Here is a 144,179-nt window from a genome sequence, read left to right as displayed (position 1 = left end):
TTACCCGCAGCAAGATCATCAAGTTCTGCAAGGTGTTGTGGAGCCACCACACCGAGGAAGAAGCCACCTGGGAACGAGAAGAGGATCTTCGTCGAGACCACCGCACCTATTTTCTAGCCAACCCGAATCTCGAGGGCGAGATTCATCTTAAGGTGGGTAGGTTTGTAACATCCCAATTTTCTTAAATTAGGATGTTAATAGATCATTCATATGCATTCCATATTTTTGTATGCATTATTTTTGCTCTTCTGAAAATTCTATTCGTTATGTGACTTTGGGCAATTTATTGGAGTGGAGATAATATGACTTCTCCCCTGTCAAATAAAAGTGCATAATGTTTCGAATATTATTTGAAGTCACCAATTTGGTTTTTGCAATTTTTCTAAACTCCGAATTATTTTTTAGTTGAGTTTTTTTTTCAATCTCGTTGTGTGACCTATTGCATAAAACTATTTTTAAAAGTTTGCATTAGGTGGAACTAGGGTTCCCATAGATATATTATATGTATATGTATATATATATATTATATATATATATTAGTTGTATATATTATTCTGTTTTTTCCTAAGTATTCTAGTGTACATATATATATTAGTACATATTTTTCTAGTATTTGTTAGCTAGGAAATATATTTTACTTTTTTTGCTGCTGTTTGTTCTTTTTTTTTTTAAAAGGGAACCGGCCAGGCCGAGCCAAAGGGCTCAGCCCAGCCATGCACCATAGCCCCATCGCCCAGGGGCTTCCCAGCACGCCACAGCACCACGTCGGCCCTTCTCTCCCCCACGTCTCTTTCCTTTCTTCTACCTCTCTCCTCTCTCTCTCTCTCTCCACCGCCGCCTCCCCCCGCGGAGGAGGACCCCGCCGCCGACTCCTCGAAGCCCCACCGCCCGGAGCTACCCCCTCTCCCTCGCCGGCCAGCCCCTCGCCGGTGCAACACCACTGCCAGCAGGTAGTCTTCCTCTTCCTCCTCGTTATTTCTTGTCCCCTTTCGTTAGCCGTTGGATCTAAGGGGATGGCCAGGATTAGATCACTAGTAACCCTTCGGTTTATCTCAGAAAACCATGAGGTTTTTTTTGCCACTTAAGTATTAACCAGCAAAATTACTAGTCTTCGGCCGTTTGCCCGAAGCCGTTCCAACAAACAGCCCTGCAACCAGTAGCATCTTGCCACGTGTAACCTCTCTTTTAGCACTAGCAGTTTTGTAGTTTTCTGTCTATTACAAAAAACAGAAACTTTCAATTTTGTTTTGGCCACAACTTTTTATCCCTAAGTCCAATGACATTGATTATTTTTCTAGTAGCTCATAAATTTCATGTAGTTTGTAAAAACATATAATTTGTCTATGTTTGAAGTTTTTAAATATAAGTTAGAGCAGATTTAGTGTAAACACTGTTTTGCCTATTCCAGGAGTTTGAAAAATGATATTGAGCTGATTCTTTTTGCTACTGTTTTCTAGTGATAAAATCTTAGTGTGTTAGAAGTTTCAGAATTTGTAAAGTATTTTTACTGGTGTTTTCAACAGAAACAAGTTTCTGCCATATCGGCGCGCGATAAATTCTTTTGCGTAGTCTTTTGCAAACCATTGCATGTGATGTTATTTTTAGTTGTGGCATGATTGAATTGCTTATGGTGTTCTTTGTGTTTGTATCAGTAGATCATCCGGAGTGCGAAGCGTGTTACTTAGAGACGCTCGAGCAGGACAACTATCATCAAGGCAAGTCATCTTTGATCATGTTATTTTACCTATGTTTTCAATGCATAGTAGATCACCTTCTTTGCCCAATTTGCATGCTGCCTAGGTACTTGGAAACTTTAGCTTAAGTTGTAGTATCATGTGGTAGGAACACAACACCCCGATACTTGGCCCCGGGACGACAATGTTATATTTGCTATGCTTAAGTAGACGGGTTATCGGTTGAGTGTAATCCACGAGTGATGCGAGGTTGATATAATAATCAAGACCGGACTAAGACAAGATTTCAAGACCTCGGACGCAATGCAACTCTGGGTGAAGGACGGTTGATCGGCTCCCTGGAAAACCCAGTGGATGCCCAGGATGCTGGAGAGGTCATGTCATCCTGCGGAAAGCTTCACCCAGGCTCGAAGAGACGGACGGAGACTTCAAGACTCAAGGCTTACGTGCACAGCCACAAGTCATTATGGGCTCTGGCTTGGTTGGACAACGCGGCGACTCTGGACAGGCGGTGCTAGCAGATGTAGACGAACGGTAGGAATGGATGGGCACCGACAGGGATTCAGAGCGACCCGTTGAAAGACCATGTTTTGATCATCCGGTCATCAAACACCCTGAAGTGCGAGGACAAACCCGGAGGCAATCAAATCTTGTGGGGAACGCGTGCAAAACTCTGCAGAGTACTCAACCTAATCGATTAGCCTTGTCCACGGTCATGGACAACTTGAGCCGAAGGCATTGAATTTCCCTTGAACTCTCGACACAACTTAATAATGATGTGGGTGTTAACAACTATTCGGGTACGAGAATTGGTTGGCGGAACCATCTCGTTAACAACAAACCATTGTAGTAAATTTTGCTTTCAGCCCTCTTGTTGTAGGATAAAACTGGCTTTATGCAAAACTTAGCTCCACCAGACAAATATGCATGTAGAGATAGTTGATTACTTTTACTCCCTCTCTTTGAGGATTTGCCGGCATATTCAATATGCTGACCTACACGGCTGCAACGTATCATGTTGCAGAGTACTTTTCCGACCAGGAGTGAGGCTACGATTCTACACTCAGCGACATGCCCTTGGAGTCGGATGGACTCGTCTACCTGATGCTTCCGCTTAGTCTTCGTTAGTTAATCTCATGAGTTGGCCTTCAGCCACTTTATTGTACTCCTTTATTTTAATAAAGTACTCTTTATGAGATTTCAATTAATAAAGTCGTGTGATTGCACTCTTGAATATATACATTATGTACCGTGTGTGTACCAGCATGATCTTGGGATGGTACAGAAACACCAGAGGCTTGACTCGTTGAGTCGGGTCGCTACATGCCGTCCACGACACTCACACTTATATTGACATTTTTATGAGTAGCCATCAAGGTTATCTATGAGCAACATATGTCTCCAAGTAGTCCATATCCGCGGACGCGGCTATTCGAATAGATCATAACCCTGCAGGGGTGTACTTCATCACACACGCTGTCGCCACTTATCGCCATGTGCACGTCATGCACCTCGGCAACCTTCAAGCAGAAGCCCAACAAGGGAGTCGGCCACGACCGTTAACCACGCTATTACTTAGTCCAGGTCTATCGCCTATCTAAGGGTAACCCGCACGGAAGTCCGGCCGAGGTTTCCGCCACGGCCCCAAACGATGTGCGCAGGGTTCCCAAGCCCACCATCCGGGTGCCACTTGGTACACCGTGCCACTGCCTACCGCATCATTGCCCACCTCTAAGGTCAGTGCTACGCACGGCCTCCAGCATGACTATAAACACCAGAAACTATTTGCAACTCCTGGACCGAGTACTAGGCGATTAATAAGTCGAGCGGGGTCATATTTCAGGGCCCAGCATGTGGTAGTATATCGTCTTGGATTACATACACGGAACTCAGTTCCTAAGGACGGTTCCAATGAAACAACCCGCCATGTACTCCTACATAGCCTTTCACCGGTACCTTTACCAAATCAGGTTCAACACACAACCTTTACTTACTGAACACATTCCCACAATTCTGTTCATCACCCAGATGACAGACCATACACAACTCTAAGCATAGCATGCATAGCAGGATAAGGCACATCATGGCTCAAGCATCTACCAGGTATGCTAGATTGCAAGGTTCAGCTATTTACTGTGACAAAGACTGGTCATGCAAAGGAAGTGGGTTCAACTAACGTGGCAAAAGCATTTGAAGCATTTGATCCTAATGCAATAAGTAAGTGCAGGAGCGAGAACATGGGATTTATCGGGATGATCAAAATGGTTGCTTGCCTTGTTGCTCAGCAGAGGGACAATTTCCGTCAGTCGGATATTCGGTGGAATCTGGAGGAGCGGAGCCTACCGATAGAAATGACATCAATCAATATCAATCATATGCAACAAAATGATGCATGAGCATGGCATGAAGATGCAAGGTGATATGCTAATATAGGAACCATTAGAAATGTTGAAGTTGATTTGATTCAGGATTCAAATTATTACTTCAAACGAGGTATTTTCAAATACCCTTTTAATTGAGTCAACCTGATGCTCAGATCATCTTGTTTTAGCATGCATGGAAATGGTATGATGGGTTGCTGGTTGTTATTCAACATTGTTTGATCATAGCATTTGAAGTGGAATTCAAATGATTTTCAAATTCCAACTCCAAAGCATTTATTAAATTTAACCTATTCATCATTTTACATGTTTCGTCAAGTTAAAATTTTCAAACATGTTTGAAAATGACATATTCAGATTCCTTGGATTTTTATGATCATTTTACATATATTATTTGTCCAATTTGGAGTTATATTCAAACTTTTACGAATTTCCAAATTTTGAACTTATTCTGGAATTAATTTTAAACAGAAAAATACTTTATTGCATCAGCATGACATCAACAGGTCCAATCTGGCCGTTGAAAGTCAAACCTGACCAGTGGGACCCACTAGTCAGTGACTCAGGCTAGATTTTAAATTAAATTTAAGTTAATTAGTTAATTAACAGGGTAGGACCCACCAGTCAGTGTCTGAATAGTTTAATTAATTTTATTTTTATTAACTCTAATCGTCCAAAGGCTGGCCCCACGTGTCAGTGGCTCACGCCAGCTGAGATCCACCGGCAGCGAGGTGGTTCTCGCCGGCGGTGAGCCTCCGGCGACCACTGAGACGGCGGAGGGGCTCGGAAACGTCGCACAGGCAGCCAAACTCCGCGCTGAGTGCACCAGAAGAACGCCACGACTAGCGCAGGTCCATTTTTTGAACTCAGGCGAGGATGATCTGGCCGAAGAAGGCACCAGCGACGAGCATGGCGGCGGCCGAAGCTCGGGCATCGTCGGGCTAGACGAATTCGAAGGAGAAAAGCACGGACTGAGCACCTACGACATCTACTCAACGGCCTGAAGCTACTGGTGGCCTCAGAAGGACGAGTCGTTCACCGGAGAGCTACTGACGACGAGCTCCCGCGGCGGATCTCGTCGGGCTCCTGTGAAAACAGAGCTAGAGGAAGGGATCGATGGGGGAAAAGTGAGGGGAAAGCCGTGCAAGCTCACGGGGAGTGCAGGGGTAGCGGTAGTTTGCTCAGGGGTGGCCTGTAGAGAGAGAACGCCGGCGACGAGCGTCGGTGACCCGAGGAAGAAGACGGTGGCTCCTAGTCGACTCACGGCTTCCTGGCGTCGGGCTCGTAGCTGGAGAGCTTCAGGAGGATGTGGCGGAGCTATTGCGTGGCTCAGGAGGGAATGCCCTTGGCTAGAACGACGGCGAGCTCGAGCTTGAGCTCGGCACTAATGGCGGCAGTGGGGAAACGAAGCAGAGGGGGAGAATGAGGAGGGATTGGCCTAGGGCACGTCTGCGGGTAGGTTTTCCCCTCGCGTGCCAGCGCGAAGCGGCGGCCAGGCAGGCGCACGGGTGCGTGGCCGTGCCAGAGTACGCGGCGGCCACCTCCTGCTGCCCACTAGCGAGGAGGAAGACGACACGGGGGAGCTGGGCCTGGGCGAGGTGAGTGACAGGTAATCTTTTCCCATTTTTTTTTCTATTTTGCTTTATGTTTTGAAACTGAATTGATTTGCCATTTATTTTGGCTCCAAAATTAGTTTAAAAATTATTTTGAGCACACTGAAATATTAGTTGGAATATTTCCAACCATTACTGAAGTTTTCAACATTTTTGGAAACTTTGAAATATTTGAAATCAAATATATAATTGTTTCCAGTAGCTTTTAACTTCATTTAAAATGGCAAAAGCATTTTGAAAATATGTTTCACTTCTAATATCTTGTTTTCAACAAATATCAGAAAAGTTGAACTTTTCTTGAGGCCATTTTGGGTTCATTGATTTTAACAAGTTTTTGAATTTCCTTGAATTAGAAGTGGCTAGGGTTTTTGGGGTTTTGTTTCACCACTTGATTTGAATTTGTTTCAAGTTCTTGAATGCAATGAATGTAAACATGAGCACAATGCTAAACCCTAGTTAGGGATCCAGGGATGTGACAACTCACCCCCACTCAAAAGAATCTCGTCCCGAGATTTAGAAGTCGTCGGGAATAACGTGGGATACTCAAGTCGGAGACGATCCTCTCTTTCCCATGTCGCCTGCTTTTCAGAATGATTTGACCATTGAACTTTAAGAAACTTGAGGTTTCGACGTCGAGTGGTACGCTCAGCTTGATCAAGAATATGCACAGGGTATTCTCGGTATGAAAGGTTATCTTGGAGATCAAGCGTTCCGTGGTCCATTTCACGGATAGGAGCCAAAAAGCAACGCATGAGTTGCGAAACGTGGAAGACATCATGAACCTTGGAAAGATGCGGAGGAAGTTCCAACTAGTAGGCAACTTCTCCTCGGTTGGCAAGAATGCGAAAAGGACCAATGTAACAAGGAGCCAACTTGCCCTTGATACCGAATCGATGGGTACCATTCAAAGGTGTAACCTGGAGGTAAGCCTTCTCGTCAACTTCAAAGGTCACAGCCTTATGATGACGATCATATTGGCTCTTTTGACGAGACTGGGCTATTTTCAACTTTTCACGAATAATGCGAACCTGCTCTTCTGCATCCTAGATCATATCCGGGCCAAAGAGTTGCCTCTCTCCGGTTTCTGACCAATTAAGAGGTGTTCGACATCTTCGTCCATACAGAACATCAAAAGGAGCTTTGCCCAAACTTGATTGATAACTATTGTTATAAGCAAATTCGACGAATGGAAGGCACTTCTCCCAATTCATACCGAACGATATAACACAAGCTCGGAGCATATGTTCTAGGATTTGATTCACTCTTTCTACTTGACCACTTGATTGAGGATGGAAAGCAGTGCTAAAAGATAAGTGAGTCCACATAGCATTCTGAAAACTTTCCCAGAAACGAGAAGTAAAGATACTTCCACGGTCTGAGTTAATCTCCAGGGGAACACCATGAAGAGCCACTATTCGAGAGATATATAGCTCTGCTAGCTGGCTAGCTGTTATACTCTCACGAACTGGAAGAAAATATGCTACTTTGGAGATACGGTCAATGACCACAAAGATAGCATTATTTCCTTTCTTGGTCTTGGGAAATCCGGTAATGAAATCCATACTGACTTTATCCCATTTCCATTCAGGAATAGCTAAAGGTTGAAGCGTGCCAGCAGGCCTTTCATGTTCTGCCTTAACTCGACGAAAATGTCGCAGTTAGCAACGAACTCAGCAATTTCTCTCTTCATCCTAGTCCACCAAAACCTCTGGCGTAGGTCCTGATACATCTTAGTACTACGAGGATGAATGGTGAGAGGAGAATCATGAGCTTCCTTAAGGATTGACTGCCTTAGATGTGGATTCTTAGGAACCACTAGACGATTCTGGAAGAACACAACACCTTGATCATTCATGGAGAATGCATTAGCGTTTCCGCTAATAATATTCTCCTTGATCCGTGATATACCCTTATCGCGCTTCTGGCCAGCTATAATTTGATCCTTAAGAGTAGGCTTCGCCACCAGGGTAGAAAGGAATCCTTGAGGAACAATATGGAGATTTAACTTCCGAAATTCCTCATAGAGATGTGGTTGACCTCGTTGTAGCATCAAATTGTTACAATAAGACTTAAGACTTAGTGCATCAGCCATAACATTGGCCTTCCCCGGGGTGTACGTTATCCCTAAGTCGTAATATGTGATCAACTCAACCCACCGTCTTTGCCTGAGATTCAAATCCAGCTGGGTGAAGATATATTTCAGACTTTGGTGATCAGCAAATATTTCGCAACGATTACCAAGAAGGTAATGTCGCCAGGTTTTAAGTGCATGGACTACAGCTACAAGCTCAAGATCATGTGTGGGATAATTATCCTCATGTGGACGCAACTGTCGAGATTCGTATGCAATCACATGACGATCTTGCATGAGAATGCAACCTAATCCTTGTCGTGAGGCGTCGCAATAGATAACAAAGTCCTTAGAAAAATCTGGTGGTAGCAACACAGGTGCGGAAGTCAGGCATCTTTTCAGTTCCTGAAAACTATGCTCACACTGTGGTGTCCACTCGAACTTTTTTATCTTTCTTGAGGAGTTCAGTTAGAGGCTTTGCAACCTTGGAGAAATTCTCGACAAAGCGGCGACAATAGCTCGCTAGACCAAGAAAACTCCTAACTTGCTTAATCGATTTAGGTTGAGTCCAATCAAGGACAGCTTGAACTCTCTGGGGATTGACAGCAATACCCTTACCAGAGATTACGTGACCTAGATAGGTCACTTCTGGTAACCAAAATTCACATTTTGAAAACTTGGCATAAAGGCGATGCTCTCGAAGTTTCATCAATACCAGCCTTAGATGCTCGGCATGTTCTTGTTCGTTCTTCGAGTGAATGAGAATATCATCGAGGTATACCATGACGAATTTATCCAAATACTCCATGAAGATTGAATTCATCAAGCGAGAGAAGGTGGCTGGGGCATTGGTTAAATCTAAGGACATGACGGTGTACTCGTATTGGCCATAACGAGTGACAAAAGCCGTTTTTGGAATGTCCCCGTTCTTGATCTTGATTTTATGGTATCCCAACCTCAAATCCATTTTTGAGAAGACTGAGGATCCAGCGAGCTGATCATACATGTCGTTGATCCTGGGGAGCGGTTACTTGTTCTTTATGGTGAGCATATTAACTGGTCGGTAATCTACAACCATCCGATCCGTTCCGTCTTTCTTCTTGACGAAGAGGACGGGACAAGCCCAAGGGGAAGAGCTAGGTCGAATGAAACCTTTATTCAAGGCCTCATCTAGTTGCTTCTTAAGTTCGGCTAGCTCTAGGGGTGCCATCTTATATGGTCTTCTGGCTATTGCAACAGTTCCCGGAACAAGATCTATCACAAACTCTACATCTCTGTCAGGTGGAATTCCTGGAAGTTCCTCTGGAAAAACATCGGGGAAGTCACGGACTACCGGAATGTCTTCAAGTTCCGGAAGAGGGTTGGCATTGAGGGAATAGAGTTGACATTTGGCAACTCGAGTAGAGACATTGACTATCTCACCCGAGGGGTGGGTAAGCTGAACATTTCTAGAATGAGTATCAATCTTGGCATAGTGAGCTGACATCCAGTCCATACCCAAGATGATATTAATATCCGAAGATTTCAGGGCTATCAATGAAGCTAGAAAAAGTAGCCTGTCTACTAGAATTTCATTGTCATAGGTTATCCTGGAGGTTTGCCACTTACTACCAGGGGTTTGGACAACCAATGGGATTGGCATATCACAGAAAGATATGTTATGCAACTATGCATAACTTTCTGAAATGAAGGAATGAGAAGACCCAGTGTCAAAAAGAACACACGCTGGGTGATGATTAACAAGAAGCGTACCCAGTATGACGTCGGGATCCTCTGCAACTTCTTCTGCTGATACATAGTTCACACGGCCACGTGCAGGAGTTGGCTTCACATAGTAAGCTTTGCCCGACTTGCCTTCCCAACGGACTTTCCGGGTTGCTTGGCACCCACATTCTGAGGACACTCACGGGAATAGTGCCCTAGTTCTCCACACTTGTAACAGATCACTTGGTTGGCACGTGGTGCAGCATTGCTAGCTGGACCACCATAGGTTTTTGCTGGAGGGTTGGTCTGATTCGTCTGAGCCACCACATAGGATGGCCTCAGAGTGTATCTTGGCGGTAGAAAACTGTTTGGAACCCACAGCCTGCATTTTGGAAATGCGGAACCAGATGACGAGCCAAAGTCACGGGAGTGCTTCTTCGTGGCTTCATAGTCGGTATGACCAGTCTCGACACAGATCGCCTTGTTGACCAGGGCTTGGAAGCTTGTACATTCGTGGAGGCGCAAATCACGACGAAGATTAGGGCTGAGACCCTTGTGGAATCTTGCTTGCTTCTTGGCATCAGTAGACACCTCCTCTATTGCATAGCGGGCGAGGTTACCGAACTCGCGGCTATAGGCATCCACGGTCAACTTTCCCTGGGTGAATGCACAGAACTCCTTTCTCTTTCTGTCCATCAGGCCCTCTGGAATATGGTGCAGATGGAAGGCTGCACTAAAGTTTGCCCACGTGGCTGCTGGTTCAGCAGGACGCATAGCTTCAAAGTTCTCCCACCCTAGATTGGCGGGTCCTTCCAGAAAGTACGCCGCAAAGGTCACCTTGTCGGCCTCAGAAACATTTGCATAGCGAATCTTGCGTGAGATACTGCACAGCCAATCATCAGCGCCGAGGGGATCGACGGAGTGATGGAACTTTGGAGGATTCAGCTTCACAAAGTCATTGAGGGACACCGCAACATTCCTAGACTGACGAGCCATATTTTGCTCAATACGCTCTAACAGTCGGTTGGTCTCCCTTTTGTTTCTCTCTGCCTCAATCATGACTTCCGCCAGAGAGGGCGGGTGAGACAGTTCTTCCTGCGATGCTTGACTACCCTCGCCTTGCTCATGAGCAGGGGCACGGTTCAACCTGGTGAACACCATCCTGACAAGCAAACTCACAACTTAGACCAATATCATCATCAATTCTAGCTATGGATTAAGAATGCACTGAACACATGGAATGCAGAAATGAATATTCGAACAACATGGTAACAATTAACTGCTATATATACACCATGGTTCATACACACCCTTACGTAGTTCAGTACAACCTTAACCGAAGAACAAACTACTGAAAATATGAAACTACTCATCAGAGTCTTCCAAGCTTCCTATACATTATTTATCTTTGCCTCCGGAATTCATTTCACGACACAAGAATACCTCACAAGTCACAGAGGACTGTGAAAGTACAGCTACTACCATACTATCCTTCCACTCACGGTTCATGCATCCGCATAGAACACCTCATAAAGATTGCCTCCATGGCCTGGAAGCTCAACCTGCGGATCAGGAAATACTCCAGCCTAAGATCCCTGGGATCCGTAAGGACATGGATGTGGCCTTGGTCCCCTGACTGGTGTTAGTAGAGGTCCCCGAAGAGGGGTGACTCCTCCTATAGCAGGCCAGTCAACATGAGCCGAAAGATGGGTTCTAACAGGGTTCAACATCTCCATATCTCCATACCCTGTCTGGACTACCGATGCCAGCTGCGTCAAAGCCGTCCACAGACGGGCACGTGTAGCATAAAGCTCCATACGAAGAGCACGAGCATCCCTGTCTCTATTCTCTAGCATCTCAGCAGTGGACTGCAGCACCGGATCCTCCATGGAGGAATCAAAGTAGACCCCACTGAGGTATCCCTCTTCACCTGGCTAAGAGGCATGAACATAGTAGAACTCTGAATTCTGCAGCAGTGCATGTCTAGCCCTACTGATGGTCAGCATTGAATAGGCAGCATCTTGTACTGCCATGTCAACAGTGACTCCCAATCCATAAGACCAATGGATTGGCTCCTCAACTCCAGGGTAGTCTGGGAATACCCTAACAGTGCAGAGGTACTGGCTCTGATTAAAATCCCGGTACTGCTCCTCCACTGTGTACTCTGGGTACCAGCGGTAACCGGGCACCGACATCATCCTGACTAGCATGGCCGTATGACCCGGCACATCAATGCACCTGGTCAGACGAACCACCTGACGAGAGGGACGGCCAGGCATTTGAAAATAGAGAGTAATGCAAAAGCATTAGAGCTCTGAATGTAAAATTGGGATGCATAACGGCTGTAAATGCTCAATTTTTTTTTAAGACAACCCATAAAAAAGAATAGCGTAACCACTCAACTATCAAGTTCAATTCTTTGATCATCAAACTTATTTCCTTTTCCTAGGGATAAAAGAAACCCAAAATAACTCTCAACCCGTTGTCCTATAATCTACCGATCAGAAACACGAACCTAGAAGAAGATGAGTAACCTAGTCGTTATTCCCCGCAGAAAAGACGAGGATGACCAGAATAGAATAACTTGAGAAGAGAACAAGAGTCTTACGTTCCCTTCCACAAACAATTCCCTTATATATATAACTAAAGCAATTCTAGACTCAACTTCGACCAGTTTGGCTTAGTAATCCTACAGTCAGTTAGGCTCTGATACCAACGCCGTCGGGACCCCGATCCTATGCCATAGGAATCCAGCCTGTAACACATCGCATCTCTTTGCGGTCTCACGCACGGTTATCCCCACGGCTGCAGCCTTACCGTAGTCGGGACCGTTTGCGCCTTTTGACTCGCGTATGCAATTGTGTCGCTAGCAATCGAGTGACAGAGAACCCGGATCGACATGTCCAGTCATAAACCAAAGCGGCAGTTCCGCACAGGGACATGCATACATGACCCAGCAAAGCAGGTGTCGGTCACCAGCGAATGTAGACGAGTCGTAGCAAGTTACAGGGACTGCATTACATCGCGTGACATTTCCCCAAAGGGGACAGACACAACAGCTAAGAAGGACACATGCCGGTCAACCAATGTGTCCGGAGCAGTAGCGAACTACCATGGCTCGTTGGATTACAAAGGGGCATTTCCCTGTAAGGAATGTTGGTAAAGCCTACGACTAGGTAATCAAACCCCATACATATCAAATACATCACACGTACGCATGGCATACCGATATGTATAGATACATCGATGGCATCACAATATAATCATAAACATACAAACTTTATTTAGAAGGCTCGGAAGAGCCACACACATAATATTACAAAGTAGGGGTCTCACGACCCTTCATCACAAGTCATACACACAATTCTTACAAGCCACCGGAAGAGTAAAGCTGTCTGAGTACAGACAGATGGAAAGATAAAGGCACATGGCCTGACTATCTACAGACCCACCCTAGGGCCAGACCGTAGCTGGGATACCAGCTACTCGTCGTCGTCGATGTCTAGGTAGAACCCTCCATTAGGGTCATTAACAACCTCTGCAACAATTATTAAGCAAACATGAGTACAAGAGTACTCAGCAAGACTTTAGGATAAACTATGTACTCATGCAATGTATCAATAAGGAATTGTGGGGTTTCATGCGGAAAGCCAGCATTTGACTCATGGCTAGACAACTTGCATTTTGAAAATAATTTTGACAACTTTGATTTCTCGCACACGAGTCCACTAACACCACAACAATACTCAATCGTGGAATCATCCCGTCTCCATACGGAAATGCCGTCCACGACACTCACGCTTATCTTGACATTTTTATGAGTAGCCATCAAAGTTATCTATGAGCAACATATGTCTCCAAGTAGTCCATATCCGCGGACGCGACTATTCGAATAGATCATAACCCTGCAGGGGTGTACTTCATCACACACGCTGTCGCCACTTATCGCCATGTGCACGTCATGCACCTCGGCAACCTTCAAGCAGAAGCCCAACGAGGGAGTCGGCCACAACCGTTAACCACGCTATTACTTAGTCCAGGTCTATCGCCTATCTAAGGGTAACCCGCACGGAAGTTCGGCCGAGGTTTCCGCCACGGCCCCAAACGATGTGCGCAGGGTTCCCAAGCCCACCATCCGGGTGCCACTTGGTACACCGTGCCACTGCCTACCGCATCATTGCCCACCTCTAAGGTCAGTGCTACGCACGGCCTCCAGCATGACTATAAACACCAGAAACCATTTGCAACTCCTGGACCGAGTACTAGGCGATTAATAAGTCGAGCGGGGTCATATTTCAGGGCCCAGCATGTGGTAGTATATCATCTTGGATTACATACACGGAACTCAGTTCCGTGTGACGGTTCCAATGAAACAACCCGCCATGTACTCCTACATAGCCTTTCATCGGTACCTTTACCAAATCAGGTTCAACACACAACCTTTACTTACTGAACACATTCTCAGAATTCTGTTCATCACCCAGATGACAGACCATACACAACTCTAAGCATAGTATGCATAGCAGGATAAGGCACATTATGGCTCAAGCATCTACCAGGTATGCTAGGTTGCAAGGTTCAGCTATTTACTGTGACAAAGACAAGTCATGCAAAGGAAGTGGGTTCAACTAACGTGGCAAAAGCATTTGAAGCATTTGATCCTAATGCAATAAGTAAGTGCAGGAGCGAGAACACGGGATTTATCGGGATGATCAAAATGGTTTCTTACCTTGTTGCTCAGGAGAGGGACAATATCCGTCGGTCGGATATTCGGTGAAATCCGGAGGAGCGGAGCCTACCGATAGAAATGACATCAGTCAATATCAATCATATCCAACAAAATTATGCATGATCATGGCATGAAGATGCCAAGGTGGTATGCTAATATAGCTACCATTCATTAAGTCGAAGTTGATTTGATTTGGGATTCAAATTATTACTTCGAACGAGGTATTTTCAAATACCCATTTAATTGATTCGACGTGATGCTCAGATCATCTTGTTTTAGCATGCATGGAAATGGTATGATGGGTTGCTGGTTGTTATTGAACATTGTTTGATCATAGCATTTGAAGTGGAATTCAAATGATTTTCAAATTCCAACTCCAAAGCATTTATTAAATTTAACCTATTCATCATTTTACATGTTTCGTCAAGTTAAAATTTTCAAACATGTTTGAAAATGACATATTCAGATTCCTTGGATTTTTATGATCATTTTACATATATTATTTGTCCAATTTGGAGTTATATTCAAACTTTTACGAATTTCCAAATTTTGAACTTATTCTGGAATTAATTTTAAACAGAAAAATATTTTATTGCATCAGGATGACATCAGCAGGTCCAATCTGGCCGTTGAAAGTCAAACCTGACTAGTGGGACCCACTTGTTAGTGACTCAGGCTAGATTTTAAATTAAATTTAAGTTAATTAGTTAATTAACAGGGTAGCACCCACCTGTCAGTGTCTGATTAGTTTAATTATTTTTATTTTTATTAACTCTAATCATCCAGAGGCTGGCCCCACGCGTCAGTGGCTCAGGCCAGCTGAGATCCACCGGCGGCGAGGTGGTTCTCGCCGGCGGTGAGCCTCCGGCGACCACCGAGACGGCGGAGGGGCTCGGAAACGGCGCACAGGCAGCCAAACTCCGCGCTCAGTGCACCAGAAGAACGCCACGACTCACGTAGGTCCATTTTTGCACTCAGGCGAGGATGATCTGGCCGGAGAAGGCACCGTCGACGAGCTTGGCGGCGGCCGAAGCTCGTGCATCCTCGGGCTAGACGAATCCGAAGGAGAAAAGCACGGGACTGAGCACCTATGACATCTACTCGACGGCCTGAGGCTACTGGTGGCCTCAGAAGGACGAGCCGTTCACCGGAGTGCTACCGGCGACGAGCTCTCGTGGCGGATCTCGTCGGGCTCCGGTGAAAACAGAGCTAGAGGAAGGGATCGATGGGGAAAAGTGAGGGGAAAGCTGTGCAAGCTCACGGGGAGTGCAGGGGTAGCGCTAGTTTGCTCGGGGGTGGCCTGTAGAGAGAACGCCGAGGACGAGCGTCGGTGACCCGAGGAAGAAGACGGTGGCTCCTGGTCGACTCACGGCTTCCTGGCGCCGGGCTCGTTGCTAGAGAGCTTCAAGAGGATGTGGCGGAGCTATTGCGCGGCTCAGGAGGGAATGCCCTTGGCTGGAACGACGGCGAGCTCGAGCTCGAGCTCGACTCTAATGGAGGCAGTGGGGAAACGAAGCAGAGGGGGAGAATGAGGAGGGATTGGGCTCGGGCACGTCTGCGGGGAGGTTATCCCCTTGCGTGCCAGCGCGAAGCGGCGGCCAGGCAGGCGCACAGGTGCGTGGCCGCGCCGGAGTACGCGGCGGCCACCTCCTGCTGCCCATTAGCGAGGAGGAAGACGACACGGGGGAGCTGGGCCTGGGCCAGGTGAGCGACAGGTAATCTTTTCCTATTTTTTTCTATTTTGCTTTCTGTTTTGAAACTGAATTGATTTGCCATTTATTTTGGCTCCAAAATTAGTTCAAAAATTATTTTGAACACACTAAAATATTAGCTGGAATATTTCCAACCATTACTGAAGTTTTCAACATTTTTGGAAACTTTGAAATATTTGAAATCAAATATATAATTGATTCCAGTAGCTTTTAACTTCATTTAAAATGCCAAAAGCATTTTGAAAATATGTTTCACTTCTAATATCTTGTTTTCAACAAATATCAGAAAAGTTGAATTTTTCTTGAGGCCATTTTGGGTTCATTGATTTTAACACGTTTCTGAATTTCCTTGAATTAGAAATGGCTAGGGTTTTTGGGGTTTTGTTTCACCACTTGCTTTGAATTTGTTTCAAGTTCTTGAATGCAATGTTTGTAAACATGAGCACAATGCTAAACCCTAGTTAGGGATCCAGGGATGTGACAGTGACCCTGTTCTTGAGCTATAAAAGTTGATTTTATTTGGTCCCAAGTAGTTTTAGCGCGTGATACGGTCTCTAGGCACTAGTAGGAGTAGTTGCTACAAGGTATGGTTGGTCCTCATTCACTTTTCTCTTGAACTTCAAAAATTTCAGCAAAAGGAAATTATGTTTAGGAGGAAGTTTCATGGCGGTTCCTCAAGTAAGAAGGGTCCTCGTCTCTCCTTTTCGGAGCACGGACCTTTTCAACTAAGGGACGCACCGATGCAACCGTGTGAATGGCCTTCCGATGAGTTCATGATCGAAGCAGGCTTCAAGGATGAGTTTGATGCACTTGTCCGCAATGCCGGGTTAGAAGAATTCCTCTCAGATAAATGTGAATAGTATGCTATGCTCACTGCCTCTTTCGTGCGTAGATTTAAAGTTTTAGCTGGCCATGAGTCATCCATACTGTTTGATGTGTACGATAAATCCTATACGTGGGTTTGGAGGATTTCAATAGGATTTGCAAGATACCCGATGGAGGTAGTGTTATTGATCCTCCTAAGTCTTCGGTCAGAGACTTTGTCTCCAGTATAACTGTTAGAGAAACCAGAGATATCACGCAAGCCACCATAGGAAGCATCCATTTCCCTGCCTTGCACTACCTTGCCCTCTTCATAGGTAGGTGCATTAACGGCAAGGGTGCACATTGTCACCTATGCGCTTCCGACCTTAGTATCCTTAAGAGCGCAGTAACACGTGACATGAGATTTAATATGGGAGCTATTATAGCAAGGAGGCTGAATAAAAATGCCAGTGAGGGGGATTTCTTTGGTGGAGTTTATGCTACACGCTTAGCAAATTTTCTTGGGGTATCCATCCGTCCAGAAGACCCTCCTCTCCGTACAGCCTACCTTGATCGTGTCGCTCTAACACGCTACCAGTTCCTTGAGAGAGATCATGGATCCCTCCTATACCGCTTGATATTTAACCGGCAGCATGTTTTCCATATTACCCTTCCTGCTCGTGCTTTCTTTGACTTTCAGGTAAAACGAAGATACTACATTACCATAGGAGAGGCAGAGGAGTATGAGAGGGAGGCGATAGCTGCTCGACTTCATGAGGCAGCTATTCAAGCAGTGGCTGCAGCGATTCCGTATAACACCCATTACTGTTTTGCCAGGATCATCCTTGGGAGTAGACCAAGCTAGGCCAAAAGCCTAAGCTTGGGGGAGTACGTGTTCTCACTGACTTTATATTCATGCTTATGCTTTCACTTTGTTAGCCGGTGTTTACACTTAGCCACTGTATTATCTATGCTAGTTTCTTTTCATTTTCTTGTTTTCTTGTTTTGTGTCCTTTTGAGAAAACCCAAAAAGATTTTTCTTTCTTCTTTTGCTTGTTGGGAGCTTTCCCGTGTAAATAGTTTTCTTTTTCTTTGTGTCAAGGTAGAAGGTATTGGTTACAATGTTTATTAGTTCTTGCATGCTTACCTGTTCAGCTTTCAAAGAGCCATATTATTTTGTCTCCTTTGTGTTTTCCTACAGATTCAGCTTAGTCCAATGCGCTTATTATCATTTTCATCGTTCGATCGTGCAAATGAAAGGCAACAATGATGATATATGATGAAGTGACTGAGACTGAAAAGCTGGTATGAACTCTATCTATTTTTTTTTGTAATTATGACTAGCTTGTCGACCCAGATTTAGCTTTGTTGTGAGGGAACCATGTTTGCAATGACAACTTAGAGATCATAGTTTATGATGCCATGCTTATTTAGCTGAGAGCTTATAATGGTTTGTCTTGATTGCTAACATAGATTTTGAGATGACTATGATGTAGCATGATAGGATGGTATTCTCCTTTGAATGTTTCAAGTGGCTTGACTTGGCGCATGTTCATTCATGTAGTTGAAACAAAATCAACACAGCCTCTATGATGTTCGTGTTCATGGTGATTTATATCCTGTTCATGCTTGCATTCAATGTTAGTCAAACTCATTGCATCTTGATGACTGTTGTCGCTCTATAGTTGGTCGCTTCCCAACCTTTTGCTAGCCTTCACTTGTACTAAGCGGGAATGCTGCTTGTGCATCCACTTCCATAAACCCAAAAGTTTTTCCATGAGAGTCCACCATACCTACCTATTTGCGGTATCTACCTGCCGTTCCAAGTAAATTTGCATGTGCCATTCTCTAAACCTTCAAGAAATAAATCTGTTTTGCATGCCCGAACCGGTCATGTGGTGACAGAGGGCTATTGGTATCTTCCATGCTAGGAGTGTCATCCTCGACATGTGTTTATTCACAGTCCTTCACGAGAAAGGGGCCGGTATTTGGGATGCCCAGTTCCATGCTTAAATGGAAAACTACAAATTGGGTCGAATACTCTACCCTCGAAAACTGTTGCGAACCCACGCGCTGGTGGGCCATCGACAACATTCTTCCAGTTTCATTGCCGGGGAGTGCTATCAGCATTCTTCTGGTGCCGTTGGAGGAGAAGGTTCGTTGTCATAAGCATTCGTCTAGCTAACGTCAGAGATTGCAGGATCAACCCTTTTCTGGAGCCATTGCCACGGAAGCACAACTGACGTCAGGCTGCGACGACCAGAAATTGCAACAAAAATCACTATGATGTCAAGTGTCTCAAAACTCTCTAAAAGCCTAACAAAATGGTAGGGAATTGTTTTTTTCACCCCACGAAATTTTGGCCTAAAAGGTGCTCTAGAAAGCATGCCAGACTCTTTTTTTCCGAAACCTACTCACGTAAGGAAATGCGAAACCGAAATCAAACAGATCCCAAAATTAACCTATGGCGAAAAGGATGCAGACTAGGATTGTGGTGGATATATGGTGGTGGTATATGGTAGCAAGGATAATGTTGGCGTGGTGGTGGTATATGTCAGCAACGATGATGGTAGCGTGGAGGTGGTATATGTCAGCGATGAAAGACGGTGCGGTGGCGGCATGACAACCTGTGAACAAAACTCGAAACTCTAAAGGACTAGACACTAAGACCAAAAACTTGACACGACGATGTGACCACAAATTCAACTAAGCAAATTACTAAAAATACTATGCAAAGGCTCAGATTGGTTAGGATATGATGATCTAACCCTAATTGTTTATGGCTTTTTCGTGGACTATAGGTATGAAGAACAGATGCGATCTAACTATGAAAAACTGGTAAAATCTCACCGAGCAACCTGGAAATCTGATACCACTTGATAGAGGCGAAGTTGTCCCTGTCTTTCGATGAGATCGTGGGTATTGTTTTGATGGAGTAGACTTTGACGATTCGACTACGAACGTGTGAGGACGTTGCGCCTTAGCAATCGCTAAACAAACTCCGAGAGGTTATTGATCACGCCGGAGCACGATCAACCTGACCACGAAGGTCTGTTTCCTGCACGCAAACGAAGAACAAGCAAGAAACAAAGATTGCAATCAAGATATTGCGAATATAAGAGGAAAGCTTTATTGAGGAAGGTGGGGTTCTGTGACGCCTTTGTCTGGTCGTGGAACACAAACGAAGAACGCAAAGTTGCAGCTATATTATGGTATTTCGAAATTACATGGGCCTGGCCAATAAATAAGGTGGCGCAACACCTATAATAGCCTATGGACGAAATTTATAAAGTGGCGTCTTGAATATTTTGTCCAAAGCCTTCATGCTCTCCTTATGGTTACTTTAAAGTGCGAAAATCACGAGTGGAAGCTCCATTGTTCTCTCCCGCGCGTGCACCTTCTTCTCCATGCCTGATCCCACTCCAACGGATATCCTTATTGTCCGTGCTAGGTCCTTCATTCATGATCACAACAAAAGTATCTAACTTAGGCATCATCGTATGTTCATGAACATTAGAAGTATTCCCAAGAAACAAAAGTACGTGGTAATTCAATTGGCGTGCACGAGCTCTAGTAACTGGTCCAGTATGTATAATAGCTGGGGCTGTGGGTGTAACAGTGGTGTTGATGTCCTCATCAAGAATGCTTTGGGCTATCTTGGGGTTGAGGTTTTCCAATAGGAACCCGAGGAGATCATGGGTTTTCCCTAATCGAGGTCATTCCGTCGCACTGTGTGGTACTTTGTGATGGACTAGTTGGAGCACCCCTGCAGGGTTAAATCTTTCCGAAAGCCGTGCCCGCGATTATGTGGCAATGTGGAAACTTTGTTTAACATCTGGTTCTAGATAACTTGAAGTTAACTTAATTAAAACTTGCCAACTGAGTGCGTAACCGTGTCTGTCTCTTTCGTGAGCTCCTTCTCCGTTCGAGGACACGGTGGGGTTATGTCTGACGTAAGTAGGTGTTCAGGATCATTCATTTGATCATTACTAGTTCCCATTCGTTATGCGTAGATTATCCCACTCTTATTCCTGTACTGGTAAGTTAGCTACCAAATAAATGATTAGTCGCTTGCTACAGTCTCACCACTTAAGAATACCTCACCCATTAAGCTTTGCTAGTCTTGATACCTTTGGAAATGAGATTGTTGAGTCCCTGTGTGTGACAGAGCGAGACCGATGCCCGAGAAGATTCCTCTTTTATTTTGTTCTCGTTGTGTGGTTCGTTTGTCTGTCTCATTCATCATCGCATCATTCGCATCATCCGCATTGCATCGGCACCGCGTTGCCGTCAGTTTTCAAAACTCGCGTCCGTTATTAGTTGCCGGTTCTCTCCGTTATTCGTCATTGACCGTTTTGAGCCCGACCACACACGCACGCGCCGGCGACATCGTTTAAATATTTGTTTTTCAAAGTGTTTGGAAAATATTCTCGGATTGGGACGAAACTTCGCGTGCGGTCTTGTTTTAATGTAGGTAGGCCGCCTGCCAAATTTCGTTGCAATCATAGTCCATTTGATACCCGAACGGTCGACCGTAGCGGCACCGTCATTGGGTTATCGTCGGACGTTTTCGGTGTTGTAAATCTATGTCACCGGGTCGCACCATTTCCCTCTCATCTCCGCCTAGCCCCTCTACACAACCACCGCAACCCATCGAGCCTACCCCTCCATTTCGGAACGTCCGATCGAGATCCGACGGCTCGAAAACGGATGAAAACCCTAGCGCTAGACCTACTTTCTATAAAAGGAAGGGTCTCACCTTCCATTTTAGTCTCTTCCCTTGCCTCGAAATCCGCGCCACCCCTAAACCCTCTGCCAGCCCCTGTCTCCCACCTCAGCCTCCACCGGTGGGCTCGCTATACCCAGATCTAGCCCGCCCCGGGCCCGATCTGGGCCAAGCAGTTGGAGCTCGCCGCTGCCAGCCAGCAGCTCGAGGGGAGGAGCCCCCGAGGTAGTCACGCCTCGTCCCCGGAGCCCAGCGCCCCAGGACCCTCCGACCGAAGCTGTTGAGTCATAACCCCATCCATGGCCGCTGAGTTCTTGCTGCAGCATGGCGCCGCCAGACTTCTCCACGTCGCCGTCGTCCAGATCCGGGCCGGCAGCCCCCGGATCCAACGCCCCCAAGTCCGGCCGGTCCGTTGCCGGAGAAGCCCTCCCATCGCCGCATTTCGTTCTTGGCCAGCCAAAGGCCCCGCTAGCCGTCGCCCCATGGAACTCGTGCAGCCGCCGCCTCCGTGCTCGCCAGATCGAGCGGGAGGAGCACGACGCTCGATCCCATCGCCGCGTTGATCGCCAGCGCACTTGGGCTCGCCTCCCTCCACCGTCGCAAGACCCAACCTGGCGCATCGCTTCCGAATCGGCCTCCAGGCCCAGCCTGTGCCAGTGCCTCCCTCGGCCCGAGCGAGGCCGAGTTGGCCAACCCCTCCACCAGGCCCACGTCACCCCTCGCCCCAGCCGGCCTCCACAGCCTCAACCCACCGCCTCGTTGCATGGGCCCGAGGCCCACTCAGGTGACCAACACCCTGAGCCCCTCTAACTTTCGGCTGGGTGAGATTTAGTTATCTAGCACCCATGCCTTGTTGGCCCAGATTAGCAGATTTCGGCCCGTTAGTTTTTTTTAGGTTTTTCGAATTTATTTAATTTGAGAAGAAGAGCATATTTTCAAACGGCCGTAGTTTTAATCCGTACGTCGGATTACGACAAGTTAGATATGTAACTTGGCTAGAATTTTGCGTAGATTAATAATTTCCAACTTTCATGCATGATTAAAATACTTAAACGCGTTGTTTGCATCGGTTTGCGCGTCGATGTGCTAGGAACGGTTTAGCCCGTAGTTATTTAACCGTAGCTCCATTGGAGATGAGCCATATATGTAAATGGGCCAGAACGACATGTACTTTCATGTGAACCAATATTTTTTGCCGTTTAACAAACATAAAATGTGATTAGGACAAATCTGGACAGAATTAGAATTTAACATGTGGGGTCAGCAAGGAGACGCCATATGTCGTTTTCGGCCTCATTTAAAATGCCTAGATAGGTAGATTAATTTGTGATTCACCCCTTGACATGTTTAACAACATTTAATATTGCTGTTTAAATAAACGGGAGTGAACTAAATGTTGGGGAACGTTGCATGGGAAAGAAAAAAATTCCTACGCACACGAAGACCTATCATGGTGATGATCATCTATGAGAGGGAGATCGGATCTGCATACCCTTGTAGATCGCTAAGTGGGAAGCGTTAAGACACGCAATTGATGTAGTGGAACATGTTCGCGATCCAAATCGCTGCCGTCCCATGATCCATCCCAATCTAGCACCGAGCGGACAGCACCTCCGCGTACAACACACGTACAACTCGATGACGATCTTCGCCTTCTTGATCCAGCAAGAGAGACGAAGAGGTAGCTGAATTCTCCGGCAGCATGAAGGCTTGGCAGTGATGATGGTGGAGCTACTCCCACAGGGCTTCGCCGTACCGTACCGATCTAGCTACGATGTGTCATGAAGTAGTGGAGGGAGAGAGGTTTGCACAAAGGCTTGAGGTGCAAAAACCTTCTCAAACCTCCATTATATATAGGAGGAACAAGAGGGAGGCTGCCTTGTCTCCTACTCCAAGTAGGAGGGCTCGGCCAAGCCAAGGAGGAAGTTCTCCTCTTCCAATTCGGCTTGGTGGAGGAGTCCTTTCCTTCTTGTTCACCTTCTTCCTTTTTTTCTTTTTTTGCTTTGGCCGAAATAGGATTACTGGGTTGGCCTCACCAGCCCACTAAGGGTTGGTGCGCCACCCATGGGTCTATTAGGTCCTCTCCCGGGTGGGTGGCCCCTCCCGGTAAAACCCCGGAACCCATTCATCACTCCCTCTACTTTAGTGATAATGCCCAAAATCTTTCTGGAAGCCAAATGCAGCAATCCTATATATCAATCTTCATTTTCGGACCATTCCGGAGACACTCGTGACATCCAGGATGTCATCCGGGACTCTGAACAACATTCAGTTACCAACATCAATAGTTCAACTATACCGAAAACGTCACCGAACCTAAGTGTGCAGACCCTGTGGGTTCGAGAACTATGTAGACATGACCGAGACACTCTTCGGCAAATATCCAATAGCAGGACCTAGACGTCCATATTGGATCCTACATATTGCACGAAGATCTTATCGGTTGAACATCTATGTCAAGGATTCACACAATCCCGTTGTCCTTCGGTATGTTACTTGCCCGAGATTTGATCGTCGGTATCGCCATATCTATTTCAATCTCGTTACCGACAAGTCTCTTTACTCGTTCCGTAATACAAGATCTCGTGGCTAAATCTTTAGTCACATTGCTTGCAAGGCTTGTTTGTGATGTTGTATTACCAAGTGGACCCTGAGATACCTCTCCGTCACACGGAGTGAAAAATCCCAGTCTCGATCTTTGTTAACTCAACGGACACCTTCGGAGATAGCTATAGAGCACCTTTATAGTCACCCATTAACGTTGCGATGTTTGATACACACAATGCATTCCTCCGATGTCAGTGAGTTACATGATCTCATGGTCATAGGAATGTATACTTGACATGTATCAAACAATAGCAACAAAATGAGACGATCACATGCTACGTTTATAGTTTGGGTCATGTCCATCACATCATTCTCCTAATGATGTGATCCCGTCATCAATTGACAACACTTGTCTATGTCTAGGAAACCTTAACCATCCTTGACCAACAGGCTAGTCAACTAGAGGCTCACTAGGGATATTGTTTTGTCTATATATACACACATGCATTTATGTTTCCATTCAATACAATTATAGCATGGATAATAAATGGTTAACTTGAAACAGAAAATATAATAATAAATATTTTATTATTGCCTCTAGGGCATATTTCTAACAGTCTCCCACTTGCACTAGAGTCAATAATCTAGCCTCACATCTCTATGTGATTTACAATGTAATGAATATAACACCCATACAGTTCTGGTGTTGATCATGCTTTGCTCGTGGAAGAGGTTATTCAGCAGATCTGCAAAATTCAGATCCGTGTGCACTTCGCAAATATTTATGTCCTCCTCCTTGATGTAATCAAGGATGGTGTTGGAGCGTCGCTTTATGTGTCTAGTCCTCTTGTGAAACCTTGGTTCCTTGGCTAGAGCAATGGCACCAGTGTTGTCAAAGAACAGATTGATTGGATCCAGTGCACTTGGCACTACTCCAAGATCTGACATGAACTGCTTCATCCAGACATCCTCCTTAGCCGCCTGTGAGGCAACTATGTACTCCGCTTCGCATGTAGAATCAGCTACGGCGCTTTGCTTGGAACTGCACCAGCTTACCGCGCCCCCGTTAAGAATAAATACGTATCTGGTTTCAGACTTAGAGTCATCCGGCTCAGCGTCAAAGCTGCATTGACCTAACCCTTTACGACGAGCTCTTCGTCACCTCCATAAACGAGAAACATTTCCTTAGTACTTTTCAGGTACTTCAGAATATTCTTGACCGCCGCCCAGTGTTCCACTCCTGGATCACTTTGAAACCTGTCTGCCATACTTATGGCTGGGCTGACATCCGGTCTTGTGCATAGCATTGCGTACATAATAGACCCTATGGCTGAAGCATAGGGGACGACACTCATCTTTTCTCTATCTTCTGCAGTTACTGGACATTGAGTCTTACTCAACTTTATACCTTGTAACACACGCAAGAACCCCTTCTTGGATTGTTCCATTTTGAACTTCTTCAAAACTTTATCAACGTATGTGCTTTGTGAAAGAGCTATTAGGCACCTGATGACCCACAAGTATAGGGGATCAATCGTTGTCCTTTCGATAAGTAAGAGTGTCGAACCCAACGAGGAGCAGAAGGCTCTGATAAACGGATTTCAGCAAGGTAATAACTGCAAGCACTGAAAGTAGCGGTAACAAGTGATTGTGTAGCGAGGTGAAACGTAGCAAGCAAAGAGTAACAAGTAACAAGTAGTAGCAACGGTGCAGCAAGTGGCCCAATCCCTTTCGTAGCAAGGGACAAGCCTGAACAAGGTCTTATAGGAGGAAAAACGCTCCCGAGGACACAAGGGAATTTCTGTCATGCTAGTTTCATCATGTTCATATGATTCGCGTTCGTTACTTTGATAGTTTGATATGTGGGTGGACCGGCGCTTGGGTACTGCCTTACTTGGACAAGCATCCCACTTATGATTAACCTCTCTCGCAAGCATCCGCAACTACAAAAGAAGAATTAAGACAAAGTCTAACCATAGCATTAAACTAGTGGATCCAAATCAGCCCCTCACGAAGCAGCGCATAAACTGGGGTTTAAGCTTCTGTTACTCTAGCAACCCATCATCTACTTACTACTTCCCAATGCCTTCCTCTAGGCCAAAATATGGTGAAGTGTTATGTAGTCGACGTTCACATAGAACCACTAGAGGAAAAACAACATACATCATATCAAAATACCGAACGAATATCAAATTCACATGACTATTATTAGCATGACTTATCCCATGTCCTCACGAACAAAAGTAACTACTCACAAGACATAATCATAATCATGACCAGAGGTGTAAGGAATAGCATCAAGGATCTGAACATAAGCTCTTCCACCAAGTAATCCAACAAGCATCAACTACAAAGAGTAATCAACACTACTAGCAACCTTACAAGTACCAATCTGAGTTGCGAGACAAAGATTGGTTACAAGAGATGAACTAGGGATTGGAGAATAGATGGTGCTGATGAAGATGCCTCCCCTCCGACGAGAGGAGTGTTGGTGATGAAGATGGCGATGATTCCCCCCTCCGGGAGGGAAATTTCCCCGGCAGGATCGTCCTGCCGGAGCTCTAGATTGGATCTGCTCAAGTTCCGCCCCATGGCGGCGGCGAAACCATGAAAAAGCTCCCGTATGATTTTTTCCAGGTCAGGACGCATCATATAGCAAAAGAGGGGGGCTAGTGGGCCAGTGGGCTGCCCACAAGCTTGCCCTGCGCCACCAGGGGCGTGGTGGCGGTGGGCAAGCTTGTGGGGCCTTGGTGGCCCCCTCCGGTAGTTCTTTCGCCCAGTATTTTTAATATATTCCAGAAAAAATCCACGTAAATTTTCAGGGCATTTGGAGATGTGAAGAATAGTGGACTAGGATTTGCTAATTTTCCAGTCCAGAATTCCAGGTGCCTGAATTCTCCCTCTTCAAATAATCCTTGCAAAATAAGAGAGAAAAGGCATAAATATGGTACCACAAGTAATATAACAGCCCAAGAAGCAATAAATATCAACATGAAAACATGATGCAAAATGGACGTATCAACTCCCCCCAAGCTTAGACCTCGCTTGTCCTCAAGCGAAAACCAAGTTCCATAAACATCTCCACATGTTTGGGGACGAAGGTGTCGATAAAACATAATACGTACATGAGGGCATCATGATCACACATATGACAACAATACATCATAAAGATTCTTATTGGAAAGTAACAATTCCTTCACAAAGCAAAGCATGAAGCAAAAACCTTACCGAGAAGTAACCAACAATAGTCCAGAGTCATTGAAGCAATTGCAATTTATCACAACATCAGAAAGAGTCAAATAAGAGCTTGTAAGGAAAACCCACATACTCAATGATCTCTTTTGTTTTCCACAATTGTTACAACTCACGTGGTACTCATGATGTCAAAGCTTCAGCTGGACACAGAGGAAGATAGGGGCTTATATATTTGCCTCCCAACGGTTTACCTCAAGGGTAGAGTCAACAACAATAAAACATGAGTACTCAACTCCAAGTTGATATATGAATATAGATCTTTCCCAAGCATGTGACGGTAGCCAAGACAAAGGCAAAAAGGGAATTGGTGATGATCACCATGACTCTTACAAGGGTAAAAAGTAAAGGTACAAGATAGGCCCTTCGCAGAGGGAAGCAGAGGTTGTCATGTGCTTTTGAGATTTGAATGCGTGTCCTCTTAGTGCGGAGGAACGTCACTTATTGCCTCCTGTGATAAAGAACTTTATTATGCGGTCTGTCGCTTTTATGTCTTCCTCATCACAGGTTCGTACAAAGCTTATTTTCCACACACTAACAGATCATACATATTAGAGAGCAATTTTTATTGCCTGCACCGATGACAACTTACTTGAAGGATCTTATTCAATCCATAGGTAGGTATGGTGGACTGTCATGGCAAAACTGGTTTGGAGGTTTATGGATGCACAAGTAGTATCTCTACTTGGTGCGGGAGTTTTGGCTAATATGAGGTGGAAGCAATCGTCACATGCTAAGGGATCTCTAATCATATAACATTGTTTGGAACCAAGCAAACACAATTCATTATGTTGTCTTCCTTGTCCAACATCTACTCCTAGGCATGTAGTAGTTTGGTGAGTGCTCACAATTGCAAAAAGTGTTTAAGATGATATATCTATATGTGAACCTCTCTTTCCTTATTACTTCTTATTAATTGCAACAATGACTGAGGTCTATGTTAATTTACTCTCAACAAGTTTCAATCATCATACTTGTCATATGTGAAGTTATCACTTTCCGTAAGATCGTCTCATGATTTTTCATGCTATCCTTCTTTTCATACTTTTGATCATGGCACAAAGCAGAGCCCTTGACTAAGACACTCTTTATTATATAGCTCACAAGCTCGAATACATCGGGGGAGAGACAAAATTAAAAGACTCAAACTAAAAACTAAAGACTTATTCCTCTAAAAGAAGAAATAAAAACTGAAAAGGAAAGAACTAAAACAAAGGTAAAAGCAAAAGATATAAAGGTGATACGATACCAGGGCAACTCCCCCAAGCTTGGCAGAAGCCAAGGGGATTGCCCATACCAATGCTTAGTTGTCTTCCTTTGGTGGTGATGGTGGTGTTGTTGGGGCAGTCTTGAGCTTGTCTAATTTCCACTTGAGCAAAAAGTTCTGCTCCCTTAGATCGTCATTTTCCTCCTAAAGTTTCAACACTCTAAGGCAAAGTTCCTGCTTACTCTCCTGCAAGAAACGAGAAGGGATAAACAAGGTCTTAGACTTCTTCCTAAGGTCAAGGAGGCTTGACTTCTTGAACTCCACATGGGTGTTTGCAGGTTGAGGTAGAGGAGCCTCTGTCGGGACCCCGATCGTGAGTCATAAGAACCCAGCCTTTAACACATCACATCACTTTGCAGCCTCACGCACGGTAAACTCCACGGCTGCCACCTTACCTTGGCCGGGACCGTTGCGTCTTTTGGCTCACGTATATGAATATGTTGCTAGCGTTCAAACGACAAAGAACCCGGGCAGACATGACTAGTTATAAACCCCAGCAGTACAACCGTACAGGGACAGGCATACATAACCCAGCAAAGCAGGTGTCGGCCATCAGCGTGTGTAGACGAGTCGTAGCAAGCTACAAGGACTCCATTACACCGCGTGACATTTCCCCGAGGGGACAAACACAGCAGCAAAGAAGGATACATGCCGGTCAATCAATGTGTTCCGAGCAGTAGCAAACTACCAAGGCTCGATGGAATCACAAAGAGGCATTTCCCTGTAAAGAGTACCACTAAAGGCAAACAACTAGGTGTCGAATCCCACACATATAATGCATTTCAAACATACACACATTATGCACGATATGTGTAGATACAACATGGCATCACAACATAACTCTATGACTCAAGCATTTATTAAAGACTCATAATAATCAACATAGTATGATATTACAAACAGGGGTCTCGTGACCCGACACTCAAGTCATACAAACAACAAGCGGAAGCAAATCATGTCTGGGTACAGACATCTACTAAAAGTGGCTGGAAGAGCCTGAAAAGCTACTACGACCCTACCAAAGGAGCCAGACCTCTGTCTGGGATTCCCAAGCTATTGCGGTCAACATCGAACACATCGCGTAGAACCTTTTAATGAGTCTAAGTCTTCTCTGGAAAAACATAAATAAAGCAACCGTGAGTACAAGGGTACTCAGCAAGTCTTACATTAGAACTATCTACATATGCATCATGTTTTAATGAAAGGATTGTGGAGTTTGATTGCAGCAAGCCAGCTTTGACTCTTGGCTAACCTATACTACGACTACAAGTTCTTTCTTTGAGGTGGGATAGCGCACACGAGTCCACATATTCACCAATTCAATACACCACTATGGATCCACTCTCGTCTCCCTACGAGAAGGCCTTCCATAGCACTCACACTTATCTTGCATGTTTTAGAGTATCCATTTAAATTGTCTATGTACCACGTAATGTTTCCAAGTAGCCCATAACCGAGGACGCGGCTATTCGAACAGATTGAATCACCCTGCAGGGGTATACTTCTTCACACACGCTCCCACCACTTATCACCATATGCACGTCATGCATCTCGGCAACCTTCAAGCGGAAGCACTGGCGTGGGTGTCGGCCACGACCGTTAACCACATAAGACCCTAGTCCAGGTTTATCGCCTATTTGAGACTGAACCCACAAGGAAGTCCGGCCGAGGTTTCCTCTACGGCCCCAAACGATGCGCGCAGGGTTCCCAAGCCCACCATCCGGGTGCCACTTGGTGCACCGTGCCACTGTGTATCTACCGTAGTGAAGCCTACCCCGTCGGGCAGAGCTAAACACGGCCGCCAACACTTTTCCTACAAACACCAGAAACTAATTGCAACTCCTGGACAGAGATCTTTGCGATTAATAAGATGAGAGGGTCAATTAAGTATCCCAATGTGTGGTAGTATCTTGTCTTGGATAACACACACAGAACTCAGTTCTTAAGGACGGTCCCAATGAGACAGCCCACCATGTACTCCTACATGGCCTCTCATCGCTACCTTTACCAAATCGGATTCACACTTTTACTCTCACATTGTAGGACATGAACACAACCATTCTAATTCATCATCCAGATGGATCAGACCCGACACGACTCTAAGCATAGCAGGCATTGTAAACAAGCATGGATGAGTAAGCACAACAAGGCTCAAGCAGTTGCTACTCATGCTAAGTGGTTTCAACTCAGGTCATGCAAAGGAATGGGTTCAACTACCGATAACATGTACAGTTGAATTGTGTTTGTCCTAATGCAGTAAAAGAGAGCAGGAGCGAGAGAGTGGGTTTATTTCAATATGCTCAAGGGGGGTTTTCTTGCCTGACACGTCTCAAGATAGCAATGAGTCTTCATCAATGTCAACGATCACATCGTCGGAAACATCTTTTACTGAGAGGGAAAAACACCGGCAAACAAGAAAGAACAACAATTACTTCACGGAAATGCAACACTATGATGCATGTTCAAGACATGAAATGAAAGGTGGCAGGGCTAATATGGCTATCACTTCTTAAGTCGAAGTTGGTTTGAATTAGGATCCAAGCATCACTTCAAGCCGGGTATATTTCCAAGTACCCTTATAATTGATTCGACCTGATACTCATGACAAATTGTTCGAACATGCATGGGGTTAGTATTTTGAGGTACTGATTTGCATTGACCAATGTTTGGTCATAACAATTGAAGTGGAATTCAAATAAGTATCAAATTCCAACTCCAAACTATTTATGAAATTTATCCTATTCACCATTTTGCCTATTTGGTGATGTTAGCTTTTTCAGACATGCATTAAAATGCCGTAATCAGATTCTTTGGATTTTTCTGATACTTTTTCATATATAAATTATTTTCATCCGAGTTATATTTTAATTTCTATGATTTTTACAAGTTTTAGCAATTTCCTGGAATCATATTAAAACAGAATTAGTATTTACTGCGTCAGCAGTCAACAACGCCTGTGTCAGGTCAAACCTGACCAGTGGGGTCCACTGGTCAGTGACCCAGGGCTTAATCCCGCGTTGACCCACCCTAATGGTGGTTTGACTCACCCGTGGGGCCCTATGTCAGCGTCTCTGGGGAGGGGGGGGGGTTAGTGGCTAATAGCTGGCCACGTCGGCCCCCACCGGAGGGTGGTCGCCGGCGACCAAGCCCGCGGCGGAGGGCTCGCCGGAGTTGCGCTCAAACGCGCTATAGAGCACCAAATCGAGCGGGGTTTGCTGCTATAGGTTGCTGGCGAAGCGCCTGATCGACCAGGGCCATCAGAAGGAGCTAGGGTCGCCGGAGAGAGTGCCGGCGACGAGCGTGCACGGCGGCCGAAAGTGGAACTCGTCTGGGAGTTGCTCTGGAGGGAGATTTCGAGCGGGAGAGAGAGGGGAAAACATCGGAGGCTCACAGGGGTTCCATTCCTGGCATCGGCGAAGTTAGAGGGGCTCTCTGGCAGCGGATCGACGGCAGCGGATCTCGGTGACCGGAGATGGGGAAGACGACGGTGGCGATGCTTCAGGAGGCTGAAACTTGATTCCTTCGGTGTGGATAAGCTACTCGTCATGGCGGAGAGGATGGGCTGCTCGGGAGGCTTCGCTGCGGTCGGAAATGCGCCGGTCAGCTCAAGCAGAGCTCGGCCATGGCGGGAGGAAGAGGAGAGGGAAGCAGGAGGAGGAAACGGTGCTAGGTGAGGGGGAAAAGATCCAGGGGCTCATCCACATCGTCTGCATACGCGGATAGGGACGGAGGAGGTGCCTCCAGCGCGAAGCAGGAGGTGGAGCCGGCGCACGCGCTGCTGCCACGCAGCTGCTCGGGGAAGACGTCGAGCAGGGGGAGGCCCTGGTGGGCTGGGCCTGCAGGGGCGACAGGTAAGCGTTTCCTTTTTTTTCTTCTATTCTTTTTTGTTTTGTTATTCCTAACATTTGTTTTATTGGTTTTGGCTCCAACTAATTCAAAGAAAATAGGTAAACAACTCTGGGGTGTTATTTGGAATATTTCCAACCCCATGTGAAGTTTTCAACATTTAATAAAACTAGGAAGTATTTGAAATCAATTAATTAATTGATTTGAGTGGCTTTTGAGTTTAAAATAAAATGCCAAAAGTACTTTGAAAATATATATCACCCCTGATATTTTCTTTCCAACATTTATAAAAAATGATGGACTTTTATGAAAACCATTTTGGTTCATTGATTTGTCATCACTTTTGAATTGTTTTGCATATAGAGTTTCTAGGGTTTTGTTTTGGATATAGAGTAGCTAGGATTTTTCTCTTGTTGAACCTATTTGGATGTTGTTTGGTGTTAGGGTTTGGTCATCCCCATTTTTAGATCATCCAAATTTGAATTAAATTGATTTGAATGCATTCATGAATGCTTACTGATGCAACTAACTACATGATATAATCTAGGGCTGTGACAACTCACCCCCACTAAACAAGAATCTCGTCCCGAGATTCAAACGTAGTCGGGAAGAGGAAGAGGGAACACTAAACTATCACAATTTTCATGATTCATTTGCTCATCTCGAGGATATTGAGTCATCGCATCATGTTGATCTTGACATCTTTGTCTTTGAGGTCTTCATTTAGCTCGACGACAAAAGAACAGGGAGACGACATAAGATTCGATCTCCTCCAAGATCGAGCAACTCAAGATCAACTCATAGAATGAGACGTAGGAACGTCCCTTGAGCTGAGACACAACACACATAACACGGATGAGAAAATGAGGCATATGACGAAGGTTCAATTGGTAGGCAAAAAATCCAGGCTTAAACAAATGCTGGCGAGGTTTCAAAGTAGCGAGGATTAAGTTACCCTTCATACCACAACAGGGCACCTTAGGAAGGTGACTCTTAGAGTTATTCCCTCAAGTGGCAAAAAGAATTACTTTTGATCCTAAGATCATTGGAACTCTTCATACCAGAGTAAGGCAATTCACAAATGATTGTTTGAAGGATTTTGAAAGAATGGCATACTCAGGTGGAAAGAAACTAGAGTTATAGAACAACTCGGCGAACGAAAAGCACATTCCAAGTATCACCGAGGATATAATCTAGTGTCTGAGCGTGCTCTCAAGAACTTGAGCATTTCCATATTCATCAAGGTTTACCAACATCCGTGCCAAGGATCCTGGTGACACAACATACTACCATGATGAACAGTGATGGAGGATGCAGATGCAAAGGAAGACAACACTTCCTCAGATTTCACCTTAGCTGTGCCAAGGGAACGAAATCTGGTTGATCGACCGAGAGACATTTAGCACTCCGCTTCTAATGTCCTCCTTGATGTACTAGCACAACCCAATTATAAGTCATGCTTTATATCTAGCACATCAAATATAGGTCGGAATTCGGGCATCAAAGGAAGTCCATGAGGAACAACTTCCAAAATAAGTCATACAAAACCTCACGGGGAGATGGCTAAGATTGCTGATACAAGATATTATAATATCATGTTTTTCGGCTAGATGTGTTAGCCATTACATCACTTTACCAGGTTACATAGAGAACAATATTATAATTCTTGGGGAAAATTCCAACCATTATAACTGCCTGAGATTCAGCTCCGGTTGGTGACATGATGCTTCAGACTCAGCATGTCTGAAAAGAAAGTTTGCAACACAAATCGACGAGATAACGTTGCATGATTCTCAGGAAATGAACTACGGAAGACAACTCCAAAACATGAGCTGGATGGCAAGACCCACGTGAACACATTGCCCAAGACAACTGTGAACACATATAAATCTTACAACAAAACACTACTGAGTTCTGATTTGGGAACCATCATTGCGGATATCGAAGCCATGTGCAACTCCGTCTGGGCCCTTCGGGAATGACACCTAACTTCTTTTCCCTGAACAAATCAATCAGTGGCTTGGTGTGCTAGGAAATACATATGGAGAGAGAGGTTGCAAAGCTATCAAACCACATCATACTTCGCACATGCATGACTGATTTGGGATGATTCCGAAGAAACAAATTAACTTTTCTCGAATTCACGGTGGCAACTTTCATCATATGCACATGAATTAGAGGAAGTCACTTCTTACACCTAACATATACCTCGTGTTCGAGACACGAAGACAATGTCTACAAAGTTTCCAGCACTAGCTTAATGTCCAACACAGATCATGGAACAAATTAAAATGTTGCCGATGGGCTCAACAACAATTCATCAAGATACCCATATAAATGGATTTCCACAACTATGTGAGCAAGATAATAGCATTGGTCAGATCAAGGAATATAATGGTGTAGGCTCAAGGAAAACCCTGAGTAGGACACCACTACGAAAATCTTTGGCTCTGAGTTTGATTTGACAATAGCCCATACTCAAATCAAAATTGGACAAGATAATATATGCAACAATTGATCACACAAATCAACTGATGAAAATATCATCTTTCTTCAGACTCACACAACAGAAAGATATCCCTTTTAAACGAGTTGAGTTTAGGCGAAGCTTTTATCTTCCAACTCTCCAAGTTGTTGTTTAGCTTAACCAACTAGCTCGGGGTATCCAATACAGATTTTTGGAGAAGGGGTTGTTTTGCAGAAAAACCAACTTGATCACGAGCTCTATCATAACAGTCAGGAAACAACCTGGTAATATTTCCGAGAAGATATTCGGAAAATCACGAACCACCGATATATTATTAAGCTCGGGAACAATCTCGCTTCTTAGGGCAAGATGATGTGATCAACAGAACGAGGGATTGACAAAATCCTAACTCATTGGTCGAAAAGTGCTCCATGAACCATGGACTAGGTAGCACGGTCAATCTTAGGATGATGATTCAATCACCATCACCATAAGAATGAATTTATTGTCCATTAACTACTAAACAAAGGCATTGCTAGGAGTATTCATTTCACACATCATGGTTCACTTGTCGATATTCCGGGTACAACCAACACGAAAACCAAGGAATGAACAATGATAGCGAAAAGTATCACTACATCAAGAGCTCATAAGAGATGGTGCAATTCTCACGACATTCTTGACAAAAGAAGATAATACTCCAGGATAGAACAGAACAAAACCCAGATTGGCATTTTGATCTGCGGATTACAACTACTTTGACCCAATCGAAGAAATGGATGAGGTACTGGAGTTTGCTTCTCCCAGTCATTCGAGAATAGAACAACTTGACAGACCACGAAATAAAAGACATTAATGACACGAATGCACAACTATTATTGACTATCCTCTCATGGATGAAGGTCAGAATACAACTAGATAGGGCCAACTCAAGAGCAAATGATTTCTTGAGTTATGGATGCATGGATTAGAATGTCGAAAGAGTTCAACATAATTCTTCCAGATAACCCATGCAGAAGAGCGGAGTAGGCAGAATCACAATATGGAGTGGAGAACTCATCACGAGCACTCTTATTATGATCTTTAGTTCACGAAGGACTTTTGACAGAGATGGTCCATGTTATTGGAAGAATGATATACCACGCACCTTGAGGACTACAACAAGGTTACTAAACATCCTAGAGGAACTAGCAACACTATCAACAGAGATGAGAAGAATGATCATTGGATTCAGGAACCCAGAAATAGAGTACCTACAGGCTATTTAACATCACAAGATGTTTTTTTTGAAAATGATGGCCATAACTATCACACTGGAAGACATACCACACATCTAGACTATTGGGTAGTTTTCGGAGTAACATGTTTTCCTAGTACTTCAACAAAACATCAAGGTAATAAAGTACCTCAACACAATTATTAGTGTGCTTTGTCCGGCCAAAAGACATTGGGAAAAAGGAAGGAATTTGCAATCGCATCAGACTATTTGGAAACTTTGGAAAACTCGGACAGCATAACGGCTGTACGGGCATGAAATATGAGGCAATCTTCATGAAAACTAACAACATAACAATTGAATTCTTATGGAGACACTGATCCTTGAAGATATCAACTTAATTTCCTATAAGTCTCCAACATAGTAACTCGTCATCCTAATGAATAGATGGGAAAGCCTAACTCTTAAACCCCGCAGAATAAAGAAGAGGGTGACTCGGAATAAGAATGACACAAGGAAAGGAGTAAAAAGAGCCTTACGTTCCCTTCCACAAACAATTCCCTTATATAACTAAAGAGTTGCTAGACGCAACATCGACCAGTTTGGCTCGGTTGTCCTACAGGCAGTCAAGCTCTGATACCAAAGCTGTCGGGACCCCGATCCTGAGTCATAAGAACCTAGCCTGTAACACATCACATCACTTTGCGGCCTCACGCACGGTAAACTCCACGGCTGCCACCTTATCTTGGTCGGGACCGTTTGCGTCTTTTGGCTCACGTATATGAATATGTTGCTAGCGTTCAAACGACAAAGAACCCGGGTCGACATGACTAGTTATAAACCCCAGCGGTACTACCGTACATGGACAGGCATACATAACCCAGCAAAGCAGGTGTCGGCCATCAGCGTGTGTAGACGAGTCGTAGCAAGCTACAAGGACTCCATTACACCGCGTGACATTTCCCCGAGGGGACAGACACAGCAGCAAAGAAGGATACATGCCGGTCAATCAATGTGTTCCGAGCAGTAGCAAACTACCAAGGCTCGCTGGAATCACAAAGAGGCATTTCCCTGTAAAGAGTACCACTAAAGGCAAACAACTAGGTGTCGAATCCCACACATATAATGCATTTCAAACATACACACATTATGCACGATATGTGTAGATACAACATGGCATCACAACATAACTCTATGACTCAAGCATTTATTAAAGACTCATAAGAATCAACATAGTATGATATTACAAACAGGGGTCTCGTGACCCGACACTCAAGTCATACAAACAACAAGCGGAAGCAAATCATGTCTGGGTACAGACATCTACTAAAAGTGGCTGGAAGAGCCTGAAAAGCTACTACGACCCTACCAAAGGAGCCAGACCTCTGTCTGGGATTCCCAAGCTATTGCGGTCAACATCGAACACATCGCGTAGAACCTTCTAATGAGTCTAAGTCTTCTCTGCAAAAACATAAATAAAGCAACCGTGAGTACAAGGGTACTCAGCAAGTCTTACATCAGAACTATCTACATATGCATCATGTTTCAATGAAAGGATTGTGGAGTTTGATTGCAGCAAGCCAGCTTTGACTCTTGGCTAACCTATACTACGACTACAAGTTCTTTCTTTGAGGTGGGATAGCGCACACTAGTCCACATATTCACCAATTCAATACACCACTATGGATCCACTCTCGTCTCCCTACGAGAAGGCCTTCCATAGCACTCACACTTATCTTGCATGTTTTAGAGTATCCATTTAAATTGTCTATGTACCACGTAATGTTTCCAAGTAGCCCATAACCGAGGACGCGGCTATTCGAACAGATTGAATCACCCTGCAAGGGTATACTTCTTCACACACGCTCCCACCACTTATCACCATATGGACGTCATGCATCTCGGCAACCTTCAAGCGGAAGCACTGGCGTGGGTGTCGGCCACGACTGTTAACCACACAAGAGCCTAGTCCAGGTTTATCGCCTATTTGAGACTGAACCCACAAGGAAGTCCGGCCGAGGTTTCCTCTACGACCCCAAACGATGCGCGCAGGGTTCCCAAGCCCACCATCCGGGTGCCACTTGGTACACCGTGCCACTGTGTATCTACCGTAGTGATGCCTACCCCGTCGTGCAGAGCTAAACACGGCCGCCAACACTTTTCCTACAAACACCAGAAACTAATTGCAACTCCTGGACAGAGATCTAGGCGATTAATAAGATGAGAGGGTCAATTAAGTATCCCAATGTGTGGTAGTATCTTGTCTTGGATAACACACACAGAACTCAGTTCTTAAGGACGGTCCCAATGAGACAGCCCACCATGTACTCCTACATGGCCTCTCATCGCTACCTTTACCAAATCGGATTCACACTTTTACTCTCACATTGTAGGACATGAACACAACCATTCTAATTCATCATCCAGATGGATCAGACCCGACACGACTCTAAGCATAGAAGGCATTGTAAACAAGCATGGATGAGTAAGCACAAAAAGGCTCAAGCAGTTGCTACTCATGCTAAGTGGTTTCAACTCAGGTCATGCAAAGGAATGGGTTCAACTACCGATAACATGTACAGTTGAATCGTGTTTGTCCTAATGCAGTAAAAGAGAGCAGGAGCGAGAGAGTGGGTTTATTTCAATATGCTCAAGGGGGGTTTTCTTGCCTGACACGTCTCAAGATAGCAATGAGTCTTCATCAATGTCAACGATCACATCGTCGGAAACATCTTTTACTGAGAGGGAAAAACACCGGCAAACAAGAAAGAACAACAATTACTTCACAGAAATGCAACACTATGATGCATGTTCAAGACATGAAATGAAAGGTGGCAGGGCTAATGTGGCTATCACTTCTTAAGTCGAAGTTGGTTTGAATTAGGATCCAAGCATCACTTTAAGCCGGGTATCTTTCCAAGTACCCTTATAATTGATTCGACCTGATACTCATGACAAATTGTTCGAACATGCATGGGGTTAGTATTTTGAGGTACTGATTTGCATTGACCAATGTTTGGTCATAACAATTGAAGTGGAATTCAAATAAGTATCAAATTCCAACTCCAAACTATTTATGAAATTTATCCTATTCACCATTTTGCCTATTTGGTGATGTTAACTTCTTCAAACATGCATTAAAATGCCATAATCAGATTCCTTGTATTATTCTGATACTTTTTCATATATAAATTATTTTCATCCGAGTTATATTTTAATTTCTATGATTTTTACAAGTTTTAGCAATTTCCTAGAATTATATTAAAACAGAATTAGTATTTACTGCGTGAGCAGTCAACAAAGCGTGGGTCAGGTCAAACCTGACCAGTGGGGTCCACTGGTCAGTGACCCAGGGCTTAATCCCGCGTTGACCCACCCTAATGGTGGTTTGACTCACCCGTGGGGCCCTATGTCAGCGTCTCTCGGGAGGGGGGTTAGTGGCTAATAGCTGGCCACGTCGGCCCCCACCGGAGGGTGGTCGCCGGCGACCAAGCCCGCGGCAGAGGGCTCGCCGGAGTTGCGCTAAAACGCGCTACAGAGCACCAAATCGAGCGGGGTTTGCTGCTATAGGTTGCTGGCGAAGCGCCTGATCGACCAGGGCCATCAGAAGGAGCTAGGGTCGCCGGAGAGAGTGCCGGCGACGAGCGTGCGCGGCGGCCGAAAGTGGAACTCGTCGGGGAGATGCTCTGGAGGGAGATTTCGAGCGGGACAGAGGGGAAAACATCGGAGGCTCACAGGGGTTCCATTCCTGGCATCGGCGAAGTTAGAGGGGCTCTGGGGCAGCGGATCGACGGTAGCGGATCTCGGTGACCGGAGATGGGGAAGACGCCGGTGGCGACGCTTCAGGAGGCTGCAACTTGATTCCTTCGGCGTGGAGAAGCTACTCGTCGTGGCGGAGAGGATGGGCTGCTCGGGGAGGCTTCGCTGCGGCCGAAAATGCGCCGGTGAGCTCAAGCAGAGCTCGGCCATGGTGGGAGGAAGAGGAGAGGGAAGCAGGAGGAGGAAACGGTGCTAGGTGAGGGGGAAAAGATCCAGGGGCTCACCCACATCGTCTGCATACGCGGATAGGGACGGAGGAGGTGCCTCCAGCGCGAAGCAGGAGGTGGAGCCCGAGCACGCGCTGCTGCCTCGCAGCTGCTCGGGGAAGACGACGAGCAGGGGGAGGCCCTGGTGGGCTGGGCATCCAGGGGCGACAGGTAAGCGTTTCCTTTTTTTTCTTCTATTCTTTTCTGTTTTGTTATTTCTAACATTTGTTTTATTTGTTTTGGCTCCAACTAATTCAAAGAAAATAGGTAAACAACTCTGGGGTGTTATTTGGAATATTTCCAACCCCATGTGAAGTTTTCAACATTTTATAAAACTAGGAAGTATTTGAAATCAATTAATTAATTGATTTCAGTGGCTTTTGAGTTTAAAATAAAATGCCAAAAGTTTTTTGAAAATATATATCACCCCTGATATTTTCTTTCCAACATTTATAAAAAATGATGGACTTTTATGATAACCATTTTGGTTCATTGATTTGTCATCACTTTTGAATTGTTTTGCATATAGAGTTGCTAGGGTTTTGTTTTGAATATAGAGTTGCTAGGATTTTTCTCTTGTTGAACCTATTTGGATGTTGTTTGGTGTTAGGGTTTGGTCATCCCCATTTGTAGATGATCCAGATTTGAATTAAATTGATTTGAATGCATTCATGAATGCTTACTGATGCAACTAACTACAAGATATAATCTAGGGCTGTGACAGCCTCCTCTTCATCGGAACTCGTTTGCTCCTTCCCCTTGGGCTCATAGTCCTCTTCCTCATGAGTGGTCCAGCCATATGGTTCCAAGTCCCCATTAATCCTAGAGTTAACACGATTATCAGCCACATAGATCTCTTCTTCTGAATCTTGAGAAGACATCTTGACCTAAATCTGCGGCACACAACAAGCTCGAAACGAAAACAGAGGAAAACTACGCGATACGGAGATCAAAACCTTCGGGCGACTATATATTGATTTTTTTCTGCGCCAGAAGGAGTCCTCCGCAATAAAACAGAGTCCGGGAGGCACAGGAGGTGCCCACAAGCTTGCCCACCGCCACAAGGGGGGGGTGGTGTCGGAGTGGGCCCTTGTGGCATCCTCGTTTGCTCTCCGGACTGCTTTTTATTTTTCTAATTTTCCAAAAATTCCAAAACCGAGGAAATTTCCTATTGGAAAAGCATCGGAGACCAATTTCTTGCCAAAACAGATACATCTTCGTTTTCAAGGTATGAAACAGGCTGATAAACATCCCTTATGTACTCCTGTGGAGTTATGACATTGATGATATTGGTCTCAACATTTATGGGAGTACCAGAGATGTAATGCTTGATTCTTTGCCCATTTACCACTCTAGGAAAATTTCCTTCCGTGTTATTGATTTTGATGGCACCGGAATGATATACTTCCTCGACAACATAGGGCCCTTCCCATTTAGAGAGAAGCTTGCGTGCAAAGAATCTCAAACGAGAATTGTATAGCAAGACATAATCACCTACATTGAACTCTCGTTTCTGTATTCGTTTGTCGTGCCATCTCTTAACCTTTTCCTTGAACAACCTGGCATTCTCATATGCCTGGGTTCTCCATTCATCCAACGAGCTGATATCAAACAACCGCTTCTCACCGGCAAGTTTGAAATCAAAGTTGAGCTCTTTGATTGCCCAATAAGCTTTGTGTTCCAGCTCAAGAGGTAAATGACAGGCCTTACCGTAAACCATTTTATACGGTGACATGCCTATGGGATTCTTATAAGAAGTCCTATAAGCCCATAGTGCATCGTCAAGTTTGCGAGACCAGTTCTTTCGACACCTATTGACGGTCTTTTGTAGGATCAACTTGATCTCCCTATTACTCAACTCCACTTGACCACTAGACTCAGGATGATAAGGAGATGCAACTCTATGGTTGACATCATTCTTAGTTAGCATCTTGCGCAAAACACCATGAATGAAGTGTGAACCACCATCAGTCATCAAGTATCTAGGGACTCCAAGTCTTGGGAATATGACTTCTTTAAGCATCTTAATAGCGGTGTGGTGATCAGCATTTTTAGTGGGGATAGCTTCTACCCACTTAGTAATGTAATCTACAGCAACTAAGATGTGAGTGTACCCATTGGAACTCGGGAAGGGTCCCATATAATCAAAGCCCCAGACATCAAATGGTTCAATGACAAGTGAATAGTTCATAGGCATCTCTTGACGCTTACTGATGTTCCCTATCCTTTGGCATTCGTCACAAGACAAGACAAACTTACGAGCATCCTTGAAGAGAGTGGCCAATAGAAACCTGATTGCAATACCTTATGGGCAGTTCTATCTCCAGGGTGGTGTCCCCCGTAGGCTTCAGAATTACACTTCTGCAGGATCTGTCCCTGTTCATGTTCAGGCACACAACGTCTAATAACACCATCTACTCCTTCCTTATAAAGGTGAGGATCATCACAAAAGTAGTGTCTCAAATCAAAGAAGAATTTCTTCTTTTGTTGATAGGTGAAACTGGGTGGTATGTATTTGACTACGATATAGTTTGCATAATCGGCATACCACGGTGCACTAAGTGAAGTGCAGATGACATTTAGTTGCTCATCAGGAAAGCAGTCATCAATAGGTAGTGGGTCATCAAGGACATTCTCTAGCCTAGACAAGTTATCTGCTACAGGGTTATGAGCACCCTTTCGGTCAACGATGTGCAAATCAAATTCCTGTAGCAGGAGAACCTATCTGATCAGCCTAGGCTTAGCGTCCTTCTTCTCCATGAGGTACTTAATAGCAGCATGATCAGAGTGATTAGTGACTTTGGAGTCAACTATGTAAGATCTGAACTTTTCACATGCAAACACGACTGCTAAAAATTCCTTCTCCGTAGTGGCATAGTTTCTTTGGGCACTGTCTAGAGTTTTACTAGCGTAGTGAATGACATTCAACTTCTTGTCAACTCTTTATCCTAGAACAGCACCAACAGCATAATCACTAGCGTCACACATGATTTCAAAGGGCAAGTTCCAGTCAGGTGGTTGAACAATAGGTGCGGTTATCAAAGCCTTCTTAAGTATTTCAAAGGCTTCCTCACAATCCTCATGAAAAACAAAAGGAACATCCTTCTGCAAGAGGTTGGTAAGAGGCCTAGAAATCTTAGAGAAGTCTTTAATGAACCTTCTATAGAAACCAGCATGACCTAGGAAACTTCGTATACCTCTGATATCTCTGGGGAAAGGCATTTTCTCAACTGCATCAACCTTAGCCTTATCAACTTCAATGCCTCTCTCAGAGATTTTGTGTCCTAAGACGATACCTTCATTAACCGTAAAGTGGCACTTCTCCCAATTCAAGACGAGGTTGGTTTCTTCGCATCTCTATAAGACTCGATCAAGGTTGCAGAGGCAATCATCAAAGGAAGACTCGTAAACGGAGAAGTCATCCATGAAAACCTCGACAATCTTTTCACAAAAGTGAGAGAATATAGCCATCATACATCTTTGGAAGGTGGCAGGTGCATTACATAAGCCAAAAGGCATATGTCTATAGGCAAAGGTACCGAAAGGGAAGGTGAAAGTGGTTTTCTCTTGATCATATTGTGCAACAGGTATCTGCGAGAAACCTGAATAAACGTCTAGAAAGTAGAAGTGAGTGTGCTTTGATAGCCTTTCTAGCATTTGGTCGATGAACGGCAAAGGATAATCATCTTTCCTGGTTGCCTTGTTCAGTTTCCGGAAGTCTATCACCATTCTATAGCCGGTAATAATCCTTTGTGGGATTAGTTCATCCTTATCATTAGGAACGACGGTGATACCTCCCTTCTTAGGTACGCAATGTACTGGACTTACGCAATCACTATGAGCAACAGGATAAATGATTCATGCTTCTAGAAGCTTTAATATTTCTTTTCTAACAACCTCTTTCATCTTAGGATTTAATCTCCTTTGTTGATCAGCAACTGGTTTGAAGTCAGGATCGGTTTTAATCTTGTGCTGACATCAAGTAGGACTAATACCCTTAAGATCATCCAGAGTATATCCAATAGGAGCGCAGTTCTTCCTCAGAGTTTTTAATAACTTCTTCTCTTCATGCTCTGAGAGGAGAGCACTAATAATGACAGGATATATCTCCTTCTCATCAAGATAGGCATACTTAAGAGTATCATGCAACTGTTTAAGCTCGAACACATGATCAACCTTTGGTGGGGGAGGATCCCCAAGTAGTTCAACATGCAGATTATTCTTGAGAATAAGATGTTGTTCTAAGACAATTCTATCTATCTCATCTCTCTCCTCCATATGCATATCATTTTCATGCTCAAGCAGATATTGCTCTAAAGGATCCATAGGAGGTACGACAATAGAGGCAAGAGCAATGATTTCATCCCTACCAGACGACTCTCTTTCATGGGTTGTCTTCCTAACTTGGAGAAGTCAAATTCATGAGACACACCCTCGAAACTTACTGTGACAGTCTGCTTAATGCAATCAATGTGAGCATTGACAGTGTTGAGAAAGGGTCTACCGAATATGGTGGGACAAAAGCTATCTTGTGCAGTACCAAGGACGAGGAAATCAGTAGGATACTTCGTCTTACCACACAGGACTTCTACGTCTCTCACAATTCCCAAAGGGCAGATAGTGTCTATATTAGCTAGCGTGATAGTGACATCAATGGGTTCTATCTCAGCAGGTGCAATCTCATCTTTGATTTCATCATATAGAGAATGGGGTATTGCACTAACACTAGCTGCCATATCACATAAACCATGGTAACAGTGATCTCCTATCTTAACAGAAACAACGGGCAGGCCAACTACAGGTCCGTGCTTGTCTTTCGCGTGAGGTTTAGCAATTCTAGCAGAGTCATCACAGCATTTGTTAACATGCCCATCTATGTCTTCGGCTAAGAGATCTTTGATAATAGAAACACTAGGTTCAACTCTAATCTCTTCAGGGGGTACAAGTGGTCTAATGTAACCCCTACGTATCACAGCTGGACCTTTTGAATAATCCTTCATCCTAGCAGGGTATGGTGGTTTCTCAGTGTAAGCACAAGGAACAACAGGATCACTAAAAGCTATGATTTTCTCCTCAACTAGATTGGTTTTGGCTATGTTGCTTTCTACAGGAGGATGATATTTAAACCACTTCTCTTTGGGAAGATCAACATGAGCAGCAAAAGATTCACGAAGAGAAGCTACTATCTCAGAGTCAAGTCCATACTGAGTGCTAAAATCTCTAGAAGTGTTTGTCTCAACAAAAGATTTAACGCAATCAAACTGGAAATTCATACCTGAGTCCTTACCTTCCTCTAGCTCCCAATCTTCAGAGTTGCGTTTGATCCTCTCCAATAAATTCCACTTGTGATCAATATCCTTTTTCATAAAAGAACCGGCACAAGAAGTGTCAAGCATGGTACGATCTTCATGAGAAAGCCGAGCATAAAAGTTTTGAGTGATGATTTCTCTCGAGAGCTCATGATTGGGGCATGAATATAGCATCGATTTAAGCCTCCCCCAAGATTGAGCTATGCTTTCCCTGTCATGAGGCCAAAAGTTATAAATTAAGTTCCGATCACGATGTACTAAATGCATAGGATAGAACTTTTCATGAAATTCCAATTTCAACCGATTGTAGCCCCATGATCCAGTATCATCACATAGCCTATACCATGTCAACGCCTTATCCTTCAAAGATAAAGGAAAGACTTTCTTCTTTACCTCATCCTCAGGCAAACCTGCAAGCTTAAATAAACCACAAACTTCATGTACATAGATTAGATGGAAGTCTGGATGTGAAGATCCATCTCCTGTAAAAGGATTAGCCAACAGTTTCTCAAGCATACCCAAAGGAATTTCATAAAAGATGTTTTCAGTAGGTACCTCAGGTCGAGGAGCAACTCCTCGTGCTTCCGTTCGTGGTGAAGATACCCCGAACAAACTCCTCAAAGGAAGAGTTTCCATAGTGACAAGTGACAATAAATTTCAGCACAGTATAAAAATGTTTCCTTACCAATTTCCACTTACCAAAGGCGCTTCACTCCCCGACAACGGCGCCAAAAAAGAGTCTTGATGACCCACAAGTATAGGGGATCAATTGTAGTCCTTTCGATAAGTAAGAGTGTCGAGCCCAACGAGGAGCAGAAGGCTCTGATAAACAGATTTCAGCAAGGTAATAATTGCAAGCACTGAAAGTAGCGATAACAAGTGATTGTGTAGCAGGTGAAACGTAGCAAGCAAAGAGTAACAAGTAACAAGTAGTACCAACGGTGCAACAAGTGGCCCAATCCCTTCTGTAGCAAGGGACAATCGTGAACAAAGTCTTATAGGTGGAAAAACGCTCCCGAGGACAAACGGGATTTTCTGTCTTGCTAGTTTCACCATGTTCATATGATTCGTGTTCGTTACTTTGATAGTTTGATATGTGGGTGGACCGGCGCTTGGGTACTGCCCTTACTTGGACAAGCATCCCACATATGATTAACCTCTCTCGCAAGCATCCGCAACTAGAAAAGAAGAATTAAGACAGTCCAACCATAGCATTAAACTAGTGGATCCAAATCAGCCCCTCACGAAGCAGCGCATAAACTGGGGTTTAAGCTTCTGTCACTCTAGCAACCCATCATCTACTTACTACTTCCCAATGCCTTCCTCTTGGCCCAAATATGGTGAAGTGTTATGTAATCGACGTTCACATAACACCACTAGAGGAAAAACAACATACATCATATCAAAATACCGAACGAATATCAAATTCACATGACTATTATCAGCATGACTTATCCCATGTCCTCAGGAACAAAAGTAACTACTCACTAGACATAATTATAATCATGACCAGAGGTGTAATGAATAGCATCAAGGATCTGAACATAAAATCTCCCACCAAGTAATCCAACAAGCATCAACTACAAAGAGTAATCAACACTACTAGCAACCTTACAAGTACCAATCTGAGTTGCGAGACGAAGATTGGTTACAAGAGATTAACTAGGGATTGGAGAAGAGATGGTGCTGATGAAGATGCCTCTCCTCCGACGAGAGGAGTGTTGGTGATGAAGATGGCGACGATTCCCCCCTCCAGGAGGGAAATTTCCCCGGCAGGATCGTCCTGCCGGAGCTCTAGATTGGATCTGCTCAAGTTCCGCCCCGTGGCGGCGGCGAAACCACGAAAATGCTCCCGTATGATTGTTCCATGTCAGGACGCATCATATAGCAAAGAGGGGGGCTAGTGGGCCAGTGGGCTGCCCACAAGCCTGCCCTGCGCCACCAGGGGGGGTGGTGGCGGTGGGCAAGCTTGTGGGGCCCTGGTGGCCCCCCTCCGGTAGTTCTTTCGCCCATTATTTTTAATATATTCTAGAAAAAGCCTCGTAAATTTTCACGGCATTTGCAGATGTGCAGAATAGTGGACTAGGATTTGCTCCTTTTCCAGTCCATAATTCCAGCTGCCTGAATTCTCCCTCTTCAAATAATCCTTGCAAAATAAGAGAGAAAAGGCATAAATATGGTACCACAAGTAATATAACAGCCCAAGAAGCAATAAATATCAACATGAAAACATGATGCAAAATGGACATATCAGCACCTTGACCTATCTCTATAGATACTTATGCCCAATATGTAAGCAGCTTCTCCTAGGTCCTTCATTGAATAACTTTTATTCAAGTAATCCTTTACACTTTCCAAAAACTCTACATTGTTTCCAATCAGAAATATGTCATCCACATATAATATTAGAAATGTTGTAGAGCTCCCACTCACTTTCTTGTAAATACAAGCTTCTCCAAAAACTGGTATAAACCCAAACGCCTTGATCACCTCATCAAAGCGCCGATTCCAACTCCAAGATGCTTGCACCAGTCCATAAATGGATCGCTGGAGCTTGCACACTTTGTCAACATTCTCTGGATCGACAAAACCTTCGGGTTGCATCATATACAACTCTTCCTTAAGAAACCTGTTAAGGAACGCCGTTTTGACATCCATCTACCAGATTTCATAACCGAAAAATGCAGCTATTGCTAACATGATTCGGACGGACTTAAGCATCGCTAAGGGTGAGAATGTCTCATCATAGTCAACTCCTTGAACTTGTGAAATACCCTTTTCCACAAGTAGAGCTTTATAAACGGTCACAAGGTATGTGCTTTGTGAAAGAGCTATTAGGCATCCATCTTCTTCTTAAAGATCCATTTGTTCTGAATAGCCTTGCGGCCTTCAGGTAATACTTCCAAAGTCAATACTTTGTTTTCATACATAGATCCTATCTCAGATTTCATGGCTTCTAACCATCTGTTGGAATCTCAGCCCACCATTGCTTCTCCATAACTCGCAGGCTCATTGTTGTCCAACAACATGATTGACAAGACAGGATTCCCGTACCACTCTGGAGAAGTACGTCTTCTTGTCGACCTGTGAGGTCCGACAATAACTTGTTCTAAAGCTTCATGATCATTACGATTAGCTTCCTCTTCAGCTAGTGTTGCCTTGACAAAAAGTTCTTTCTGCCCTACGCCACCATATTGTTGAAGGAGAGGTTCTACAACCTCATCAAGTTCTATCTTCCTCCCACTCAATTCTTTCGAGAGAAACCCTTTCTCAAGAAATCCTCCGTTCTTAGCGACAAACACTTTGCCCTCGGATATGAGATATAAGGTATACCCAACTGTCTCTTTTGGGTAACCTATGAAGGTGAACCTTTCCGCTTTGGGTTCTAGCTTTTCAGGCTAAAACTTTTTGACATAAGCATCACATCCCCAAACTTTAGGAAACGACAACTTTGTCTTCTTGCCATACCACAACTCATATGGTGTCGTCTCAACGGATTTCGATGGTGCCCTATTTAAAGTGAATGCACCTGTCTCCAATGCATAGCCCCAAAATGATAATGGCCAATCGGTAAGAGACATCATAGAACACACCATATCCAATAAAGTACAATTACGATGTTCGGACACACCATTACGTTTTGGTGTTCCAAGCGGTGTCAACTGTGAAAAAATTCCACATTGTCTTAAGTGAGCACCAAACTCGTAACTCAGATATTCACCCCTCGATCAGATCGTAGGAACTTGATGATGAGGACATGACTACCTTGGATATTATCACAATCATTGCACATGTGTATTTATTTGAAGTGATTTTTGATAAAAGTCATACAATAATTTATTTATGTTATCCGGAACAAAAATACTTCACATGTTTTTATTTTGTGCCTAAATGCAGAATGACCGAACACTTGTATGAACCACGTGCGATGACAAGGGAAGAGAAAATGGTTGGGTGCTATTCGATAGGCCCTCTCATGTCAAAGGAAATAATTAGTTGTTGTTCAATAAGTTCTCTCACATCACTTTTATCCCAAGAGAAGTTAGAGTCCAAGTCTTTCATGTTTTGGACTCAGATTCAGACTACACAGACATGCGTGTACCAAAACGCCAGCAACTTTTACATACGGACTCCGAATTGGGCGATTCGTTTTGGGCTGAAAATTACATTTTATGTGCTTTCCACACCAATTAGAATCACCTTCAAATTCATCCGGAGCGTGGAGATATCGAGCAAACAATGTGACGTTGCACCAAAATCTGAGTCAAACAACAAGTCCACTTGGGCTCATAGGCCTTGTACGACCTAGGCTTAGTTTTAGGCTGTCTTGGGACATCCTCCCACCTCCTTGGTCGCCACCCCTTGCTCCTATATAAGTAGATCAACCTAGTAGCTTTTTGCTTGGGATTTGTTTAGTTAAAAGTTAGCCATTTTAACCTTGTGTACTTTGTGTCCAACGACCAGATAAGACCGCTTTCGGATCCCCACACTTATCAATACTTCATATATATTCGCAATAATCAGTTTGCAATATCATATTATTGCTTGTTCTTCGATTTCTTGCAGGAATAGACCTTCGTGGTCAGGTTGATCGTGCTTCTGCGTGGTCAATAACCTCTTGGAGATTGGTTTAGCGATTGCTAAGGCTCGATGTTGTGCACGTTTGTAGTCGGATCGTGAAAGTCATCTCCACCAAATCGATAGACACCATCTCATTGAAAGATTGGGACAGCCTCACCTCTATCAAGTGGGATCAGAGCCAGGTTGCTTGGTGAGAATTTCCAGTTATCCCTAGATTATATTTATTTTTCTTACCTATTACCCAAGAAAAGCGACAAAAAAGAGTTAGATCTAGCCATCCTTTGTCCAAGCTAGTCTGAGAATTTGCAATTTTATTTTTAGTACTTGCATAGTTGAATTATCGGTTGCATCTTCGTATCAAGTTGCTGGTCTTAGCGTCTAGTCTTTTAGAGTTTCGAGTTCTGTTCACAAGTTGTCACGCCGCCACCTTACCATCTTCATCGCTGCTGCCATATACCACCACCATGTCGCCGTCATCCTTCCATTGTCGCCCACCACCATTCATCAATATTCACCGCGTGCTCCAATTGTTAATTGTCGTTATCATACTTGAGGTCATGAGGTCATTCGCATCTGTGCTTGATCCAATCTGCATCTTAATTGGTTGTTCGAGAGAAGAGAAAAAAAAGTGAGAGCAAAAAAAGAGAGAGAAAATAGAGACAAAAAAATTAAAAAGTGAGAGAAAAAAGAGAGAAGAGAAAATAAATACAAATTTCGGATATATCTAGAGTCAATCTCGTATGTGAATTGAGATTGAAAACTCTTTTGTGCACTGTTCAGTAAAACAGGTGTATCTTCCTCATACGAAGTATGTTTTGGCTCCGCGAGTACTCAAATTCGAGCTATCGACGAGCCTCATCTTAATAGTTCATCAAGCTTATTCATTATTGTCACCTCCAAATCGGCTTCTAAATAGGACTTTTTGCCCTCCGAATGTCAGGAACACAGTTTGTAAATATTTTTTTAGGTCCGTTCCCGAATTTTTTGAGTGCTCATACGATCTCGGAATTGAGTAATTCTTTTTGCATTCTAAAGCTTGAATCAGTAGAATTCTTGAGAAAGAATATCAGAAACTTGACATCATATTTTTAAGAGGGAAGTTGTAGAGATAGTTTTGGTTTATCCTGCTTGAGGGTCATTTATCATCACTATCATTACTGCCATTGTGATCTTCACTTATATCTTCCTATCCAGAGCTGCTTCATATCATCAATTGCTTCTATTTTTGCTTTGACGTGACTCGTTAGTGTTCTAGGCTCACATCTCTAGTACGATCTAGCCTAGGACCAGCACAGTACCGTCGTTGAGCGTTTATTCACCATTGCATCTCTAAATTGATTATTTCTAATCTTTTGCTACCATATATTATAAGCCTTCCCAGCTCCACATACATCTATATTATGTGTTTGACGCAACCTGGCAATCGCTATATCCAAGGTTTGAGAGTTTTGACTACACCGGTTGCCTATCACCACCTGCTGTTGGGTAAGAACTCGTAAGAATTTGAGATTAGCTTGACGGATTAGTGATACACCACCACCACCACCACCACTACCACCACCACTTCCCAGTAGTGTTGGGGAACGTCGCATGGGAAACAAAAAATTTCCTACGAACACGAAGACCTATCATGGTGATGATCATCTACGAGAGGGAGGTCGAATCCACATACCCTTGTAGATAGCTAAGCGGGAAGCATTAAGAAACGTGGTTGATGTAGTGGAACAACTTCGTGATTCAAATCACCGTCGTCCCACGATCCGTCCCGATCTAGCACCAAACGGACGACACCTCCGCATTCAGCACACGTACAGCTCGATGATGATCTCCGCCTTCTTGATCCAGCAAGAGAGACGGGGAAGTAGATGAGTTCTCCGACAGCGTGACGGCGCGCCGGTGATGGTGATGATATATTCGTGTAGGGCTCCACCCGAGCTCAGCAGAAAACCGATCTAGAGGAAGAACTACGAAGTAGAGGTTTAGGGTTGCACGTGGCAAAGTTGTGACTCAAAAAGCCCTAAACCTCTAGTATATATAGGAGGAGGGAGGAGGCAGTCTTGGTGCCACAAGGGAGACTCCCTTGGGTCGGCCGAAGTGGAGGAGGGAGGAGTCCTCCTCCAATCCCACTTGGATTAGGACTCCTTCCTTAATTTCCCACCTCTTTTGGATTTTTCACTTTTTCCTAATGGGCTTTCCTTGGATGACTTTGCCAGCCCATTATACCTTATTGAGCATCCAATAAACACACGTGGACCCCTTGGGGCGTGGTGGGCCCACCCAGTGGGCCCGGAACCCATTCTTCAATCCCGGTACACTGCCGACAATGCCCGAAAACCTTCCGTAATGCAAATACCAACTTCCTATATATCAACCTTCGTTTCCAGACCATTCTGGAACTCCTCGTGATATCCGGGATCTCATCCGGGACTCCGAACAAAACTTCGGTCAACAACTCATATAACTCAACTATACCGAAACGTCACCGAACCTTAAGTGTGTAGACCCTGCGGGTTCAAGAACTATGTAGACATGACCTGAGATACTCTCTGGTCAATAACCAATAGCGGGACCTAGAGGTCCATATTGTCTCCCACATTTTCTATGAAGATCTCTATCGGTTGAACCTCTATGCCAAGGATTCAATTAATCCCGTATGTTGTTCCCTTTGTCCTTCGGTATGTTACTTGCCCGAGATTCGATCGTCGGTATCTCCATACCTAGTTCAATATCGTTACCGGCAAGTCTCTTTACTCATTCCATAATACAAGATCCCGTAACTAACTCCTTGGTCACACTGCTTGCAAGGCTTTTTGTGATGTTGTATTACCGAGTGGGCCCCGAGATACCTCTCTGTTACACGGAGTGACAAATCCCAGTCTTGATCCATGCCAACCCAACAGACACCTTTGGAGATACTTGTAGATCACCTTTATAGTCACCCAGTTATGTTGCGACGTTTGATAACCCACAAGGTATTCCTCCGGTGTCCGGGAGTTGCATTATCTCATGGTCATAGGAACAAATACATTGACATGTAGAAAATAGTAGCAATAAACTGACACGATCATACACTACTTTTATAGTTTGGGTCTTGTCCATCACATCATTCTCATAATGATGTGACTCCGTTATCAAGTGACAAAACTTGTCTATGGTTAGGAAACCTTAACCATCTTTGATCAACGAGCTAGTCAACTAGAGACTTACTAGGGACATTGTTTTGTCTATGTATCCACACATGTATTTGTGTTTCCAATCAATACAATTATAGCATGGATAATAAACGATTATTATGAACACATAAATATAATAATAACTAATTTATTATTGCCTCTAGGGCATATTTCCAACAGTCTCCCACTTGCACTAGAGTCAATAATCTAGTTCACATCACTATGTGATTGCAATGAATCTAACACCCATACAGTTATGGGATTTGATCATATATTCCTTGTGAGAGAGGTTTTTAGTCAACGGGTCTGAACCTTTCAGATCCATGCGTGCTTTACAAATCTCTATTTAATCTTATAGATGCTGCTACCACGCACCATTTGGAACCATTCCAAATTACTGCTCCACTATATGAATCCGCTTTACTCCATTTGGAACATTTCATAAGCTCCATGACGTTGAAAACATCTTTGAAGTCCCAGTTCTAAGCCATACAAAACTGCACATTGAACTAGTGAGTAGTTATCCTTACGTGCTTGCCAAGCGTTCAAAACATACGGTGTGCCGTAGCGGGTGGTGCATTGCCCAGCGCAGCATGAAGCACATATTGCTTTTGGCCACATGTGAGGATAAGCCTCATATTTCAAGCCGAGTCAACAAAGTTGCTTCCATCATCTTTCAGCTTAGTTTTCTCTAGGAACGTATTAAAATTCAGGTTGGTACCGCGCGAGCCATTGATCTACAACATACGATTTTGCAAAGATTACTTAGACTATGTTCAAGAAAATTGAGTTTAGCTAATCAAATTACTAATAAACTCCCACTCAAATAGACATCCCTCTAGTCATTCGAGTGTCGCATGATACAAATTCACTAACTCAAGTCCGATCATCACGTGAGTTGAGTATAGTTTTAGTGGTAAACATCTCCATGTTGATCATATCAACTATATGATTCATGATTGACCTTTCGGTCTCTTGTGTTATGAGGCCATGTCTGTACATGCTAGGCTCGTCAATGTTAACCCGACTGTTCTGCATGTGCAACTGTTTTGCACTCGTTGTATGTGAACGTTGAGTCTATCAAACCCGATCATCACGTGGTGTCTCGGAATGACGAACTGTCACAATAGTGCACAGTCGGGGAGAGCACAATTTTATCTTGAAATTTTAGTGAGGGATCACCTTATAATGTGTGACAGCCCGATGCCGACGCCTTAGAAGATTCCCCTTTATTTCCGTTTCCGTCGTGTGATTATTTTTTGTTTGTTGCATTCATCTTGCGCATCATGCATGGCATCTTGCATCATCTGTTGCGTGGTGTGATCTGAGTTGTGAGTGCTCTCACAGTCTTAGTGCAATAGGAAACTCCCTTCTCTCCTCTCTTGTTCTGTTTTGTGGCTGCGTTAGAGTTTCAGTTTTAACCCCTTTAAAAAAAAGGTTCGTCTTCTTTTAAAATCCTTTTATTAAATGTGGGGGCAACCCTTGGGTTTTCCTTTATTTCTCCTTTTGTTTTATTTAAAAATTAGAGTCTCTTCCTATTTATAAAAGGGGTTTTATTTTATTCTTAAAAAAAGGTTTTATTTTATTCTTCAAAAGGTTTCATTTTTATTTGTTAAAAAAGCCCAATCTATTTCTTATAGTTGGGGTATGTTTTTAAAGGAGCCAAAGAGTATTTTTATTTGTTAAATCCTTTTATTTTTGTGGGTGTTTTTTCTTTAAAAAAAGCAAAGTGAAGGAGGGAGAGAGGAGCCCAGCGTGCCGGGACCCAGCTGGCCCAAGGCTCAGCCCGATCCCCTTCTCCCCTCGATCCCATCTTCCTTCCTCCGCGTCGTCCTCCCCAACAACCCCCGATCCCCTCTTGTTCCCTCGGAACCCTAGCCCTCGCTCGAACCCCTCTTCCTCCCCTCGGAACCCTAGCCCTCGCCCAACCCCCTCTCTTCCACCGCTGCCAGCAGCTGACCCGCCGCGCAGCCTGCGCTGGTTGCTCGCCCCGTCGCCCCTGGGCCCGTCGTGCTCGCCTCGCTTGCAGCCCAGCCCGTGTTGGCCGCCCGCCGCCGCAGCGTCCCCGCGCAGGAGGTCGCCAGCCCCGAGCCACCGCAGCTCCCGTGCCGGAGCCGTGCTCGCGCCAGCCCCTCCAGGCCTCGCCTCCTCTTGCCGGTGCCCGCCGTGGTCGCCGCGCTGCCAGCCGTGGTCTCCGCGCCGCCGGTGGCCGACCTCCTGCGCCGTGGCTTCGTTTCCGTATTGCCGCCATGGTTCCCTTTCGCTCGTCGTGGCGACACTTGCCTCTTTTATCTTCTTGCCCGTGTTGTTATGAACTTGCTTGCATGACACATTCATGGCATGATATCTTGTGTTGCATGTTTCTTGTGACGTAGCTCCGTTCTATGTTCCACGTGTTAACCGACTAGGAGGACATGTAGGATCACCGCTTCATCCCTTGCCATGTTAACAACAATTTAATATTGCCGTGTAAATAACTGGGAGTGAACTAAATAATTAAACGTGGAGTTTCGTCGGTATGCAACTCGTTGCATATCGAGCTTCACTTAATGTGTAGTGTTTGCGTGAGGTGAATTGCCATGCCACGCCTTGCATCATTGAACTGATCATGCATCATAGTAGGGTGTGCATCATGTTGTGCATCGTGTGGTGAATATCTGTGTTGATGTTTGTTTCTGGTTAGCTCCGTCTCGATAGAGTTCCGCAAGCGTGTCGGAATGTGAGGACCCGTTCGACTATGTTGGTTCGCCGACTTCACGGAGTTGTTCTTCTTCCAAGCGGGATCTCAGGCAAGATGACCATTTCCCCAGATACCATTACTATCATTGCCATGCTAGTTATTTCGATGCTATTGATTATGTCTCGTTGCCTACCAGATGTTAAATATCGGCCTCTCAACAATGCCATGAAAACCTTCAACCTGTTCAACCTAGCAAACCACTAGTTGGCTATGTTACTGCTTGCTTAACCATGTTGTTAGCGTTGCTAGTTGCAGGTGCAGTTGCTTCCATGTGATAACATGGGTTCCTTGTTATATCACCATATTAATGTTATTTAAATTTAATGCACCTATATACTTGGTAAAAGGTGGAAGGCTCAGCCTTTCTAGCCTGGTGTTTTGCTCCACCTTTGCCCCCTTAGTTTCGGCTACCGGTGTTATATTCCATAATTGAGCGCTCCTAACACGATCGGGGTTGTTACGGGGACCCCCTTGATAATTCGTTTAAGATTAAAGCTGGTCTGGCAAGGCCCAACTTTGGTACTACATTTGCCTAATAACTAATGAACTGCATAGGGAGTAATTAACCCGAGGATTTAATCAACCCCCGGGCCAGTGCTCGTCATGAGTGTTGGTCCAAAACAGAGCAGCTTATTAACGCTACCCGAGGCAACTCGGCGTTTGGCGTGGTAACCATCGCCCATCCGTCGTGTCTTGAGAACGAGATACACGGCTCCTATCGGGATCGTCGACACGTCAGGCGCCCTTGCTGGATTAGTTTTACCTTTGACGAGATATCTTGTGCATCGGGATTCCGGTGATGCTTTGGGTAATCTCAGATTTGAGGTTTTCCACTAGGGAATCCGACGAGATCGCGAGCTTGGTTATCGAGGATTTCTATGCGGCTGGTGGTAATTTGTGATGGACTAGTTGGAGCACCCCTGCAGGGTTAAATATTTTTGGAAAGCCGTGCCCGCGGTTATGCGGCAACGTGGAAACTTTGTTTAACACTGGTTCTAGATAACTTGAAGTTAACTTAACTAAAAAATATGCCAACTATGTGCGTAATCGTGACTGTCTCTTTCGTGAGTTCCTTCTCCGATCGAGGACACGGTGGGGTTATGTCTGACGTAGGTAGGTGTTCAGGATCATTCATTTGATCAACCGTAGTTCACGTCCGCTATGCGTAGATCTTCCCTCTATTATTTCTTGTACTCGTAAGTTTAGCCACCAAATATATGCTTAGACGCTGTTGCAACCTCACCACTTAACCTTGCCTCACATAATAAGCTTTGGTAGTCTTGGTACCTTTGGAAATGAGATTGCTGAGTCCCCTGTGGCTCACAGATTATTACAACTCCAGTTGCAGGTACAGGTAAAGGTTACTTGACGCGAGCGTGTTGATTGTTCATTTGGAGTTGCTTCTTATTCTTCTTCTTCTTCATCGATCTAGGATGGGTTCCAGGCCGGCAGCCTGGGATAGCAAGGATGGACGTCATTCTTCTTTTCTCGTTTGTTTTCGCCCGTAGTCGGACCCTGCTCTTATTCATGATGATTATGTATTGTACTCATGTGACTCTGATGTAGCTTGTGGCGAGTGTAAGCCAATTCTGTTATATATCTCTTCTTTTAAGTACATGTACTTGTAAGGATATCCATTCTTGCGACACGACGAGATGCGCTTGTATCCCTGACAAGGCCCCCGTGCCAAATTGAGGATAGGGTTGCATCTTGGGTGTGACATGTTGGTATCAGAGCAGTACCGACCTAGGAGCCCCTTGATTGATCGAACTTGGCCGAGTCGAGTCTAGTGAAAAACTACTTTGAGTCTAGTTATATATCGGAGAGTAGGATTATTTTTTCTCCTCTTCTATGCTCTAGTGAGGAATCTTGATGTACTAATTTATTCTACTCCTCTTCTCACTCATATTTTTTAGGATCACGCGGATACGTTTGGAATCTATATGATGCCGATGTGACGGAGTTCTGTCTTGGTGCCTCCTGTCTGACTTGATTTCTTCCAGGGAGTTGAGCTCCAGGGGATTCCTGAGCACATTGTTATTATTCAGGTTTTATAGTATCTCAGGACGAAGGATGTTCATAATTGCTTCAATACTAGTAGTGGCGAGATAACCCCGATGTCCCCAGTACTGGTGCAGATTGTTCGGGAGTACTTGTTGGAAATATGCCCTAGAGGCAATAATAAATTAGTTATTATTATATTTCTTAGTTCGTGATAATCGTTTATTATCCATGCTATAATTGTATTGGTTGGAAACACAATACTTGTGTGGATACATAGACAAAACACTGTCCCTAGTAAGCCTCTAGTTGACTAGCTCGTTGATCAAAGATGGTCAAGGTTTCCTGGCCATAGGCAAGTGTTGTCACTTGATAACGGGATCACATCATTAGGAGAATCACGTGATGGACTAGACCCAAACTAATAGACGTAGCATGTTGATCGTGTCATTTTGTTGCTACTGTTTTCTGCGTGTCAAGTATTTATTCCTATGACCATGAGATCATATAACTCACTGACACCGGAGGAATGCTTTATGTGTATCAAACGTCGCAACGTAACTGGGTGACTATAAAGATGCTCTACAGGCATCTCCGAAGGTGTTAGTTGAGTTAGTATGGATCGAGACTGGGATTCGTCACTCCGTGTGACGGAGAGGTATCTCGGGGCCCACTCGGTAATACAACATCACACACAAGCCTTGCAAGCAATGTGACTTAGTGTAAGTTGCGGTATCTTGTATTACGGAACGAGTAAAGAGACTTGCCGGTAAACGAGATTGAAATAGGTATGCGGATACTGACGATCGAATCTCGGGCAAGTAACATACCGAAGGACAAAGGGAATGACATACGGGATTATATGAATCCTTGGCACTGAGGTTCAAACGATAAGATCTTCGTAGAATATGTAGGATCCAATATGGGTATCCAGGTCCCGCTATTGGATATTGACCGAGAAGTCACTCGGGTCATGTCTACATAGTTCTCGAACCCGCAGGGTCTGCACACTTAAGGTTCGACGTTGTTTTATGCGTATTTGAGTTATATGGTTGGTTACCGAATGTTGTTCGGAGTCCCAGATGAGATCCAGGATGTCACGAGGAGCTCCGGAATGGTCTGGAGGTAAAGATTGATATATAGGAAGTCCTGTTTTGGTCACCGGAAAAGTTTCGGGCTCATCGGTAGTGTACCGGGAGTGCCGGGAGGGGTGCCGGGGACCATCGGGAGGGGTGTCACGCCCCAAGGGGTCTCATGGGCTATGGGAAGAGATAAACCAGCCCCTAGTGGGCTGGAATAAGTTCCCACTAAGGCCCATAAGGTTTGAGAAGGAAAAAACACAAGGTGGAAAGAGTTTCCAAGTGGGAAGGTGGAATCCTACTCCAAGTAGGATTGGAGTAGGACTCCTCCACCTCCAATTTCGGCCAAACCTTGAGGGTTTGAGGCTGCCTCTTCCCTCCCCCTCCGTCCTATATATACTGAGGTATTAGGGCTGATTTGAGACGACTTTTGCCATGGCAGCCCGACCACATATCTCCACGGTTTTACCTCTAGATCGCGTTTCTGCGGAGCTCGGGCGGAGCCCTGCTGAGATAAGATCACCACCAACCTCCGGAGCGCCGTCACGCTGCCGGAGAACTCTTCTACCTCTCCGTCTCTCTTGCTGGATCAAGAAGGCCGAGATCATCGTCGAGCTGTACGTGTGCTGAACGCGGAGGTGCCGTCCGTTCGGCACTAGATCGTGGGACTGATCGCGGGACGGTTCGCGGGGCGGATCGAGGGACGTGAGGACGTTCCACTACATCAACCGCGTTCACTAACGCTTCTGCTGTGCGGTCTACAAGGGTACGTAGATCGAGCATCCCCTCTCGTAGATGGACATCACCATGATAGGTCTTCGTGCGCGTAGGAAATTTTTTGTTTCCCATGCGACGTTCCCCAATAGTGGCATCATGAGCTAGGTTCATGCGTAGATGTCTTCTCGAGTAGAACACAAAAGTTTTTGTGGGCGGTGATGTGCGTTTTGCTTCCCTCCTTAGTCTTTTCTTGATTCCGCGGTATTGTTGGATTGAAGCTGCTTGGACCGACATTACTTGTATGCTTACGAGAGACTGGTTTCATCGTTACGAGTAACCCCCTTTGCTCAAAGATGACTGGCAAGTGACGGTTTCTCCATCTTTAGTTGAATCGGATTTGACCGAGGAGGTCCTTGGATGAGGTTAAATAGCAACTCATATATCTCCGTTGTGGTGTTTGCGTAAGTAAGATGCGATCCTACTAGATGCCCTTGGTCACCACGTAAAACATGCAACAACAAAATTAGAGGACGTCTAACTTGTTTTTGCAGGGTATGCTTGTGATGTGATATGGCCAACGACGTGATGTGATATATTGGATGTATGAGATGATCATGTTGTAATAGAAATATCGACTTGCACGTCGATGGTACGGCAACCGGCAGGAGCCATAGGGTTGTCTTTATACTAACGTTTGTGCTTGCAGATGCGTTTACTATTTTGCTAGGATGTAGCTTTGGTAGTAATAGCATGAGTAGCACGACAACCCCGATGGCAACACGTTGATAGATGATCATGGTGTGGCGCCGGTGACAAGAAGATCGTGCCGGTGCTTTGGTGATGGAGATCAAGAAGCACGTGATGATGGCCATATCATGTCACTTATGAATTGCATGTGATGTTAATCCTTTTATGCACCTTATTTTGCTTAGAACGACGGTAGCATTATGAGGTGATCTCTCACTAAAATTTCAAGACAAAATTGTGTTCTCCCCGACTGTGCACCGTTGCTACAGTTCATCGTTTCGAGACTCCATGTGATGATCGGGTGTGATAGACTCAACGTTCACATACAACGGGTGCAAAACAGTTGCGCACGCGGAACACTCGGGTTAAGCTTGACGAGCCTAGCATGTGCAGACATGGCCTCGGAACACAGGAGACCGAAAGGTCGATCATGAATCATATAGTTGATATGATTAGCATAGGGATGCTTACCACTGAAACTATACTCAACTCACGTGATGATCGGACTTGGGATAGTGTAAGTGGATCATGAACCACTCAAATGACTAGAGAGATGTACTTTTTGAGTGGGAGTTTAGCATATAATTTGATTAAGTTGAACTCTAATTATCATGAACATAGTCTAATGGTCTTTGCGAATTACGATGTAGCTTGCGTTATAGCTCTACTGTTTTTTATGTTCCTAGAGAGAATTTAGTTGAAAATTGATAGTAGCAAACTTTGTAGACTAAATCTGTAAAACCGAGGATTGTCCTCGTTGCTACGCAGAAGGCTTATGTCCTTAATGCACCACTCGGTGTGCTACACCTCGAGCGTCGTCTGTGGATGCTGTGAACATCCGACATACACGTTTCTGATGACTACACGATAGTTCAGTACAAAATACTTGATGGCTTAGAAGCAAGGCGCTGAAAACGTTTTAAAACGTCACGGAACATAAGTGATGTTCTAAAGAGATGAAATTGCGATTTCATGCTTGTGCCCTTGTTAAGAGGTACGAGACCTCCAACAAGATTCTTTGTCCACAAAGTAAAGGAGAAAAGCTCAATCGTTGAGCATGTGCTCAGATTGTCTGAGTACGACAATCACTTGAATCAAGTGGGAGTTAATCTTCCAGATGAGATAGTGATGGTTCTCAAAAGTCACTGCCACCAAGCTGTGAGAGCTTCGTGATGAACTACAACATATCAAGGATACATACAATGATCCTTGAGCGATTCGCGATGTTTGACACTGCGAAAGTAGAAATCAAGAAGGAGCATCAATAGTTGATGGTTTGTAAAACCACTAAGTTTCAAGAAGGGCAAGGGCTAAAAGGGATACTTCGTGAAACGGCAAAACAATTGCTGCACTAATGAAGAGACCCAAGATTAAACCCAAACCCGAGACTAAGTGCTTCTGTAATGAGGGGAACAGTCACTGAGGCGGAGCAACTCTAGATACTTGGTAGATAAGAAGGCTGGCAAAAGTCGAAAGAAGTGTATTTGATATACATGATGTTGATGTGTACTTTACTAGTACTCCTAGTAGCATGAGGGTATTGGATACCGGTTCGGTTGCTAAGTGATTAGTAACGCGAAATGAAAGCTACGGCATAAATGGAGACTAGCTAAAGGCGAGGTGACGATACGTGTTGGAAGTGTTTCCAAGGTTGATATGATCAAACGTCGCACGCTCCCTCTACCGTCGGGATTGGTGTTAAACCTAAATAATCGTTATTTGGTGCTTGCGTTAAGCATGAACATGATTGGATCGTGTTTATTGCAATATGATTATTCATTTAAAGAGAATAATGGTTACTCTATTTGCTTGAATAATCACCTTCAATGGTTTATTGAATCTCGATCGTAGTGTTACACATGTTCATGATATTGGTGCCAAAAGATACGAGTTAATGATGATAGTACCACTTACTTGTGGCACTACCGCTTGAGTCATGTCAGTATAAATTGCATGAAGAGGCTCCATGCTGATGGATCTTTATACTCACTTGATTTTGAATCACTAGTGACATGCAAATCATACCACATGAGCAAGGCCTTGTTTTCATTGAGATGAAATAAGATAGTAACTTGTTGGAAGTGATACATTTTGATGTATGCAGTCCAATGGGTGCTGAGGCACGCAGTGGATATCATTATGTTCTTACTTCAATGACGATGTGAGTAGATACTAGAGTATTTGCTTAATGAATAACAAGTCTGAAATATTGAAAAGTTCAATTCTGTTTCGGAATGAAGTTCGTCGTAACAAGAGGATAAATTGTCTACGATATGATCATAGAAATGAATATCTGAGTTACGAGTTTTGGTACGCAGTTAAGACAATGTGGAAATTGTTTCGCAGTTCATGCCACCTAGAACATCATAGTGTGATGATGTGTCTGAACGTCATAGCCACACACTATTTGGTATGGTGCATGCTATGATGTCTCTTATCGAATTACCACTATCGTTTATGGGTTATGCATTAGAGACAACCGCATTCGCTTTAAATAGGGCACCACGTATTTCTGTTGAGATGACACAGTATAGACTGAGGTTTGGAGAAATCTAAACTGTCGTTTCTTGAAAGTTTGGGGCTTCGACACTTGTGTGAAAAGGTTTCAGTCGAATAAGCTCAAACCCAAAGCGGATAAATGCATCTTCATAGGATATCCAAAACAGTTGGGTACATCTCCTATCTCAGATCCGAAAGCAAAGTGTTTGTTTCTAGAAATGGATCCTTTCTCGAGGAAAGGTTTCTCTCGAAAAAATTGAGTGGGAGGGTGGTAGAACTTAATGAGGTTATTGAACCATCACTTCGACCAGTGTGTAGCAGGGCGCAGGAAGTTGTTCCTGTGGCGCCTACACCAATTGAAGTGAAAGCTGATGATGGTGATCATCGAGCATCGGATCAAGTTACTACAAGCCTCGTAGGTTGACAAGGTCGCGTACTACTACAGAGTGGTACGGTAACCTTGTCTTGGAGGTCATGTTGTTGAGCAACAATGAACCTACGAGTTATGGAGAAAGCAATGGTGGGCCAGGATTCCGACAAATGGCTGGAAGCCATGAAATCCGAGAGAGGATCCATGTATGAAAACAAAGTGTAGACTTTGGAAGAACTACTTGACGGTCATAAGACTATTGAGTAAAGATGGATCTTTGAAAGGAAGACATACAATGATGGTGACAAGTCACTATTAAGAAAAGCTCGACTTGTCGAAAAAATGTTTTCGACAAGATCAAACAGTTGACTATGATGAGACTCTCTCACTCATAGCGATGCTAAAAGTCTGTTAGAATTATGTTAGTTGTTGATGCATTATTTATGAAATATTGCACGTAGGATGTCAAAACATTGTTTCCTCGACGGTTTCCTTGAGCAAACATTGTATGTGATACAACCAGAAGGTTTTGTCGATCCTTAAGATACTAGCAAGTATGCAAGCTCCAGTGTTCCTTCAATGGACTGGTGCAAGCATCTCAGAGTTGGAATATACACTTTGATGAGATGATCAAAGATTTTGGGTGTGTACAAGGTTTATGAGAAACTTGTATTTCCAAAGAAGTGAGTGGGAGCACTATAGAATTTCTGATAAGTATATGTGGTTGACATATTGTGGATCAGAAGTGATGTAGAATTTCTGTAAAGCATATAAGGTTGTTTGAAAGGAGTTTTCAAAGGAATACCTGGATTGCGCTACTTGAACATTGAGCATCAAAGATCTATGAAGATAGATCAAAAGCGCTTAATGAAAGTTTCAATAAGATGCATGCCTTGACAAGTTTTTGAAGGAGTTCAAAATAGATCAGCGAAGAAAGAGTTCTTGGTTGCATTGTGAGGTGTGAATTTGAGTAAGACTCAAAACCCGACCACGGCAGAATAAAGAGAATAGACGAAGGTCGTCTTCTATGCCTTAGCCGTAGAATCTAAAGTATGCCATGCTGTGTACCGCACCTGATGTGTGCCTTGACTCAAAGTCTGTTGAGAGGTACAAAGAGTGATCCATGATTGAATCACTAGCAGCGGTCAAAATTTATCCTTAGTAATTAATGGACTAAGGAATTTTTTCTCGATTATGGAGGTGGTTAAAGAGTTCGTCGTAAAGGGTTACGTTGATGCAAGCTTTGACACTAATCCGAATAACTATGAGTAGTGAAACGGATTCGTATAGTAGAATAGATATTTGGAGCATTTCCGAATAGCACGTAGTAGCAGCATCTATAAAGATGACATAAAGATTTGTAAAGAACACACGGATCTGAAAGTTTCAGAACCGTTGACTAAAACCTCTCTCACGAGCAAGACGTGATCAGACCCCAGAACTATATGGGTGTTGGATTCGTTGGAATCACATGGTGATGTGAACTAGATTATTGACTCTAGTGCAAGTGGGAGACTGTTGGAAATATGCCCTAGAGGCAATAATAAATTAGTTATTATTATATTTCTTAGTTCGTGATAATCGTTTATTATCCATGCTATAATTGTATTGATTGGAAACACAATACTTGTGTGGATACATAGACAAAACACTGTCCCTAGTAAGCCTCTAGTTGACTAGCTCGTTGATCAAAGATGGTCAAGGTTTCCTGGCCATAGGCAAGTGTTGTCACTTGATAACGGGATCACATCATTAGGAGAATCACGTGATGGACTAGACCCAAACTAATAGACGTAGCATGTTGATCGTGTCATTTTGTTGCTACTGTTTTCTGCGTGTCAAGTATTTATTCCTATGACCATGAGTTCATATAACTCACTGACACCGGAGGAATGCTTTGTGTGTATCAAACGTCGCAACATAACTGGATGACTATAAAGATGCTCTACAGGCATCTCCGAAGGTGTTAGTTGAGTTAGTATGGATCGAGACTGGGATTTGTCACTCCGTGTGACGGAGAGGTATCGCGGGGCCCACTCGGTAATACAACATCACACACAAGCCTTGCAAGCAATGTGACTTAGTGTAAGTTGCGGGATCTTGTATTACGGAACGAGTAAAGAGACTTGCCGGTAAACGAGATTGAAATAGGTATGCGGATACTGACGATCGAATCCCGGGCAAGTAACATACCGAAGGACAAAGGGAATGACATACGGGATTATATGAATCCTTGGCACTGAGGTTCAAACGATAAGATCTTCGTAGAATATGTAGGATCCAATATGGGCATCCAGGTCCCGCTATTGGATATTGACCGAGAAGTCACTCGGGTCATGTCTACATAGTTCTCGAACCCGCAGGGTCTGCACACTTAAGGTTCGACGTTGTTTTATGCGTATTTGAGTTATATGGTTGGTTACCGAATGTTGTTCGGAGTCCCGGATGAGATCCAAGACGTCACGAGGAGCTCCGGAATGGTCCGGAGGTAAAGATTGATATATAGGAAGTCCTGTTTTGGTCACCGGAAAAGTTTCGGGCTCATCGGTAGTGTACCAGGAGTGCCGGGAGGGGTGCCGGGGACCATCGGGAGGGGTGTCACGCCCCAAGGGGTCTCATGGGCTATGGGAAGAGATAAACCAGCCCCTAGTGGGCTGGAATAAGTTTCCACTAAGGCCCATAAGGTTTGAGAAGGAAAAACACAAGGTGGAAAGAGTTTCCAAGTGGGAAGGTGGAATCCTACTCCAAGTAGGATTGGAGTAGGACTCCTCCACCTCCAATTTCGGCCAAACCTTGAGGGTTTGAGGCTGCCTCTTCCCTCCCCCTCCCTCCTATATACACTGAGGTATTAGGGCTGATTTGAGACGACTTTTGCCATGGCAGCCCGACCACATATCTCCACGGTTTTACCTCTAGATCGCGTTTCTGCGGAGCTCGGGCGGAGCCCTGCTGAGATAAGATCACCACCAACCTCCGGAGCGCCGTCACGCTGCCGGAGAACTCTTCTACCTCTCCGTCTCTCTTGCTGGATCAAGAAGGCCGAGATCATCGTCGAGCTGTACGTGTGCTGAGCGCGGAGGTGCCGTCCGTTCGGCACTAGATCGTGGGACTGATCGCGGGACGGTTCGCGGGGCGGATCGAGGGACGTGAGGACGTTCCACTACATGAACCGCGTTCACTAACGCTTCAGCTGTGCGGTCTACAAGGGTACGTAGATCGAGCATCCCCTCTCGTAGATGGACATCACCATGATAGGTCTTCGTGCGCGTAGGAAATTTTTTGTTTCCCATGCGACGTTCCCCAACAGTACTGCCATACTTTGTATCATTGTGATCACGAGGGTCTGTTGTAGATGAAGGTCCGAGATTCTGGTGGTGTGTTGACGGATGTGATATAGGTGACGGGTTAGTGTAGGAGTTGTGTGATTATTACTCCTTGTATCCGTGTACCAGATTGCATGACCAGGAATTTCGGGAATTCTTAGGTGGGAATTCAAGTAGTCACTTATAGGACAATCTTCCAACAAACGCATGATGTTAGGTTGGGGTTCGACATCTAGTGGATTCGTTTGTTGACGGTCGACTTACATCGGTTCTCGTTGTGTCTTAAAGAATCCTTGTAGCTTGCTACGACTCGGGGACGCTTCGTATGTCGGGTGCACTGCCTTGCACTTGATGGCTATTGTAAGGATCGAGCCCGTGCGATCCTGTCCACGAAAATATCGAAATGAAATCTCTCTCGTGAGTTTGTTCTAGCTTGTTTTGTAAGCCTCATCCTTTGTTTTGTTGGATTATGGTAATTCGTGTTGCTTCGATGTCAAGTGGTTATTTCAGATCTTTTCCAAGTAGTGTTCTTATATTCATATGAGAGTGCTAATCCTTTTGCTTAATATATTATCTTATAAATTCTTGTCAACCGGAGTCATCATGTTAATTCTTTTCCACCCGATGTGCTTCCCTTCAAGTAAATTCAATCCTCTCCAATTTTGCAGATCATTCTCTCAATTTTTTTTCAGAGTTCATCTCATCTGTCCCAAGTTGTCTTTGTTTTTCCCGCCCTCCCGCCCTTTCCTTTGGTGATTGAATTTCATCCAAGTGCCTTCATATTCAGTGATGCTTCCGCTATCTCTTCTTCCTTTTGTAGTCGCTGATTCATTGTGAAGATTCTCAGGAGCTTCGTGTTCATCTTTATTCAATCTTGTTATCTTTCCCGGTGAATTCAATTCAGTTATCTATGTTCCTCATACCACTTTCCTCCTTTAAATTATTTCCCATGTTGGAGATTCTTATCAACCTATCTTGTTATTCATTCCTCTCTTTTCTATCCGGAGCTCTCAAATTATCTTAGAGTTTCTTGTTATAATTCTGTAATTATTTCAAGGTGCTCAACCTCATCTAGTTTTCTTTATACCGGTGCAATATCTCTCTTTCTAGCAATCTTTTCAATGGTGGTTTCTTTGAGTGGCCCCGTAACCCACAGGTTTTTCCCAGGATCTTATATGTCTCTTCTAATTTTCCGGAGATCTCTAAATATTTTCAACTATGAGGTAAGTATGAATTTCATCAGTCATATTCCTTCTTCAAGATCGCTTCAAATTTATTTCCGTCTTTGGCTCAACATTTCATTCTTCTTTATTCTGGAGTGTCTCAGTATTCTTGGTGTTGTTCTCGTCATCATTCTCAGCTTGCAATTCGAAGGAGTGTTTCTCTAAAATCTTGGTCCATTCTCTTGGAGATTCATCATTTCAGCTTTGTGCCAACGTCTTAATTGTTATCAATCATGAGTACCCCTTTCTTGCGATCCGGTGCGTTTCTGAGTTGTTTTCATTCTTGTTCCTCCGAAGACCATCACTTCAGAAGATTCTTCATTCTCAGCTTTCAGCTTTCATCCTCAATCTTCTCCATTGTTGTCTCTTCGTTTGTCTCTCGATTATCCGGCGCCCTGTTCTAGTTTTCTCTGAGGTGGCTCATGGTCTTTTCATTCTCATTTATCTCCATTCATTCTTGGTATCTCCATTCATTCTTTGTATCTCCATTCACTTGCAATTATTGCCGGTAGTTGTTGCAAGACTTCTTCAAGTTTGTGCTCATATATCTCTCCTCAATCATTTCAGGAAGATTAAGTGGTTTGCTAAATCCGTTGCTTGTCATCAATTAAACTTGATGAAGGATAAGCATAACATAATTCTTATTCTTACTTCATCAAATGGTTTCAATTCTTCTTCCGGAGTGACTCACGATATCAATTCCTTTTTTCTCAAAGTGTGCTTCAACGTTCCTGTTGGAGTACCTCAAGTATTCTTTTTCTTGCATTCCAGTGCATTTGTTCTTCCTTTATCCTTTGAGGTGGTATTATAGCATTCTTGCTAGTGTAGGAGCCTCGAAGAGTTTTCCTTTCAAGAATGAGATAATTAAACCCAACAATTCTATGATCATGAGATATTTTCAACCCATGATTCCTTGATTGAGCTATCTTGGTTCGGATTTCACCTAAAGCTTTTCCTATGAATTGTGCTATCATGGTGCTTGTCATTAATCCAAGTTCTCAAGGTATACTCTTGGTGTAAGAATTTTTGCTTATCTTGTTTCCCAAAACTATCCTTGTTTCTTTTAGTGGGTGGTTGTCACCTCATAAATGTTGAGATGATCTTCATAAGCCCACTACTATCTTGTTCTTCGTTGTTGGTTTTCCAACTACTACGTCAATTCTCTGTCCGGAGGCTCTTCAATTCTATTGTGATGATAGTTGTCATTCTTTTCTTCATTCTCTTCTTCCGTATGAGCTAGTTCATATTCTCTTATTCCGGAGGCATTGTGATGTTGGGTCTAGCTTCTTGTTCTGTCAAGATCATGGTGTTCCCTTGTTCTATTTAGTTGTTTGTTATGTATATTGTCTAATTCTCTCTTCTTATCGAATTTTTTGTCCCAATTTCCTACCGAAGTGCTGCCAAAATGTTCCGTGAATTCTTGCTTGTTTCTCATATCATTCCTCATCTCTTTGCAACTTTCAAGGATTATTGGTGTCACTCGTTTGTCAAAGAAGCGACTAAGTTTTTACCTCTTGTTCTTTCTCATCCTCTTCCTCATTTCATTCTTGGATCTCGGGGCGAGATCCTCTTGTAGTGTAGGAGAGTTGTGACAGCCCGATGCCGACGCCTCAGAAGATTCCCCTTTATTTCCGTTTCCGTCGTGTGATTATTTTTTGTTTGTTGCATTCATCTTGCGCATCATGGCATCATGCATGGCATCTTGCATCATCTGTTGCGTGGTGTGATCTGAGTTGGGAGTGCTCTCAGAGTCTTAGTGCAATAGGAAACTCCCTTCTCTCCTCTCTTGTTCTGTTTTGTGGTTGCATTAGAGTTTCAGCTTTAACCCCTTTAAAAAAAGGTTCGTCTTCGTGGGGCCAACCCTTGGGTTTTCCTTTATTTATCCTTTTGTTTTATTTAACATTAGAGTCTCTTTCTATTTATAAAAGGGGTTTTATTTTATTCTTAAAACAAGGTTTTATTTTATTCTTCAAAAGGTTTCATTTTTATTCGTTAAAAAAAGCCCAATCTATTTCTTATAGTTGGGGTATGTTTTTAAAGGAGCCAAACAGTATTTTTATTTGTTAAATCCTTTTATTTTTGTGGGCGTTTTCTGTTTAAAAAAGCAAAGTGAAGGAGGGAGAGAGGAGCCCAGCCTGCCGAGACCTAGCTGGCCCAAGGCTCAACCCGATCCCCTTGTTCCCTCGATCCCATCTTCCTTCCTGCGCATCGTCCTCCCCAGCAACCCCCGATCCCCTCTCGTTCTCCCTCGCCCGCGCCGCCTGCCGTGCCTCCTGTGCCTCCCCTCGGAACCCTAGCCCTCGCCCGACCCCTCTCTTCCACCGCTGCCAGCAGCTCACCCGCCGCGCCGCCTGCGCTGGTTGCTCGCCCCGTCGCCCCTGGCGCCGCCGTGCTCGCCTCGCTTGCCGCCCAGCCCGCGTTGGCCGCCTGCTACCGCAGCCTCCCCGCGCAGGAGCTCGCCAGCCCCGAGCTGCCGCAGCTCCCTTGCCGGAGCCGTGCTCGCGGCAGCCCCTCCAGGCCTCGCCTCCTCTTGCCAGTGCCCGCCGTGGTCGCCACGCCGCCCGTCGTGGTCGCCGCACCGCCGGTGACTGACCTCCTCCTCTTTGCTGCTCGCCCCGCCGCAGCTTGTCCGTCCCGCCTCCGGTTGCCATGCCCGCCTGCTCGCCCCCATGCCGAGGTTGCTGCCGCCGTTTTGCTGTTGCTTGCCTTGCCTTCCTGTCGCGGGTTGTTGCCATTGCTGTTAGCTGGAGCCGATGCATGTTGTTTCTCGCTGCATGCTGTAGCTCCTCCTTGTGTTGCTGCTAGTCGCTGCCTGTAGATGTTGCTTGTGCTGCCGCCGCTGTAGATGTTGTTGTTGTTGCTTAGCCGTTGTAGCTGCTAGCTGCTGTTGCCGCGAGCTGCTGCTGCTATTGCCTGCTTGTGCTGCTTGCCCTGCCGCGTGGTATTGCTAGTTGCTGCCATTTGTAGCCGTGAGCTGTTGCTGCTAGCAGTAGCCTGGAGCCGATGCTAGATGCTGTAATTTGCCTGCTTGCTAGCTTGCTAGTTGCTATTGCTTATCGCAAAAGTCTGCTTAGTTGCTGCTTTCTGTTGCGTGCCTCACCCTATCGCCTTTCGGGAACGTCGACGAGACCCGAGCACCACTACCCCCATGACGTCCTCGACGACCCCCGGACATCTACGGAAACTTGATCGACTACCGACGCCAAGAGTACGACTACCATCGACGAGACCGTGTACAACTACTTCCACGACGACCACAACGACCTATGTTCACACCGCAACGATCCGATCCGCCCGAACGCACGCTTCGAAGGTATACCGATGGAACGTGTCGTGAACCGTGTGCATGTGATGTATGAGATATACCGTATGTTTGCGCCTATATTTGTTGCCCGTTGCACGTGTTCCTTTTTCGTTGTGCCCCCAACACATGGAAACCCGGTAGCGGTATCATCCCATCTTTATTTAGCGTTCCCGCACACGCTTCCAGTTCGTTGGCACCGACATCTAGTTGAGTATCGGGATAGGAACGGTGCCGTGGCTTCGTTTCCGTCTTGCCGCCATGGTTCCCTTTCGCTCGCCGTGGCGGCACTTGCTTCTTTTCTCTTCTTGCCCATGTTGTTATGAACTTGCTTGCATGACGCAATCATGGCTTGATATCTTGTGTTGCATGTTTCTTGTGACGTAGCTCCGTTCTATGTTCCGCGTGTTAACTGACTAGGAGGAAATGTAGGATCACCGCTTCACCCGTTGCCATGTTAACAACAATTTCATATTGTCGTGTAAATAACCGAACTAAATAATTAAACGTGGAGTTTCATCGGTATGCAACTCGTTGCATATCGAGCTTCACTTAATGTGTAGTGTTTGCGTGAGGTGAATTGCCATGCCATGCCTTGCATCATTGAACTGATCATGCATCATAGTAGGGTGTGCATCATGTTGTGCATCGTGTGCTGAATATCTGTGTTGATGTTTGTTTCCGGTTTGCTCCGTCTCGATAGAGTTCCGCAAGCGTGTCGGAATGTGAGGACCCGTTCGACTACGTTGGTTCGCCGACTTCACGGAGTTGTTTTGCTTCCAAGCGGGATCTCAGGCAAGATGACCATTTTGCCAGATACCATTACTATCATTGCCATGCTAGTTATTTCGATGCTATCGATTATGTCTCGTTGCCTACCACATATTAAATATCAGCCTCTCAACAATGCCATGAAAACCTTCAACCTGTTCAACCTAGCAAACCACTGATTGGCTATGTTACTGCTTGCTTAACCATGTTGTTAGTGTTGCTAGTTGCAGGTGCAGTTTCTTCCATGTGATAACATGGGTTCCTTGTTATATCACCCTATTAATGTTATTCAAATTTAACGCAACTATATACTTGGTAAAAGGTGGAAGGCTCGGCCTTTCTAGCCTGGTGTTTTGTTCCACCTTTGCCCCCTTAGTTTCGGCTACCGGTGTTATGTTCCATAATTGAGCGCTCCTAACACGATCGGGGTTGTTATGGGGACCACCTTGATAATTCGTTTTAGATTAAAGCTGGTCTGGCAAGGACCAACTTTGGTACTACATTTTCCTAATAACTAATGAACTGCATAGGGAGTAATTAACCCGAGGGATTTAATCAACCCCCGGGCCAGTGCTCCTCATGAGTGTTGGTCCAAAACAAAGCAGCTTATTAACGCTACCCGGGGCAACTCGGCGTTTGGCGTGGTAACCATCACTCATCCGTCGTGTCCTGAGAACGAGATACGCAGCTCCTATCGGTATCGTCGACATGTCGGGCGGCCTTGCTAGATTACTTTTACCTTTGTCGAGATATCTTGTGCATCGGGATTCCGGTGATGCTTCGGGTAATCTCAGAGTTGAGGTATTCCACTAGGGAATCCGACAAGATCTTGAGCTTCCTGATCGAGGATTTCTATGCAACTTGAGGTAATTTTTGATGGACTAGTTGGAGCATGCCTGTGGGGTTAAATCTTTTCGGAAAGCTGTGCCCGCGGTTATGTGGCAACGTGGAAACTTTGTTTAACACTGGTTCTAGATAACTTGAAGTTAACTTAATTAAAAAAATATGCCAACTGTGTGCATAACCGTGACTGTCTCTTTCGTGAGTTCCTTCTCCGATCGAGGATAAGGTGGGGTTATGTCTGACGTAGGTAGGTGTTCAGGATCATTCATTTGATCAACCGTAGTTCACGTCCACTATGCGTAGATCTTCCCTCTATTATTTCTGGTACTCATAAGTTTAGCCACCAAATATATGCTGAAACGCTGCTGCAACCTCACCACTTAACCTTGCCTCACCTAATAAGCTTTGCTAGTCTTGATACCTTTGGAAATGAGATTGCTGAGTCCTTGTGGCTCACAGATTACTACAACACCAGTTGCCGGTATAGGTAAATGTTACTTGATGCGAGCGCGTTGATTGTTCATTTGGAGTTGCTTCTTCTTCTTCTTCTTCTTCATCGATCTAGGATGTGTTCCAGGCCGACAGCCTGGGATAGCAAGGATGGACGTTGTTCTTCTTTTCTCGTTTGTTTTCGTCCGTAGTCGAACCCTGCTCTTATTCATGATGATTATGTATTGTACTGATGTGACTCTGATGTAGCTTGTGGCGAGTGTAAGCCAATTCTATTATATATCTCTTCTTTTCAGTACATGTACTTGTAACGATATCCATTCTTGCGACACGACGAGATGCGCTTCTATCCCTGACAAGGACCCCATGCCAAATTGAGCATAGGGTCGCATCTTGGGCGTGACATAATGCTACCGTCATTCTAATCAAAATAAGGTGTATAAAAGGATTAACATCACATGCAAATCATAAGTGACATGATATGGCCATGATCTTGTGCTTCTTGATCTTCATCACCAACGCACCGGCATGATCTCCATCATCACCGGCGTTGCACCATGATCTCCATCATCGTCCCGCCATCGAGGTTGTCGTGCTATCTATGCCATTACTAGTAAAGATACTACCTAGCGATATAGTAAACGCATCTGCAAGCACAAACATTAGTTTAAAGACAACCCTATGGCTCCTGCCGGTTGCCGTAGCATCCACGTGCAAGTCGATATTTAACTATTACAACATGATCATCTCATACATCGAATATATCGTATCATGTCTTTGGCCATATCAAATCAAATGCATAACCTGCAAAAACAAGTTAGACGCCCTCTAATTTGTTGTTGCATGTTTTACGTGGCTGCTATGGGTATCTAGTATGATCACATCTTACTTACGCAAAGCCACAACGATGATATGCAGATTGCTATTTAACCTTGTCCAAGGACCGCCTCGGTTAAAACTGATTCAACTAAAGTTGAAGAAACACACACCCGCAAGTCATGTTTATGCAACAAGTTGCATGTTAGTCGATGAAACCGGTCTCTCGTAAGCGTACGAGTAAGGATGGTCCGGGCCGCTTCAATCCAACAATACCGTCAAATCAATAAAAGACTAAGGAGGGCAGCAAATTGAACATCAACACCCACAAACTCTTTTGTGTTCTACTCAAGATATCATCTATGCATGAACCTAGCTCATGATGCCACTGTCGGGGAACGTTGCATGGGAAACAAAAAATTTCCCATGCACACGAATACCTACCATGGTGATGATCATCTACCAGAGGGAGATCAGATCTACATACCCTTGTACATCGCTAAGCAGGCAGCGTTAAGAAACGTGTTTGATGTAGTGGAACGTCTTTGCGATCCAAATCGCAACCGTCCCACGATCCGTCCCGATCTAGCACCGAACGGACGGCACCTCCGCGTATACCACACGTACAACTCCATGACGATCTCCGCCTTCTTGATCCACCAAGACAGACGAAGAGGTAGCTGAATTCTCCGACAACACGACAGTGTGGCGGTGATGATGGTGGAGCTACTCCGGCAGGGCTTCGCCGTGCCGTACCGATCTAGCTACGATATGTCACAAAGTAGTGGAGGGACAGAGGTTTGCACAAAGGGTCGGGGTGCAAAAACCCAGTCAAACACCCACTATATGTAGGAGGAACAAGAGGGAGGCTGCCTTGTGCATCGGGATTCCGGTGATGCTTTGGGCTATCTCACAGTTGAGGTTTTCCACTAAGGAATCCGAGGAGATCACGAGTTTCGTGATTAAGGTTTTCTATGCAGCTTGTGGTAAATTGTGATGGACTAGTTGGAGCACCCCTGCAGGGTTAAATCTTTCGGAAAGCCATGCCCGCGGTTATGTGGCAACGTGGAAACTTTGTTTAACCTCCGGTTCTAGATAAGTTGAAGTAATCTTAATTAAAATATGCCAACTGAGTGCGTAACCATGACTGTCTCTTTCGTGAGCTCCTTCTCCGATCAAGGACACAGTGGGGTTATGTCTGACGTAAGTAGGTGTTCAGGATCATTCATTTGATCATCAGTAGTTGACGTCCGCTATGCGTAGATCATCCCCCTCTCTTATTCTTGTACTCATAAGTTAGGACCTCAAATAAATGCTTAGTCGCTTGCTGCAGCCTCACGACTTAACCATATCTCACCCATTAAGCTTTGTTAGTCTTGATACCTTTGGAAATGAGATAGCTGAGTCCATGTGGCTCATAGGTTACTACACCACCAGTTGCAGGTACAGGTAAAGAGTTACTTTGACATGACCGCGCTGATTGTGCTATTTGGAGTTTCTTCTTCTTCTTCTTCATCGATCTAGGATGGGTTCCAGGCCGGCAGCCTGGGATAGCAAGGATGGACGTCATTCTTTTATCGTCTGTATTCATCCGTAGACGGACCCTACTCTTCTTCATGATGAATGTATGTATTGTACCGATGTGACTCTGATGTAGCTTGTGGCGAGGGTAAGCCAACTCCTTATACTCATCTTTTCAGTACATGTAATTCTAACGATATCCATTCTTGCGAAACGATGAGATGCATTTTTATCCCTTTCGAGGCCCTCACGCAAAATATGGATAGGACCGCATCTTGGGCGTTACAAGTTGGTATAATAGCAGTACCGACCTAGGAGCCCCTTGATTGATCGAACTTGGCCGAGTCGAGTCTAGTGAAAAACTGCTTTGAGTCTATTTATATATCGGAGAGTAGGATTATTTTTTCTCCTCTTCTATGCTCTGGTGAGGAATCTTTATGTAATAATTTTAATTCCACTCCTCTTCTCACTCAATTTTTTTAGGACCACGTGGATATTTTTGGAATCTATATGATGTCGATGTGACGGAGTTCTGTCTTGGTGCCTCCTGTCTGACTTGATTTCTTCTGGGGAGTTGAGCTCCAGGGAATTCTTGAGCACATCGTTATCATTCAGATTTCTTAGTATCTTAGGACGGAGGATGTTGGAAATTTCTTTAATACTAGTAGTGGCGAGATAACCCCGACATCCCTAGTACTACTGCAGAGAGTTCGGGAGTACTGCTTTACTTTGTATAGTTGTGATTACGAGGGTCTGAGATAGATGAAGTTCCGAGATTCTGGTTATGTGTTAATAGAGGTGATACACTGGATGGGTTAGTATATGAGTTGAGTGATATATTACTTCTTGTATCTGTGGACCCGATTGCATGACCATAAATTTTCGAAAGTTCTTAGGTGGGAATTCAAGTAGTTACTATAGGACAATCTGCCAACAGATGCATGATGTGAAGTTGGGGTTTGACATCTAGTGGATTCATTTGTTCCGTCTTACAAAGGTTCTCATTGTGTCTTAAAGAGTCCTTGTAGCTTGCTACGACTCGGGGATGCTTCGTATGTCATGTGTACTGCCTTGTACATGATGGCTACTGTAGGATCGAGCCTGTGCGATCCTATCCACGTAAATATCGGATGAAATCTTTGTCATTAATTTGTTCTGGCTTGTTTCGTAAGCCGCACCCTATGTTTTGTTGGGAGTATGGTAATTCGAGTTGCTTCGATGTGAAGTGGTGATTTCTTATCTTTCCAAGAGGTGTTCTCATATTTTTATGGCAATGCAAATTCTTTTGCTCAATCAAGTTGTCTTTTCAATTCTTTTCAACCGGAGTCGTCATGTCAATTATTTTCAACCGGTGTGCTTCTCTTCATGTGAATTCTACCCTTTTCAAAATTTGCAAGATCGATCTCTCATTTCCTTCCGGAGTTCATCTCATCTATCCCAAGTGGTCTTGTTTTTCCCCGCCCTCCCACCCTTTTGTTTAGTGATTCAACTCTCATCCAAGTGCATTTCATTTCATGTTGCTTCCGCTATCTTCTCTTGTGTGGTGTATCCGGTGATTCGTTGTGAAGATTCTCAGGAGTTCGAGTTCATCGTTTTCATTCTTGTTCTCTTTTCTAGTGAATTCAGTTCAAGCTCTCTGTGTTTATCATATCTTTTTCATCCTTTAAATTCTTTCCCATGTTGAAAATTCTTATTCAAGCCTCTCTTGTTATTCATCCATCTTTGTTCTATCCGAAGTGCTGGAGATGTCTCAGAGATTCTTGTTCTCAATCCTTTCAATTATTTTGAGGTTCCCAACCTCGTCAAGTTTTCAATTTACCGGTGCAATATCTCTCTTTCTTAGCAATCCATTCATCCGATGTTTTCTTTGAGTGGACCCATAATGCACAGGTTCTTTCCCAGGATCTTATCTGACTCTTGTAATCCTTTTGCGAAGATCTCTAATTCTTTTAATTATGATGTAAGTATGATTTTCATCAGTCATATTCCTTCTCCAAGAGTGCTTCAAATTAATTTTCATCATTGGCTCAACTTTGCATATTCTTATTTTGGAGTGTGTCAGTAATATTTGTGGTGTTCCTTCTCATCATTTTGTGCATCGAATACCGAAGATGTGTTTTTCTTATATCTTGCTCCATTCTTTTGAAGATTTTCATCTCAGTTTGTGTGTCCTCTCATTGTTTTCAACCATGAGTAATCCCTTCCTTGATATCTGGTGCATTTCAGATTGTTTTCATTCTCGATCCTCCGAAGGCCATCATTTCAGAAGATTTCTTCGTTCTCAGCTTTCATCCTCAAATTCTTCTCAATTGTTGTCTCTTCGTTCGTCTCTCAATTATTCCGGTGCCTTGTTCAAGTTTTCTCTCACGTGGCTCATGATCTATTCGTTCTCATGTATCTCCATTCATTCTTGTTATCCCCATTCATTCCAATTCTTACCGGTCTCTCCTTCAAGACTTCTTCAAGTTTGTGCTCATATCTCTTCTCAATATTTTCAAGAAGAATAAGTGGTATGCTAAATCCATTGCTTGTCGTCAATTTAACTTGATGAAGGATAGGCATAACATAATTCTTATTCTTGTTCTTAGTGATTTAAGTTCTTCTTTCGGAGTGGCTCATGATATCAATTCTTTTCCCAAATGCTCCATCTTTTCTTTTCCATTATCCTTTGAGGTGGTGTTATAGCATTCTTGTTAGTGGAGGAGCCTCGAAGAAAAATTGTTTCAAGAATGAGATATTTAAACCCCCCGATCCTATGATCATGAGATATTTCAACCCGTGATTTGTTTAACATCCGATTCTACATAACTTGAAGTAATCTTAATTAAAATATGCCAACTGAGTGCGTAACCGTGATTGTCTGTTTCGTGAGCTCCTTCTCCGATAGAGGACACGGTGGGGTTATGTCTGACGTAAGTAGGTGTTCAGGATCATTCATTTGATCATTAGTAGTTCACGTCCGCTATGCGTAGATCATCCCCTCTCTTATTCTTGTACTTGTAAGTTAGCCACCTCAAATAAATGCTTAGTCGCTTGCTGCAGCCTCACCACCTAACCATATATGACCCATTAAGCTTTGCTAGTTTTGATACCTTTGCAAATGAGATTGCCGAGTCCGTGTGGCTCACAAATTACTACAACACCAGTTGTAGGTACATGTAAAGAGTTACTTTGATGTGAGCGCTGATTGTGCTATTTGGAGTTTCTTCTTCTTCTTCAGCGATCTAGGATGGGTTCCAGGCCGGCAGCTGAGGATAGCAAGGATGGACATCATTGTTTTTTGGTTTGTATTCGTCCATAGACGGACCCTGCTCTTATTCATGATGAATGTATGTATTGTACCGGTGTGACTCTGATGTAGCTTCTGGTGAGTGTAAGCCAACTCCTTGCCTAACCCAAAAACGATAGTGGTAATTCGATAAGAGACATCATAGTATGCACCATATCCAATAGGGCGCGACTTTGATGTTCGGACACACCATCACACTATGGTGTTCCAGGTGGCATGAGTTGTGAAACAATTTTCACATTGTCTTAAATGTATACCAAACTCGCAACTCAGATATATATTTACGTCCACGATCACATCGTAGACATATTATCCTCTTTTCACGACGATCTTCAACTTCACTCTAAAATTACTTGAACTTTTCAATATTTCAGACTTGTGATTCATCAAGAAAATACACCTGTATCTACTCAAATCATCAGTGAAATAGTAACATAACGATATCCACTGCGTGCCTCAACACTCATTGGGATGTATACATAAAAAATGTATTATTTCCAACAAGTCACTTGCTCGTTCCATCTCACTTGAAAAAGAGAGGCCTTTCAGTCATCTTGCCCATGTGACATGATTTGCATGCCTCAAGTGATTCAAAATCAAGTGAGTCTAAACAATCCATCTGCATGGAGTTTCTTCACGCGTTTACACCAATAGGCATGGTTCACATGTCTCAAACAAAAAAATAAGTGAGTCCAAAGATCCATCACTATGGAGCTTCTTGATGCATTTTATACCAATATGACTCAAGCGGCAGTGCCACAAGTAAGTGGTATTATCATTACTACCTTGTATCTTTCGGCATCAATATCATTGTTAGGGCATATTTATGCCTAAGTAATTTTGGTGATTGATGACAGTACCTTAGTGGACTAATCGTGTGCATTGAGCATTTCAGATAATACATGACAAAGGCACAAGACGATTCGGCACCCTGTGTGGAATAGAAGCACGGTGTCTTCTACGATTCTCTTTGGTGGTTTTTGAGTTGTAGGAACGCCGTACTATTAAGAGGGGAACCTTATTGCGAAGGTTTGGGTGGAATCAATCTTGCACGCACGCACTTTTTCTCCATCTCCTTTCCCTTGCAACTATGGAGCTTTTCCCCTCTCTGGTCTTTCTCCTCTTGCAAAAAGGTCCCCTAGCGGTAGTACCGCTGGAGCTAGCGGTAGTACCACTGTTCCTAGCGGCAGTACCGCTACAGGTGGCGGTAGTACCGCTGGCCCAGAAGTAGTACCGCCCCTGGTCAGCGGTAGTACCGCTCCAGGACTTTAGTACCGTCATCCTTGCGGCTGTACTACGTCGGACTTTTTGCGAAGACTTTCTTGGCGGTGGTTGGCCTGGTAGTATCTTTGCGCTACCATGGGCTCAGCGGTAGTACTGCTACAGCCAGCGGTAGTACCGCTGGAGGGCCAGCGGTAGTACCGCTGCAGCGAGTGGTAGTACCGCTGGGCTCGTGGTGTGAGTGGGAAAACGGTTGGATTCCCCCCCACTATATAAAGGGTTCTTCTTGCTCAAGAACCCTACCTTTGACCCTCCCAAGCTCCATTGTTGCTCCCTAAGCTCAAAAGTGCCCGATCTCTCTCCCTAGCCAATCAAACTTGTTGATTTCCTAGGGATTGGTTGAGAAGGCCTAGATCTACACTTCCACTAAGAGAAAATTGATTCCCCCCACTAATCCCTCGCGGATCTTGTTACTCTTGGGTGTTTGAGCACCCTAGACGGTTGAGGTCACCTCGGAGCCACATTCCATTGTGGTGAAGCTCTGTGCTCCTGTTGGGAGCCTCCAAGCTTTGTGTGGAGTTTGCCCCAACCTTGATTGTAAAGGTTCGTCGCCGCCTTCAAGAGGAGTTTGCCCCAACCTTGTTTGTAAAGGTTCGGTCGCCGCCTTCAAGAGCACCTATAGTGGAATCACGTCACCTTGCATTGTGTGAGGGCATGAGGAGAATACGGTGGCCCTAGTGGCTTATTGGGGAGCATTGTGCCTCCACACCGCTCCAACGGAGACGTACTTCCTGTCAAAGGGAAGGAACTTCGGTAACACATCCTCGTCTTCATTGGTTCCACCTGCGGTTATCTCTAATCTTTACATTGTGTATGTTATTGTTGTGGACTATTTCTTACTTGCCTTAGCGATTATAGTTGGTAGCATCATATAGGTTCATCACCTAGTTGTCATTTTAAAGAACCTTTATGTTGCTAACCCAAACTTGTTAAGAATAATTTAAAAGTGGTCGTTGCCTATTCACCCCCCCTCTAGTCAACCATATCGATCCTTTCAATCATGAACATGTGTATCACTATGATCGAGATTCAATAAACCATTGAAGGCATTTATTCAAGCAAATAGAATAACCATTGTTCTCTTTAAATGAATAATCGTATTGCAATAAACATGATCTAATCATGTTCATGCTCAACGCAAACACCAAATAACATTCATTTAGGTTCAACACTAATCCCGATGGTAGAGGGAGCATGTGATGTTTGATCGCATCAACCTTGAAATTTCTTCTAACACACATCATCACCTCACCCTTGCTAGTATCCACTTATTCCATAGCTTTTATTTCAAGTTACTAACACTTAGCAACTGAACCAGTATCTAATACCCTGGTGCTACTAGGAGTACTAGTAAAGTACACATCAATATTATGTATTTCCAATATACTTTTGTCGACTTTGCCAACCTTCTCATCTACCAAGTAACTAGGGTAGTTTCGCTCTAGTGACTCTTCCCCTCATAATAGAAGCACTTAGTCTCGGGTTTGGGGTTTAACCATGGGTTTCTTCACTAGAGCGGCAACTGGTTTGCCTTTCATGAAGTATCTCTTCTTACCCTTGCCCTTCTCGAAACTAGTGGTTTTATTAACCATCAACACTTGATGCTCCCACTTGGTTTCTACCTTCACGGTGTCAAACACCGCGAATAGCTCAAGGATCATCATCACTATCCCTGATATGTTATAGTTCATCACGGAGCTCTGTAGCTTGGTGGCAGTGACTTTGGACAACTATGTCAATCACTATCTTATCTTGAAGATCAACTCCCACTCGATTCAAGAGATTGTAGTACTCAGACATTCTGAGCACATGCTCAACGATTGAGCTTTTCCCCTTACTTTGTAGACAAAGAATCTTGTCGGAGGTCTCATACCTCTCAACACGGGCACGAGCCTGAAATCCCAATTTCATCTCTTGGAACATCTCGTATGTCACGTGACGTTCGAAACGTCTTCACCACCTCAATGCTAAGACGTTTAACCATTATGCACTCAACTATCACGTAGTCATAAAAAACGTGTATGTCACATGTTTGAAACATCTACAGACGATGCTCGTGGTTTAGCACACCGAGCGGTGCATTAAGGACACATGCTTTCCGTGCAGCAATGAGGACAATCCTGAGTTTACGGACCTAGTCCGCATAATTGCTACTATCATATTTCAACTAAATTTTCTCTAGGGACATATTAAAAATAGTAGAGGTACATCGCAAGCTACAACATAATTTGCAAAAATCTTTTGACCATGTTCATGATAATGAGTTCAATTAATCATATTACTTAAGAGATCCCACTCAAATTCACATCCCTCTAGTCATTCGAGTGTCACATAATCCAAATTCACTAACTCAAGTCTGATCATCACGTGAGTTGAGTTTAGCTTCAATGGTGAACATCTCCATGTTGATCATATCAACTATATGATTCATGCTCGACCTTTCGGTCTCTTGTGTTCCCAGGCCATGTCTCTACATGCTAGGCTCGTCAAGTTTAACCCGAGTCTTCCGTGTGTGCAACTGTTTTGCAACCGTTGTATGTGAACATTGAGTCCATCACACCCGATCATCACATGGTGTCTCGAAATGACGAACTGTAGCAATAGTGCACAGTTGGGGAGAACACAATTTTATCTTGAAATTTTAGTGAGAGATCAACTTATAATGCTACCGTCGTCCTAGCAAAAACAAGGTGCATAAAAGGATTAACATCACATGCAAATCAAAAGTGACATGATATGGCCATGAACTTGTGCTTCTCGATCCCCATCATCAGAGCATCAACATGATCTCCATCGTCACCGGCACCACACCATGATCTCCATCATCATGATCTCCACCATTGTGCTGGGGCTTCTAGTTGTTTTTTTACCCTTCTGGGCTCTTTTCCCCCGGCGGCTAGTTTCAGCATAAAAGGAAGAAGTCGGGTCCGCGCGGTTCGCCTTTTCGAATGCAGCAGTGTTTTTGGCTTTGGCAATACCAGCTAGCTAGCTACTTACTTGTGTGGGAGTCCTATAAAGAAAAGCCTGAGTTATAGACTGACTAAAGAAATCCACCTCGGTGGAGTTCTGGGAAGGAATGGGCTAGTATGAGTTCTGGTTTAGTCAGTAGTTCACTTCTCCCTTCTTGTTCGCAAACAAAGCAAACTAGAAACCTGCTTTTGCTGAAGACAGTGCTCAATGAGAGGGGGAAATATTATACTGAACTTTATCCGGGAATCTTTCTAAAGAATCCATCTGGCAAAACAAAATTTGTCGATTTCAACCTAAGGTGCACCTTGCCTTTTACAGGTTGCTTTGTTACGCCTGTTCAGTTTCCTTTGCCTCAGAAACCAGCAATTCCCAGATCAGAAATCCTATTTCCAGCTCACTCTCCCTTTCGCAGGAAGTTCTTGGTAAAATCAACGGAACTCGCTAAGGCTCCATTCAAAGAAAAAAGAATGGAATAGGATGAGTCGGTGAGCTCTTAGCAGATCATCTAGAATCTGGTCGGACTAATGCGCACCGGCAATCAATAGTAGAAGTTCTTTACAGGTTTGGTTTTCCTTTCTGATCAATCGTTTGTCGCTGACAAGAGCTGTTTTGGCCATGGTGATCCTCCTCTCAATACCCATTCCTGCGAATTCCCAATCCAGGGGATTCCCAATCCACAAAAGACTGGCTTCTTTTCAAAAACTTCCATGCCAGCTATGTACCCAAACCTAGCAATTGTAGATTCTCCTAGTAAACTGCAGGTTTTTGGGTGCTAAAAAAGGAAACTTCCACGCCGGCTATGCCAGATGCTTCGCGAACCACCGGTACATTTCGTTGCACTTAAATCACCCTCGTTAAGAGGCGCACTCCGATACCATTGATGTCCAATAGCTTTGGTTTCGGAGATTGCTTACCGACTTTCATTCATATCTGAAAAGATCAAGGGTGCCGGAGTCTGCATTGATCCAAAGAAAGAAGCTGACACAGGCAAGTCCTGGATGATCGAGTTATCATATTGACTTGGGTTATGCCAACTTGTGTTGTGTTTTGTAATCAGAGCTACTTGTCCTTGCGTTTCCCAAGAGAAGTCATCTTTGCTAGGCTGTTTTTCGGTTGTCTAGCCATGCGTGGGAGCGAAGATAACTCCAAACACGTTCTGGTAGATGAAGCTGCGCTATCAGGTACTACAAGCCCTGTGCCCCACGCATCTAACCAGCTGGCGTGGTTCACCGGTTCCACCGAAAACTCTCATTTGTTGAAGGGGAGCATAGTGTGGCTTCTTAATAGGGAGGCCAACTTGATATCTATTAAAGATCAGAATTTGAGACCATTATGTTTCTGTAATGTTGGAGGAGAACAGCTACAAGAACAGACCTGTGAATACTTTTCTTGATACTCGCTCCCGTGTGGGATAGTCACAATAAAGTATACCCATCACTTTCTGTCTGATGTAATTGACGGTAAAGAGGGATTCCAAGTCAGGGTTTAATACAGCAGTGACCCAGCTAGTTGAAAAGTTTTTACTTGGAACACCAGACATGAGAGCCAGCTATAGAGACAACTAATGATATCTCCGGGTATGTTGAATCTCCAGAGGGATTTCCTCGAGGCGTAGGGCCAGCTTCTCCGATTTGTTGGGGTTGGCACTTACCGACCGACGGGGCCACAGAAGATGAAGGAGAGTGCCGAGAAGATTCCACTTATTCTAGATTAAAAGTAGTTCAGGACCAGGTACGCCGACCACGATCCAAGTCCATGGCCTATTTCGGGTTCACTCGGAGCTTTGGCAACCACCGTAGGACCGATATGATGATTGGTTTAGGTAGGGCGGCCGGCCTACTATGGGCACCTCTAGGGATTAGTGCGTGAGACCGCGATCCACAAACTGACGCATGGGACTCACCCTTGACTTGAGAATGCAAGAGCCATCGAGGTTGTCGTGCTAACTATGCTGTTACTACTAAAGCTACTGACTACCGATAAAGCAAAGCATCTCCAAGCGCAAAATAATTAAAGACAACCCTATGGCTCCTGCCGGTTGTCGTAGTGTCGACGTGCAAGTCAATATTTAACTATTACAACATGATCATCTCATACATCCAATATATCAAATCATGTCTTTGGCCATATCACATCACATGCATACCCTGCAAAAACAAGTTAGACGCCCTCTAATTTGTTATTACATGTTTTACGTGGCTGCTACTGGTATCTAGTATGATCATATCTTACTTATGCGAAGCCACAATGGTGATATGCAAATTGCTATTTAACCTTCTCCAAGGACCGCCTTGGTCAAATACGATTCAACTAAAGTTGAAGAATCAGACACCCGCCAGCCATCTTTATGCAACAAGTTGCATGTTAGTCGATGAAACGGGCTCTCGTAAGCATACGAGTAATGTTGGTCCGGGCCGCTTGAATCGAACACTACCACCAAATCAAGAAAAGACTAAGGAGGACAGAAAAATTGAGCATCAACATCCACAAACTCTTTTGTGTTCTTCTCAATATATCGTCTATGCATGAACCTAGTTCATGATGCCACTGTTGGGGAACGTTGCATGGGAAACAAAAAATTTCCTATGCACACGCAATAACTATCCATGGTGATGATCATCTATAAGAGGGGAGAGTGAATCTACATACCCTTGTAGATCTCTAAGAGGAACCATATATAACGCGGTTGATGTAGTGGAACATCTTCGCGATCCAAATGGCAGCCCGTCCCGCGATCTGATCACGATCCATGCCGATCTAGTGCCGAACGGACAACACCCCCGCGTTCAGCTCACGTACGGCTCGATGACGTCTCCTACTTGCAGATCCAGCAAGAGAGGAAGAAGAATTAGATGGGATCTCAACCAGCACGACGGGATAGTGGAGATGATGGTGGAGCAGTGCGAGCAGGGCTTCGCCAAGCGGTGCCGGAACCGACCTGAGAAGAAAACGGAGTTATGGGAGAGGTAGGGCTGCTACAGGGGTGTGGGAATTGGTGTGTTCAACCGCTCCCTCTCCCCCACTATATATAGGAGGCTAGGAGGAGTATTGGCTCGCAGCCCTAGCCCCTCCTCCAAGGAGGGGGCGTGGGCTTAGGGAGGTTTCCTCCCTCCCCAAGGCACCTAGGAGGTGCCTTCCCCTTTAGGGACTCTTCCCTCCCAACCGCACGGGCCCTTAGGGGCTGTCCCAACAAGGTTTGAACGCCCCCTTATAACCCATGCACGTCCTAGGGGCTGGAGGGACTCCTCCGGAACCGTCCGGAACCTTCCAGAAGCTTCCCGGTCAATACCAATAAAACCCGAAACTTTTCCGGTAGCCAAAATATGACTTCCCATATATAAATCTTTACCTCCAGACCATTCCGGAGCTGCTCGTGACGTCCGAGATCTCATCCGGGACTCCGAACAACATTCGTCCATCAACATACATATCCCAATACTACTCTAGCATCATCGAACGTTAAGTGTGCAGACCCTGCGGGTTCGAGAACTATGCAGACATGACCGAGACACCTCTACGGTCAATAACCAATAGCGGGATGTGGATGCCCATATTGGTTCCTACAATTCTATGAAGATCTTTATCGGTCGAACCATGATGTCAAGGATTCAATCAATCATGTATGCAGTTTCCTTTGTCCATCAGTATGTTACTTGCCCGATTCGACCGTCGGTATCTCCATACTTTCGGCTTTCTCGGAATGTGGGTACCTAGACCTGCCTGCCTGTACCCAGGGCTGGCCCGCTTCATCGACCAAAACCAACATGCCCGGTGCCCCTCAAGGCAAGGACCTCGCGAGGGTCCAAGCCTCGCGAGGAGGAGCGGCTTCAAGACCCACTGGGCCTCCTCAGGACCCCTCTGGAGCGGTGGAGATACCGAGGCAATGCCCGTCCTCAGGAGTCAAGGATGACATGTAGGAAGGACAGGCGAGAAGCAGGCAGCAGGGCGGAGCAGTTTCCCCTTTAGTGCAAAGAGCGCAAAGACGTACCGGGGTTCCCATAACATCTTCCAAAGGTTTCCCTTCTTGTGAAACGAAGCCGTCGCCGCTCGCTAGGAGGACGGGCATCATCCCTGTACCCGGCTGTGTTGCGCTGATAGTCACTTTGCAGGTGAAGACCACCTTTGGGCAAGGGGGCATGTTCCCCTGTTCCCCTTTGAAATTGGTCATTGTGGGATCCCTTCCCGCCGAAACAATAAGGGAAGAGGACCGGGGACACCACTATATATGGAGGATAGGTTGCTTCATAGAAGGGGATCCGACCCATTCATTCTCCCACGGGCACAACACTAAGTCTTCGGAGGCTCTCAAGAACACTGTACTAGTTCATCCACCCACCTCCAAGAGAGGCAATCCACCAAAGCAGGAGTAGGGTATTACGCTTCACAGCGGCCCGAACCTGGGTAAACTGCTGTGTTTTGTTTCTTCCTCACCATGGAGTGAGTTCCTTGCCATTCTCGGTGAGTAGCGAGTTAGGTGAGGAGAGCCAGTGAGAGATCTTCGTACACGCCCCCGAGTTCAAATCTTCAGGGTTTTGCGGAGCCCGAAATCCGATATTTGGCGCGTCAAGTAGGGGGCGTGTCAAGGTTTCTTCCGAGCTCCGCCTTCACCAAGCCTCCCCGCTCCGATGGCTGACGCTCGCCGGGCTCACACCAAACGCCGCGCCACCCCGTCGCTCACACGACGCCCGAGGCCCCGCCGACCCGCGCCGGTCACTATCGCCCGTGTTGAACGCCACGACAGGCCCCGACGCTCAAGAACAACAGGGTTCCTCCCACCCAGCTACTGAGCACCCTGACGGCCGCACTGCCACTCCGACGTTCGTTTGGGCTTCTAGGGCGGCCTCACACGCCCGGCCGGAGATGCCACACGGCCAGCGCGCGCTTGTCATGGCCACCGAGTTACTCCGCTACCGGCCCGCCACTGACCGCCACAACGACTGGCTCCAGCGCATCGAGGAGCTCGTTGCCGCCGCCTGCGACTCGGCAGTGCTCTCCTATTCGTTTCTGCCCCAACCGTCCAAGCAAACGACAAGGAACAAGATGGGCTGCCCACACCACCGTGGCGAGACGTGCGTACCGAGCCAAAGCAGGAAGCGCGTCCCCGCGACCAACCTTGCGAGCCCAGGGCGAGGCCAGGTGACGAAGCGATCTGTCAGGTGGTTCCTCGACCGCGTGCCGACGCACACGCGCTCCCAGCACTGCAAGTCCCGGACCGCGAGCGCGCCCACCCGAAGCAGACCCGTTGGAGCAACAGGGCCCGGTTGCCACTGCACGCGCTATGCCCGTCGGACCGGTGGGACGCCTCACCATCGCCCTTGAACTCTACCCAACTATGTGGCCCTGCAAGTTCAAGCCCGACCTCCCCCGTGCTACGACGACACCCTGGACCCGACAGAGTTCCTACAACTCTACATGCTGAGCATCAGGGCGGTAGGAGGAGGCGACAAGGTTATGGCGTACTGGTTCCCCATGGCGCTCACGGGTGGCGCGCTTTCTTGGCTCCTCAACCTCCCAAAGGCGTCCATCACCTCTTGGGATGGCCTGCGCGAGCGCTTCGTCGCCAACTTCCAGGGCACTCGCGACCGCGCCCCCACCGTGAACGACCTGCGACGCATCAAGCAGCAGGAGGGGGAGACCCTACACAAGTTCATACCACGCTTCACGGTCATGCGCCTCAAGATCCCCAAGGCGTCGGACGAGGCCGTCATCCAGCCTTCTCCGACGGAGTGACCGACCTCAAGATGAAGGAGGAGCTCGCCATGAGTGATGAAATGAGCACTGCACTCGAGATGTTAAACCTGGCAAACAAGTGCGCCAGGGCTGAAGAAGGTCGCGTGTCTCTCCTCGGGCCTCAGGCGGCGGCACCAGAAGAGAAGAAGGCCAAGGACAAGGAGGTGAAGCACAAGGCTCCTGTGGTGCCCGCGGTCGATCCTCAGGCAAGTACAGCCGAGGAGGAGAGCGTCCGTCGGGAGGGGGCCAATGTGCATCTTCCATGGCACCAGCGGCCATGATACCTCTGAGTGCCAAGAGATCCGGCTGGCCCATGCCGAGCACTTTAGCGGGTGCCCTGGACGGGGAGACAGGAGTCCCGCCCGTGGCGGAGATCGCGGCGGGGCCGCTGGGATGACCGAGAGCCGCGTCAGGGGTGGCACGAGCAGCCTCATGAAGAACGTTGGAGCGGCCAGCCTCAGGAGTACCGCTGGCATGGCCAGGCTCAGGAAGATCGCTGGCGCAATGACCCTCGGGAGGGGCAACGACGCGGTCAGCCTTGTGAAGTTCGCACTCATGCGGCTGGACTGCCTCCTCTCCCTCCACCACGTGAGCAGACCTGTTGGAGCAACAGGGCCCCGTTGCCCCCGCACGCGCTATGCCCGTCGGACCGGTGGGATGCCTCGCCATCTTCCCTGAACTCTACCCAACTACGTGGCCCTGCATGTTCAAGCCCGACCTACCCCCGCGCTACAACGACACCCTGGAACCGGCAGAGTTCCTGCAACTCTACACGTTGAGCATCAGGGCGGTAGGAGGAGGCGACAAGTTTATGGCATGCTGATACGTCCATTTTGCATCATGCTTTCATGTTGATATTTATTGCTTTTTGGGCTATTATATTACTTATGGTACCATATTTATGCTTTTTCTCTCTTATTTTGCAAGGTTTATTTGAAGAGGGAGAATTCAGGCAGCTGGAATTCTGGACTGGAAAAGGAGCAAATCCTAGTCCACTGGTCTGCACATCTCCAAATGCCCTGAAAAGTTACGTGGATTTTTCTGGATTATATAAAAATATTGGGCAAAAGAACTACCGGAGGGGGGCTGCCAGGGCGCCACAAACCCTGACACCGCCATCCCCCTGGTGGCAGAGTGGGGGCTTGTGGGCTCCCTGACGGCCCACTAGCCCTCCTCTTTTGCTATATGAAGCGTCCTGGTCCAAAAAAAATCAATCGGGAGCTTTTTCGTGGTTTCGCCGCCGCCACGAGGCGGAACTTGAGTAGATCCAATCTAGAGCTCCGATAGGACGATCCTGCCGGGGAAACTTCCCTCCCGAAGGGGGGAATCGTCGCCATCGTCATCACCAACACTCCTCTCGTCAGAGAGGAGGCATCTTCATCAACATCTTCATCAGCACCTTCTCCTCTCCAATCCCTAGTTCATATCATGTAACCAATCTTCGTCTCGCAGCTCCGATTGGTACTTGTTAGGTTGCTAGTAGTGTTGATTACTCTTTGTAGTTGATGCTAGTTGGATTACTTGGTGGAAGAGTTTATGTTCAGATCCTTGATGCTATTCATTACACCTCTGATCATGATTATGATAATGTTTTGTTCAGGATGACCGCTGGCGCAATGACCCTCGGGAGGGGCAACGACACAGTCACCCTTGTGAAGTTCGTGCTCATGCGGCTGGACTGCCTCCTCTCCCTCCACCACCCAGAAGGAGGGATGAAGACCTGAAGGACGATGGGGCTCGGGGGTTCCAGGAGGTTAGGGCAGTGGCCTCCATCTTGGGCGCCGCCCATACCCCGGCCTCCAACCGCGCCTTCAAGCAGTTCGCACGAGAGGTGAATGCCACTCTCCCGAAGCCTGAAGTGATGTGCCCCCTCAGTTGGTCCCATACCACAATCACCTTCGACCGAAGTGATCAGCTCAGGTGCTCGTTCATGGTCGGCAAGTTCCCCATGATGTGCACCCTGACCATCAGCAACATCCTCGTTACCAAGACCCTTATCGATAGTGGGGCGGGGCTCAACGTCCTCTCGGTCGAGACCATCAAGAGACTCCAGCTGCTGTATGAACAACTCCTGCCGACCAAGCCCTTCTCAGGAGCCACGGAGGGGTCCACCGTGCCCATCGGGCAGGTGCAACTGCCAGTCACCTTTTGCGAGCGCAAGAACTACCACACTGATATCATCGTCTTTGATGTAGCACACATCCACCCGCCCTACAACTTGATCCTTGGATACTCGGCCCTCGCCAAGTTCATGGCAGTGACCCACCATGGCTATAACATACTCAAGATGCCGGGGAGCGGCGGCGTCATCACCATTGCCTACGACAAGAAGGATGCCGTCTGCACACTTGAGCGCGCCTACCGCGCAGCGGCGGCGGAGCGCTCAGACGACGAAGAAAACGAGGACCCATGCAAGAAGAAGAAGGAACTCCTCCCATGGAGCGCCCTGGGGCTTTGGGCTCCGTGCCGGGGGACGGGGCCATGCCTCCCATCGCATAGGAAGGCGCGCTCGGTGCCCCCTTAGGTCAGGGATGGGGGCTCCCACCGGGAAGGTTCCTCGCATGACCAGTGAGGTGAGGGTGCCGCTCCAGCACAACCTGAGGGCGAGCTCCCGCATGCGTCTGCTCAGCTCCCGTGAATCCGTCATTAGAGCAATCCGAGAACTTCGAGAGGCCCAGGCCATGCGAGGCGGGGACTGCCTTGCACCACTAATCACAGTCGCCGTCGTCGGCACAGTCGACCGGCCCCGCATCTGCATCGACGCGCTCGCAACCGATAGAGCCACGGCTCAAGGCCCTTTTCGGATCACGCTAACTGACCATCGGTGGGTGTACCCGCATGCCGGCGCCCTCATGCCCTTCAGGTTGGGGAATGTGGCTACCACCTACCAGCGGCTCCAGCGGGCCATGCTCATGCCTGGCCTGCTGGGGCGTGGTGAGGACATTGCAGGCCACCTGAGGCATCATACACCCAATCTCACTCCCAAAGAGGAAGAAGTCAACAAGATTTACCAATGACCCAAAATAAGCTCGTTCCACCAATGACTCGGGGGTAGGAACACTCGCGAGGCCAAAGCGTCCTCGCGACCTCCCAGATACACCCCCACCATGACACTCTCATGTAATAACGAGCCGAGGCTATATACGCTTAGGGCCCCCGAGGACGCGGATGCGTCCAACCCACGCCTAGTGGCAGCCCTATGCTTCACGCTCGGGAGAAGCTTAGTCCACTAGTGACTAGGGAGTAGGGACAGTTGCGAGGCCAAAGCGTCCTCATGACCTCCCAGATACACCCCCACCGTGACACTCTCACGTAATAACGAGCCACGTCTGTATACGCCCAGGGCCCCCGAGGACGCGGAGGGGTCCACCCGACGCCTAGTGGCAGCCATACGGTCCGTGCTGGGGAGAAGACGGAGGCAATCAACGTAGTCCACCAATGACTAAGCCCACAGCTGGCCAGGAAATCAACACAACCCGCCAATGGCTACGCCCGCAGCCGGCAAGGAAATCGACACAGTCCACCTTCGACCACGCCCACGCCTAGTGCGTGGGACAGACAATTGGAGGTAAGGAGCCGCTCGTACGTCAAGGAGGACCCCTAGGCATCACGACTCTGGGGCCTAACTGCGCCCGTAGCCCCTCCCCATTTCCATCGTCCTTGGTTTCCGCTCGGTCTAATCGCAGGAAGGTACGCGCGGGGCGGGCCCTTCCGACGCAGAGCTTAGTGCGCTCGACAAGCCATTCTAAATCTATTAGGGAGGACGTTGGAGTCACTCGTACATCAAGGGGGACTCCTGAGCATCCCGACTTAGGAGCCTGCACTGCGCGTGTAGCCCCTTCCCCTTTTGGGCCGTCCTTGCTTTCCGGTCGGTCCAATCGCGGCGGAGGTATGCGGGGGGTGGGCCCTGTAGATGCAGAGTGCCGAAGGAGTTTAGTAGCCTGAAACTATCAGCTTCTTAGGAAGGTCATGGGAGTCGCTCGTACGTCAAGGGGGACCCCCGAGCATCGTGATTCATGTGCCTAAACTATGCTCGTAGCCCGTTCCCGCTTTGGGCCTTCCTTGGTTTCCGGTCGGTTCAATCGCGGGGAGGTACGCACGTGGCGGGCCCGGCCGACCCAAAGTGCTGAAAATGTTCCAAAGTTTCAAAATCCTTGCTACGTTCCCCTCATGAGGGCAACTCGCGCGTCAAGGGGGAGCCCTGAGCATCGCGACTCAGGGGCCTAACTGCGTTCGTAGCCCGTTTCCCTTTTGGGCCCTCAAGGATGACGTCTAGGAAGGACACATGCACAGCATGCAGCAGGGGGAAGCAGTTTCCCCTTTAGTGCGAAGAGGTCAAAGACGTACCTGGGTTCCCAACGCATCTTCCAAACATTTCCCTTCTGGTGAAACGAAGCCGTCGTCGCCCGCTAGCAGGACGGGCGTCATCCCTGTACCCGGCTCTGTTGCACTGACAGTCACGTTGCAGGAGAAGACCACCTTTGGGCAGGGGGGCATGTTCCCCTGTTCCCCTTTGAAATTGGTCATTGTGGTATCCCTTACCGCCGAAACAATAAGGGAAGAGGACCGGGACACCACTATATCTAGAGGATAGGTTGCTTCATAGAAGGGGATCCGACCTATTAATTCTCCCACGGGCACAACACTAAGCCTCCGGAGGCTCTCAAGAACACTGTACTAGTTCATCCACCCACCTCCAAGAGAGGCAATCCACCAAAGCAAGAGTAGGGTATTACGCTTCACAGCATCCCAAACCTGGGTAAACTGCTATGTTCTGTGTCTTCCTCACCATGGAGTGAGTTCCTTGCCATTCTCAGCGAGTAGCGAGTTAGGTGAGGCGAGCCAGCGAGAGATCTTCGTACAAGGCCCTGAGTTCGAATCTTAAGGGCTTTGTGGAGCCCGAAAACCGACATTTGGCGCGCCAGGTAGGAGGTGTGTCGAGATTTCTTTCGAGCTCCGCCTTCACCAAGCCTGGCTGCTTCGATGGCTGAAGCTCGCCGGGCTCGCGCCAAATGCCACGACGCCCGCGTCGCTCATACGGCACCCGCAGGCCCCGCCAGCGTGCGCTGGTCACCATGGCCCGTGGTGAACGTCGTGACGGGCCCCGACGCTCGAGAACAAGAGGGTTCCTCCCAGCCAGCTACCGAGCACCGTGACGGCTGCACTACCACTCCGACGTTCGTGTGGGCTTCTGGGGTAGCCTCGCACGCCCGACCGGAGATGCCACACGGCCGGCGCGCGCTTTCCATGGCCACCGAGTTACTCCTCTACCAGCCCGCCCCTGACCGCCACAACGACCGGCTCCAGCGCATCGAGGAGCTCGTTGCCACCGCGTGCGACTCCGCAGTCTTCTCCTGTTTGTTTCTTCCCAAACCGTCCTGAGCAAACGACAAGGAACAAGATGCACCACGCCCACCACCGCGGCGAGATGTGCATGCTGAGCCCAGGCAGGAAGCGCGTCCCCGCGACCAACCTTGCGAGCCCAGGGTGAGGCCAGGTGACGAAGCGAGCTGTCAGGTGTTTCCTCGACCACGCGCCGAGGCACGCGCGCTCCGAGCGCTGCAAATCCCAGACTGCGAGCGGGCCCACCCGAAGCAGACCTGTTGGAGCAACACAGCCCGGTTGCCCCCGCACACGCTATGCCCGTCGGACTGGTGGGATGCCTCGCCATCGCCCCTGAACTCTACCCAACTACGTGGCCCTGCATGTTCAAGCCCGACCTACCCCCGCGCTACAACGACACCCTCGAACCGGCAGAGTTCCTGCAACTCTACACGCTGAGCATCAGGGCGGTAGGAGGAGGCGACAAGGTTATGGCGTGCCGATACGTCCATTTTGCATCATGCTTTCATGTTGATATTTATTGCTTTTTGGGCTGTTATATTACTTATGGTACCATATTTATGCCTTCTCTCTTATTTTGCAAGGTTTATTTGAAGAGGGAGAATTCAGGCAGCTGGAATTCTGGACTGGAAAAGGAGCAAATCCTAGTCCACTAGTCTGCACATCTCCAAATGCCCTGAAAAGTTACGTGGATTTTTCTGGATTATATAAAAATATTGGGCGAAAGAACTACCGGAGGGGGATGCCAGGGCGCCACAAACCCTGACACCGCCATCCCCCTGGTGGCGGAGTGGGGGCTTGTGGGCTCCCTGACGGCCCACTAGCCCCCCTCTTTTGCTATATGAAGCGTCCTGGTCCAGAAAAAAACAATCGCGAGGTTTTTCGTGGTTTCGCCGCCGCCACGAGGCGGAACTTGAGTAGATCCAATCTAGAGCTCCGTCAGGACGATCCTGCCGGGGAAACTTCCCTCCCGGAGGGGGGAATCGTCGCCATCGTCATCACCAACACTCCTCTCGTCGGAGGGGAGGCATCTTCATCAACATCTTTATCAGCACCATCTCCTCTCCAATCCCTAGTTCATATCTTGTAACCAATCTTCGTCTCGCAGCTCTGATTGGTACTTGTAAGGTTGCTAGTAGTGTTGATTACTCTTTGTAGTTGATGCTAGTTGGATTACTTGGTGGAAGAGTTTATGTTCAGATCCTTGATGCTATTCATTACACCTCTGATCATGATTATGATTATGTTTTGTGAGTAGTTACTTTTGTTCCTGTGGACATGGGATAAGTCATGCTGATAATAGTCATGTGAATTTGATATTCGTTCGGTATTTTGATATGCTGTATGTAGTTTTTTCCTCTAGTGGTGTTATGTGATTGTCGACTACATAACACTTCACCATATTTGGGCCTAGAGGAAGGCATTGGGAAGTAGTAAGTAGATGATGGGTTGCTAGAGTGACAGAAGCTTAAACCCCATTCTATGCGTTGCTTCGTGAGGGGCTGATTTGGATCCACTAGTTTAATGCTATGGTTTGACTTTGTCTTAATTATTCTTTTGTAGTTGCGGATGCTTGCGAGAGAGGTTAATCATAAGTGGGATGCTTGTCCAAGTAAGGGCAGTACCCAAGCGCCGGTCCACCCACATATCAAACTATCAAAGTAACGAACGCGAATCATATGAACATGATGAAACTAGCATGACAGAAATTCCCGTGTGTCCTCGGGAGCGTTTTTCCTCCTATAAGACTTTGTTCAGGCTTGTCCCTTGCTACAAAATGGATTGGGCCACTTGCTGCACCGTTGCTACTACTTGTTACTTGTTACTTTTGCTTGCTACATTTCACCTCACTACACCATCACTTGTTACCGCTACTTTCAGTGCTTGCAGTTATTACCTTGCTGAAATCTGCTTATCAGAGCCTTCTGCTCCTTGTTGGGTTCGACACTCTTACTTATCGAAAGGTCTACGATTGATCCCCTATACTTGTGGGTCATCACATGCTGGTTCCCCATGGCGCTCAAGGGTGGCGCGCTTTCTTGGCTCCTCAACCTCCCGAAGGCGTCCATCACCTCTTGGGATGGCCTGCGCGAGCGCTTCGTCGCCAACTTCCAGGGTACTCGCGTCTGCGCCCCCACCGTGAACGACCTGCGGTGCATCAACCAGCAGGAGGGGGAGACCCTACACAAGTTCGTACAATGCTTCACGGTCATGCGCCTCAAGATCCCCAAGGCGTCGGACGAGGTCGTTATCTCGGCCTTCTCCAACGGAGTGACCGACCTCAAGATGAAGGAGGAGCTCGCCATGAGTGATGAAATGAGCACCGCACTAGAGATCTTCAACCTAGCATACAAGTGCACCAGGGCTGAAGAAGGTCGCATGTCTCTCCTCGGGCCTCAGGCGGCAGAACCAGAAGAGAAGAAGCCCAAAGCCAAGGAGGCGAAGCGCAAGGCTCCTGCGGTGCTCGCGGTCGAGCCTGAGGCGAAGTACGGCCGAGCACGAGAGCGTCCGATAGGAGGGGGCCCAATGTGCATCTTACATGGCACCAGCGTCTATGATACCTCCGAGTGCCAGGAGATCCGGCTGGGCCGTGCCGAGCACTTCAGCACTCGCCCTGGACGGGGAGACAGGAGCCCCGCCTGTGGCGGCGATCGCGGCGGGGCCCCTCGGACGACCGAGAGCCGCGTCAGGGGTGGCGCGAGCAGCCTCGTGAAGACCGTTGGCACGGCCAGCCTCAGGAGTACCGCTGGCGCGGCCAGGCTCAGGATGACCGCTGGCGCGACGACCCTCGGGAGGGGCAACAATGCGGTCAGCCTCATGAAGTTCGCCCTCGTGAGGCTGGACTTCCTCCTTTGCCTCTCCCACCCAGAAGGGGGGATGAATACACGGAGGACGATGGGGCTCGGGACTTCCAGGAGGTTAGGGCGGTGGCCTCCATATTGGGCGTCACCCATACCCCGGCCTCCAACCATGCCTTCAAGCAGTTCGCACGGGAGGTGAATGCCGCTCTCCCGAAGCCCGAAGCGATGCGCCCACTGAACTGGTCCGAGACAACAATCACCTTCAACCCAAGTGATCAGCTTAGGTGCTCGTTCATGGCCGGCAAGCTCCCCATGATGTGCACCCTGACCATCAACAACGTCCTGGTTGCCAAGAGCCTTATCGACAGTGGGGCAGGGCGCAACGTCCTCTCGGTCGAGACCTTCGTGAGACTCCAGCTGCCGTACGAATATCTCCTGCCCACCAAGCCCTTTTCGGGAGCCACGGAGGGGTCCACCGTGCCCATCGGGCAGGTGCAACTGCCAGTTACCTTTGGCGAGTGCAAGAACTACCACACTGAGATCATCGTATTCGATGTCGCGCACATCCACGTGCCGTACAACGCGATCCTTGGATACCTGAAGTGACCAACCATGGCTACAATGTCCTCAAGATGCCGGGGAGCAGCGGCATCATCACCATTGCCTACGACGAGAAGGATGCCGCCTGCACACTCGAGCACGCCTACCGCGCAGCGGCTGCGGAGCGCTTGGACGACCAAGAAGATGAGCCGCCTCACGACGACCCATGCAAGAAGAAGAAGGAACTCCTTCTCAGGGAGCGCCCTGATGCTTCGGGCTCCCTGACGGGGGACGGGGCCATGCCTCCCATCGCATAGGAAGGCGCCCTCGGCACCCCCTTGGGTCAAGGCAGGGGGCTCCCACCGGGGAGGTTCCTGGCCTGACCAGTGAGGCGAGGGTGGTGCTCGAGCACAACCCGAGGACAAGCTCCCGCACGCATCCGCTCAGATCCCGTGAGTCCGTCATTAGAGCAATCCGAGAACTTTGAGAGGCCCAGGCCATGTGAGGCGGGGACTGCCTTGCACCACCAATCACAGTCGCCGTCGTTGGCACGGTCAACCGGCCCCGCATCTGCATCAACGCGCTGGTGAAAGTGTGTTATATCGACTAGAGGGGGGCGAATAGGAGATTTTTAGAATTTCATCACTGAGGAAATTCTTTTTGGGGAAATTCCTCACTGATGACTAACTTACAGTGGAAACAGTAAAGGATCAGAAGTGCAAAGTTTCACAACAACAGTTTTTCAATGTGAGGAATGTGAAAACAGATTGCACAGTGAGCAGGCACGTAGAAAACAGATGAGGATTAACTAGCGTGAAGAATTTGGGGTTGAGGAATTTCAGAGAAAGTCTTCAGAAAATTCTTCAAACAATAACAGTGAAAGTCATCAACACATAATCTGAGGAATGTAAGGAGTTGAGGAATTAGAACCCGTTTCACAGCGAAGACAGTTGTTGATGACCCAGTTCCAACTACTGTGACAGTTGTACATCTGGTTTGGAGCGGCTTGGTATTGAAACCAAAGGACACACAGTCCCTACCGTATTCTCCTTGGTCTAAGAACACACAGTCCTCGCCCAACACTCGTGGTAAGTCTTGAGGGCAGACTTCCAAACCCTCACAAACTTGGTCACCCGGCGATCCACAATTGACTGCTGGATTGCTCTAGACCATGACGCCTAACCGTCTGTAGGATGCACAATCCTTAAAGGTAAAATGCTTCAGTCCCACAAAGGAGCAACTTCTTCAGTGATGCTCAATCACTTGGTTCTAGGTTTGTGGTTTAGTGTTTGGGGTATTTCCTCACTGATGAATTACTCTCGAAGGCTCTGAGGAATTGGGTTGCTCTTATGACAAGTGTCAGTTTCTAACGGAGCAGCCGACCCGCTAATGGTTGTGGGGCGCGGCTATTTATAGCCTGGGAGCATCCTGACATGATTTGACACTAATGCCCTTAAATAATATGACCGTTGGTGTTTATAAGACCAATGATGTGGCGTGGCTACCGAAATGGTCGGGACCCTCAACTGTGAGAGTCCTCATGTCACTCATATTCCTCACTTGAGAGTTTTGGTAGGATTAGGCTTGGGTTGAGCATCATGAGGAAATTCATTCCAAAGTGTAACTTCGACCCCCTTTTACAGTACGGTGTTCCTATTACTTAAGGGTGAAGAAAATAAAACAGAAAGAGTAAATCTTCATGCTTCAAAGTCTTCAGAATGATTTTCTTCAGGACACACCGAATTCCTCAATTTCAATATCTTCATGAGGAATATCAATTTCATCGCAGATTCTTCGTGATTCAATTCTTCAGCTTCAGACCAATTTCTTCAACCGAAGATATACATTTTTAGGGGTCGATATTCATCAAATATTTCAAACTCCTCAGTGACTTATAGATCCTGTGTACACTCATGAACACATTAGATACTTAACCTATAAGTCTTCAAACCACCAAAATCACTAAGGGGCACTAGATGCACTTACAATCTCCCCCTTTTTGGTGCTTGATGACAATTAGGTTAAGTCTTCAGCAGGGATAAAAATATGAAGTGTAAATACTCATTTGAGGAATTTGAAATCAAGATTCAGAGAGACTCCCCCTGAAGATGTGCATATCTTGAGGATTTTGCTTTTCACAGCAAATGCACATTGATGATTTATATCATGGAGATCTCCCCTGAGTCTTGTAAATCATGCATACATATGACATATAGTATGAAGAAATTGATGATGCATGATGACAAATGGTATCTGATGAATTTCAGCATGCGTGCATTAAAGATTTGAGGAATAAGCATGCAAAGAAAAACGTTCAAAAGCGTCAGAGTACCATCGGGCTTAAGTTACAACTCATTACATAAAAACTTCAGAAGAGTCAATAGTTTCTAACTTAAATATAGTTCATAAGCCCAAAAATATCCCGCTTGAAGACTAAATCTCAAGTTTCTCCCCCTTTGTCATCAAGTGACAAAAAGGGACAAACTGAGGATTAACGCCCGTGAAGACTTCACTTCTTGGCGGTTGATGAAGATGCGTGGTGCTTCTTGGGAGTAGTCTTCTTCCTTGGACCGGTGGCAGTGTCGTGCTGTTCTTCATCAGATTCAGTAGTGTGGAATGAAAAAAAAGAGCTGTCTTCAAGGTCTGGAACTAGAATTGGCCTGAACTTCTTCTTGGGTGGCCACGACTAGTCAAAGTCACGCTCGAACTCCAATTCTTCAAGTTCTCTCTGAGTCTTCAGATGAGAAAGTGTAGCCCAGGTGCGATCAAAAACCTCATGCATATAGTGATGGTTAAGCTTCACAGAGTTCTATGTTTCAGTCAGGGTTTTCACAATGGCGCCAAACTGGCGTTTGACCCACTTGTGATTGCGATCCACCTTCTGGTGAAGAACGAGGAGAAGCTCTCTTGTATTCAGCACGCGAGGACCAACAGGGCTTTGAGGGTGAGTCTCAGTATCATCCCATGAAGAGTATGCTTCCGGCTCTCTAAACTGGCCATCAAGGGGCCTACGACCTTCATCAATAACCGATTTTCCTTTTCCTTAAACTGGCTCGAAAGTCTTCTTGTTGACCCTGATAGGAGGCATATAACCAACATGGTTGTTGAAATCAGCGTGGAAGTTGATGCCTGTCCTTGTCCTGATGAATCTCATGATCCATGGGGCATATATCTTGTGATCAAATGGACACATGGCATCGTCGGCCAAAGTCCTCAAGAAGAAATCATGGATGTTGATAGGAATACCATGAATGATGTTGAAGAGGATATTCTTCATGAGGCCTACAACATCTTCTTCATCATCGTGTCCCTTGATTGGTGCAAGGACGCTGCAGAGGATTATGTAAACAGATCTTGGTTCATACTTGAGCTCGTGGACGAGGAAGGTTTTTCTCGGTGGTTGCCCTTTAGCCAAAGGCTTCATGATGACTTCCATCATCCTGTTGGGCAGCTCACGCTCACCATAAAGCTTCACAGCCTCCTCTGAGGGAATTGATACTGGCAATTCACGCAGTAGCTTAGTAGCAGGAGCCTTGTAGTGAGTGTTTTGCGTCATCCAGTCAAACACCCAGGTGTTAATGTCTTTAGGATCGCCAGATATGTGAAGAGTGGCATAAAACTGAAGAATGAGCTCACTTTTCCAATCAGAGATGTCTGAGCACATTGGTAGCAGTCTAGCTTCATGAAGGACATTGAGGACTGGAACCAGACATGGTATTGCTTCAAGTTCAACATGAGGAATATGCCAGTGCTGAAATATCTTATTTCTTCCACACAGCACAGAGGCTTAGTAATTCAGCTGTGTCCTCATCCAAAATTTCAGATGTCTGATTTGAGGCTTGTCATAGGGATTTTCTCCAATGAAGTACATGCGTTCTTCAAAGAAGTTTTCCTTTTGAATCTTTGGACGCTCAGAGAATGGCTAACGCTGCATTGGCGGAATATTTTGCTAAGGAACTGGAGGGGAGACAACAATTGCAGTCTCGGGGTTGAGCACGACGAAAGCATTGTCTTGGTCTGGTGCATTTTCCTCAGCATTGCCCTCAGGGTGAGGAATTTTATCAGTTTGGGCGTCAGGCTGAGGAGCATGCTCGTGTTGTGCTTTAGGTTCCGGAACAGGATCTGGCTGGGCATCAGGGTGAGGAATTTCATCAACTGGAGCGTCCTGTTGAGGGTTCTGCTCCGGAGAAGGAATAGGTTCATTCTGAGCCTCAGTGAGAAGATCTTGCTCAGGAGGAGGAGTTGGGTCAGCCTGATCCTCAACTTGAGGATTTTTCTCAGGACTCTGAATTTCATCAGCTTGAGGATTTTCTCTTTGCTCTTCCTCAGCGTGCTTGGTGACCGAGCCAGAATCATCAGCTGGTGCAGCTGATCCTTGTGCAGTTGTTACCTGAGGAATGGATAGCTGAGGACTGTCGTCAATGCGAATTTCCTCGTCAGTGTGTTCCTCAGACGCAGCATCCTTCATTTCCTCATCTGGCCCTTTCACCTGGTCTTCAAAGGTGACCATTTCATAATATGGAGCGACGTTGACGGGCACAGGGTCCAGTGGATCATTTTCTTCAAGCGCTTTGAGGCGCTTGGCCTCAGTGTTTTCTTCTGCTCAGGAGGCCTTTCTCTTTTTAGCTTCCTTCTCAGCAGCCCTTGTCTTTTTGGAGTCTGATGCAGACGGAGTCATCTTCTTCACCTTTGAAGCTTTTGGTGAAGGGGTTCTCTCGACAGATTCATCAGCTGGCTTTGAGGAACCAGCTGGAGCAGAGTCATCAGCTGGCCTTGAAGCAGCAGCTAGAGCAGGGGCAGTCTCACCAGCTGTAGCAGATTCATCAGCTGGATTTTCAGTGGTGATTTCTTCAATTTCCAGTACATCCACAAGGCTATCTTGTGGTATTTCCTCAGCTTGAGGAGTTTCATCAGCTTGAGGAGATTCATCGGCTGGCTCTTCAATCAGAGGCTGAGGAGTTGGTAATGGAGGGGCAGCCTTCTTGTTGTAGTCGTCAACAGCTTTAGTGGAAAATTTGATGAAACTGCTTTTGAGACTCTGACGATCAGATAGCTTGGAGTACTTATCTGTCAAAGTCTTCAACTCAGCCTGTGTTGACACCAGTGCATCAGCCGTTAGGTTGAGGAGATTCTGCTTGAGGAATTTCTCCTTCTTGAGCTTAGCAACCTTGGCCTGCTTGGCTTTCTGCTCCTTCCACTTGGCCTCGTTGATGAATGTCGCCAGCATGTGGCTGATGCCAGGGGGATGTTTCAAATCGTCAAGCGGAGTGTAGGGGTCCTCATACCAGATGTTTATGTAGTCTAGGAGGGCCTTGGGGTCCATGGCCAGAGGAATGGCGCTACCAGAAGCTTGAGCTACCCTCTCCTGCTTGTTTCTGATTATAGCTTGCAGGGTTTCATCATCATATTCATCACTACCCTCTGATGCAGACGGGACAGTGATGATTTTGCTGGGGCTTGGTTTTGTTCCTCTTTCAGCAGACACCTGAGTCTGCACAGGAGGTGGTGAAGACTTTGTCTCCGAGCTGGTTGCAGCAGGGAGTGAGGAGCTGGAGGTAGCGGGCAGTGGCTTCATGACTGGCTTCAATTCTGGTTTTGAAACCTGTGGTGACGCTGAGGATTTTGGCGCGGATGGTTTTGGCACTGAGGGTTTTGTAGCTCATGCCAGAGTTGGCTTCTCTTGAGGCTTTGAAGCCTTTTGTTTTGACGGCACATACTTCTGTTGAGGAATTGTCGAACGAGAGGTCTCAGCTGCACAGGAAGTAGCTGCAGTTGAAGCTGCAGCAGATGATTCATTGTATTTCCTCAGCGCAGTATCTGCCTGCTTCTTAAGTTTAGCCATGTGCTTATCCTTTTCATCAGGATAGTCATCAAGGGTCTTGAGGCTTGAGGGATGTGCTACTTGATGAGCCTCAAGTGGAGCCCGTTTGCCAGGAGGCTTCAGAGCGAATTTCTTCGCATACTTGGCAGTGACAAATCTATATTCCTTCCACTCCTTTGCCCATCGGCGTTCTATCTTCTGAAGCCGAATCTTTCTCTTGGCCATTGTTTCAGATTCATCACGTGTGCAATAGTCCAAGTAAATATCCTCAGGGATATCCAAAGTTGTATTCTGCTCAAGTTTCTTGCCTCCCTTCTGTTTCCTGTCATCCTCCATTTGCTTCAGGTGAGGATTTTGCTGATGAGATTGAACTCTTGAGGATTCTGATGAGACTTGAAGATTTTCTTCAAGAAACGATGCAAATGAGTTAATGTGATGAGAACCGAGAGATTCCTCAGCTGACATGTGTGTACATGTGAACAGAGTATAGTTGCGAGGAATTTGGAGAGGTCATATGCGTTCTCAGATTTAAAGAAAATGAAAAAGTTTGACAGTTGAGGAATTTAACCAGTGGTTGAGGAATTTGCCTAAGCATACTATTCTTGGGTTCCAGAGTTGTACAGGTCTGAAAATTCGCACAATTGAGGAATCTCGTGAAAATCTTAGATGCTTAGTGAAGTTCATCAATAGTGTGGTGATAGGCAGTGTTTGTGGAATTAGATGCATATGGATTCTTGAGGAAAAACAGATTTCACATCTCAGATGTAAAATAGTAGATCTAACTTGCTGTAAAAATAGGGTTTTTATTTACCCTAGATGGCGCGCACGAAGAACAGAGGAAAGTTGTCGGGAGAAGCTCTTCGGTGCGTGTCCAATGCGCCCTAACCCGGCACCAGAGGACATCTACGGCGGCGGCGGACGAAGATGGTCCGACTCCGGCATGGTTTTGGCGACGGAAAAGTCAAGGCAGTGAAGCTCTTCTTTGCCGGCGACGAGACTTCCAGCGGTGGTGTTAGGGTTCGGGGCTTTTGCTGTAGCGGGAGAGCGATGGAGCGAAGAAGTGTTTGCCGAGGGGGATAAGGACATATTTATAGCCAGGCAGTTACTGGTGGCGCAAAGAAATCGGACCAAATAGCCCCTGCCTCTACGTCTCCGCAGGACACGTGTAGCTTCCTAGCGAGGCGGTGGAGATAGTGGAGATCGTGGTTATCCGAACATGGGAAGTGGGGTTCAGTTAGTGTGCATTAAAGAAACATTTTTGAAGATTTGAGGATTTTTTTACAAAATCATCAGCTGACAAGGACGCAGTGAGGATTTTGAACAAAGTTTCACGTAGAACGCATATGAAGAATTGAATAGACTGGATGAGAATAGCATAGAGGGAAAGTAGGGTCCGATCACATTCACTTAGATGAAATATCAACTTGAAGAATAAGCTATAAGTGAATGTTGTTGAGGACTTGAAATCACAGTCTATCTAGTTCAACGAAAGTCATCAAGTGTTTTTGAAGATTTGACTAACTTGAGGATTTTGTGATAAATCGTCACAATGAAGAACAAATGTTTTGAAGAAAAATACATTTTGAGGAAATGGAACATTGAAGAAAATCAACTTGAGGAATTTCATGTTGGGCGGTGGCGTGTCCCACCATATAAGAATGTTGATTACAGAAGCCGCGCACAATTCTCGGAGGGTCCTGAGAATCAATTTCTTCGTTGATTTCTTCACATTCAGAGTGATATTCTTCATCAGTTGAAGAAAATCGATTCCTCATGTGTTGCACATCTAAGTCATCAATTTTGCATAAGTGTTAGGATGTGTGCATGTTTTTACAAAACATTTGAAGATTCTAAGATATTTAGCTTACACCACAACTTGCAAAACCTTTTCTCATCCAAGGGCTTAGTGAAGATATCTGCCAGTTCATCATCAGTCTTCACATGGTCGATGGGGATATTTCCCTTGAGGACATGGTCCCGAATAAAATGATGACGAATCTGGAGGTGCTTGGTCTTCGAGTGCTGTACTCGGTTGTATGCAATCTTGATTGCACTCTCATTGTCGAAGTAGAGAGGCACATTCTTCATGTTGATGCCGTAGTACTTGAGGGTTTGCTTCATCCATAGTAATTGAGCACAGCATGAACCAGCAACAATGTACTCAGATTCGGTAGTGGAGAGTGATACGCAGTTCTGCTTCTTTGAGGACCAGCAAACTACTGATCTTCCGAGGAAATGGCATGTGCCAGAAGTTGACTTGCGATGCACACGATCACCAACATAGTCAGAATCAGAATACCCTCCCAGATGAAGATTTGAGCCCTTGGGATACCATAATCCTAGTGTTGGTGTGTGAGCTAAGTATCGAAGAATATGCTTCACAGCCTTATGGTGTGATTCCTTTAGTTTTGCTTGAAAACGTGCACACATGCAAACACTAAGCATTATATCTGGCCTAGATGCACATAGATACAATAAAGAGCCAATCATAGAGCGATATACCTGCTGATCGACTTCTTTACCATTTTCATGAGTGCCGAGGTGGCCGTTGGTAGGCATTGGAGTCTTGGCACCTTTGCATTCATGCATGTCGAATTTCCTCAGAATATCCTTGAGGTATTTCTCCTGTGATATGAAGATTCCATTGTGTTGTTGACGAATTTGAAGACCTAAGAAGAATTTCAGCTCCTCCATCATAGACATCTGATATTCTTCACTCATCATGTAAGCAAATTCATCACTGTATCGTTTGGCACACAAATAGCTCATTATCATAGGATTTAGTGAAAAGAGTTGGATCGAGTGAACCAGGTTTGAAGCCTTTATTCATGAGGAATTCCTTCAATGTATCATACCACGCCCGAGGGGCTTGCTTGAGACCATAGAGCGCCTTTTTGAGTCTAAAGACTTTGTCTGGATTCTTTGGATCCTCAAAACCTGGGGGCTGAGCAACATATACTTCTTCCTCAAGCTTACCATTGAGGAATGCACTTTTCACATCCATTCGATATAAGATGATGTTATGATGATTAGCATAAGCAAGTAGTATTCTAATAGCTTCAAGTCTAGCAACAGGTGCAAAAGTTTCATCGAAATCTATTCCTTCAACCTGGGTGTAGCCTTGGGCTACAAGTCGTGCCTTATTCCTCACCACTTGACTATCCTCATCTTGCTTGTTTCGGAAAATCCACTTGGTTCCGATGATGTTGTGCTTGCGAGGATCTGGTCGTTTGACGAGCTCTCGTACGTCATTCAGCTTGAATTGAAGAAGTTCGTCTTGCATAGCTTGGATCCACTCCGGTTCCAAGAAAGCCTCAGCAACTTTTGAGGGTTCTGTGATAGATACAAAGGAGACATGCCCACAAAAGTTAACTAAATGTGAAGCTTTTGAGCGAGTGAGATGACCTGGCGCGTTGATGTCATTGAGGATTTTGTCAAGTTCTACTTCATTTGCAATCCTTGGATGAGCTGGTTGAGGATTTCGTCTGGGCTGAGGAAGTGGTTCTGGAGCAATTTCCTCAGGAGCATCTTCTTGATTTTCATCAGTGACAGGGATGGTTTCTTCATCAATTTCCTCAGTGGGAACAATGTCTTCAGTAGGCTTGAGCTTTATTGCTTCCTCAGGAGACAACTTATCTGGATCAGAAGGCAATTGCTCTCTTTGTGAGCCATTAGTTTCATCGAACCGCACATCTACAGTCTCAACAACTTTGTTGTGATAGTTGTTGAAGACTCTGTAGGTATGCGAGTCCTTTCCATAACCGAGCATAATACCCTCATGTGCCTTAGGTGCAATTTCTGAGCTATGGTGAGGATCTCTAATCCAACATTTTGCACCGAAGACTTTGAAATAACTTACATTGGGTTTCTTATCAGTGAGGAGTTCATATGAGGTTTTCTTGAGGTATTTGTGAAGATATACCCTGTTGATGATATGGCATGCAGTGTTGATTGCTTCAGGCCAAAAGCGACGAGGAGTCTGATATTCTTCAAGCATAGTTCTTGCCGTCTCAACCAGAGTCCTGTTCTTCCTTTCGATGACACCGTTCTGCTGAGGAGTATAAGGAGCAGATAATTCGTGAGTAATACCAAGTTCATCAAGATAATCATCAAGACCAGTGTTTTTGAACTCTGTTCCATTATCACTCCTGATATGTTTGATCTTGATGCCAAAGTTCGTCGAGGCCCTTGAAGAAAATCGTTTGAAGATTTCCTGCACTCCAGTTTTATATACAATGATATGCACCCATGTATATCTGGAATAATCATCAACTATGACGAAGCCATATAAAGATGCTCATTTGTTAGTGTGGCATAATGAGTAGGTCCAAATAGATCCATATGAAGCAATTCGAAGGGATGTGTAGTGGTCATGATAGTCTTTGAGGGATGCTTGGATCTGGTCATTTTCCCAGATTCACATGCATCGCAGAGATGATCCTTAAGGAATTTGACTGATTCGATGCCGATGACATGCTTCTTCTTCGCGAGCGTGTGCAAATTCCTCATGCCTGCATGACCTAGTCTCGGTGCCACAGCCATCCTTCTGAGGTCTTTGCTAGTAAGCAAGTGGCTGGTTGAGGACCTGTAGAGAAATCAACAATGTACAAATCCCCTCTTCTTATACCTTCGAAGACTTTGGATCTGTCTGATTCCATGATGACTACACATCTATATCTACCAAAGATAACAATCATATCAAGATCACAAAGCATCGAGACTGACATGAGGTTAAAACCAAGGGATTCAACAAGCATCACTTTGTCCTTGGAAATAGCCACTTTGCCAAGTCCCAATACCTTGCTTTTACCTTTGTCAGCATATGTGAGTTGCTTCAGAGGTGATGGAGTTAGTGGCATATTCATCAGCAAGCTTTTATCACTAGTCATGTGATGTGTGCAGCCACTATCAAGAACCTACTCAGTATTCTTGGGTTTGTCATCCTGCAGATGAATTAGTACAACTTACCATCTCATATGCTTCAGATTTGAAGAATATGATATCAATTTCATCAGATAAGAATTACATCATAACAGAATTAAAAGGACGTGTGAAATATTTCTATTTCATCAATATTAGCTTGCGTCCTATCAAGAATTCTTCAGATGATGATTTTCATCTGGAGACCTGACCTGCAGAAGTGATTAGTTCAATTTCTTCACCACCCACATCTGAAGGGGTGGTAAAGCATTCATCATCCTGCGAGCACCATATGAAAACGGTGGCATTGAAGCTAATGCACTTCTCTTAACAGTAGGGGGGTTAAAGTATTCATATGAATATGCAGAGAACTGGTTTGAGGACTGATGAACATAATGATTTGAAGAGTAACACTCATATTCATATTCCTTGTAGTTTCCCTGCATGTTAGAAGTATTAGCACGGGAACGAGCATAATTTTGACCAGTTGAGGATTTTGATCCTCTTGAAGACTTTGGTCCTCCTGAGGATTTTGATTTGGGGTTCTGATTCTTCATTGGTGGTGTCATGAGGACATTCACCTGAAGATTTTCAAGACAACTTTTGGGAACCCAAATTTTTCTCAGAGGAGGGCCATTCCTGCAGTTAGTTCCAACATATCGAGCAAATACTTCACCAGATTGATTTTTGAATAGTTTATAGTTGGAGTCAAATGACTCATCCGAGGAATAGGATAATCCACATGAAAAGCCAGTTAGATTGGATGGATCAAAAGGAGGCCCAGTAGCAGCAACCCATGAGGTTTTGGGATACTGCTCAGGTTTCCAATAACATCCATCTGCATTTAATTTCCTCTCAAAGGCAATTCCTTCTTTCCTCGGGTTCCTGTTCAAGATCTGCTTTTTGAGCACATCACAAAGGGTTTGATGTCCTTTGAGGCTTTTGTATATGCCTGTCACATACAATTCCTTCAACCCTGCATTTTCATTAGTAACATTTGTGTTTTCCTCAAGTGAGGAAATTGACACTACAAGAGCAGTTGAAGAATTTGTAGCAATAGAAGCATTTGATGATTCTGGTGAAGAATTAGCAGTTTCGCGTTCAATGCATTTAAGACATGGAAGAATGAATTCAGCTTGAGCAGTGCTGATCTGTTGAGCTAGTAATGAATCATTTTCCATCCGAAGATCATCATGAGAAATCCTCAGCTTTTCTAGATCAAGCTTCCTTTGAAGAAATTCATAGGAAAGTTTCTCATGATCAGCGAGGAGTGTATCATAATGATCTTGAAGATTATCAAATCTATACTGAAGACTTTTCACATCTTCAGTGAGGATTTGGGACAGATTCATTTCATCATTCAACAGATCATCACTTCTATCTAGCAGTTTCTGAAGCTTTTCCAGGGCAGTTTGTTGTTTAGTGGCAATGATAGCAACTTTACTGTAACTGGATTTTTTATAATCATCAGGTTCACAGTCACTTGAATCAAAGGAGGAAGCATCATTCGGTACCTTTGAACCTTTTGCCATGAAGCAATAGGTTGGAGCGAAGTCATTAGCATAGTTATCAATGTGGATGGTGTGATCATCTTCTTCAAGGTTGAAGATTGACTTGCTGACGAAAGTGGTTGCAAGTGCAAGACTGGCCTGTCCGGATTCTGAATCTTCATCAGAACCCTCTTCTTCATCACATTCCTCTGATTCTGCCTCGGAATCCATTTCCTTGCCAATAAGTGCCTGAGCCTTTCTGAAGCTAGTCTTCTTGTGCGATGAGGGCTTTGAAGATGAGGATTTTGAAAATTTCTTCTTCTTCTTGGAGTCATCAGAACTGTCATCCTTGTATTTCTTCTTCTTTGATTCCTTTCCCCAACGGGGACAATAAGCAATGTAATGGTCTGATTTCTTGCATTTGTGGCAGGTTCTTTTCTTGTAGTCCTCAGATGAAGATTCTGATTTCCTCATGTCTCTTCTTGAAGATTTACCGAACTGGCCACGTCGTGTAAACCTCTGGAATTTCCTCACGAGCATTGAAAGCTCCTATCCAATTTCTTCAGGGTCACCAATGCTGTCATCTGAGTCTTCTTCTTCAGATGAGGAAATTGCTCTAGCCTTTGGTGCACGTGGTCTAGAATAGCTTGGTCCATATAGATATTTCTTTTCTTCTAGCTGGAATTCATGAGTATTGAGTCTTTCGAGTATATCAGCTGGATCTAGCATCTTGTAGTCAGGTCTTTCTTGAATCATCAGAACTAAAGTATCAAATGAAGAATCCAAAGATCTCAGCAGTTTCTTCACAACTTCGTGATCAGTAATGTCTCGAGCTCCCAGTGCTTGCAGTTCATTTGATATGTCAGTGAGGCGATCAAAGGTGTCTTGGCAGCTTTCATTGTCATGCGTCTTGAAGCGATTGAAGAGATTGCGAAGAATATCAACACGAGAGTCACGCTGGGTTGATACTCCTTCATTTACTTTCCACAGTCTCTCGCAGATCAGTGTTGCAGAGCCCAAAGCACTCACTCTTCCAAAATGGCCTGGGCTCAGATGGCCACATATGATATTCTTCGCTTGAGAATCAAGTTGCTTGAATTTCTTCACATCAGCAGCAGAGACACTAGCAGAGATGATGGGGACGCCATGTTCCACAATATACCAGAGATCATTATCAATAGCTTGTAGATGCATTTGCATCTTGTTCTTCCAGAAGGGAAAGTTCTTTCCTTCGAAAGTAGGACATGCTGCAGTAACCTTAAACATGCCTGCAGTAGACATAACTAAAACTCCAGGTGGTTAAACCAAAATCACACAGAACAAGGGAGTACCTTGCTCTGATACCAATTGAAAGTGCGTTATATCGACTAGAGGGGGGGTGAATAGGAGATTTTTAGAATTTCATCACTGAGGAAATTCCTTTTGAGGAAATTCCTCACTGATGACTAACTTACAGCGGAAACAGTAATGGATCAGAAGTGCAAAGTTTCACAACAGCAATTTTTCAGTGTGAGGAATGTGAAAACAGATTGCACAGTGAGCAGGCACGCAGAAAACAGATGAGGATTAACTAGTGTGAAGAATTTGGGGTTGAGGAATTTCAGAGAAAGTCTTCAGCAAATTCTTCAAACAATAATAGTGAAAGTCATCAACACATAATCTGAGGAAAGTAAGGAGTTGAGGAATTAGAACCCGTTTCACAGCTAAGACAGTAGTTGATGACCCAGTTCTAACTGCTGTGACAGTTGTACATCTGGTTTGGAGCGGCTTGGTATTGAAACCAAAGGACACACAATCCCTACTGTATTCTCCTTGGGGTAAGAACACACAGTCCTTGCCCAACAATCGTGGTAAGTCTTCTGGGCAGACTTCCAAACCCTCACAAACTTGGTCACCCGGCGATCCACAATTGACTGCTAGATTGCTCTAGACCATGATGCCTAACCGTCTGGAGGATGCAAAGTCCTCAAAGGTAAAAGGCTTCAGTCCCACACATGAACAACTTCTTCAGTGATGCTCAATCACTTGGTTCTAGGTTTGTGGTTTGGTGTTTGGGGTATTTCCTCACTGATGAATTACTCTCGAAGGCTCTGAGGAATTGGGTTGCTCTTATGACAAGTGTTAGTTTCTAACGGAGTAGCCAACCAACTAATGGTTGTGGGGGGGGGCTATTTATAACCTGGGAGCATTCCGACATGATTTGACACTAATGCCCTTAAATAATATGACTGTTGGTGTGGATAAGACCAATGATGTGGTGTGGCTATCGAAACGGTCGGGACCCTCAACTGTGAGAGTCCTCATGGCACTCATATTCCTCACTTGAGGCTTTTGGTAGGATTAGACTTGGGTTGAGCATCATGAGGAAATTCATTCCAAAGTGTAACTTCGACCCCCTTTTACAGTACGGTGTTCCTATTACTCAAGTGTGAAGAAAATAAAACAGAAAGAGTAAATCTTCATGCTTCAAAGTCTTCAGAATGATTTTCTTCCGGACACACCGAATTCCTCAATTTCAATATCTTCATGAGGAATATCAATTTCATCGCAGATTCTTCGCGATTCAATTGTTCAGTTTCAGACCAATTTCTTCAACCGAAGATATACATTTTTAGGGGTCGATATTCATCAAATATTTCAAACTCCTCGGTGACTTATAGATCATGTGTACACTCATGAACACATTAGATACTTAACCTATAAGTCTTCAAACCACCAAAATCACTAGGGGGCACTAGATGCACTTACAGCTGGCAACCGACAGAGCCACGACTCAAGGCCCTTTCTGGCCCGCGCTAACTGACCATCGGTGGGTGTACTCGCGTGCCGGTGCCCTCATGCCCTTCAGGTTGGGAAATGAGGCAACCACCTACCAGCAGCTCTAGCTGGCCATGCTCATGCCTAGCCTGCTGGGGCGTGGCGAGGACATTGCAGGCCACCTGAGGCATCAGACACCCGATCTCACTCGCAAAGAGGTAGAAGTCAACAAGATTTACAAATGACCCAAAATTAGCTCGTTCCACCAATGACTCGGGGGTAGGGACACTCATGAGGCCAAAGCGTCCTCATGACCTCCCAGATACACCCCACCATGACACTCTCACGTAATAACGAGCCGAGGCTATATACGCTTAGGGCCCCCGAGGACGCGGATGGGTCCATCCCACGCCTAGTGGCATCCCTATGCTCCACGTTGGGGAGAAGCTTAGTCTACCAGTGACTCGGGGGTAGGGACACTCGTGAGGCCAAAGTGTCCTCATGACCTCCCAGATACACCCCTATAGTGATACTCTCACGTAATAACGAGCCGAGGCTATATACGCCCAGGGCCCCCAAGGAAGCGGAGGGGTCCACCCCACGCCTAGTGGCAGCCCTATGCTCCGCACTAGGGAGAAGACGGAGGCAATCAACGTAGTCCACCAATGACTAAGCCAACAGCTGGCCAGGAAATCAACACAACTTGCCAATGGCTACGCCCGCAGCTGGGAAGGAAATCAACACAATCCACCTGGGACCACGCCCACGCCCAGTGTGTGGGACACACAATTGGAGGTACGGAGCCACTCATATGTCAAGGGGGACCCCTGGGCATCGCGACTCAGGGGCCTAACTGCGCCCGTAGCCCCTCCCCCTTTGCATCGTCCTTGGTTTCCGGTCAGACCGATCACGGGGAGGTACGCGCGGGGAGGGCCCTGCTGACGCAGAGCTTAGTGTGCTCGACAAGCCATTCTAAATCTCTTAGGGAGGATGCTAGAGTCACTCATACATCAAGGGGGACTCCTGAGCATCCCGACTCAGGAGCCTGAACTGCGCCCGTAGCCCCTTCCCCTTTTGGGCCATCCTTGGTTTCCGGTCGGTCCAATCGCGGCGGAGGTACGCGCGGGGCGGGCCCTGCAGATATAGAGTGCCGAAGGAGTTCAGTAGCCTCATACTGTCAGCTTCTTGTGAAGGACATGGGTGTCACTCGTACGTCAAGGGGGACTCCTGAGAATCGCGACTCAGGAGCCCGAACTGTGCTCGTAGCCCCTTCCCCCTTTGGGCCATCCTTGGTTTCCGGTCAGTTCAATCACGTGGAGGTACGCACGAGGCAGGACCTGCCGACGTAGAGTGCTGAAAATGTTCCAAAGTTTCAAAATACTTGTTGTGTTCCCCTCATGAGGGCAACTCGCGCGTCAAGGGGGACCCCTGAGAATCGCGAGTCAGGGGCCTAACTGTGCTCGTAGCCCCTTTACCTTTTGGGCCGTCCTGGAATTCCGGTCGGACCAACCATGGTGAAGGAACGCGCGGGGCGGGCCTTGCCGATGCAGAGCCTCACGGCAAACATGAGAGGAATGAGTCGAAGAAACATTCAAGCATTCAGTTATTACAAGCCTTGACAAGTTCATGAAAACGCAAATGAGTTTGACGCCTCCACGAGGCACGAAGTGTAGTGAAGAAAAAAGCACGGGGGAGAAATCAGGAGGAGCCGCCGCCGCCAGACGCCTCATCTTCGGGAGGCTCGTCGTCGACGTCCGAAGCGTCGCTTTCCTCGTCGTCGGTTTCGGTGGCATCTGGAGATGAAGGAGCTGCGACGCGGGCGAACCTCTTCACCAACGCCTCCACGGGGTCTTTTACCGCCTCCGCAATGCTGTGACGGGCCTCAGCGGTGACCGACGGGATCACGGAGCTGAGGTCAAATCCTGGCTCGCGAACATGAAGGTGGCTGAAGATGCGTGTCGTGACCGTGAAGAAGAGGTCACGGCACTCGCTGTCCAAAATCTTGTCCACCTCGACAACGGCGTTCTCTAATGCCACGGAGAGCTCTATCGCAATTGCGACGAAGCCGCCTTCTAGGGTGGCCAGAGGCTCATTGAACCCATCATGGCAGAGGGAGCGGAGCACCGTGCGAAGCCGGAGCTCAACCTCAGGGAAGCTGACCAGCTCCGTGGCCTTCTTCCTCTCGGCCTAGGCGAGGGCTTCCCCCAGGGCATCAAGGAGGGCCTTCCTCGAGGCGGCCTCCTTCTCCTGCTTGTCCAAGCGTGCCAGCTGGGCGCCCAGGCGATTCTCCCTCTGGGATAGCTCTTCTTCCCGGTCGGCGAGCTTGGCCTTGCAACCCGTCTAGCCTGGCTTGTTCTTCTTGGAGGACCTTCAGGCGAGCCTCCACCGCTTCGCAGTGTCTCGCATCTTCTGCAGCTTTTTGCAGCGCCACCTCGCGTACAGCACGAGCGGCCTTGGCCTCCTCCTTGTCCTTCGACATCGCGACCGCGATCTTTCTCAGGGCGGTGAAGGCGTCATTCAAGACGCCCTGGGTGAACACCGAAGTCTTCGGTACCTCCTCCCAAGGAGCATCTAGTGCTGCCGAGGGCGGTGCCGTTAGGGAGACATCGTCCCGAAGGATAGGGGGCTCTGGAGGCTGCACGAAGATCGCGAGCATTGGCACGTCAGGAGACCGAGGGGCCTCAAGGGTCTGCCCCTCAGGCAACGGCGCTGCGATGACCGCCTCAATATTCTTTGGGGGCACGGGGGGGGGGGGGGGGGGGGATGATCAAGGCCTACGAGGTCACCGCGCGAGCCTCCCCCTCTCCATCGGCTGGCGGCGACGTGTTGGAGAGGGCCGATGGTGCGTCAGGATTTGCCTTTGGCTTGACGCCTGTCTTCTTCCTCTTTGCCCACGGCGAGACGACGCCCGTGGACATCAGGCAAACTAGGGAATCAGCCAAACGCGGACTTCGGACGCTCATGTCTTGCCAAGACAAGTGACTCACTCTTCGGGGTCAATCCACCTTTTCCTCTTCATCGCCCCCACGCCGGTGGGAGCAAAAGGCCCCCCATGATGAGGGGCAATCCAGGCGCCTTAGGCTTTCCACCGGCAGAGGCAGGACATGCCAAGGATGACCTAGGCTCGCACTTCCCGGGGACGGGCACACACGCGGTCCGCGTGGCATGCGGGGCAAACGCGGGCCCTCTGGAGGCCCAGGCCGGGCGCGAGGGGGTCACCGCGGAGTTCTCGCCGGTGGCTTCATCATCTTCAAGCTCACGCAGAAGGATAGCCTGCGACGGGGAAGGTGCATTCGCGGGGCGGTCATCGACGGTCTTCTCCGAGTCCCCCTCACCGGAGGTGTCACCGATGACACCTCAACCGGACCGGAGCCCTCGACCGGGAGTATCCACCGCTAATTGAAGACAGGCAGCCCATCGATCACGTCGGCCCGGTCATCAAGATGGTACAGCGGACCCAGAGCCTCAGGCAGGTCACCAGGGTCACCGCCCAACAAGATCGCCATGACCCTGCTCAGCTCCTCAATGGGAGGTCCTCGGACCAGAGCCCGAGCTCGTCATCACCGACATAGTATTCCCACAGGGGCCTGGAATGGGCCTGAAGGGGAACCAGGCGCTGCGCCAAGATTCCTTCACTATCATCCCACCGGTCAGCCTCTTGGCACTAATATCACAGGAGAAGTGCTCCAGGACGGGTGCGGCCCAAGGGTCGGAGAGTTTCACTGAGCTCCACGCGGATGTCTTCTCCAGCAGCCCCTTCGGCTCCTCCAGCCAAGGTTGGCGTCCTTAGGCTCATAAGGACCGAATGCTACCTGAAGTTCTCCACCTTCTTCCTGGCCTTCAGGAGCAGATTGCCACTCTGGGCTGCTACGAAGGAGACGCACTCCGACAAATGGGTGTTGTCGTGTAGGCGCAGGCTAAAGAAATGACGGAAGAGGGATACTGAAGGCCGCACGCCCATGAAGGCCTCACAGTAGAAGGCAAAGACGGACAGAAGCAAGATGGAGTTGGGTTGGAGATGGAGGGCATGGATCCCATAGTGATTCAGGATGGCAATGAAGAATGAGGAGAAGGGCGACACCAGCCCGACAAAGACACTATGGAGGAAGAAGGGGTATTCCACCTTCGACGCGGGTCGCTTCTCTATGGTGCCCGATGATGGGGATATGTACCTAGGGTAGGGTTATAGGCCTGACCTAAATGTCCTACCCAAGGGTACCTCATTATTAGCTGAAGGGTCACACAGAAGATTCCGACTGGATGGTCATGGCACCTAAAAAGTTACTCGATACATAAACACTCAGAAGATATTCCCATCCACTCGATGACCTACTTCCACTCGGACAGTTCCAGTCGACATAGAAGACGAGAAGACAACTCCATGGAGGCCAACGGGCATGCGCTCAGCTAATGGTCATGAATAGCATTAGTTACATACATACGTTATCAGTAATGTATATCTTTAAACCATATTGATCAAGCCCTTAGATGCCGAGGCCTTGATGAGGGGTGGCGCACTCTATATAAGCCACCCCTCCCCTCTGGCACAAGGGTTTGCACCCCCTGTAATACGCATTCCGCACTGCAAGAGCTCCCGAGCACTGAGACGTAGGGCTATTACCTCTAAGAGAGGGGCCTGAACTCATACATCCTGTGTACAAGCATGTCATAGCTAGGACTCTATGATGGGGTTCTAGCCCTTGGGTAGGGTCATAGGCCTGACCTATAAGTCCTACCCAAGGGCACCTCATTATTATCTTGAAGATCATAAGATACCTACCGAATGGATTAATACAACCTCTTGTCCACTCGGTAGAAAAGCACTCGGAGGATGATCGTACACTCGACGACTGGATTCCACTCGGTGAAGGCCAGAAGCCAGTCGACATCGAAGGCCAGAAGCCACCCCAGGGAGGCCAACGGGCATACATTAGACTACTGCAGTTATTGTCATTAATAGCATATGTTACCTGTAACTATGCATTTATTCTCACTTATTGCACCCTTGAAGACTGGACACTTATGAGGGGCAGCACACTCTATATAAGCCACCCTCCCCTCTGGCACAAGGGTTCGCATTCTGTAACACCTATATTCCACTCGACACTAAGCTCCAAAGCACTAAGACGTAGGGCTATTACCTCCACCGTAGAGGGGCCTGAACTCATACAACCTTGCCGTAGCTAGAACTCTGCCCTCTACTTTCGTACCCTACTCATCTACTGTCAGGCTTATTCCCACGACAGTGGGCGCCCACCGTGGGGCAGGCGTCTAGGAGACTTCCGGCAAGTTTGCGTTTTTACTCCTTCACCATGTATTCCGACAACGATTTGTGCTTGGGCCACGAGATCTTCTTAGGCACACTCGTTTTCATCACCGACCATTCGGCATGGCTTCAGGAGGCGCCTCTCGATGTCGAGGCACTTCCGATTCACGGAGGAACGCACTTTCGTGCTAGTTCATGCGGAGTTCTTCTCCGCCAACCGTCGACTCTGCTGTCGACTGTGATCCCCATCGCACGTTGCAACAAGCGATCCGGTCGCTCGTGGCTCCAGCGATGGGTGCGCCATGCACTCGCGCGTGAGGAATCTTCACCACGGGTGGCAGCCATCGAGCCTGCTACTCCCCCGTGCGCTGCCTCCCACTCGGTGTCAAATCCGTAAGGATGATGTTCCGAGTGTGAGAGTTGCAGCTGTGTGGCGGAGATCTTTATGGCCGGCTCACACGAGAGCCTGCCAAAGACCAATCAGGGCAAGCGGGAAGCCCGAGAGGCTTCGGGCGCGCGTCCTCATCAGCGCCCTCCTACTTCCGGTCGACGTTCTCATTAGAACAACGTTGAGGTATTCCGCAGGCCCATCCTCAACTTGGCTGCAGCTGCAAGGATAGTAGACTCCATCCAACCGATGAATTCAAAAGCGCGAAGAGGTATGGAGCAGATCCGCGCGTTGTTGCAGGCGGCACGGCACCAAAATTCCGCTGTATCTTAGTCTCACAACAGACTTCACAGCAATTCCGTCCGAGCAGATACTGTTTGGTCGGTTTATAGTCCGGGTTCTCCTCAGCAACGTAGAGGAGGGGATCGCCGAGAAGATCGATACAGAGACCAGGGTAGAATCCTCTTCCCCCCTGGTTCAATCTCGTCGATCGCCATCGTTCACGCTCTCCTCCGCAGAGCGGTTCGTATGTTCCCCGGCACTACGACGAAATGCGATCAGTGGGTGATGAACGCGATCAAAGGCGTGATGCAAGAGACTATCTCACTCAGAAGATAGTTCATAGAGGTCGAGCCCACCGTGACGGTTACGATGGAAATCGTTCGAGTGGAAGTGGCTCTGTCATCTCCAGCGAGTGTTTCAGCCGAGCACTCCGCTCCGCTGATATTTCCCCAACTTCAGGTTGGCGGTCGGAATTAGCAATTTCACCGGAGAGTCCAAGCCGGAAACATGGCTGGATGATTACCGAGTGGTAGTTCAGATCGGTGGTGGCAACAACAACGTCGCAATGAAGCACTTACCCCTGATGCTTGATGGTTTGGCCCGGGCTTAGCTAAATCAACTAGCTCCTTCAAGCATATACTGTTGGGCAGACTTGGCCCTAATATTGATCAAGACCTTCGATGGCACCTGCAAGAGTCGTGCTGGTCTCACCGAGCTACAACATTGTATCCAAAAGCCGAGTGAGTCTTTGTGCGATTTTATCCAGCGCTGGACCACTCTCCACCACACAGTGGAAAACGTCACCGAGCATGAGGCAGTCTGCGCTTTCAAAGCACGCCTCAGGTACCGAGAGCTGTACTTCAAGTTTGGTCGAACGGGAGACATGTCCATGAGCAAGATGATGGAGATAGCAACCTGCTATGCCAATGGAGAAGAAGAAGACCGCCTTCGCAGCGGCAAAGGAAAAGTAGTCGATGGAGATGACAACTCCAAACGAAAGCAGAAGCAGAAGGTGGAGCGCACACCGCCGGTAGAAGCAGCCGCTCTAGTGGCAGGAAAGTTCAAGGGAAAGGCCAAGGGTCAATTCCCTCCCAAGAAATCCAAGAAGCAGTCAGGACCGGATGTGCTTGATCTGCCGTGTGCAATCCACACGAAAATAGATGAAGAAGGCAACACTATAGTGCCAAAGCATACCAGTCGACGGTGCAGGCTGTTGATCCAGAAATTTGGAGCGGAACAGTCGAGTGAGAAAGACTCGGAGAAGGAGGACGACAAGTAAGAATACCCTTTCCGAGAAGTCCATGCTACTCTAATGATCTTCGCTGATGTCGAAAGCAAGAGTCGACTGATGGTCGTCAACCGAGAGGTCAACATGGCAGCTCCTTCCGCCCCAACATATCTCAAGTGGTCGCATACTGCCATCACTTTTGACCAGTCAGATCACCCACCCCATGTACACACCATGGGACGTGAGGCTCTCATCGTCGATCCGGTGGTTGAAGGCGTTTTGCTTCGCAAGGTGCTGATGGACGGAGGGAGTGGCTTGAACATCATGTACGCCGACACACATCAGTTCTATGGAGTGATCCCTGGGAACAAGGCCAAGTCACTTGGCCAGGTCGCTTAGATGACGTTTTCGGCTCTGACAAGAACTTTCGCAAAGAGAAAGTCACGTTCGAGTTGGCAAACTTCCAAAGTGCCTACCACGCCATACTTGGTCGTCCAGCTTATGTACGTTTCACGGCCCGACTATGTTACGTCTATTTGAATATGAAGATGCGAGGGCCAAAGGGAGTCATCACCGTCACCAGCAATCGACAGAGGGTAGAAGAGTGTTTGCAGTAGGGCTCCAGGATCGCCGACCAGCAGCTCGCAATGGTGGAGCACGATGAGTACCGGAAGATAGCACACCCCGCTGAACTGATGCGCCCAAAGAAGCCAGCTTCTGAGTCCGCATTCCAGTCAGTAGGGGAAATCAAGAAAGTCAACATCCACCCGATGGATCCCACCGCTGCCCCGACCAACATCTCAACAACTCTTGATCCTAAATAGGAAGAAGAACTCATCCAGTTCCTCCATGAGAATTGCGACATCTTTGCATGGAAGCCCGCTGACATGCCTGGTGCGCCCAGTGAACTAGTTGATCACCGATTGAGAGTCAATCCCAAGGCCCGGCCTGTCAAGGAACATCTGCGTCGATTCGCCACACAAAAGAGAAAAGCAATCGGCGAGGAAGTGGCTAAGCTCCTAGAGGCCAAGTTCATTCGCGAGGTTTACCACTCCGAGTGGCTTGCGAATGTCGTCAAGGTGCCTAAGAAGGACAAGTCACTCTGAATGTGCATTGACTTCAAGCATATTAATCGAGTCTGCCTGAAAAATCACTTCCCGCTCCCCCGCATAGATTAGATTGTCGACTCGACTGCGGGATGCTAGCGATTGTATTTTTTAGATGCTTACTCTGGGTACCATCAGATCCGTCTGTATGGCCCAGATGAAAAAAAACGGCCTTCATCACCCCGTTTGGGTGCTTCTGCTACATCACTATGCCATTCGGTCTGAAAAATGTACGAGCTACTTTCATGCGCATGATTCAGAAATGCCTCCTCGATTAGATCAGTCAGAACGTGGAGGCATACATGGACGATATCGTAGTCAAGTCATGCAAAGGTTCTGACCTGCTAACTGACTTCGCAGAAACATTTGCCAACCTACGAAGGTACGACATCAAGCTCAACACAGCCAAGTGCACATTCGGAGTCCCCAGCGTCAAGTTACTCGATTTTCCCGTTTCCGAACGAGGAATCGACGTTAACCCCGAAAAGATCGGAGCAATCTTCCGAATGAAAAGCCCCGTGCGAGTACACGAGTTTCAGAAGCTTACATGGTGTTTGGCAGCATTAAACATATTCATATCTCGACTCGGAGAGACAGCTCTACGACTATACCGACTCATGAAAAAGTCAGATACCTTCGAGTGGACTCCCGAAGCAGAAGTTGCATTCGTCGAGTTAAAAACTCTGCTATCCACCCAGCCGGTTCTTGCTGCTCCATACAACAAAGAGCCCCTCCACTTATACATCGCAGCTACAAATCAAGTCGTCAGCACAATCCTGACAATCAAGCGAGATGAGGAAGGCAAAGCTTATAAGATTCAACGCCCAGTGTATTATGTTTCTAAGGTATTGACTCCTTCCAAGCAGAGATATCCCCACTATCAGAAGCTTCTCTATGGGATTAACATGACTGCAAAGAAGGTGGCTCATTATTTTCAAGATCACTCGGTGTTTGTTGTCAGTGATGCCCCATTGTCAGAAATCCTTCACAATCGGGATGCATCGGGTCGAGTAGCGAAATGGGAAATGGAGCTGCTATATTGCGACATACAGTTTGAAGCCAAGAAAGCCATCAAATATCAAGCTCTGGATGATTTCATGGCCGAATGGGTGGAATAACAACAACCAGCTCCCATCCACTTGGCACACTGGATCATGTTCTTTGACGGCTCAAAGACGCTGAATGGTTCCGGTGCATGCGTAGTTCTCATGTCCCCGAAGGGTGACAAGCTCAATTACGTACTGCAGATTCACTTTGATTCTTCTAACTACGAGGCGGAGTATAATGCTCTCCTCTACGGGTTGCGTATGGCCATCTCATTCGGCGTCCGACGCTTGATGGTATATGGTGACTCGGATCTAGTGGTTAACCAAGTGATGAAAGAGTGGGATGTGATAAACCCTTCCATGATTGGGTACTCCAACACACTAAGAAAGCTTGAGAAAATATTTGAAGGTTTATAACTTCATCATGTTTGTCGATTGAAGAATCAAGCTGTTGACGAGTTGGCGAAAATCGGGTCCACTGGAAAGACTGTGCCCAGTGATGTTTGCTTGGAACACATACACGCTACTTCGGTGGAGGAAGATCCATTCATTGAAGAACCCCCTTAGCCTGCAAGTACTTCGGATCCGACTGAAGTTGAAATCCTGAGGCAGGAGCTACCAGAGAACGAAGTTGAAGCTAGATAGATCAGCTTTATAAGGAAAGTGTGACTGGCGTAGCTCAACGGTGCATTCCCCCTGAACAAGGCCAACTGATTTAGGAGGAAATCCACTCAGGAACCTGTGGTCATCATGCGCCCTCTAGGGCCATCGTTACCAAAGCATTCCGAGCTGGATTCTTTTGGCCACGGGCGAGTGAAATGGCTAGAGAAATCATGGATCATTGTGAAGGTTGCCAGTTTTACTCCAAAAAATCGCACACGACAGCATGTGCTCCGAAGACAATTCCCCTCATATGGCCATTTGCTGTCTAGGGCTTGGACATGGTCGGACCCTTCCGAACAGTGCAGGGTGGATTCACTCATTTGATGGTTGCAGTCGACAAATTCACCAAGTGGATAGAGTCCAAACCAATCGAAAAGCTAGATGCACGTACTTCAATCAAATTCATGAGAGAAATCACTTTCAGATTTGGAGTCCCACACAGCATCATCACAGACAATGGATCGAACTTTGACTCGGATGGATTCAAGAGTTTTTGCTCCAACCAAGGAACCCGAGTGGATTACGCATTCCTTGCTCATCCCCAAACCAACGGCTAGGCTGAACGGGCGAATGAACTCATACTTCAAGGACTAAAGCCTCGTCTCATGCGAGAAATTGGACATGCTGTAAGCGCTTGGGTCACCGAGTTACCTTCTGTGCTCTGGGGTCTCAGGACGACCCCGAATAGGTCGAGTGAGCGGTCTCCGTTTTTCTCGTATACGAAGCAGAAGCTGCCCTTCCGAGTGGTTTACTCCACAATTCTCCCCGAGTCAAACTCTTCACAGAAGATGAAGCTGAACAAGCCCAACAAGACAGAGTTGATCTTTTGGAGGAGGAGCGCGAGATGGCCCTGATTCGGTCGACGATCTACCGGCAGGACTTACGACGTTTCCATTCAAGACACGTCAGGAGTCAGACGTTCCAAGCAGGTGATTTGGTGCTCCGAGTACATGACCACAGGACACACAAGTTAGCTCCCGCTTGGGAAGGACCTTTCATCGTCTCCAAGGTGCTGAACAACGGAGCCTACCGACTCTACAATCTCGAGAAAAGGACCGACAAGCCGTGGGCGTGGAACGTAGATTTACTTAAGCGTTTTTATGCTTGATGAGCGACTGTTTTGATCTAACAAACAAGATTCCCTAGAGAAATATACTTGCCACAAGTTATGATTACTGCAATATATCTGCTGACTCCTGTCTAAAAAATCTTCTCCGAAGTGAAGATCTACCCTCTCACTCGGGGGCTTAGCCACGAACCAGATTCGCCTAAGTTAAAAATCTTCTCCGAAGTGAAGAGCTACCCTCTCACTCGGGGGCTTAGCCACGAACCAGATTCACCTAAGTTAAAATCTTCTGTGAAGTGAAGAGCTACCCTCTCACTCGGGGGCTTAGCCGCAAACCAGATTCCCCTAAGTTAAAAACTTCTCCGAGTGAAGAGCTACCCTCTCACTCGGGGACTTAGCCGCTAACCCGCTTAGCCTAAGTAAAAACTTCTCCGAGTGAAGAGCTACCCTCTCACTCGCGGACTTAGCCGCTAACCCGCTTAGCCAAAGTAAAAACTTCTCCGAAGTGAAGAGCTACCCTCTCACTCTGGGGCTTAGCCGCGAACCAGATTCGCCTAATTTAAAAACTTCTCCGAGTGAAGAGCTACCCTCTCACTCGGGGGCTTAGTTGCGAACCAGATTCGCCTAAGTTAAAAAACTTATCCGAGTGAAGAGGGACCCTCTCACTCGGGGACTTAGCCGCTAACCCGCTTAGCCTGAGTAAAAACTTCTCCGAGTGTAGAGCTACCCTCTCATTCGGGGGCTTAGCCGCGAACCAGATTCACCCAAGTTAAAAAACTTCTCCGAGTGAAGAGCTACCCTCTCACTCAAGGACTTAGCCGCTAACACACTTAGCCTAAGTACAAACTTCTCTGAGTGAGGGGTTACCCTCTCACTCGGAGGCTCAGCCGCGAATCAGATTCGCCTAAGATAAAAAAGTTCTCAGATTGAAGAGCTACCCTCTCACTTTGGGGCTTAGCCGCGAAACAGATTCGCCTAAGTTAAAAAACTTCTCCGAGTGAAGAGGGCCCTGTCACTCGGGGACTTAGCCACTAACCCGCTTAGCCTAAATAAAAACTTCTCCGAGTGAAGAGCTACCCTCTCGCTCGGGGGCTTAGCCGCGAACCAGATTCGCCTAAGTTAAAAAACTTCTCCGAGTGAAAAGCTACGCTCTCACTCGGGGACTTAGCCACTAACACGATTAGCCTAAGTAAAAACTTCACCGAGTGAGGAGTTACCCTCTCACTCGGAGGCTTAGCCGCGAACCAGATTCGTCTAAGTTAAAAAATCTTTCCGGTTGAAGAATAACCCTCTCATTCGGGGACTTAGCCGTGAACCAGATTCGCCTAAGTGACGAAACCCAACCCAACTGTGAACCAGACTTCGCCTAGTTAGCCCCAACCCTACTACGAATCAAGTTTCGCTTAGGTGGGAGACTTTGCATATGCCCAGAACATTCCCAAAAAGAAAAATCTAGTCGACAAGGATAAACTCAAATTCAGTCGAAAAGGACAAATTCACGATACACAACGCAAATTAAGGTTATTCACACAGAACAAAAGCACTCAGGTTCAGTACCCGAACGAAGTTTAAAGTGTTTACAGGACCACTCGGCATAACGAGGCAAATCAAAGTCTTTTTGAAGAACGTTTGTCTTCCTCATGGCTCACCTAGGCTGGTTGGTTCAATGAAGGTGTCGAGGTCGATGACGTCGGCAATGCGCATTGCAGTATTGATGAAGGTCTGCATGAAGTCTTAAAAACGAAGCTTCTTTTTGTTTGCAACTTGAAGCATCTTAAGCTTCTCCTCCCAAGCCTCCTAACAATGGACCCCGACGAGTGATAGAGCCACGTCAGCCCCACATCGAGCAACCGACTTCTTCCACGCTTGCACTCGCTGGGGAATCTGCTCCATACGGGTCATCATTGCCTCCAGGTCATGCTGAACATCATCCTCTCGCCACAGCTCCTTGTTGATCTTGCTTACAGCCGCGCTCAGCCGCATGATGTACTTCTCCACCTTCACAAGGCGGGAGTTCAAACGGAACATATCTAGAGCCGGACCGTCACCGAGAGGCGTATTGATAGGGTCAAGAAAAGGCTCGACCTCTTTAGTTTCCTTCTCCAAGTCCTGGAAGAACTCTGTGAGGGAGAAAATTTTAAGGTCAACATCAAAGCAGCAAACAATCAATCACAACATTCACTCGACAAGACAATTACCAGTGAGTAACCCCAACATCTTGGTGGAAAAATCTCCCACATATTTATCTTGACCAGTCGCCCTCTTGTTCATGTCCTTCAATTGGTTCATCCACTTGTACCGCTCTTTCTGCATCTTCTCCACCTCCGCTTGCAAGCCCTTACTGGTTGCCTGGGCCTCCACCAATGCCTTATCCTTCTCCTCCAGTGCTTTCTTCCAAGAAACTACATCATTCATAGCCACCTCCAGATTCGTGGCTAGTTGATTCTTCTCTATGGTCAAGGTAGCATATGCAGAACCTACTTCACAAGCTTTCTGAAAAGACCAGAAGACAAAAATCAGTCGACGCATAACTCACTTCCGAGTGATATACATCCAAGTTTATTTCACTTCCGAGTGATAAAGGCATAATTCGATTGAAGAAAAATTTATGATTCCGATCAAACCCCTGCCGATGCAAGCATTCGACAACGGTCTCGGGGACTACACCCAGTGGGTTCACTCGACGTGACCCCACTAGTTTATCAGTCGACCAAGTCTATCATGACGAGCCAAAAAGATTATACATTCAAGTGCTTAAGACTATTATCATTCACTAGCGATTAATAATAGTCTCGGGGACTACACCAAGTGGGTGCACTTAGGGTGCCCCACTAGATTCAACACTCAACCAAATCCGCACTGGCTGAGTGCAATCAACAAAAAAAAAGAATGTCTCTACTGATTAAGACCCCTGCCAGTGCAAGCACTCGACAGTGGTCTCGGGGACTACACCCAGTGGGTTCACTCGGAGTGACCCCACTGGAACAAAGATAACACAAAGGCAGTCGTAAAAAACACCCAGTGGGTGTGAGTCAGAATTCAAACTTACTGTCGCACTTACTCGGGCATTTTCTCGGAGCACCACGTTGTTGTTGTACACCAAGATGATGGCGTCATAGGCTTCTTTGGCTTGTTGTGTCATCAGCTCCGCCTGGATCATAACTTCCTTTGCGGCACCGGTCTGGTCCTCAGGGTTACGACGCGTGGCGTAAACAGTCTAGGGTGACAACAACCCTGAGGTTGCAGCAGAAACAACTGGAGTGCCCGACTATAACCCAGTCGGCGTTGTGGTGACAACGACTGAGCTGACAGGTGGAGCACTCACCACACGCATCTCCGCCAGTCGCACCTCAGACACAATAGGTGCCACCTCAGTAGCAGGCTGCCTTTGATCATCGCCATCCAGTTGGATGACCTCTATAGGAAGCGCGACTGGCAGACGGAAACGCCAGAAATTATAGCCAAAAGTCATACACATGGAGGAATAACACAAAGAGAAAAATCAATAATACCTCGTTGTGAAGTGGCTAGGTTCGCGGTATCAACCTCCATGGGGTCTTCGCCTCCCTGCGGCGGCGACGTCACAGAGGTAGCAGCTCCGTCAATGCAATTCCACTCGGTCATCACCAACCAGAAAAGTTCGCTCAGATTAAATAGGAAGATTAAATATTTATGCAGAGGCGACTGGCACAGCGATCCTCATTCTAGGCAGAGCCTTCCGAGGTTTGGCTCCGCTGGGCTTGGATACCTTTGCAGGCTGCTCCACCGGTTCGCCAAACAATCCCGTGACACGTTTGGCACTCCTGCCACTCGATGCCAGAGGTTTGCTTGGAGTGCCCGTAGGGTCATGACGCTGTTTGGACCGGGGCTCGTGGCGAGAAGGAGACGAGTCTTCCTCTTCACTCTGCTTCGACTCCTCCTCAGTCGCCTCACTGTCCTCAACATATTCTTCGCTTTCCGTGCTATCCTTCATGCTCCCCTCCTTGATGTCGAGTGCATTTCCTTTCGGTACCGGAGAGTGCAAATTCGTCCATGCCTGCAAGATACAACACACAAGTTCAGTCGACAAGGAAATTGCAAACACTCGACCGTAATGCAAAGGTATTCAACAAAGCAGAGCTAACCTCGTATGTCGGCGGGTCTTGAGCAGGGAAGGGCAGGACTCTCTTCGCCCCCATTGGATTGTCGCAAGGGCCGGCTATCCCGCGGATCCACTTCGCTACCGTGTCTTCATCCACTTCTTCAGGATGAGACCGAGTGGAGTTCTATGGTCCAGTGTAATGGCACATAGTGTGGTCCCGAGCCTGGAGGAGCTGGATACGTCTTCCAAGGAAGGTCTCCAATAGATCCATCCCTGTCACTCCGTTGCAGACCAGACAAATCAACGCCTTGACTAAGGGCTCCACCTGAGCTTTCTCCTCCTTCGTCGACACCACCGCTCGTTACAATAGAACCAAGTGGCTTGCGAGTTGCGGACCGACTCAGGGAAGGTCATAGCAGGATAACTACTTTTGGATCTCTTTGGAAGTCCTAAACCCCCACACAACTGGATGACATGGGTCTTATGTGTTGCAAATATGCCATAGAGGCAATGATAAAACAGTTATTATTATATTTCCTGTTTCAAGATAATTGTTTATTATCCATGCTATAATTGTCTTGAATGAAAGCATAGATACATGTGTGGATATATAGACAAAACAATGTACCTAGCAAGCCTCTAGTTGGCTAGACAGTTGATCAAGGATGGTTAAGGTTTTCTGACCATATGCAAGTGTTGTCACTAGATAACTGGATCACATCATTAGGAGAATCATGTGATGGACTAGACCCAATCTATGAACGTAGAATGTGATCATGTCATTTTGTTGCTATTGTTTTCTGCGTGTCAAGTATTCATTCCTATGACCATGAGATCATGTAACTCACTAACACCGGAGAAATACCTTGTGCGTATCAAACGTCACAACGTTACTGGGTGACTATAAAGGTGCTCTACAGGTATCTCTGAAGGTGTCCGTTGAGTTAGCATGGATCAAGACTGGGATTTGTCACTCCGTGTGACGGAGAGGTATCTCAAGGCCCACTCGGTAATACAACATCAAATACAAGCCTTGCAAGCAATGTGATTCAAGTGTAAGTCACGGGATCTTGTATTAAGGAACGAGTAAAGAGACTTGCCGGTAACGAGATTGAAATAGGTATAGGGATACCGACGATCAAATCTCGGGCAAGTATCATATCGAAGGACAAAGGGAATGTTATACGGGATTATATGAATCCTTGGCACAGAGGTTCAACCAATAAGATCTTAGTAGAATATGTAGGATCCAATATGGACATCCAGGTCCCGCTATTGTATATAGACCGAGGAGTGTCTCGGGTCATGTGCGCATAGTTCTCGAACCCGCAGGGTCTGCACACTTAAGGTTCAGTGACGTTTTAGTATAGTTCAGTTATATGTGTTGGTGACCTAATGTTGTTCGGAGTCCTGGATGAGATCACAACTATCATGAGGGTTTCTGGAATGGTCCGTAAACGAAGATTGATATATAGGATGGTTTCATTTGGTCACCGGAAAGATTTCGGGCATTACCGGCAGTGTACCGGGAGTGACGAATGGGTTCCGGGTATTCACCGGGAGGGGCCCACCCACCCGGTCGTGAGCCCAGTGACCCTAGGGTGGCGCACCAGCCCTTAGTGGGTTGGTGAGGCCAGCCAAAGAGGGCTATGGCGCCACAAGGAGAAAATACCAACGGAAAAGAAAAAACAAGGAAAGAGGGAGGTGGGAAGGAAGGAGTGGACTCCTTCCCCCAAACCGAATTAGGGAGGGAGTCCCCCAAACCGAATTAGGGTCGGAGTCCACCTCCTCCCAATCGGCCGGTGCCCTTGGGGTCCCTTGAGCCCCAAGGCTAGCCCCTCCCCTCCTCCTATATATATTGGTGGTTTTAGGGCTTTTGAGACACAACTTTGTCACGTGCAACTCAAACGTATACCACGTAGTTCTTCCTGTAGATCGGATTTCTGCGGAGCTCGGGTGGAGCCCTGCAGGAGTAGATCATCACCAACACCGGCGCGCCGTCACGCTGCCGGAGAACTCATCTACTTGCCCGTCTCTATTGCTGGATCAAGAATGCGGAGATCGTTATCGAGCTGTACGTGTGCTGAATGCGGAGGTGTCGTTTGTTCGGCGTTAGATTGGAACGGATCGTGGGACGACGGTGATTTGAATCACGAAGTTGTACCACTACATTAACCGTGTTTCTTAAAGCTTCCCGCTTAGCGATCTACAAGGGTATGTGGATCCAATTTCCCTCTCGTAGATGAACATCACCATGATAGGTCTTCGTGTGCGTAGGAATTTTTTTGTTTCCCATGCAACGTTCTCCAACAGTGGCATCATGAGCTAGGTTCATGCATAGATGTTATCTCGAGTAGAACACAGATGTTTTTGTGGGCGTTGATCTTTGATTTTCTGCCCTCCTTAGTCTTTTCTTGATTCAGCGTTATTGTTGGATTGAAGCTCCCCGGACCAACATTACTCCTATGCTTATGAGAAACTGGATTCATCAACCAACATGCAACTCGTGGCATAAAGATGACTGGCGGGTGTCGGTTTCTTCAACTTTAGTTGAATTGGATTTGACCGAGGTGGTCCTTGGAGAGAGGTTAAATAGCAATTTGCACATCTCCGTTGTGGTTCTTGCGTAAGTAAGATGCGATCATACTAGATACCCATAGCAGCCACGTAAAACATGCAACAACAAATTAGAGGACGTCTAACTTGTTTTTGCAGGGTATTCTTGTGATATGATATGGCCAAAGACATGATGTGATATATTGGATGTATGAGATGATCATGTTGTAATAGTTAATATCGACTTGCACGTCGATTCTACGACAACCGGTACGAGCCATAGGGTTGTCTTTAAACTAACGTTTGTGTTTGCACATGTGTTTACTATATTGCTAGGTCGTTGCTTTAGTAGTAATAGCATAGATAGCACGACAACCTCGATGTTTGCACGATTGTGGAGATCATGATGATGGAGATCATGGTGTCGCGCTGGTGACAAGAAGATCATGCCGGTGCTTTGGTGATGGAGATCAAGAAGCACAAGATCATGGCCATATCATGTCACTTATGAATTGCATGTGATGTTAATCCTTTTATGCACCTTATCTTGCTTAGAACTATGGTAGCATTATAAGGTGATCCCTCACTAAAATTTAAAGATGAAATTGTGTTCTCCCCGGCTGTGCACCGTTGCGACAGTTCGTCCTTTCGAGACACCATGTGATGATCGGGTGTGATAGACTCAACGTTCACATGCAACGGGTGCAAAACAGTTGCACACGTGGAACACTCGGGTTAAACTTGACGAGCCTAGAATGTGCAGACATGGCCTCGGAACACAAGAGACCGAAAGGTCGAGCATGAATCGTATAGTAGATATGATTAGCATAGAGATGTTTACCACTGAAACTATACTCAACTCATTTGATGATCGGACTTGAGTTAGTGGATTTGGATCATGCACCACTCAAATGACTAGAGGGATGTATTTTTTGAGTGGGAGTTTATTGGTAATTTGATTAGTTAAACTCTAATTATCTTGAACATAGTCTAAGTCCATTTTGCAGTATTTTATGTTGTAGATCAATGGCTCAAGCAGTACCAACCCTGAATTTCAATACGTTCCTAGAGAAAGCTAAGTTGAAAGATGATGGAAGCAACTTTGTAGACTAGGCACGTAATCTTAGGCTCATCCTACAAGGTGGAAAAAGAATTATGTCCTTGATGCCGCGCTAGGAGATGAACCACCCACTACGTCTGACCAAGATGTTTTGAACGCTTGGCAATCGCGTAAGGAGGACTACTCAGTAGTTCAATGTGCAGTCTTGTATGGGTTAGAACCGGGACTTCAACGATGTTTTGAGCGTCATGGAGCATATGAGATGTTCCAGGATTTGAAGTCTATCTTTCAGAAAAACGCGCGGATCGAGAGGTATGAGACCTCCGATAAATTCTATGCTTGCAAGATGGAGGAGAATTTGTCTGTCAGTGAACATGTGCTCAAAATGTCTGGGTACTCAAACCATCTAGCTGAGCTGGGGATTGAACTCCCGCAAGAGGCTATCTCTGACATAATTCTTCAATCACTGCCACCTAGCTATAAGAGCTTTGTGTTGAACTATAACACGCAAGGGATGAACAATTCACCCGGCGAGTTATTCGCGATGCTGAAAGTCGCAGAGTAAGAACTCCGGAAAGTGCATCAAGTGTTGATGGTAAATAAGACCACTGGTTTCAAGAAAAACGGCAATGGCAAGAAGGGTAACTCCAAGAAGAGCAACAAATCTGTTGCCAATCTGACGAAGATACCCAAGGCTGGACCTAAGCCGGAAACAGAGTGTTATTATTGCAAAGGATGGGTCACTCGAAACACAACTGCCCCCAAGTAATTGGCTGATTAGAAGGCGGCCAAAGAAAAATCAGGTATATGTGATATACATGTTATTGATGTGTACTTAACCAACTCTCATAGTAGTGCATAGATATTTGATACCGGTTCTATTGCTGATATTTTCAACTCAAAGCAGAAATTGTAGAATAAACGAAGGCTGGCGAAGGATGAAGTGATGATGCGCGTGGGAAATGGTTCCAAGGTTGATGCAATCACCATTGACACACTCTCACTTCAGTTACCATCAGGATTAGTTATGAACTTAAATAATTGTTATTTAGTGCCTGCGTTAAGCATGAACATTATATTTGGATCTTGTTTATTGCGAGACGGTTACTCGTTTAAGTCAGAGAATAATGGTTGTTCTATTTCTATGAGTAGTATCTTTTACGGTCATGCACCCAATGTGAGAGGATTGTTCTTATTGAATCTTGATTGTAATGACACACATATACATAACATTGAGACCAAAATATGTAGAGTTAACAATGATAGCGCCACGTTTTTGTGGCACTGTGCTACCTCTTGAGCCTGCATTTGTTTTTCCCTTGAAGAGGAAAGGGTGATGCAGCACAGTAGCAGTACGTACTTCCCTAAGTTTTGAGAACCAAGGTATCAATCCAGTAGGAGAATCAAGCCAAGAGTCGAGAGTACCTGCGCAAACACAAACAAGCTTGCACCCAACGCTTTAAAGGGGTTGTCAATCCCTTCAAGATTGATTGCAAAGTGAGATCTGAAGGCGGAAAGTGCAATGAAGGAAAAGTGTAAGGCTGAAAATATGGTGTGAAGTAGACCCGGGGGCCATAGTGTTTACTACAGGCTTCTCTCAAAATAGAAAATATTACGGTGGGTGAACAAATTATTGTCGAGCAATTGATAGAACCACGCAAAGTCATGACGATATCTAAGGCAACGATCATACATATAGGCATCACGTCTGAGACAAGTAGACCGATATTGTCTGCATCTACTACTATTACTCCACACATCGACCGCTATCCATCATGCATCTAGTGTATTGAGTTCATGACAAACAGAGTAACGCCTTAAGCAAGATGACATGATGTAGAGGGATAAACTCAAACCAATGATGTAAACCCCATGTTTTTACCCTTGATGGCAACAACACGATGCGTGCCTCGCTATCCCTTCTGTCACTGGGTGAGGTCACCGCACGGTATGAACCCAAAACCAAGCACTTCTCCCATTGCAAGAATCATAGATCAGGTTGACCAAACAAAACCCACAACTTGAAGAGAATTACAAGGATATGAAATCATGCATATAAGAGATCAGAAGAGACTCAAATAAAATTCATAGATAATATAATCATAAATCCACAATTCATCGGATCTCGACAAACACACCGCAAAAGAAGATTACATCAGATAGATCTCCATGAAGATCATGGAGAACTTTGTATTGAACATCCAAGAAAGAGAAGAAGCCATCTAGCTACTAGCTATGGAACCGAAGGTCTATGGTGAACTACTCACGCATCATCGGAGAGGCCATGGTGTTGATGAAGAAGCCCTCCGTATCCGAATCCCCCCTCTGACAAGGCACCAGAACGTGCCCCAGATGGGATCTTGCTGAGACAGAAGCTTGTGTCGGCGGAAAAGTATTTTCGTGGATCTCTCGCGTAGTTTTGGATTTTTTGGGAATTTATAGGCGGAAGAGGTAGGGCAGACGAGCCACAGGGGGACCACAAGCCTGCTAGGCGCGGGCCCCCTGGCCATGCCTAGGGGGCTTGTGGCCTCCCCTGGTGGCTTCTGCCTTGGTTCTCACGTCCCCTGCGTATCTTCTGTTCCGGAAAAAATATTTTTGGTAGTTTTATTCCATTTGGCACCATTTAAAATTCTCGTCTGAAAAGGGTCAAAAACACGGAAAAAACAGGAACTGGCACTTGGCACTAAGTTAATAAGTTAGTCCCAAAAAATATATAAAAGGCATACAAAACATCCAAAGTTTGACAAGATAATAGCATGGGACCATAAAAAATTATAGATACGTTGGAGATGTATCAAGCATCCCCAAGCTTAACTCCTGCTCGTTCTCGAGTAGGGAAGTGATAAAGACTGAATTTTTGATGTGGAATGCTACCTAGCATAGTTGTCCTTTATAACTTATTTCATGTGACATGAATGTTCAGATCCGTAAGATTCAAAACAATAGTTTGCTATTGACATGAAAACAATAATACTTCAAGCAAACTAGCAAGGTAATGATGAACTTTCGAAATAACAAGGCCAAAGAAAGTTATCCCTACAAAATCATATAGTCTGGCTATGCTCCATCATCCCCACACAACGAATTTAAAGCATGCACAACCCCGGTATTGGCCAAGTAATTGTATTTGCACTCTTACTTTCTCAAACCTTTTTCAACGCTCACGCAATACATGAGCGTCAGCCATGGATATAGCACTATAGGTGGAATAGAGTGTGGTGGAGATTGTGAGACAAAAAGGAGGAGATGGTCACATCGACTCGCGTATCAAAGGGCTATGGAGATGCCCATTAATATATATCAATGTGAATGAGTAGGGATTGCCATACAACGGATGCACTAGAGCTATAAGTATGTGAAAGCTCAAAAGGAGAACTAGTGGGTGTAAATCCAACTTGCTTGCTCACGAAGACCTATGGCCATTTTTGAGGAAGCCCATCATTGGAATATACAAGCCAAGTAATATAATGAAGATTCCCACTAGCATATGGGGATGACAAAATGAGAGGCTCTCAATCATGAAGAACATGGTGCTATTATGAAGCACAAGTGTGGAAAGAGATAGTAGCATTGTCCCTTCTCTCTTTTCTCTCTTTTTTTGTTTGGGCTCTTTGGCCTCCTTCCATATCTTTTTTTGTGGGCAACTTTGCCCTTTTTTATTTCCTCACATGGGACAATGCTCTAATAATGATGATCATCACACTTCTATTTACTCACAGCTCAAAGCTTAGAACAATGATGACTCTATAGGAAATGCCTCCGGCAGTGTATCGGGATGTGCAACGATCTAGCTTGGCGTATGACGATGAAACATCTCGCTAGCTATCTTAAGATGATGAAATGACAATATAAGAGTGACGGCACAAGTCATGAGACGGAACGGTGGGAGTTGCATGGCAATATATCTCGGAATGGCTATGAAAATGCCATAGTAGGTAGGTATGGTGACTCTTTTGACGAAGGCATATGGTGGGTTTGTGCACCGGCGAAAATTGCGCGGTACTAGAGAGGCTAGCAATGGTGGAAGGTGAAAGTGCATCTATATCATGGACTCACATTAGTCATGAAGAACTAACATACTTATTGCGAAAGTTTTTATTAGTAATCGAAACAAAGTGCTACACGCATACTCCTAGGGGAAGGGTTGGTAGGTGTTAACCATCGCGCGATCCCGACTGCAACACAAAGGATGACAATCAGTAGATTAATTATGCTCTGACTTCCTAACATAGCAGTTCACCATACGTGCATGTTACGGGAATCACTAACTTCAACACAAGTATTTCTAGATTCACAACACCCTACTAACATAACTTTTAATATTGCCGAATCCACGTCTCAAAACTAATTGAGAGGAATCAAACTTATCTTTCTACTCAATGCACATGAAGATGGAAGTTTTATTATATCCTCTTTGGGTACCTATCACCTTTGGGACTACTTTCATAGCACAAGCTAACTACCAAGTTACACACCGCCGTGCTGTAAAAGATCTAAGTGAAGCACATAGAGCAAAATTGTCTAGCTCAAAAGATATAAGTGAAGCACAATGAGTATTCTAGCAAATTCACAATGAGTGCATGTCTCTCTCAAAAGGTGTGCAGCAAGGATGATCGTGACAAAACAAAAAGAAAAGACTCCTATGATACAAGACGCTCCAAGCAAAACACATATCATGTGGTGAATAAAAATATAGCTCCAAGTAATGTTACCGATGGATTGAAGACGAAAGAGGGGATGCCCTCTCGGGGCATCGCCAAGCTTAGGCTTTTTGGTGTCCTCGAATTGGGCTTGGGATGCCTTGGGAATACCCAAGCTTGAACACTTTCCACTCTTTATCCCTTTGTCCATGAGAACATCACCTATAACTTAAAAACTTCACAACACAAAACTTAAAGAGAAACTCGTCATAACATTAGCACAAGAAAACAAACTACCACCTCTTTAGGTACTGTAGCAATCTTGATTTCTATTTATATTGGTGTTAGATTACTGTATTATCACTTTTGCATGGCTAGTACCCCCTGATACTATCCATAGTTTCATCAAAACAAGCAACCAACACAACAAAAACAGAATTTGTTAAAAACAGACCAGTCTGTAGCAATCTGTATACTTCGTATACTTCTGGTACCGCAAAAATTCTAAACAATTACGACAGCCTGGGAAAAAGGCATATCAACCAGAAGCAAAAAGAATCAACTCAAAATATCTTTCAGGATAAAAATGAAAAATACTTTCGTGAGCAAAAAGTTTTTGTCTTTTTCCGGTAGGATCAAACAACCAACACCATACTAGTCATAAAGGTTTTGCTTGGCTCAAACACAAAAGACACAATCATAACAGAATGATGATGGTGTGGACAAAACAAAACAGAAAGAAAAAAGATAAATTCATTGGGTTGCCACCCAACAAGCGCTATTATTTAATGCCCTTAGCTAGGCATAAGGTGATGGAATAACGTATCGTCGTCTTTGGTAGTCAAACCATAAGTAGCCCTCATCATGGATTCAAAAGGCAATCTTATTTTCTTTCTAGGAAAATGCTCCATGCCCTTCTTCAAAGGAAACTGAAATCTAATATTCCCTTCCTTCATAGCGATGATAGCACCAATAGTCCTTAGGAAAGGTCTACGAAGAATGATAGGTCATGTAGGATTGCAATCAATATCAAGCACAATGAAATCCACGGGGTACATTGTTCCTACTTGCAATAATAAGAACATCATTGATCCTTCCCATGGGTTTCTTGACAGTAGAATCCGCAAGCTGCAAATTAAGAGAGCACTCCTCAATCTCATTGAAGCCTAGAACATCACATAAAGACTTTGGAATCACGGAAACACTAGCACCCAAATCACACAAAGCATTGCATTCATAGTTTTTTATTTTGATTTTGATAGTAGGTTCCCACTCATCATGAAGCTTTCTAGGAATAGAAACTTCTAACTCAAGTTTCTCTTCAAGAGGTTTTATCATAGCATCGACGATATGGTTGGTAAAGGCCTTGTTTTGGCTATAAGAGTGTGGAGAGTTTAGCATCGATTGCATTAAGGAGATGCATTCAATCAAAGAGCAACTATCATAATTGAATTCCTTGAAATCCAAGGTAGTAGTTTCATTACTACTCAAAGTTTTGATATCTTTTACTCCACTTTCAATGCTTTTAGCATCAAGATAGATGGACTCCGAATCATTGGGGCGTTTTTCAACCAAAGTGGATTCATATCCAGCCCCATTATCATTAGGTTTGACACTAGAAAACAAGGATACAATGGGAGTCACACCAAGCACTTTAAGATCTTCGTGATTCTTATCACGAGAACACGCCTTTTTAAGCCACTCATGTCTAACACGAATTTGGGCGGTTCTTTCTTTGCTCTCATTCATGGAAACACGCATAGCTTTCAAAGTTTCATCTATATTGATCTTGGGAGGAGCACATAGAACTTTCAAAGCATCAATATCAATAGACATTCTATCAAGGCTCCTAGCCAAATCATCAATTTTGAGTAGTTTTTCCTCTATGGACGCATTGAAAAAAATTTGTGAGTTGATAAACTCTTTGATATTACTCTCTAGATCAAAGGGTAATTTATTGTAATTTCCATGAGTATTTTTGTAGGAGTTGCCAAAGTTATTAGAGGGGTTACTAGGAAAAGGCCCAGGAACATAGTTTCCTCTAAAATCATTGTTGTGGCCAAAATTATTCCTACCAACAAAATGAACGTCCAAGCTTTCGTTGCTACTCTCAATCAAGGAAGACAAGGGCATATCATTTGGATCTAAAGGAGCACCTTTACTAGCAACCAATTTCATTAACTCATCCATATTAGCACTCAACGAGTTAATTTCTTCTATAGCGTGTACCTTCTTACTAGTAGGTGACGTTTCAGTGTGCCACTGAGAGTAGTTTGTCATGATATTGTCTAGGTGTTTTGTGGCTTCTCCTAATGTGATTTCCATGAACGTTCCACCTGAGGCGGAGTCCAAGATATTTCTAGAAGCGAAATTCAAACCAGCGTAGAAGATTTGTATAATCATCCAAAGACTCAAGCCATGAGCGGGACAATTTCTAATCATCAATTTTATTCTCTCCCAAGATTGTGCAACATGTTCATGGTGAAGTTGCTTAAAATTCATGATATCATTACAGAGAGAGATAATCTTAGCCGGCGGAAAATACATGGATATATAAGCATCTTTGCACTTGTTCCAAGAATCAATACTATTTTTGAGCAAAGATGAAAACCAAGTTTTTGGTCGATCTCGCAACGAGAACGGAAAAAGCTTCAATTTAATCACATCATTATCCACATCTTTCTTCTTTTGCATATCACAAAGCTCAATGAAGGTACTAAGATGGGATGCGGCATCTTTACTAGGAAGGCCGGAGAATTGCTCTTTCATAACAAGATTCAGCAAAGTAGCATTGATTTCGTATAATTCTTCACTAGTGGCGGGAGCAATCGGAGTACTAATAAAATCATTATTATTAGTATTCGAGAAGTCACAGAGTTTGGTGTTTTCAGTCATGGTGACTTCAGCAAGCAAACAAGCACACAAGCGAATAGAAAGCAAGCGAGAGAAAAGGGCGAACGAAAAAGGAAAATATTTTTGTAAATTTTTGTTTTTCACAAGTGGGGGGGGGGAGGAAAACGAGAGGAGAAAAAGTAAATGCAAGAGATGAGTTTGCGACAGTTACTTGGATGAGCTTCACCTAGACTAATCCCCGGTGCCAGAAATTGGCACGTTGACGGGAAACTATTCTTGACTTCATCCTCCCCGGCAACGGCGCCAGAAATTGGCACGTTGACGGGAGACTATTCTTGACTTGATCATCCCCGGCAACGGCGCCAGAAATCCTTCTTGCTACCTCTTGAGCTTGCGTTGGTTTTTCCCATGAAGAGGAAAGGGTGATGCAGCATAGTAGCAGTAAGTATTTCCCTCAGTTTTGAGAACCAAGGTATCAATCCAGTAAGAGAATCAAGCCAAGTGTCCAGAGTACCTGCACAAAGACAAACAATCTTGCATCCAATGCTATAAAGGGGTTGTCAATCCCTTCAAGATTGATTGCAAAGTGAGATCTGAAGGCGGAAAGTGCAACGAAGTAAAAGTGTAAGGCTGAAAATATGGTGTGAAGTAGACCCGGGGGCCATAGTGTTCACTAGAGGCTTCTCTCAAAATAGCAAATATTACGGTGGGTGAACAAATTACTATCGAGCAATTGATAGAACCGCGCAAAGTCATTACGATATCTAAGGCAATGATCATACATATATGCATCATGTCCGAGACAAGTAGACCGATACTGTCTGCATCAACTACTATTACTCCACACATCGACCGCTATCCAGCATGCATCTAGTGTATTGGGTTCATGACGAACAGAGTAACGCCTTAAGCAAGATGACATGATGTAGAGGGATAAAATCAAACCAATTATGTAAACCCCATCTTTTTACCCTTGATGGCAACAACACGATGCGTGCCTCACTATCCCTTTTGTCACTGGGTGAGGTCACTGCATGGTATGAACCCAAAACCAAGCACTTCTCCCATTGCAAGAATCATAGATCAGGTTGGCCAAACAAAACCCACAACTCGAAGAGAATTACAAGGATATGAAATCATGCATATAAGAGATTAGAAGAGACTCAAATAAGATTCATAGATAATCTGATCATAAGTCCACAATTCATCGGATCTCGACAAACACACCGCAAAAGAGGATTACATCGGATAGATCTCCATGAAGATCATGGAGAACTTTGTATTGAAGATCCAAGAGAGAGAAGAAGCCATCTAGCTACTAGCTAGGGACCCGAAGGCCTATGGTGAACTACTCACGCATCATCGGAGAGGCCATAGTGTTGATGAAGAAGCCCTCCGTAACTGAATCCCCCCCTCCGGTAGGGCACCAGAACGTGCCCCAGATGGGATCTTGCAAAGATAGAAGCTTGCGGCGGCGGAAAAGTATTTTCGTGGATCTCTTGCGCAGTTTTGGATTTTTTGGGAATTTATAGGCGGAACAGGTAGGGCAGACGAGCCACAGGGGCCCCACAAGCCTGCTAGGTGCGGCCCCCTGGCCGTGCCTACGGGGCTTGTGGCCTCCCCTGGTGGCTTCTACCTTGGTTCTCACGTCCCGTGCGTATCTTTTGTTTCGGAAAAAATCTTTTCGGAAGTTTTATTCCGTTTGGACACCGTTTAAAATTATCCTCTAAAAAGGGTCAAAAACACGAAAAAAACAGGAACTAGCACTTGGCACTGAGTTAAGAAGCTGTAAAAGGCATACAAAACATCCAAAGTTTGACAAGAGAATAGCATGGAACCATCAAAATTGATAGATATGTTGGAGACGTATCACACTGCCGCTTAGGTCATATTGGAGTAAAGCGCATGAAGAAACTCCATTCCGATGGACTTTCGGAGTCACTTGATTTTGAATCACTTGACACGTGCGAACCATGCCTCATGGGCAAGATGACTAAGACTCCATTGTCCAGAACAATGGAGCGTGCAAGCGACTTGTTGGAGATCATACATATCAATGTGTGCGGTCCAACGAGTGTGGAGGCGCGCGGCGGATATCGTTATTTTCTCACCTTCACTGATGATTTGAATAGGTATGGATATATCTACTTGATGAAGCACAAGTATGAAACGTTTGAGAAGTTCAAGCAATTTCGGAGTGAAGTTGAAAATCATCGTAACAAGAAGATCAAGTTCCTACGTTCTGATCGTGGGGGTGAATATCTGAGTTTCGAGTTTGGTGCTCACTTGAGACAATGTGGAATCGTTTCACAGTTAAAACCGCCTGGAACACCACAGCGTAATGGTGTGTCGGAACATCGTAATCGTACTTTGTTAGATATGGTGTGTTGGGGATATTATGTGTTGATAACCCGCCCTAGTTGGGCCGGGTCACCAAATCTGGCGATTCATCTAAAATATGGTATGGGACTTGGCCTGGTAGGACCGAAGGTTGTATGGCGGTTTACAACTTCCGAAAGGAGTCCATGACAAAGAAGGTATCCAAGCTTTGGAAAGGTGGCCACTTAGAGATCGTAAGAGTCACGGTTTGTATAAAGGAAAGGGCCCTTGTAAACCCTAGGGACTCAACCTGTATATAAAGGCGAGTCCCAGGGAAGGAGAGGGCAGGTTAGAAATCATCGAGTGCTAGGTGTGGCGAGTTACGCCTTCCTTGTAATCGAAACTCCATCAATACAACACAAAGCAGGACGTAGGCTTTTACCTCCTCACGAGGGGCCGAACCTGGGTAAATCGTTGTCCCACTCCCGTTCAACCCCTTTGTGTCTCCACCAAGGTGCGATGGCTCCAATACTAAGTCCTTTCACGAGGACATCTGCCGTGACAAAACCACGACAGTTGGCGCCCACCATGGGCCTGCGCACGGTGAAGTTGAGTTCTCAAAGGGAGCCCTACCAGGGTTTGGGAGCAATGCGACGGGGTTCATGACCCGGAGCCGCCGTGGGAAGTACTACATCAACAACCTGTCTTGGGGGCCTGAGGCGGATTCGATTGAATCGGGTTACACGGTCCCCTTCGGCAAGATCAGCATCTTCATCGGCATGATTGGACCGCCCGTGCCTGAGCTGGACATCTCCTCCAACATCGTTGAGCCGGCGAGGTACGTCCGCCCGGTCGTGACGCCAAATCTAACCCGCCCGGTCTTTGTTTGGTTCACGCAGGGATCTGAGGAACCAGAACACTCAGCGACCCAGGAAACCACGCCGGTTAATACTGACGACGAATCGTCCTTGGGTGATTCGGATTCAATCCAGTCTCTACATGGGGACTGTCTTGGGGGCTTGTCACTGGCCATGGACCCCGAAGTTCTTGACCGAACTCGCCGTCAGATCGCCGTTTACATGGCTGGGGCGACTCAACCCTCGCCAAACCCGGCAGGCGGAGGTGGCGAGACGTCTAGAAGCCCGGCCGCTATCTTGGTGGAATTAGAAGCGGAAATTACAAGGCTCATGGCGACCCCCATCACACCGGAGAACCAGGAAGCGGTAAACACGGAATTGACGAAACTGAGGGAAGCAGTGGCAAAGGCTTAGTGGGATGCCGAGGTGGAGTCTGCCAGGATCGAGACCCGGCAAGCTCAAATTACCGCTGAGATAGCTCGCTTAAATACTGACAACGGGCGGCTCGAAAGGCACCAGCGTGCATCTGACGCCGTCCATCAGCGGAGACATCAGGGCCGCCTGCCCCCCGATCTCAACCCGACCCGCCTGTTTGACACTCCGCGAACTCCCGGGACGGGAGCCGCCCGGGGGGGAGGGCCGGGCCAGCCACCTAACCGGCCGTTCCAGCCAGTTGCGGAACGTGTCCCCCGATTCCGGACACCTCAAGGTCACTTATCCAACCCGGTGGACAACGTCCTTGCCGCAACTCGCCATTTGGAATCCCTTCCGATTCACGGCAACACTCCTGCCGAGATAGAGGCAAGGAACACCATTGAGATGTTGAAGACGGCAGTGGTTCAAAACGCCCAGTTCTCACATAGCCTAGATAGGCTGCACTCCACTCCTGAGGCAAGCTGCACCAAGAGTCAGCCGGAGGACCAGCCCGCTGTAAACAGCGGACAGCGGCTCATTCGCCAAGACAACTCGCCTGATCATCAAGACCCGCCAGGCCGGAATCATCCAGACATCCAAGTCGCCCCAGTCCCTCTTATCGGGAGCGACGCACGAGTGGGGAAGTCGTGCTTGGCCACCGCCCTTTGCAACGAGCGAATGCCCAAGGATTTTAAAGGGCCAAGAAAGGTGCCTAACTACACTCCGGACCTTGAGCCGGTGTCATGGGTCGAGAGTTATGAAATCGCCATGGACATGCTCGACGTAAACGAAGCAGTTTGCGCCAGATACTTCACAATGATGCTCGAAGGGACATCGCGTACTTGATTAAAAAACTTACCTCCCAACTCCATCCAGACCTGGGCTGAATTGAAAGAGCGCTTCATAAAAAACTTCCGAGGAACCTGCAAGCGTCCAATGACGATTGCCGATCTACAGCACTGCGTTCAGCGCCCCGATGAGTCGGCCCACCATTGGTCACGGCGGGTCGCGGAAATCATTCATTCGTCAGACGGTATTACGACGGCTTAGGTTGTGCTGATCCTCGAGCAGAATTGCCACTACGAACCTCTGGTGCAGAAGTTGGGGCGACTCAAACGAAAGGTCCAAGACATGGGGGAGCTAATGGATACCCTCACTAGGTATGCTGAGGAAGACGACACCGAAGATCCTGGTGAGGATGGTAAATCTAACTCGCCAAGGAAGGGTGAGTCATCCAAAAATCATACCCGGTTTCAGGGACGCACCCGCCACAATCAGGGAGAAAATAGCAAGAGAAGGCAGCAGGAAGAATCTTCGGACTTAGTCGCCGATACCAACACCAACAATGGCAACCAACGCCAGAAGAAAGCAGGGGATACAGTGGTAAAAAGCCGCGCAACTATAATGAGTTACTCAAGGGCCCCTGCCCGCACCACGCCATGGCTGACGGACCGGCGACTCATTCCAGGGAGGACTGTTACGTGATGCGGGAGTTTCAGGCGGAGGCGATCAAAAAAGGGCAAAGCGATGACCTAGACCAACGGCAGGAACAGTTCGGCGCGCCCAATCAACGTCAGAACCCCTTCGACAGTTTCCCCGAACCGGGGGCTCAGGGTGGCTCGTAGCCGAACAGCGGCCAGTATCCGGTGCATCACCAGTGACGGTATAACCCGCCCGGAGCGTTTCAGCAACCACCCCCGCAGAGGGCTTCGCAGGGCCAGGATGACAATGGCGGCTTCCGCAACAATCCCAAGCAATTGAGCAATGGGCAGTACCACGTTTTCACCACCAATGCTTGCAGGCGCGATAAAAAGGTGAGTCATCGAGCGTACAATATTTCTGAGCCGGCACTCCCTAGATACCTCCACTGGTCCGAGCAGACCATATCATGGAG

This window comes from Hordeum vulgare, chromosome 6H (assembly GCF_904849725.1).
Source record: "Hordeum vulgare subsp. vulgare chromosome 6H, MorexV3_pseudomolecules_assembly, whole genome shotgun sequence".
NCBI classification, from domain to species: domain Eukaryota; kingdom Viridiplantae; phylum Streptophyta; class Magnoliopsida; order Poales; family Poaceae; genus Hordeum; species Hordeum vulgare.
Note: the sequence above shows the minus strand (reverse complement) of the source record.